The 137,099-nt window shown below is 47.2% G+C and overlaps 1 protein-coding gene and 1 long non-coding RNA gene across 5 annotated transcripts; both read right to left on the bottom strand.

Annotated features, from left to right (window-relative positions):
- Positions 1 to 27,482: 27,482 nt before the first annotated feature.
- On the bottom strand, positions 27,483 to 125,922 carry LOC135908882 (monocarboxylate transporter 12-like). 4 transcript variants are annotated; one of them, XM_065440724.1, is made up of 8 exons: positions 125,870 to 125,922; positions 102,807 to 103,084; positions 96,833 to 96,976; positions 96,257 to 96,317; positions 56,464 to 56,711; positions 52,793 to 53,039; positions 46,712 to 46,953; positions 27,483 to 28,383 (listed from the first exon to the last, which is right to left on the bottom strand). In XM_065440724.1, the coding sequence occupies exons 2-8, from the start codon at positions 102,994 to 102,996 to the stop codon at positions 28,202 to 28,204; spliced, it is 1,314 nt and encodes a 437-aa protein (XP_065296796.1). In that variant the 5' UTR covers positions 102,997 to 103,084; positions 125,870 to 125,922; the 3' UTR covers positions 27,483 to 28,201. The 4 variants fall into 4 exon arrangements, with proteins under 4 accessions (XP_065296796.1, XP_065296794.1, XP_065296795.1 ...); XM_065440722.1 differs by lacking the exon at positions 125,870 to 125,922 and adding an exon at positions 124,250 to 124,640; XM_065440723.1 differs by lacking the exon at positions 125,870 to 125,922 and adding an exon at positions 103,212 to 103,284.
- On the bottom strand, positions 103,627 to 105,090 carry LOC135908900 (uncharacterized). The gene is made up of 2 exons (XR_010566487.2): positions 104,932 to 105,090; positions 103,627 to 103,755 (listed from the first exon to the last, which is right to left on the bottom strand). It is a non-coding gene; the product is annotated as an uncharacterized lncRNA (long non-coding RNA).
- Positions 125,923 to 137,099: the final 11,177 nt, after the last annotated feature.

Genomic DNA, 137,099 nt, shown 5'->3' with positions numbered 1-137,099 from the left:
AGATTGCGAACACTTTCGAGAGACATGGTAATATAGCCAATTGAATAATGTGAGGAATGATTGAAGGTAGGTAAGTCAAAGTTATCAGTTGTGAATACGGATTGAAAATATTAGTTGAATGCGGTAGCGATAGTTAATGGTTCAATGGAAGCGATATCATAAGAACTGTATTTGTGGAGGCTGAGTTGGGCAACACTGAAGCCCAAAATTTTCCAGGGTTACTTTTCATTAGACCTCGTAATGTAACTCTGAAGTAGAAGTCCTTTGATGAATTAATTTTGAGGCGACGTTCCGCCTTGGCTACGTTAAATTCGGCTACATTAAGGGGATCACCGTTTCGATTTAAACACCTTAACCTAGTAACGCGACGTTGCAGGTGAAGTATCTCACGTGAAATCCAGGGAAGATTACGATTTTTCATTTTATAGGGACGAAGCCTTGGGTGCAGCTTGCCACAATCTTTTCAATAGAAGCCACCGTGAAGTCGACATCATTGGATTCGCTGAAACGTTAGATACCGTCAAAAGAATCATATAAAAGATCAGTAATAGATGCATCGTCGGCGTGTGAAAAATCCGGGAAAGTAGAATAAACAAAATGATTGTTAGGAACTGCAACGTAAAAAGTTGCGAGGACGGCCTTGTGATCTGAAATACCATCTGTAACTTCACATTCGAAACCATAATCTAAAAGGCGTTAACTAACAAAACTAAATCTAAAACTGCAGCGCCTCTTGTGTTCGATTCAACTATTTGCTTTAAACCAAGATATAATGAAAAATATAACAGCGCTTTGCTCATTTCCACATCTAAACCGGTGAGCGATAAAGATGGCCATAAAATACCGGGGGCGTTAAAATCTCAGACAGATGAGTCTTGAAGAAGACAGGATATGCTCGTGCATGAATATCGTTAAAGCTAGCAGCTATGTTAGATGACAGCGGACGGTAGATGACTCCAAGTGTTACAGAAATGCTTCCGAAAATAACCTTACACCAAACTGATTCTTTATCAGATTGGCTGGGGCCACTGAAAATTTAAGGCCAAATGATAAAAATAATGCAGCGCCACCTTCTCTTCCATGACGCCGATCAGTTAGAACTGTAAAACGTGGAGGTGTTATTTCGCAATCGTAAATGTCATCACGCAGTCATGTTTCTGTTTCACCAGCAATATGTGGCGAATGGGCGGATATTAATGAAAGAAAATTTGGACAATTGTTACTTAAGCTACTGGCATCAACATTTAAGGCGCGTAGGTTTTCTTGTGATTGGTTACTGAAGCGTCAAGGGGTAATAGTGGAGACGTTGGAAAGAGCTTTCGGGGCGAAAAAATCTTATCGAGCGTGCTAATATCATCCTCCCAATTGCCCACAACGTTATTATTAATTGCGTCGTCAAAGCCTACGTCAACGATGCAGCCATTGTCCCTGAAGGGCTTAGACGCTTCCCATATCTTTTTTTCTGATTGATCATATGCGCATAGAAAAATACTCGGAAATACGGAAGTCAGAACCTTTATGTTTGTGACAGTGTTTCAGGACGTTTATCTTTTCGCGATAGTCGAGCAGTTTCATAATAATGTGGCGTGGGCGATCGGCATGCCTTCGACCAATCCTTTTAAGACTCGGGCAATCCATTTGAAGTTTTTCTTTAAACCAGGTGGAAATTTTAGTCAGCAGAAGATAGTGGGTTTTATCACGCGTTTTGTCTACCGCCACATTTCCAGAAGTGATATATATGTGCGGCCTTCCTCTTGTTGTCATTTGCAACTCCCAAGGTAAGGATAACTATTACCCTGCGCTCGTTAGAGAAAGACATGGCGACTGGGACGAAACAAAACGCACTTTTAAACATTTTCGCTGACGCCATCAATGCGCTTTTGTGGTGACAGGTTTGGTGGCAAAAAAAAGAAGACCCATCCGTGCACTTTATCTACGCTAAGACAATAGCTATCACAGCTTGTTTCCAACTAGCACCAAAGGCGGCATGTTACTTTTGGCCGGGTCGCGGTAGATACGGCACTAACTCGGTCACCATGTTTACAGCAAAGCTGTATGCGGCTAGCTGATTCGTCCGTCCGTCCTTTTGTCGCCTGTACGCCGAAAACTCCTCCTGTACAACCCCATGCAAATGCACGAAAAAAATGCGAAAGAGAGTCGCGCGAGGAGTACTTCTGAGGAGTACGCAGCTTTCGATCAGCAACAGTAGCTGCAAAAGACCGAATTTTAGAACGCAGATAATCAAGCAAGCGTCGAGACAGGCAAAGTAGTCAGCATGGCGCGAACTTTCGCTTAACCAGTGCGACGAACTGCAGCCATCCAGCGCGCCCAACGCTCCGCTTCGTGGGCCCTTGAAGGAAAACGGTAGAATGTGATGTTGGGATTCAGGCCCTCTTGTTCATGGCACCCCACGACGCAGCAGTAACAACGGTGACGTTTTTTGAAAGCTGCTTTAGGTCTCTCCGGGTCGGTGTCGCCGATTCCTTCTGCTTGTAGCATTACGTCCCATGACACACGGAGAGTCCGTTTTCGTTTAACTATAGGCGGCGGCCAGCTCGTAGCGTGGTTGGCGTGGTCTGTGAAAAGTGACGAGACTCTTTGCACTCGCAAAAAGGCAGAAAAAAGAGCGAATCGACGCAAAACTCGGGCTAAAAACGTGCTTCGCCACAGCCACGGCTCAATACTACCCAAGCTGGTACGAACCAGATAACGTTTCTCGCCTCCACCAGGCGCCGCTACACTGTAAACGGAAATAACTCCGAGGTGGGAGTATACTGCTTGTCCTCTAGCGACCCCCCGGTTCGGAGTTTATTATGCTCCGTATGATCGGAGTAGAATTTTTACTCCGTGCGAGCGGAATTCTTGCGTGGAATTATGGGAGTTTTTTTTCTGTCTTTTCTTTATTTTTTTGCTTTGCAATTGACGGAGTTTTTTTGAGGTGCAACGGGAGTATAAAAAGAGGCATCGCGTGAGTTTGCACGAACATGTTTACATGCAGAGGGAGGCTGCGGGTTCAATTTCGCAATATGCACACGAGACCGCGTCAAATTCGGCAAAACAAGTCAATGAAAGCACATGTATCATGACGTACATAAACATTTCAGAAACGCTCAATGCAGACATTAGGAACACATCCCACGTACACGCGATACTCTAGAAGCAACGGTGCCAGTATATATAGCCACGATACTGTGTGCCTCGAAACCGCCTAGGGAGCAGCTGTGCTGTTTTCAGAATTATGACTCACATGCTCGTTCATACGAGATCTGCCTCTCTGAAATTAACAGAATACCTTCTTATAAGAAGGATATCCGTTCACAGATACATAAAAACAGTTGCTTGCACTCCGGTCTTTCTCACTGGCAACACAGCACCGCAACGAACTTGGGCTACGCCATTCGTACACGACTAGCACGGATGTCGTCACTCGAACAGTGGCTGCTGCTGCCATTGCTACACGGTCCTTTCAAACACTACACTGGACGTTGTCAGCATGTACCCAAAAGGACATAGAAGTCGCATTTCACGTACTGAAGAACACAAGCCAGGGTCACGCAGCACGAAAACACAGTCAGAACCTGAACCAACATCACGAGCCAGTGAGCAGCTCCGAGGAATACCTAAGCCTTTTTCCGCACTTGAAAACGTTTCTCTTGCAATCATCGTTGTCAGCAAAGTGATCACAGCTAATGTACTTGAAGCTGAGATACAGTGAGCTCCAGGCATGCATGCCGATAACACTTTCTGGAAGGAAATACGGGAAACAAATTGAAGAAACGCTGTCACGGAACGACATTTCACAGACGTAAACAAACCGTCAGCCACGAGCAGTGCCGGCTCCGCCTAACGCGCCCGGTCGCTGGCGAGGCGCACAGCCTCATGGGAAGCGCCACATGACCAACCTTTTTAGGCGGAGGGGAGTTTTTTAAAACTCCCTGTCGGAGTTTCACGGGAGAACAAGATTTTGAAGCGGAGTAAAATCGCGTCATGTCGCCTTAATACTCCCGCAGCTAGCCAGCGGAGTGAAATGAGGGAATGGCGCTGTTTTTCTCCCATACATCGGAGTAAATATTTGAGGAGGGGAGGTTTTAGGGCACATCACCTCTTAAAAACTCCCAGGTGGGTTTATTTTCGTTTACAGTGTACTATACCTCAAACTCCAGCGCAAGACGCCCATGGCTAAACGTCGCGACTGCCTGGCGATAGCATGTCATATACGCAGAATGTGCACGTAAGTTAGAATTCACTTACCGTTAAGAATTTGTTATATCCAACGCATGACGAACAACTGTCCTGTTTTTGCGGCGGCGCAAGATGGCTTATACACGATCTTCCTTGGATGACTTTGGTTCCTGCCCGCTGGACGGATCACCTTTCTCAAGTGCTGTGCTGTTCCGCTATGTGCGCGAGCGCACTTGGGCAATTCTGAGTGAAAAAATAGAGCGCTGGCTCCGCTTGCCTTTGCACTGTGCCTGCCTGTTCGCTTAGAAGCAAAACGGTGCACTCATTGCTCAGCGTACGTAACTGATACATAGCCATGTTCGGGACCAGCCTCCTACATTTAAAGCAGGTGCTTACGTTACGTTTTGTTCTCTATTGCTGCAAGAATTGAACGGTCATTCTACTCTCTCTCTCTCTCTCAAAAGGGCCGAGTGAAAAGGGCATTTCACTCTCTCCTCGCTGATGGAGTGAAGAATGCATTTCACTGCACTCGACATTTTGCGAGAGTAAAACAATGCTTTGAAGAGTAAATCGGCCTTTTTATTCTTGCGATACCCTCCCTAGATTTATTGAGTGGAACGTCGTAGAATTGAAGAGAAAAAAGGAGCAGTTGTGAGCTAAGTAGACCGACAGAAATAGAACGAGGATAACAATTGCTCACAATCGAAGGGCGTTCCATCACGAGATCGCGTTTGAGCGCCCAACGCCGAAGCTTTGATGAAGGTAAAGTTTTTACAAACCCGTAGTTTATTGTTACTGCCCTCACCAAGGCTACGGCCTTCAATTTTGAAGGTTACGACATGAACGAGCAGGATTTGGTCTACAAGAAGCGGAATCTCTGAAACGCAACAGCACATGCGTATATGCACCATACCCTGGCTTCTTGTGACTTTTTGGATGACAGTCGGCTTCGTGACATTTAATAAGACTGATTCTCATTTGATCCAAGAGGTTACAGCTACCAACACGTCCAGACACTGGTCGCGTTTTGTGGAATATGCGGGATTGCGTGCAAATTGACTAGACATGTTGAGGCTGCAAAACTCGGGGCTCAAAGTACTGAAGCTGAGTGAGCTCTCACTGAATTTTTTCACATTAGAAGTTAGTTACATGAGGTAGTCAACTCATGGATGCACAAAAGCCGCTTTCAAGGACATAAGAATGCAGCATAATTTTTCGCAGAGATAAAGATTGAGAGTGAAGGATAGGAAAGGCAGGGAGCTTAACCAGAGGCAAGTTTCCGGTTTGCTATCTTTGACTGGGTTGGAATATGTAAAGGGTGGAAAGAGGGCAAAGAGAGAAAAAGGAATATTTCTGGATATCCCACAACCGAGAATAGATGCAAGCATGAAATAGCATCCGGCAAAGCAGATTGGTTGGAGACGGTACTAGCCACAACCTTATTAAGGGTGTAGCGCATATGTGCAAAGGTAGACCCCGCTACGCCACACAGCACCACACCATACTGTGCACTAGTCCATATGGACGCTGCCCAGCTAGACGAAAACTGGCTGGCGGCCGCACTACAGGCAGCGAAAGACGCCAGAGGGGCAGAGCCCGCTGCCCACTTAGCAGAAGCAAAGCGTCTGAAGGAGACGCCATGCAGCGTGGCGCCATCTCTAGGGGCGACGCAAAAGCCGTGCCGCGGAACTCGCGTACTGCGGGTCACATTGAATTGTCGCCTGCCTTTAACACGAACAGTGTTGCCAATCCGATTCCCATAAGGAATAACTTTTATCCTCTCTATGCACTTTGTCAAGAGCTATATTGTTTCCAACGCCACCGTTTTTGATCAGTGTTCTTAAACTCTGGCACCGCAGCCACTATGCCTAACTTTTATTAGGTTAAAATTACTTAAATATCGGGGGTCCGACGTAGCAAGACCTCGATGTCACTATGAGGCACACCTTAGCATAATTCTAACCGCATGTAGTATTTTAATGTACAGCCAGCGCACAGGAGATGGCCGTTCTTTTACATTTTGCCCTCGGCGCAATGCTGACGCCGGCAAGGTACCACGGCGTGTACCATTTATGAGGTTTTATTTCTCCCTGCAAAACGCGCCTATACTTCACCGAAATCTTCTGCTATGTTTTCACTGTTTAAAGCTTATTACCTTCCGTTTTTGTTCAGGGTACCGTCATTCGATTTCCGACGAAGAAAGTTCTTTTTGTATGCGTACGAAATAGGTTTTCTGCGTTTTGAGCAAGGTTGGAGGACGGGGGGACCACACCTGCTACAGCTATTGGCGCGGTAGCTCAACAAGCATGGTGCCTGACATAATTGTCGAGTGTTTCCAGTGCAGCCTGGATATGCAGGATATGCAGTGCAGAAGCTCAAATGGCGCAGTCCTGTCCTGCGAAACTACTCAGGTTGCATACGATATTGCCAGCGAAAGAGAGTGGAAAGGCTGCGATTCTCCAAACATGTGCTCCTGCGGCAGGGAGCAGTGCGGCTGCGCAGTAGCATCGCCTCTGCAATGAAATATCGACGTTCAAAGAACATGAAAAAATGGCATAAGAGATGAACCAAGCAATGTGTTTGGCAAGTACCAGAAGTGTGCTAGCTACTACTGCTCCAAGCGAAAACAAAAGACGAAGTGAACCGAATTCCCTAGCTGCGGTTCGCAGGCGTGTATGGAGAAATACTCGCAGCTATGAATGAAGTGGTTGACAACTCGTTCAGCCAGATATACGACGCGGATAACAATGCTGCGCAACACTTCAACTCCGTGGTTGCGAAATTTGTCGGCAGCAAGCGCGTAAACTTCTGCCACATGCGTAAATACAGCACAAGATGCCCCGATGCGGCAGTGTTCTTTAATACCGGAGGAGGCTACCAGAGTCCTGCATAAGAACATGTGCAAGAGCAGCCCGAGGCGATGCACAAATGTCTAAATAAAGGGGAAGGAAATGCGACCAACAAGAATTGTCGGTTACACAATCGCCGTCAAATCAACGACAAAGTGCGCACAAGGAGAGGAGCCGCTGTCGCCGAAAAATGCCAAAGCAGGTCATGATTACGGGCCGAGCACTTAGAGACCCGACATGGAAGGAGAACGCTTCACATAGGCGTGCGAGACCTATCTGGCGACTCAAGCTATCTTACGAGCAACGGGACAACTCGAACGAGACATGGCAGGACAGGCCAAGAACCTGTGTGCTGTCAGGAGCGGCCTCACTGGCCCCGATTTTTTTTTTTGGTAGGATGTGCAAAATGAGAGAACACACCTGCTGCGAAAAGACCATGTGCTCGCTCCTATTTAATTCTGCTAATACTGACGTAATGCGCTTTGGCCAACAACACGAAGCACTAGCCGTCCAGAAGCTGAAGGAGCATCTGGTGGTCCTTCAACCGCACGTAAATAAGTGCGGTTTATTTGTCCACTCTGGGCACTTTTACTTGGCCGCAAGCCCTGACGGCCGAGTAGAAAACGATAAAGTCGAAGTGCCCGAAAACACCTAGCGCCATGACCACCGCCGAAGCAATGGCGCAGAAAAGCTGCCTTGCATGAACATTGACAACAGTAGCAAGATTACACCACAAACTAGAAGCGACTATTGGTACCAGACCCAAGCTAAGCTCAAAATAACTGAGGTCTGTTTGTTCGTTGTCCTAACAAAGAAAAGTATGTTTCTGCAGGAAATAGCAAGAGACAACTTGTGGAGTGACCACATATGCTACCGTTTTTGAGCAGCTTCTACCAGTTCTGCCTTGTACCAGAGTTGCGTGACCCACGGGTACCGCCCAGCCTGCCCGTATGGCAGTATTCTTATATTTGTGAGGCACAAGAGTGGCAATCGAAAAAACAGGCCACTAGCACATGGATTGACACAAATAACTAAGTTCGGAGCAGAGGCGAGGCTGAAGCAGGACGTAGTACACTACACAGACAGATATTCCAACCATGCTAAAACTGAGACTTAGACAGTTCTAACGAGGGTGACTGGCGGCTTATGGAAGAAGCGAGAAGACGAATTTACGGGCACAACATAGAGCGGGTAATGACGAACGAAAACCAATGCTAGCGGGTGAAACTGACACTCTAGACACACACCAGCAGCTTCCCGGGCAGCTAAAAGCAATAATTATTCCAGGAAATTTAACTTTAACGCCAAAATATATGTTTATGTTGTATTTTGATTTAAGGATAGGGGATTCGAATATGTACAGTGGTGAGCAGCCTTGTCTAGAGCGCGGCTACGGTCAGGCCCCGTACACTTTCAAGTTCAACAAATGGCCACAGAGGGCGAAAAATCAATCGAGGCGCGTTTCAGCGTAAGCGCGCAAGTGGAGCTACTGTAATTTGGTCGAATACTTTAATTTGTGCTTTCTCTGCTAGGGGCGCTGAACATGCTGAATTTTTTACTTTACACAAACCATTGACATAAACAATCGAGGCGTCTAAGGATGTTTTGTTACCTCAGGCAAATAGGCAATCGATTTTTTTTTAAATTTGATTGTTGGAGCTGCTTTTTAGTCATAGCGTCAAGGTTTTTGTACTTGATTAACCACCGACAGCCGACAGCCTATTGGTATCGATGTGTTTCCTGGCCGTTGGCGTTCGAATACTGCGGCGGTAAAACCGGTAAAACATTTTCGAAAGCATGCTGGCTTCGTCTGCGAGTCATTACATTGACTTGCTGTAAAGAGGTCTACTCTTGGCAAAAAATAGTGCCTCATTTTGTTTAGGCGTTGATTATCATAACGAATGCGGCGGAGGTTGAGGGAGTACGCTTGAAGGTACGTTTTTATGCCGTTGATCTCCATAACACCGTGAGTACGCAAACCGATGTCACAGAACACCCGATGCATCATTATTGTGTGTTCTCCGTCATCGCTTGTTTTCTGTACGCCTACTAATTCTTCATTTCTTCAAGTTTTGTGCCCTCCTTTTGTTCTTGTTCTCTTGTGCTTCACTTACAGTATGTCGTTCCGTCAGCTGTAATGCGCATTTGCAAAACCAATACGTTTGATAAGACGCAGTGGTTATCATAATTTCACTACACATGTATAAAGCTGGCACCTATGGTTCAGATACAGATGCCTGTATGCGGACTTGCACGACGTTGATGCGGAGATTAGGATAATTATGACACCCATAAGGAAGAGGCAGCTGACGGCCGTAAGCTGTTGCGTTCTTTCGGCCAAACTACCCGGCCTGGTAGTGCTGTAAAGATGCTGTATAAAAGTGACACGCGGTGACAGGGAAATTATTATACTTAGCAGCCGACCGTACGTTTTGTAGCTTCGGTCTTCTTTCTTGTGCGTTTGTGCTACCCTTATTAATGAGCCATTTTTTTTATTATGTTCTTGACTATGTAACCGCGTTTGTGTGGATGCGTAGACGTGTGCTTTCTGTTTGTACTTGTAAAATGCAAATAAAATATTTTCAGGCTTACTCAATCTTTGTTGTCATGTGCGTTTATTCCAGTCGAGGCCATCGTGCCACCTGGAAACCGCATTCTGTCAGTAGCCCTACACGAAACGCAACAGCTGGAGCGCGGCGGCACAACTCGGGGTAACGGCGGCGTAATAAACGAAAAACCGCTCGGGATGCTCTTAAAAGTCAGTTCAGAGTGTGCCTTAACTCGATATGACTCAGCGCTACATGTATTCTGCTGCGCCTCGATCGCGCTCCCGCCAGTTTGGTTGCTGTGTGGCAAACGTAGCGCCTACATATACACATAGGCGCTACGTTTGCCACACAGCAACCAAACTGGCGGGAGCACCTTTCTCTATGGGAGCACTATCGAGGCGCAGCAGCCAGAAACCCAGTAAAGCCACAGAACACCTGGTAAAGCGTGTGCAAAACCCCGTTTCCGTTTCCTGTTGTACAGCGCCACCGGTGGTCGCATACTTTAGTTCACGACGCCACCGCTACGCTTATTTCCGTAGCACTGTGGAAGGTACAGTTTCCCTTCTCTAAGTTTGTATAGGTGTTCTGTGCGACGGTGCTCTGCGCAGCAAGTCAGCGCAACCTAATGGTACACTCTGGGTTTGAGCTATGCGTCGCGTGTGCATGCGCGGTCAAAATAAAGCGGTGCCTGCTCGTGCGTTCTCGGCCTCAGTGTTTGCGCTTCAGTCCGCCAGGGCCACGCTGAATGATATGCAACAGCGGCCGGAAAACCAACGTGTTTCGCGCGAATCACGGGGCGGCTAGGCAAGCAAGTGCAAGTTATACCGGGTGATCGCGCGTTTCTGAAGCACGTCCAAGTGATAGAGGGTGATCGCGCGTTTCAGGCGCAGACCAGGCTAAGAGTGCGAGAATTGGGCCTATATGGTTATTTGGTGTCTATTTTCGTCTTGTCCGTATACAGTATTTATAGGGTTTGAGCGTTACCACCACGCACCATGCGTTGCAGGCATATTGTGTGATGGCGTGTCTTATGTGTGATGGCGATGTGTTATCAGCTAGCTACAAGTGACACCGCATTTGGCATCCCTACAGATCTGAGAATTTGGCTTCCTCTGCGCGGAGTGCACATGGGTGCAGCAGTTTATGTCGCTACGAGTGTAGAAAAATAACTCCTTCAATATCGTTTCAGTGGCGTCACTTAACGTGTAAGGCTCGATATTCAAGTGCTTTCTCTCGGAAACGGTAAAACAAAAATAGATGACGAGAGGTGATCCAAAGAAAGAACAGCTCATTTATTTAAATGATACAAGCACTTGCGATACCGACGAACGAAAACAGATGAACAAGAAATTCCAGATGAATGAATGAGGAACAACGTGGATGGGAAAATATAAAGCGGGACAAGAGCATCATGACAAAGTTGGGAGCTGGATTTGTTTCAGAAGCGTTGTAGTTCTAAGCGCCTAAATGTCAGATCGCTCGACTTAAAGATGGATAGCCCATTCTCGCTTGCTCTATACTAGCTATTCTCTGCAGTGCGAAGCTGCATATCGAGTCGACAGTTTGGCACGTCCCGCAGGATGTTTCAGTCGTCTCCACTTGCTCGCCAGAAGTCTTCTGCGGTGAAGCCGTCGCGGCGGCTCAGAGGCTTTAACGTGCCGCTGCTGATTACAGGGCCGCAAGTTTGATCAGAGGCGTGGAGGTTGTATTTAGATGGAGATGATATACAAAACGCCATAGTGCTGTGAGGTATCACCGCATATAAAGAACCCCCAAGTGGCCTAAATTAATTGACAAACCTTCGGTACTGCATAATTTATAGCCCGTGTGTTACTTCGGACGATAACATACTTGTTGTTTCACCGTTCCCACCCCAGGCGTATAAGTATAGGTGAAGACTGCACACAGGCCAATCCCGTCCAACATGGATTGCTATAGCCACCTTAGCGATGTGGTTAGATGCTCTATACAACTACAAACAGAGATAATACGGGAAGCGGTCTTTGGCAGAAAGCGAGGCAGCAGCCCTGCGACAATATTTTGGAGCTCTGATCTAGTAGTAGAAACCATTTTGGTGGCAGCTTTGAGTTTCCTACGGGTCGTATCTTGACACGGCAACACCTCCACAGAACTCTGCAAGTATGTAGGAAGCAATGCTGAGAGGGCAGAAAAAAGCTGTTGAATGCCGAGCTGGAATGAAACTAAGTTCTTCTGGCGTGAAAAAAAGCGACATATGAACCTACTCAGTCTTTGTTATCCTAGCAATCCATTTTACAAGCACGGCTGCTATGTGCCGACACGCTTTTCGTTATCGTATCTTGGATGTTTTTCGCATTGACGAACTTTGTCGTGATAAAGCTTGCCCGCGGTACGGCACGTAAAACTGTCAACCGAAAGCCGGAATGGCCAATGAGAAGAAGAATGCAAAGTATCGGTCCAGTTAGCGAAGTATAATGTCTACCTCCGCTGAACAAACCTTGCATTCCAAATGGCACCCCGTTTGACACAAGAAGAGCGGCGAGCTATAGCGGTGATGGGAAGGACAATGTCACAACGAAAAATATGCAAATTGATAGGGCGCCCAATGGCAACTGTTAACCGCGTTTTACAAGCCTTCAACCGTGAGGGTAGAATAGCTGACGCTCCCCGTGCCGCAAGCTACAAGACGACGATGGTTGAAGAGGACCAGCAGATTGTGGCGACAGCTTCCCTGGATCCGTGCCTGAGTGCACGGGAAATTCGGGACGAGCTGGGTTTGGATAATGTGAGCGACTCCACTATAAGACGGCGCCTGCGTGAAGCAGGCAAGAATTCCTACATCGCCGCCCAAAACACACTTTTGGAGAACCGCCACGAGGACCAAAGGATGGAGTTTGCCTCAGTGGTTGAATCGTGGTCGCCTTAGAACTGGCGCGCCGTGGTGTTCAGTGACGAGGCATCCTTTTCCACCCGCTTGGGCCAACAAAGGCGCGTGTGGCGTCCAGAGAACTGCCGGTAAGTGTCGGGGACTCATGGACATCAGGTAGCTTGCGGATCTTTGTCTTTCTCTCCGCAGCTTTGAACACATCAGCGATGAAATAACTATCACAGTTGCAGGTCCAGCAAATTGTATTTGTGTGATCCGAAATGTTTGCTCCAATACCGTACCTCTTTGAGGAAGGTCTGTCCATAAAGATGCGAAATTATGGTAATATCACTTGTCTCCTGCGCAGCTTGGAATCAATGCGATCCGCATGTTTTCAACTGATTCACATGGAGTGTGGCCTTCTAGGTCATCCTGTTGCTAAATTCCTTATCGTTGAGGTCACCGCTAAATCTGACGCTGCGGCAGCGCTCAAATTCAGAATTTATTTTTTTCTAGCAAATTGTGAATTAAACAGAGTGGTACTATTTGGATGGCAAGACCATAATAATAGCAGCACAGAAATGCAAAATCATATCAGTAAAGTATTAGGTTTTCACTTAATGTACCTAAATTAATTTCGCCGTCAGAGTATTTTCGTGGCTTTCTTTATGTCAGCTGCAAAAGTATCCTGTTCGCACCTGTAGGCACGCCTGTGAGCATTTGATCCGGAGAGCACAATAATATATGTCGGTATTTTTCTCGCACTGCAGGTGGGATCCACGCTACGTGTGGAGTATTCGTTCAAGAGGCCAAACAACAGTCCACGTCTGGGGCGCTATTTCTTATCTAGGTCAGGGGCCGATACGCAGAAGTGAAGGAAGGATGACGTCGTCGAGCTGCTCATGGATACTTGAAACGGTGCTCCTTCCATACGTTCTCGACGGGCCATTTCCCGATGGTCTGTTTCATTTCCAGCAGGATGGAGCACCCATTCATACCGCCAAAGTTGTACGAGACCTCATGGACGAGCTGGGCATCATGCCCCTAGATCGGCCAGCGCGCTGTCCGGAACTTAATATAATAGCAAACGTCAGGGGAATCCAAAAAAAAATATCTAAGCAAAAGTAGTGGACTCAGTGTCGCCACAGGTGAACAATTGTGGAAAGCTATTGACGCTGAGTGGAATCGCCTGCGAGGTGTGCCCAACTTTGTCGACCCCCTCTACGACTCGTTACCGGGCAGAATAGCCAGTGTTAAAGCGGCCCAGGGGGGTACGATACAATACTGAGTGGAGCGATCCCGAAAAGTGATCACTTAGCCACATTCGCCTGCTCCTGAAACTTTTGCAACAATGCCACCGCCTGAGCCCTTCATGGATGTTATATCCGAGTCGACATTTATGCTTCTCCTGTACTTATTGGTTTTCACGCGTTGATTGGTTTATCCACAATTTCTGTTTTTCTGTTTCACTTCTTCATAAATATTTCCTTCTCCCATTATATTTCTGTCCAGCAAGGTTGTTTTTCATTCGCTTTTTAATGAATTACTTCAGATTGTGTCTGTTTATCGGTTGTATCCCACACCAGTTTGTAGCATTTAAATAAATGTGCCATTCTTTCTTCAAATCACCTTCCGGTGCTTTTTTTTGTAATTCTAGAGAAACCGAACTTGAGTTTAGAGTGTTACAGACGCCAATCAAACTATCGTAGAGGAGTCATTTACTCCGCTACACTTGCAGCGGCATAAAAAGCCCCAGAGGCAGCCAAGTTGGCAGCGGTCTGAAAAGACGCGAAATGCGCTGTCGCCCTTAGCTAAATACGCAGTGCAGATACATGCCGAAAGACATTATGGCCGCGGCGAGTGGTGCCTCTGCAGAAATGCGCGGTGATCTGCTATCACTCGCGCTTGCTTGCCTGGCGGTCTCGTTACACTCCTGAAAAACGGCGGCATGGCGACGCCGTCGCCGCCGTCACAGCGCCACAATTGCAGGCAGCGCGTCCCTGGCGCCACGAAACGAACTCGCAAGGCGGTGGCTGGACAAGGAAGCGATGAGCAGGCATGCCTCTGTTTCTGCCGCGCATGCGCGCGGGACGCATTACTCAAACCCTGAGCGCAACGTTAGGTGGCGCTGACTTGCTCCGCAGAGCACCGTCGGCGCGCTCTAGACAAGGCTGTTCACCACTGTACGCCTCTGGACACAAAATTATTGTATTAACACTAACTTAATGCTTGGCATTCCAGCTAATACCAATTGCACGGTTTATCATCAGTGTTGAAGGCAAGTTTTCTTTCCATTATAAGTCAGTACCATTTATCACGAAGGGATGACAAATACTACATCTGGAATACATCCGGGACGCAGTTCAGTGACCGTGTGGGAAAGAGTTAGCTATCAAGGCCTAGGACCGCTTCACAGGCTAAAAGAACGGATGACGGCAGCACCCTGGGCGAACGTGATACTAACGGTCATCATGCCCTACGTGCTGCGCGACCCGTTTCTAGATGGACTCTAGCATTTTTTAGCAGGAGGGGGCATCCGTCCACACAGCTATTAGGGTTCCAGAGCTTCTTGACAGCCTCGGGGTAAATACCTTAGGCTGGCCTGCCAGGAGCTCAGACTTCAAATTATAGCGAGAGGGAAAAGGCAAGCAGTCAGTTCCAGACGAACGGCCGTTTACTGTTCGTTTCTGCAGCAGCTACCACGCACACTTCTTCATCCTCGGCTTCTAGCGTAACCAGCGCGTGCCATTAACCCTCCCTCAAAAAAAAAGACTACTTCTACAAGCGACTAGACGAAAGTTAGTCCCCCCCCCTCCCCCCCAAAAAAGTTGGTGAGATGTTAATGCCACATGGAGAAAATAAAACAAACGAGCAGAAACGGCAGCTCCACCAGACGACACGGCTGCGGGCATCGGGAGTACCGCGAGGACATCACCGTGGTGCTGCGCGGGAATCAGTCGCTCGTCGGATGAAAGCGGACACTTCACGACAGCGAACTTTGCCGTGTAGACATGGACGACTAGAATAGACCCGTGAAGCGTGCTGTAGACTTCTGTAAGTCTTGTACGTATCTTGTATGTGAAGAGATTGAAAAACATGTGGAGAAGATGCCCGAGGATGGTGTGATACAACCTTCGAAGAGTACCTGGGCCTCACCCGTGGTTTTAGTCAAAAACAAGGACAGCAGTTTGCGATTATCCATCGATTACCGCACATTAAACCAGGTCACGAAGAAAGACGTCTACCCGCTGCCACGCGTCGACAATCTGTTGTACAGGCTGCGGCATGCTCGCTATTTTTCATCAATGGACCTACGAAGCGGGTATTGGCCGATCGAGGTCGATGAGAGAGATCGTGAGAAAACTGCCTTCGTGACCCCCGACGGTCCTCACGAATTTAAGGGCCTTGCTTTCGATTTGTGCTCAGCGCCTGCCACTTTTCAGCGACTAATAGACATAGTACTATCAAGTCTGAAGTGGGAAACATGCTTGGTCTATCTAGACGCCGTTGTAATGTTCTCAGCTACATTTGAGGAGCACCTAAGCCGGGGAATCACTGCTCTCCAAGCCATACGCTCGGCTGGCCTGACCTTAAAGCCCGAAAAACGCAATTTTGGTTTCAGTTAACTGTGCTTTCTCGGCCACGTCGTCAGTCACGAGGGTGTACGGCCTGACCCAGACAAAATAGACGCTGTGATAAAGTTCCCCACACCTTACGGCAAGAAGGCAGTCAGGGGCTTCTTGGGGCTGTGCGCGTATTGCCGACGCTTTATTGCGCACTTTTCGTGTATTGCTGCGCCGTTAACACGCCTGACAGGTGACGATCTTCACTTTCTTTGGGGGCAAAATGAGCAAGTATCGTTTAGCGAACTACTTCAACGCCTGTAAACGCCTCCTGTTCTTGCGCACTTCGACCAGCATGCTCCCACAGCACTTCGCACTGAGGCGAGCAATGTTTGTGTGCGTGCCATACTGGTGCAGTGGCAAGATGGCTCCGAAAAAGTAATCGCCTACGCTAGCCGAACTGTCTCTCGTGCGGAGCAAAACTATTCGACTACCGAGAAGGAATGCCTCGCAGTGGTGTAAGCGATTGTCGAATTTTGCCTGTATTTGTACGGCCGCTCATTCAAGGTTGTCAGTGATCATCATTTTCTTTGTTGGCTGACTAACCTGAGAGATCCATCTGGCCGTCTGTCGCACTGGAGTCTCAGGCTTCATGAGTTCGACATGACCCTAATGTACAGATCAGGGAAGAGGCACACCGACGCCGACTGCCTCTCGCGGTCAACCGTCGAGTCCGCAGTTACCAATGACGTGAACGTGGAGAGAGAGAGAAAACATTTATTTATCATGAGTTTGGGCGACTTCCTCGCAGGGTGTATCCCTTAGTTTAGGGCCCCATTGGCTCGCGCCACTCCGCATGCCCGCCGGATCAGCCGTCGCTGCTCTTGCGGGTCTGAGCTCGTCAGCGCAGTCTCCCAGGAGGAAGGGGAAGGTGAAGGAATAGGGGAGTAGCCCGGAGGGTGTGGGCACTCCCAGGTGCAATGATATACTGTGGGCTTTGCTCCACAATAGGGACAGTATGAGGGATATTGTGTGGGGTGGAAGAGGTGAAGATAAAAGAGGCAGGGAAATGAATTAGTTTGAAGCTGTCTCCACGCGACGGCATCTTCTCGATTAAGGGAATTATGCGGTGGAGGGAAGTGTCTCCTGGTATCTCTGTAATATTGTAGAGTTTCGTGGACGCTGCATTATCGGGCGTTGTCGACGCTGTCACGATTTCACAGGAACAGCGTCGCGACCCAGAATTTCTCCCACTAATTAATTTCTTGGAAGGCCGAAGTAATGACGTTCCGCAACTTTATGCCAGGGGACTGCCGTCGTTTTGTCTCCGGAACGATGTTCTCTGTAAGAATGTTTCTGCCAGTGGCAGCACGTACGTGCTTGTCGTACCGGCATCCCTTCATAAAAAATACTAAAAGCATGTCATGATGAAAGCACCGCCATTCATTTAGGCTACCCGAGAACATTGACCCGACTCCGATGCAAGTACTACTGTGTACTACTGGCCAAAGCTACGCGCTACTGTAAAACATCACGTGCAGACATGTGCCGACTGCCAAAGACGCAAAGCAGCTCCCGGTAAGCTTGCAGGTCTTGCATTTGGTAGATGTACCAGGCCAGCCATTCGCACAAGTTGGAATGGATTTCCTGGGCCCATTTCCAACTTCGACGGCTGGCAACTGATGGATTATTGTTGTCACCCATTACCTGATGCGTTACGCGGAGACGGAAGCTACCCAGCGAGGAGCAGCAGCCGAAGCAGCTCATTTTTTCATCGAACGCATACTCCTTAGGCACGGCTCCCCAAAAGTCGTCATCACAGGCAGGGGAACTGCCTTCACTGCCGAACTCCTTGACTTGGTTCTCAGACTCAGTGGCACAAGGCAACGGAAAACCGCATATCATCCCCAGACGAGCGGACTAATCGAGGGTTTTAATCAGACCCTCACAGACATGCTTTGCATGCATGCCGACGTAGAACGTAAGAACTGGGATCAGATTTTGCCTTACGTTACTTTCGCCTACAACACCGCTCGACAAGAATCTACTGGAGTGACACCGTTCAGCTTGGTCCACGGTCGCGGAGTCACGACAACGCTGGATGCAATGCTGCCGCACGAGTACGATGACACACCTACTGACGTCGACGGATTTACCCATCGCGCCGAAGAAGCCAGACAGCTTTCCCACGTACGTATCTGCATTCAGCAAGACCAAGATGCGCAACGATGCGATCTTCAACATAGGTCCATTTTCTACACTCCCGGCGACAAATTATAGTCAGTAAGCGTGTCTGCACCACAAAGCTCCCACAAACAATTCTTTTCGGGCCGTCGTCGCACAACTCATAATATGTATAAAACAAGAAGCGGTCGTTCAATATCACTTGCCGCACAATTATCCGGTTTAAATCATCCAGCCATCGGAACGACTGTACCGAAATGAGCGGTCACGAGTCAACGGCTGCCGACAACGACACTCCGATGTCGGCATTCTCATGTGCTCCTCCGCATGCATTTAGAGTTAGGTTAGAGGTGGCTTGGAGCGAGGTGGGTTACAGTATTTAGACAAAGAAACGACGTGGCTCAGTGTTGCCACGACACATAAAAAATAGTTGTAGATTTTTATGCGAAAAATCAGTAGAAATGAGTAGATTTTTTGTTTCAGTTTTCGCACTCAGTTTACGAGCCCACGAATTCAGTGCTTATATTAGTACTCTGTTGTAGTATTGTAGCTTCTAAGAAATAGTACAAAAATTGACCCCGAGATTCTTGGCGATACCATTGAACAACCCGGGTATCCGGCGAGCCATTGTCACGCACGAATTTAAAAACAGTGAAGCCCTCCGATGGCCTATTCAAAGGCGTCAGATGGCAGTTAGAACCTGAAAACTTTAAAGTGTAGTATCTCCCGGACAGAGGTAATTAGAGGTCCCTGGGAGAGGCATCCGTGCTGCAGTGGACATAAAAATATGTTGATCATGATGATCCAGAAACAAGAAAACAAGTCCTTTATAGCTTACGCAAATAAACTTTATTGCGCGTGAACAGGCAACTTTAAAATGGCCATGTATATGGCTAGATATGCTGTGAAATTCCACAAGCGGCGGCGCCAGCAAAGTCGTATTAAGTGCACTCATGCTTATCCTTGTGCCAGTCGTCCATTCTCCTTATCAGTGGCCTGTCAAAGCTGAAGCTGTGACATGCTGAAGACGTCATCAGGCGTTTCGTGTGCAGAAGGCCAAAGATAGTCTCCGTGCTAAGCTTGTTCCGCAGTTTTGTCTTCAGGTTGTTTACAGCAGAAAATACCCGCTCAACTGCTGCACTAGAATGTGGCAAGCGCAGCATAGCCATCACAAGCTTGGTCAATGCAGGAATAGCGCCGCTTCCATCACAATGTTTTTGAGTAAACACGACTGCCCAGAACTCGCGCAACGAGGTATCTTCGCTTGTCGGGATATCAGGGTTTCTTAAATATCGCCATTTAGTATCCAAAGATTGCAAGGCTTTGCCGGAGACTAAATTCGAAAAGGCTTGCGCCAGTGGTGCAAGAGACGCTGCCTGCCCCGTCATGGACACATTAGGATCTAGGAGTTCAAGATGTTTTAAAACCAGCTCTTGAAAGAGGATGCGCTGAAGAATTTGGTCCACACTCTCAATATAAAAATCAAGGAACCTTAAGCGGAAGAACTGACATTGCTCAGCGGTAACTGAAAATTCTCTGGATGACAAGAATGCAGTTGCTTGACCGCCAACGTACATATCTTCCAAAGACACAAAGCATTTGGGCTTCTTGAATTCAACTTTTGCCACCTCAACTCCCTGTCTGGAGGATCACTTGAGATAACAATCCATAATTTTCCTCACGCAGGCTTCTGCCCTTCTCAAGAGCTTGTGCAACTGTGAAGCATCACTTTGCATTTCTTTGTTCAAATCGTTAAAGAGAGGCAAAATGAAACTGAAGATCAAAAACAACGTGTTCAGAGGATCTTGCAGCCTCTGGTAGGTTGATTCCGTTGCCAAAAGCCTGTCTTTGGAAACCGCAGATGCAAAATATGCCTCTAGGGCATCATCCTGCTCTAGAAAGCGCTGGACTGCAGCAAGTAATGAGAGCCACCTTGTTTGACTTGGATAAAGAAGATTGTGTGGGAGTAGCTCGCTCTATGGAACCTTGCGTACTGTAGCTCGCAGGACCTTTCATTAAAGTTATTCAATCCAATCCAAAAAGAAGATTGTGCGGCTTTAGTTCAAGAAGAGCCTGAAATTTCTTCAACCTGCCCTCTCTTTTACGATTTGAGTTCAATTGTAGACGTCCCGCACAAGATATTCAACACGTGGAAATTTCGAGCAAGCGTACGATGCGCACAAGTGAAATGAATGACACGTGCACTTAAGAATGACAAAGCCGAGAATCTCCTTCAGCAGCACCATCACAGAATGTTTACTACCCATCATGACACTTGCGCCGTCTGCAGCAAAGCCAACTAGATTGTCCTTATAAGGAACACCCGCTCTCTGAAAAGTACCAGTAAGGGCACTATAAAGGCCATTGGCACTCGCATCCGTCACATGGATAAGATCAAAGAAGGCATCAGTCACTTTATCTTTTTCGAAAACCCTTGTAACAACACACAAGTGCTTGTTGCAGCTGACGTCCGTTGACTCGTCAACCATGACTGAAAATTTATTTTCTCGAAGCAGCCTCCACAGCCGCGATTTGCTTTCCTTGCCTGTCACAACCTTCGTTATCACTGATGTTTTTGTTTAGCTGCAGGCAGTCTGCTTTGCAATATCGGAGTCCGAGCAAATTGTTTTCACGAGCTTTGGCAGATGGCCCATGACTGTAAAGGGCAGGATGTGCTCGGCGACAAACATAGCCTTTCTTACTTCAGCTTCTTTTACCCGTGAAGAGATAGCAATGCTAGGCATTGCTTGCATCAGCGTTGGGTAGAACATAAGCTTTCTTGTATCCGAATTCCATGGCTGGTTTCCGGTGACCGCTCTTCCCTCGACAATGTAGTTGATCTCGTTTCATATGTCCAGCACGAAAGGTCCTGTAAACGTTTATCTGCAGCTTTATGCTTAGATGTGGATGGGGCATACGATAACGTATTACATGAGGCCATTCTCGAAGCTCTTGTGACGGTTGGCCTAAGTGGTCGAGTATTTTTGTGGATTCCAAGTTACCTATCTTCAATATCATTCTATGAGTTAACTGACGATGGCCCAACTACGCGACGTTATACCAGCAGGGGCGTTCCTCAAGGCGGTGCTCTCAGCCAGACGCTATTCAACCTCGCTCTTATTGGGCTTGCTGAATGCTTGCCACCTACCACCAAAATTTCAATATACGCACGCCACATCTGTGACTGGACTTCGGCAGTCACACGTCCTCAGATACGTGCACGGCTTCAAAGAGCGGCTACTTTGACAGCGAGCAACTGTGTGAACAAGGTCTCAGCATATCACCGGAAAAATGCGCCCTAGTGGCATTTACTCGCAAACCAATGACGCCTTATGTCATATCAATCAATGGACGGACCATTTCCTATGTCAGAGCCCACCGATTTCTTGGCATAATTATCGACCGAGACCTCTGTTGCAGCCCGCACGTGGCCTACATGAAACGGCGCCTGACAGCAACCTCCCAGTTCTTTAAATACTTGACAGGAAAGACGTGGGGGATGTCAGTAAACGCAATGCTGAGACTTTCCAGAGCTCTCTTTCTCGGTTTTTTAATATATAGTCTACCCGTGCTGAACAACACCTGCACCTTCATTGCATCAGCCCACTGCGAATTGCTCCAGGCAGTGCTGGTGCCTTACACCCTGGAGGGACCATTCAAGGATCGCTGCTACCTGTTGCAGCGCGACAGGAGTGCCATTCCCAGATCTCGCACTCTAACCATCGTCCTTGAGAACCTTGCCATCCGTATGCTTCCTTGGGCACCCGTTGGCGCTGATCTCAAGCCCATCGAAAATGTGTGGGGCAGCATGAAGAGGCACCCGTCCGCGCGCCGGTTCTCCAGCGCAACATCAGACTCACTTTGGCGTGCAGTGAGTGATGAATGGGAGCGTCTTCGACATTCTCCTGAGGTGGTGGTGCCTCTGTACGAATCCATGCCGCGACGCGTCCCAAGCGTCATCGCCGTCGAAGGAAAACTGACAGCGTACTAAATAACGCACTTAATTGTGTACATTTTGATTCTGCGGAATTTTGGTAAATTGAATTACTTCTTCAGCCAAGCAGCGTTATTTTTATTTTTTTGTTATGCGGAAATGCAAATATATATATATATATATATATATATATATATATATATATATATATATATATATATATATTACAATGGGGCCACATTATTTTATTGCTTAGATGCGTTTCTTTTAGTACTGCGTAAATCTGCTGTTGTTAGCTCTAATCATCGGGTGCGTGCAAGTATATATTTTGTAACGAAATCGCTTACATTTATGAGGTGTTAACCACAAAGCATGTGCCCCTTTAAAAAGAGAAGTTTGTTTACCATGGAGCTCAAACTCCCGGTAAACAAAACTCCTCTGCAAAACCAAGTTATTTACCTGGTGTCTTGAATTATGTTTAACGAATGTTTACTATAACTAAAACTCTTGCTCGGGCTAGTTGTTTCATGCTTGAATTAGTAAAAGCAAGGCGCAGAAGACCAGGACTGAAAAAGAACACACACGACAGGACTGGCGCCTGTTGAAAGAAAGGGCCCAATGTAAAAGAAATATGTTCAAGTAAAACTCTTGCTTGGGCTAGTTGTTTCATGCTTGAATTAGTAAAGGCAAGGCGCAGAAGACCAGGACTCAAGAACATACACGACAGGACAGGCGCCGGTCCTGTCGTGTGTGTTCTTCTTGAGTCCTGGTCTTCTGCACCCTGCCTTTACTAATTCAAGTTTACTGTAAACATTAAGCTGTAGCGTTCGCACAACCTGTGTCCGCAACACGCAAGGGCGTTGCGTCCGGAATTATTCATCACATCGCGTGTAGAGACACCTCTCTGATGCGTCACGATGTCGACAAATCTGAGTAATATTCGTATCAATTCGGCCCGCTCATTTGAGTCTTGTTTAGCGCTGTCATAAAGTATTCATTATATATGGTGTGTATAAGTTCAATCCAAGTCATACCGCAGTTCCGGACCTCGTTATACCACGTTTAAATGATAGCCAACCTGTCTATGAACCTGTTTTATTTTCCGTGGTGCAAACTTTGTTTTCTGTATGTGTGTAAGCTCGATGATTAGTAAAATCAGCACGCTTCCTCTACCGGAGTGGTTTTTTCTACTTTATCTTCTGTACAGAAAGGGTGTTTGCAACAATTATGCGTGAAACGCTTGAAGTAGAATAGTGCAAGTAGAATGATGGAACTAAGATTCCATCAGCTCCGAACTCAACCGAATCGAACATGTGTGGGGTATCGTGGAGAGCTGCCTCTTAGCGTGTCACCTATCCAGCGCCACAGCAAACGCCTTATTCTCTGTACTTAGCAATGAATGGCAGCGCGTTGCGAGTGGATACCAAGGCACCTCCGAAGCTTCGTCGCCGCCTATGAAATATTGACAGCGTAGTGAAATCATGTATACAGTGGTGAAAATTATAATCTTCGAGTATAACAGCAGCACGTTGGCTCGTTCTAAGTGCCCTCGAGACCGGGGTATGTCGGTGGTCACCCCGACCAGTGATTCAAGTCGGTCACCCCGAACAGATTCTCAAGAGGGCAACTGTAATTGGAACTTCATGGCAGCGTGCACCGCAAAACTGCACCTGATTTTATATTCTCGCGCATGTGTCAGCATTACCGCAGCTGTCTGTAGTGATACCCTGGCGTGTATTTCTTGTTCAAGCCTTGTTGAAGGGTTTGAAAAAATGAATGCAGTACGGTAGCGCTAATTTCTCTTTTTAGCATCCTGCTGCTTGCGGTGCATAGTAGTGGCTGCAACTCAGTTCTACTTAACGCGATGACGGAAACCGATTGCTAAACCTTGCTTCTACCTGTGGCAGCAAACATTGGAACAGTTCGAGATAATACAACGCCGCAGAAAGCCATTTTGCGCGAAACATATGAAGGCGTCAGAGAAGGCAATGCGGCGCGCGAGGCGGGAACTGCGGGAAACGTGTTAGACGTAGAATCTATACTGCAAACTACATTGTGCAGTGAATCTTGTTGGACTTTCTGCATCATACTGGGTTCCATTCGTATATAAAGGTTCGTGGGCTCAGCCCAGAGTGTGCGCAAACATTGAGCAGAACGTGGGGCATAGACATTGCCTCTATCTGCTGTATATAAGGATCCATATGACGGTTACAAGCACACAATGCACAGGAATGCATACAACACTTAGACAAACTTAGAACTGGCTTCGCCGCGCGTCTCTAATCGTCCGTCGCTACGCAGTAGAGTTCGCCAACGTAAATTGTCCGTTCTCACTCTACCGGTGACTCAACCACGCGCAGTACCAGGGAGAGGTGCTTCAGTAGGCTGAACAACCGCGGCCGCAACGGCATGCGAAGCAGCCCCCCCCCCCCCCCCTCGCTTCCGGCACCGCGGAAGGGGTAGACGTCCACCGCTATGGGCTCGTGGAGCGTGACTCGCCCGTTGGCGGGGAGCTCCACTGGCTCCGGCCCGCGTACAGGGCCGTAATCACTGCTGGCGGCCACTCGAGCTGCAGCGCAATGTGGTTGTGGCGGCGGCTCTCAGGCGAGACCGCAGCCACGGCGAAGAGGGCGAACCGTCAGCCGCTCGTGTGTGGACTGACCCAGCTCTGTCCGTGAACAGGCAGGCGCCAAGGCGCCAATTCTCACTTCTACACCCTCGCCGGTAACACACCTTCGGTGGATGCCTAACCCACCCACCTTACCGCCTCTCCTCTTTAGAAAAACCCTACCTATATATACTGTGCTGAGGAAAGCATATGTCGCTATGAAAAGGACAAGCCCACTTGTCGAAACGTTGGCTCCCGCTTTCATCTTCTAGTCGTTTTGCTTAAGAGCAGTTTGAGCATTTCATGTCTTTCTTGCACTACACCATGGGATGTTCATATTCATAGTGCAGAAGTGCGCATTCCTCGACAAGACTGTGCGCCACGTTCATACCTCCGGCACTTAATTGAAGCAGCGCCTTTGGTTAGGAATGTAAGTGCGCACATGACATGTCTGGAAAGCAGCGTTATTCGTGTGGGGAAGTGTCGTTCAGTTAAATGTTTAGACGATGTGCCTGGTCATTATTACCTCTACGGATGGTTATGCGACGCATGGCTGTGGCACTTTTCCGCTTCAAGTCCTCCAGGAGTTCAGCATCACCTGTCACGTGTTCTCTGCCAGATATTAGTCTTTGTAAGCTGTTCAAACTGTGACGCTGGCTTGGCATTATATTTGTGTGTGCAAATTTGTTTTGCTTCTGTATAATTTCGTGTTCGGCGTTCTTCCCGGCCTTAACAATTAGGTCTCCTAGAAAGAGCCTCTTTGCATCGTAGCCGGTACGTACGACACTCTCAAAACATATTGCCAGCAAGAAAAGTGATCTTTATGGTATTGGGTAGTCTTCCGCGTTTGAATGCACAGCGAGGCACGGTAATAGTTGCGGCCGGGCATTTAAAAAAGGGTAGTTGGCTCATGTCGTCCGACTCATCCACGCTAAGGAGGTTGTTGAAGCGAGGAACTTGTTCTAATCGAGAACAGAGTTCTCTGTTTATTTACCATTTCTACATGAAGAGTGGAGAACGTTACAATTCATCAGTGTAGCATGACTGAAGCGAAGCACACCGAGGAGCTGAAAACGGCTGCTCAAAAGCCCCTCCGTCCTCCCTGGATGCCAAGGCGAGGGAAACTGCCGTCCTACCCTCGTCTAATTGGAGCGCTCAAAGTTATCGAAGGACCCGCTTTGAGGGCGAGGGTTCACACACTCACTCCCGCAACATCGTTTGACTTTACAGAAAAAAGGACAGCGGCTTCGTAGACAGCGGATGTCACACTTGACTCAAGTTGGCGCGTCTTGGTTTTGGAGATAACTAAGCAGTTAGCTGCAGCGTCTATCAAACGACCATACCTATGAACGGGGTCCATGAGAAAACGCCTTAGAACACACATTTCAAGGAGCTTTTTGCTCCCATTGGCCCGTGAAGGCAACAGCGAAACAGCTAACAATAGTCGGTGCGCGAAATGTGCCTTGGTGGCGCCGCAAGTATGTCTGAGGGGCACGATTTGTTGGCTTCACGAAGCGATTCATCGCAGCGGGCTGCGAGAGGATAGAAGGTCACTGCCCCTGCTGGCCGACCGTAACAACACTTTGAGAACACATCAGTTTGGATTTTTCTAGTCGGAGCTTTCTTATTTGCTACTTCAGTGCGTCGACGTTTCTAGAGTCGGTCTTGTTTTTGAAAGAGACGCTACAATATCGATACGGCATGTACGACCCAAGAGTTCCTTAAACCTTTCTTCTAAGCTTCACCCTTATGCCACTCAGCAAGGTTCCCAAGCCGCCACCTCCAAAGCACAGCACCCCCAAAGCCCGTCGGCCGACAGTTCATGGTTTCTGTTCCTTGACCTTTTGGTATGTCACCATGGTTACTAAGATCTTCGGTGTCGGTGCTCGGGGTACGTGGAGGCGTCAAATACCACAACCTTGATTGCTCAAGGTGCCCCAGCGACCAGTCTTACCACGTCTACATAGCGCCGACACGACGCAACGGCCTCATTCCCTGCCGTATTTCCTCTGCGTGGCCAGGGACATTGTTCTCTTATGGTATTCTGGCCAACGGAAGGTACCGTTGCGGGAGCGTAACGCAAGCTCAACACGACAGCTACTACACCACCACAGCAGGTGTCGCTTGTTGACATAGCCTTACCTTCGTAAGTTGTAGTGGTACTGTGACAGGTAGTTATTTTTAGGAAGCGTCAGAGATAAAACACAACTGCACTACGAAGCGCACGAAGAGACACATTATCTCAGTGCTTGCGCTTCTTCCGCAGCATTGCCTGCGAATTATCAAACGGGGTAGGCGAACCATTAGGGCGCATCCTTAGTTTTCTGCAAGGAAAACTGCACGTATTGTCGCACGTAAAACTTATTCAGAAGAAAGAGAAACCCGCGAAAGACAAACGATGAAAACGTTTAGTTGGGCGTTTTCAGTCTGTCCTCTTTCGGTTTAAACGAGAAGGGGGTTAAACAGGGGCCCGATTTTTATTAGTCATATTATAAGAAGCCAACAAACAGTGACACCAAGGACAACATAGGGGAACTTACTTGTGCTTAAGAAATAAATTAAATAAACCATAAATTAATGGAAATTAAAGCCGGCGTGGTTGCTTAGTGGCTATGGTGTTGGGCTGCTAAGCACGAGGTCGGCGGATCGAATCCCGGCCATGGCGGCCGCATTTCGATGGGGGCAAAATGCGAAAACACCCGACTACTTAGATTTCGGTGCAGGTTAAAGAACTCCAGGTGGTCAAAATTTCCGGAGTCGCCCACTACCTCATAATCAGAAACTGGTTTGGTGCGTAAAACGCCATAAAAAAATGGACTAAAAGTGGATGAAGTAACAACTAGCAAGTTGTTTTTTCATTCACTTCTTATCCACTGGCTTCTTATGACTCTTTCGGTTTAGCAGCAGGAGAGATGTATCAAAATGCTCTTAGCCACCTATCAGATTCGTGTGGTTTAAACGAATGTCCTAAGTTTGACATTACCTTTAAAGTGAAAATTTTCAACCCTTTCTGAATTTCATCTTTAGCAAGAAGTTCGTGACAAATTACAATTCTGGGGTACATATTAACGAGGCTGAGTGGCAATATAATTCACGAATCCAGCTGGGAAGTCGCAGTGGTAGGAGCCAGTGGGTAAACATCGCCAATTCTCTCAGCTAGAGCCACTCGGCCTGACACGAGAACATCAGTGTGCTATTAGCGGTACATGGACGGACAAGAATACGTAACCAGAGGGCGAGTTCAAAGTGAAGCAAGTTTCATTTTTTCTGTTCTTCGATTCATGTGCTCCATGAATGCAAGTCATGGGTACTCCCTCCGTGTAAATGCCACGTTCGCAAGAAGAAAGTGTTCGTCGGAGGAAACAGTTCATGGTAGGAACAGTCATGGGTGCAGTCAAGGTCACACTTGTGCAGCCGCACGTTGGCGCACTTGTTCTTGGGGTCACAGAGCACACGCATAATTTACTACGGAAAAACCACCCCGTAGCTATGTTTCCGAGGCTGCCATCTCATTCACCGAGGCAGCCTTCTGATTGAGAAATACAGTCGCCTTCTGGGCGCGCCACTTCACAAAGCACTCGATGGCCCAGAGCAGGCTCGTTGCCAGCGAGACGATGGCAAGCAGCAGGTACATGCCAGCGTAAGATGAACCCCGGTCTCTGTAGTAACCTGCGTAGTCAACGTTGCAACAAGTAATCACACCGATTATTCACTGCTAACTATAAATATGCGGGCGACCTTTTCATGCCGCATCGTTTAGCGGAATCAGAAAAAATATACGTCAAGTTACACAACCGCTTATCGCCAAAACAAGCAGCAAATTGAAGCATTTTTGCATAATTCAGGCGCATAGCGTATATCTATCTGTCCGTCTGTCTATCTATCTATCTGTCCGTCTGTCCGTCTGTCTATCTATCTATCTATCTGTCCGTCCGTCCGTCTGTCTATCTGTCTGTCTGTCCGTCCGTCCGTCGCTCTCTCTCTCCGTCCGTCCGTCCGTCCGTCCGTCCGTCCGTCTGTCTGTCTGTCTGTCCGTCTGTCCGTCTGTCCGTCTGTCCGTCTGTCCGTCTGTCTGTCTGTCTGTCTGTCTGTCTGTCTGTCTGTCTGTCTGTCTGTCTGTCTGTCTGTCTGTCCGTCTGTCCGTCTGTCCGTCTGTCTGTCTGTCTGTCTGTCTGTCTGTCTGTCTGTCCGTCCGTCCGTCCGTCCGTCCGTCTGTCTGTCTGTCTGTCTGTGCGTGCTTTCGAAGAAACTGGAGTTCTTACAACCGATACCAACCGACAAAAATGATAGCTTAAGTCAGTCCAAAGGAAACCTGCCATAAGGCTATATTTACTCTACTGGCACTTAACCATCTTGGAGCACGCCCAGCCTACCGCCCTGAAGTAGCCAAGAACTCAACACCACCCCCTTTACCCCTCCTCGATCATGAAGGCTTAACAGTTGCGCCTCGACGTCCCCGTTGTCACTCCCCGGGGAAGAAGGGGCCGAGTTGGTTCCAAAACGCCGGCAAAATAAGCTTATGTCTTGGTTGCAACCACTTAAAAGTCCTAATTAACCCAACCAGACAGGCAATAATGCCAGAATATTTAGCTCCATCTCATCCTTGTTGTCATGCATGCATGTCTTGTCACACATATGGTGATTCGTATCCAGGTAAAGAGTCGACCACGAAGCCATCAGCTCATGTCATTTATGACAATCGCGTCATTACATGTATGTCATGTCATTCATAGCAATAATATTCAGGCATAACTTGTTTAAATGTATCCGGGATGAGTTACATTGATGTCATCAATGAAATATGACATTAAAGGATTGCAGATGTCATACGCATTTCTTTAACTTGATATATCTTGAATATGCGTGCCGTGGCATGCATTCGTGATAATATTGACATTTCATGCCATTTATGCCATAAATCATTGGCACGAATGCCATGAATGCGTATCATGGCATGTCCGTATGTCAAGCGAAAGCATTTCCATTGCAACGGGCTTTATCAGCGGTTATCGGGAAGCCATAGGCACAGTCACATCGGGTCGAGCGCTGAGCAGCCGAGCAGACCAAGCCAAACGCAAGCGCGAGCTGCAGCGCCGCGCCGTCCGTCCTCTTCAGCGGACAAGCGGCAGGAGCGATGCTTGAGCTCTTCTTCATTACAATGGCCCCGAGAGAGAAAGGGAGCCACCCTGCCGACTTATGGCGAAGATATGACAACGGGATCGTATTGGGTTTGAGACGGCTGACGCGTACGGTGCCGCGACTGCGACAGCGCATGTCGTCACACAGCGTGATAGGCTAGATCATGTAGTTAACTGGCGACGTATGGTAGGCGATACGGAAGGGCCCATGATATTGAGCCAGAATTATGGACGAATGACCCGGGACGTGGGTTGGAATCCACAGCTAAACGAGAGTGCCGGTACGGAATGTTGCAGTGGTAAGCCATTGTGTCTATTCTGTTACTCTGCTTGATCTTGCGCTGTTGAATTGCGAGCAAGTTGCTTGCACTCTTCTGCGTACTTGGCGAGTTCTGAAATGGGCCGGCATTCGGAGGCGTCGGACTGCTAGGGTAGCACAGTGTCCATTGTCGACGATGGTTCTCGTCCATACAACAGAAAGAATGGTGAGAAGCCAGTGGTCGCTTATCTTGTGATGTTATAAGCTAACGTTACAAATAGAATCATGTCCCAGTTGGAATGGTCGGACGCGACGTACGTAGTGAGCATTTCGCCAAGTGTGCGGTTGAAGCGCTCAGTTGACCCGTCTGTTTGTGGGCGGTATGCCGTGGACGTGCCGTGAATTACGTGACACTCGGTAAGGAGGGCTTCGACGACTTGGGACGGAAATACACGCCCTCTGTCACTGGAAAGTTCACGCGGCGCACCGTGTCGTAGCACGAAATCGCGTAGAATGAAGAAAGCAACCTAGCGTGCTGGGTGAAATTAGGGGCATGAGGACTAATGTGGCCGACCTAAAAGCATCGGTTGTTAAGGTTGAGACTGTTGTGCCTAGTATATTCCTGAGCTAACTAGGAAAATAGAACCATAAAAAGAAATTTTAAACTTAACGTACGCGCTTGGATGGCATGCAGAAAAAAACGAAGTTCTCGAAAGCCGCAGACGAAGCAATAGCCTCATTGTAATGGGCGTCAGAGATAGAAAATGAAACATTAGAGAAACTAAAAGATGAAGCAATTCGCCAGAGTTTCTCTAGGGAAGCTTAATGTTTCTGTTACGAGTGTAGAACGCCTGCACAGAACAGGAACGTATTCTTCAGGCAAAAGAAGGCGTCTTGCTAATTTTGATGAAAGACAGGCTGTACTTCGGAGTGCTCGAAAACTTAAAGGGACTGGTACTTTTATTTATGGAGACTACTCAAGGGATGTTAGACAGAAGCCACGGAACCTATCAAACAGTGCTTTGAGGGATAGGGAGAGTGGGCAGAGTCATTCTTGTTTACGACACGAGGAGGATTGACGGTACCACTTATGCCTGTGATGACGTCAAGAAGCAATGTGACGTGATGTATAAGCAAAATACCGACCCAAAAGCAACTGGAACAAGTGCGGTAATATGTGACTGACGCTACCAAACGCGCAGGCTTCACTTTCTCAACTTGAATGCCGGTATCGTTTTAAACAAAAGCTTGGAACTTGAGCATGTTTTAACCGAGCACAAGCCGGATGTAGTAATAGTGACGGAAACGTCGATTCACTCCGAAGTTTGTAATCACGAAATCTGCCCGCCAGGGTACAAAATGATAAGGAACGACCGTAGCAGCCGAGGTGAGGGCGTGGTGATCTTTATTGATAGCAGACTGCGGTATACGGCGTTTGAATATCCATTAGATGAAGAAACAGCCTGATGCAATATTTTTTTTTTTGGGGGGGGGGGGGGGGGTGAACGAAGTTGCCGGTGAAGTGCATCGCCCACCTGGGACAAACGCAGCAGCTATCCACAGACAATTTCGTGCATTGCCTGCGTGTACAACACAAGAACATCTTTGCAGCAGGTGATTTCAATGTTCCTGAAGTAATGCGGGACAGCATCTTTCCGGGAACTAGGAATGCAAGTCTGCCACCGCAGTAATTGAAATGTGTTTTTAGCAGAGAGTTCACCGAGTTGTTAATGAGTACACTGGTGTCCTGTGCGCCAGCAAATCTGTCCTGACATTTTTGAGTGAAAACATCTTCCTCCGGCCGCACTAAGTTGAGATTTATCCTGGAATTTGTGAATATGTCATCATTGTGTTGACATTGACGTTGCAGCATTATGGGAAAGCCTGCAGACGTGTTTTGATTTACAGGGACTACAGTATGGCCGATGATATGGCTACAGTTGGTGAATTGGACATTTCTTTCGAAGAGTTTAAGATTTGTCTACAACGAAATACGGATTTAAACAATGTTTGTCTAATGCGTCAAGCCCTCGTAGACAAATACTAAACGCAGTTGGTGCCCTTCAGGCTAAAAAGAAAAGAACGTGAGCATAACCCCTGCATATAGCGCGAAATTATCCATTTGAATAGAAAGATAAATTAACTAAAACAAGGTACAAACGAGCGCACGATTTATATTTGTTAGAACACATTATTGCGCTCAAAAAAGAATTGAAGGATAAAATGAAAGTCCGAACAGCAGTATTCCAGTGTTACAATGCCAAAGTTCTTGCCCTAGAAATTTGGGAGGCATTTTTCAAAAGATAAAAAGACAACCTCTGAGTTTAGTACCACTCAAGGCTTTATTACTTATGAAGAGGACATTGAAAATAAGCTTTACAATTTATTCTCCAATGTCTTTACTACAGAAAATGGCGAAGTAGACGACCTTTGATCTTATCGTTGATTTCCTCATGTAGGTGATCTTCTAAACGAGGTATGTTTAAAATATTACGCAATCTAAAACAATGTAAATCGTCTGGACCTGATGACATGCCTAATGCATTTTTAATGAGGTATGCAGAGTGGATGGCCGAATATCTCTTAGTTATCTTTGAAAAATCCCTGTCGTCGGGGCCTCTACCTGCCGATTGGATATTAAGTAAAATAATTTCAATAGAGAAATGCGGAGATATTAAATGTGTTTCCAACTACACGCCTGTTTCGCTAACGTGCACATCGTGCAAGATTCTTGAACACGTGGTATCCAAACATATCAGAGAATTTATTATGAGCAAAATTGATTTCAATAACATTCAGCACGGTTTTTGCAGTGGCCTCTCGAGAGCAACACAACTTGTGGATACAGAGTATTTAATTTGTGATGTGCTTAATCGAAGCGGAGAAGTCGATATAATTTATCTAGATATTAAATAGGTATCCGGTATGGTTAGTCAGATGAAGCTATTATCGAAGGTAAGAATCATGCTAGGTAACTGCAAAGTTGTGCAATGAATCGAAGCTTTTCTAACAAATCGCCGACATTTCGTTAGGGTAAAAGAAGTAAAAGAAAGTCAATCTATAATATGTGAGGTTTATACAGGTGTGCCGCAGGGCTCTGTGCTGGCACCTCTGCTCGTCCTAATATTTTATTTATTTTTTATTTATTTCAATACCCTAAAGGCCCAATGCGGGCATTACATAGGGGGGGATTCATCAAAGAAAACTTATAAATATACAACACAGGTTATAATTGGCTGAATACAGAAATAAACGAGTTAAGAAGCCAGGTACAAGTTATTAAGAAAGAAACAATGGCTAGGAACAGGAACTGGAAAATTGCACATGTAGCAAATTCCAAAAAAAAGAAAAAGAACAAAAAGCACCTTCAGAAGTTCCAAAACATGGCATCTAACATTTCACGCAACAATACGGCCGGCACGCACAAAAAAAGAAAAAGAAAAAAAAGAAAGAAAAAGAAAGGAAAAAAACAACGACGCACATCATTTTACGTTGGAATCTTCCAAGTATGACCAAAGAGCTGTCTGAAATGATGATGTTTCACCGATAGCCGCAATGCTAGATGGAAGCGAATTCCACTCTTCGATAGCCAGGACCAAAGGTGAGTATTTGAATCGTTCTGTTCGAGCGAAATTGGGTTTAATCTTCTTCATATGATCTACACGAGCCGATGTGTGCGGCGCCGGGAGAAGATGTGAACTTGCAAATGGTGTGTTATTGTGGTAGAGAGTGTGGAAAAAGGATAATCGGCTGAATTTTCTGCGCATGACCAGAGGCGGGAGATAGAGCGATATTTTCAGTCATGTTACACTTTGATATCGAGAGTAACGGGAAAGGATGAATCGTGCAGCCTTGTTTTGTATAGATTCTAACATGTTAATAAGATAGGTATAATGAGGGTTCCAGATCACTGAGGCGTATTCTATCACAGGCCTGATTAGCATGTTGAATGCGTGAAGTTTTGTATCCTGGTTGGCTTGGTGTTGTCGGTGTTTAAGAAGACCAAGTTTTTTTAAGGCTTTGGTAGTAATCAGTTCTATATGAGTGCTCCAGGATAAATTAGAGGTAAGATTTACGCCGAGGTATTTTACCGACGCTGCAGTTTCTATGGTAGTATTATTAACAGTGTAGGCATTAGGACTTGTGTTAGCAGCGGAAGTAAACTTGACATGTTTAGTTTTGTCTGCGTTAACAACCATTTCCCACCTGGCGCACCAGTGAGTTAGTTCATCAAGGTCAGTCTGGAGAGCAGTGATGTCGCAAGGGCTTGATATTGCTCGGTAAATTACGCAGTCGTCTGCAAATAGCCGTATTGATGATGTTATGTTCGACGTGATGTCATTAATATGTATTAAGAAAAGCAGTGGACCCAGCACCGAACCCTGGGGTACCCTTGAAGCAACGCCTGTACGTCTTGATAAGAAGCTTCCTAACTTAACTGACTGAAAGCGGTTTGTTAGAAATGCTTTGATCCACTGCGTAGTACGTTGGTCCAGCTGCAGGTTGCGTATCTTTATCATCAAGCGGTTATGAGGCACGCGGTCAAAGGCTTTAGAGAAATCAATAAAGATGGAGTCAATGTAGAAGGAAGAGTCGATTGCTTGATGAATGTCCGTTATTAACTCAAATAACTGCGTCTGACACAATAAATGTTTGCGGAAGCCATGTTGGTTGTTATGAAGCAAGTTGTTCTGGTTAATATGATTCATAATGTTAGTGTATAATATGTGTTCGAGCACCTTGCAACATATCGATGTTAGTGAAATTGGCCTGTAATTATTAGGAACGGATCTGTCACCAGACTTAAATACCGGCATTACATAAGCGGATCTCCAATCTTCTGGCACACATGTCGTATCGAGTGACTGCTGAAAAATGAGAGATAGCAGGAAAGCTGTGTGTTGGCAGGTAATCTTTAAGAGTTTCGCGTTGATACCATCGGGTCCTGGGCTAGTGTGGTGAGGTAGGCGTTCAATTGCACGAGCCACGCCCAGCGCAGATATGTGAATGGGTGAAAACGGAATCTGTATATCGGCCTCAGGAAGCAACACTGGATTGTAAATGGGCAATTCGTTCGTAAAAACTTGTGAGAAGTGGCTATTGAATTTTTCTGCACACTGTTCGATAGGCAGAGTGCTGCCGTGGGCGTCCAAAAGAACAGGAACGGTACTAGCGGTTTTAGGATTAACAGTGTTCCAGAATTTCTTAGGGTTGGTTTTCATCAAACAAGGAAGCGTAAAATTAAGATATTTGTTCTTGGCTTCAGAAATTAGTTTTTCAGCTATTTTGGAAATGTTTTTATAGTGTTCCCAGTCTGTAGCTTCTTTTGATCGAACCGCTTTACTAAATGCTCTTTTTTTCCTATTTAGTGCCCTGTTGACGTCTGTTAATATACATGAATTTCTTGATAACAGACCTACCAATTCAAGCCAAAATATGTGGAGAGATGATTGCGTTATTTTTACTGAAGTAACGTTCGCAACTGACCAACTAAAGCTTACTTCTTACTTAGATCAAATATACGAATGGTCTAGCAAATGGCAAATGCACTGAACATTTAAAAAACTCTGGGCATGATAGTATCGCAAAAACCCATTATTTTACAGTTCAACTACTCCCTATTGGGTATTCTCCTAACTCGAGTGACCGAATACAAGTACTTGGGCGTAGCTCTGACTTCAAATATGAGTTCAAACGAGACACATTGGCAATGTAGTAGGCAAGCCAAACAAAACATTACGATCTATTCGACATAATTTCATACAAGCACCCGCAGAGCCCGAGCGTACCGTATACAAAATGCTAATTCGTCCTATAACGGAATATGCGTGTGAATTCTGAGATCCCTACAACCAATAAAAAAACGCACTAAAACTAGAAGATGTGCTAGTGCGTGCCGTGCGACACCCTCAAGACTCGGTGTCCCCGCTTTATGAAAAGGCAAACCTTCTTTGACCGAAAACGCGAAGGAAACAAAGCTCTGAGCCTTTTCCACAGCATTACGAATCACATGGTGCTGAGGAACAAGGGTCGCTACATATCCGAGACAACGTCATGGGTAGTAAGGAATAAACTATCAAAGTACGTGAAAGAAGAGTTTTCCGAGGACTGTTTTGAATATTCTTTCTTTTTTTGCAAACTGCGAGTTAATGGAATAAACTGCCAGAGAGTGTGGTAAGCGCAAATGATTGCGAGCAGTTTCGGTCACTCCTTCGACAATCCTATTAGTGGTGCGGGATTTGAGTGCTACTGTTGCGTTATATTACTGTACTAAGAACCACAAGCTGCTGCACCAAGTGTTATGCATTGTTGTTCTTGATACTGTCGGGGTCTACCTGATCATATGCACTGCTGTGTGTATATTTTTTTATAGCATGTAATACGTTATTGTGCTCACTGCTATTTTGGCCCGGTAAAGGGCTGATAGTATGTTCAAACAAATAAAGAAACGCGCTGGCCTCACCACTCTGTGCGTCATGCGTATAGTCCCGGCGCTAGAGTAGGTATCCGCGCACAGCAAAATGAGCGGCTTGACGGTGGAGCCTGCGGGAAGGCGCGGCGTCAGATGGGGTGGACAGGATGTTAATGACGGCATCCATGAAATCCTTACGCTGCTCCGACAGCATAGAATCGAAGTCGAGTGCCGAGATAGACGAAGTATCAAATGGTAGTGGGTACCGAGAAAGGGTATCCGTGTCAGTGTGCTTTCGGTCTTACGCCATGGATCCTACGAACAGAGAGCTCTGGAAATCCAAGAGCTCCTTTGTCGCTTCGTAAAGCAAGGACACGTCACATTGATGTGGCTCCCTAGCCAATGTGGTCTAATGGGCAACAAATATGCCAAAGAAGCTGCCTGGTCAGCTCACGAAGACGGCGTGCAAGAACCAATGCCGCTGTCGAAGTCAAATGCAGCAAAGAAACTTTTATACCTTCTAAATGATGCCAGACAATCCTTGTGGAACACACTTCTCTTCAAGCACACACGTCTGCATCAACTGGACCCCTGTCTTCGACTGTGTCCTCCACCTGGAATTTCCCGACCCGAGACAAGAGGAATTTGCCGACTGTGGCTTTGCGCGGCTTTTATCACTTCACTTGCTTTCCTCATCAAAAGGGATGATAGCGCAGCGTGGGACCACTGCGGCAGCTCGGGAACTATCGGGCACTTCCTTCGCCGTTGTCCCTGATACAGCGCACACAGGCAGGCACACACAACTGCGCAGGCCAGTCTTGACGATCGGCTGCTTTCGGAGCAGGCAGTCCTGGAACACCGACTTATACACTCGTCATACCACGAGTCGGTCAAGGCATTCTCGAAGTTCTTGCGATGGAGTGGCCTATGAGAGAGAATGTAGTACTCGAACACTTTCCGCACCTCCTCGATTTATTTTGTTTAGTGCATTTGCTTTATCTTTCCGCTATTTCCGTATTTCATTTATTTTACCCTTCCCCCAAGACAGGGTAGAAAACTGGAATCTCTTCCGGTTAACCTTCTTGCCTTTCCCACTCCGTTTCTCTCTATTTTTTCATGCCGATCCAATGGCCAAATTGTCTTCTAACTTGGGCCGCTGGAGATAGGGGGCGTATCAGTGCGCATTTTCAAAAATATTTAAGACCTCCTTCTGGCAGATATTACAATTCCAGTCCATGAGCTGGTCTACTCGAAGGGACGGACATATTACTTGCGCGCAAAAAAATGAAATCAATAATCGACTAGTTAGGAAATCCACTGTATCCACTTGCGTTTGTGGCTAATTACCTTATGACACATATTATAATCTGCAGCTTCTTGCCGGGGAGTTCGCTAGGCGGGTCTACTTGGAAGGAATTCTCAGGATGACACCAGTTTCGAGATATTTGCCGCACATTGCGGAGAAATACAGCGGCGTTCCAGTTACTTTCGTGCTTCAATGCATAAAAGGACGTATTGTTATGAAAGTATGTCGAGCGACAGTGCATTTTACCGCAAGTATGACGGCGCATACCTCGTAAACAGTGTCATTCACACTATTCCTTAAAAGGGGATATGCACTACAGTCTCGCATGCTAGAATTTGCCAATTGCAATATGTGCCATAAGGTAATCAGCTGAAAATTTAATTATGAATCTTTGTGACGTAGTCTAAATTCGACATCATTTTTTTACTTGCGCAAGTAATGTCCGCCTCTTCGAGAAGACCGGCTAATGAATTAGAATTGTCTCATCTGCCCCAGACAATTTATAAACAGTTTTGAAGGTGTTGGCTGAAACACCCTGTCCGCTCGTGTTCTTGATGCCGTGATGGTCATTGCATCGTGATTCCAGCTTCGTAATTCGACTCTCACCTGTGATTCTGGCGTGTTTAGTTGCGCTCGAGCCAGGTGTCACGCGTAACGAGATCCCTACATCTCGGCAGCAGTACATCCATTGATGCAGCAGAACAACTGTTTGCAACTGATGCAGCAGAACAAAGTTTTTTTAAATCAGATATCGCGACTACAGAACGCAGGCTTTCCAAGTTCTGTGATCACCTCAGTATGCGAATCCATTTTGCAGAAAGAGAAAAGTAGTTCCGATGCTTCCCAAAACGAAAACAAAGACAAAAGACAAGCGCACGTGGTGCCATACCTACACAAGTTGTCACACAATCTGAAGAAGGTTTCCAATAGACACAATATTAATTTGGTTTGAAGTGCCCCGTGTAAGTTGTCCTCGATATGTAATCGCATGAACAAGCGCGAAAGGCACCTGTGCACCACAAATCATAACTCACCACAACTCGTTTCACTGAGTGCAGGCGCAACGTCGTCTATCAGATACCGCTGAGCTGTGGAAAATCTTATATAGGTCAAACGGGACAGTGCTTCAATGAAAGAGCTCGTCAGCACAGCACTAACCTAAAGAATGGCTATGGGAGGCATTTAGCTGGACACTGTAACAAGTCTCAATGCACCCGCATATTTGAAAAGACAAAATTCATAGGGAAAGGAAAGGGAAATAGTAGAGGCCTTTCATATAAGAAAGGAAGGAGATAGATGTATAAACACTCCCTCTCTTGCCTTGTTGGAAAAAGAAATCACATTTTTAGAAGAAAGATTAAAATGATGTTGATTTGCAGATGGTTTTACGACTGATGTGCGCATGCCTATGCTGAAAAAGGTATAAATGTCCGGTGAATTTCAAATAAACTTCCAGTTGGCAGTCAGCGCTTGTCTGCGGTATTTGTTCCTTGTGTCCTCGTCTTTTTCGCGCTGCTTCAGCTCACTTCTAACTGTGGTTACATCCGTTCAAACAGCGATTCAAGAGCAAGTTTACCAGGCGCCTTGATGATCAAGAGCCACACGGCGACGTGCACGCCTCCTCGTTCCTCCCGAAGCTCGCGCCGCACTTTCACGGCTCTTCTCGTCGTGAGCAGGGCGCTTGACAAAACATAGAGGCCTGCTCTTTCCTGCTGCACCAAATTCCACTATGGCGGCGTCATCACAACCTAGCGAAGGCAAGCAGTGCACTACGCCACTCATCCGATTGGATATGAAAGGACGCGGGTTTCTGGCTGCGCTACAGTTTCGCCGTCAAGTCACCGTTTCCGTGACTCGCCGTGTCCTCCAAGTGATGCCACTAGCTGCTGTCCGTGAGCGCTTGGATTGTACGTTTCTTACCGATGTCACACTTCCATGCCACCCGTTCTTATACCTTCAATCGTTCGCAGAAATCATGCAGTCGTCGTTACCGTCATCGTCGTGTTGCTGCAGTCGTCACACACATGCGCTCTCGTCCTAATTCTAGTTCACTGCACACTCGTCCGAGACAAAAATACTGGATTTACATAAGTACCTGGTAACGCTTCGCGGAACTCCAACAATGCTTTATAGGTAACTGCCTGCAAATTTTTTTTCCTAACGTCGATTTTCACAGTGTTTGGGACCTGCAGAATTTTTTTGCTCAGAATTGCACTTCAAGTGCTGTTGTACGCTGCACTCTTCTTTTATAAATCTCAGTGCGCTCATTCACTGTTCGATGGTTTTACCTGCGCGTAGATTACCTGTCGCCGCCATCATAAAAATAATAATTTGAATGCAATACATGTGATTTTATGCAATTTTAACGCGATAGCGTTAAGGAGCTCGTGTCGCAGAAAAGCCGGTGTCGTCGGCGTCGGTGTCGGGTGTCGGCGTCGGCGGCGTTGACCGTGAGCGATAAATCACGGCAGGCGCTTCATAAATAAAAAGCAACTTCCAAGATTGGCCCGGTGGGAATCGAACCCAGGTCTCCGGAGTGTGAGACGGAGACGCTACCACTCAGCCACGAGTTCGATGCTTTCAAGCGGTGCAAACGCGCCTCTAGTGAATGCGGTGTTGCCTTCGAAACGAGCCGTGGAAAGTTCTACTGCGGTGTATATCGGTAATTATGAACATGTAACGTACAGAAGTCACAATTACACGAGTTGCGAAGTGCGTTTCCGCTGCATTTCTTCTGCGCTTTCCGCACACGCAGAGCCATCTTGCGGCAAATACAGAAGACCCCCTCCTCTCAATGTACGGCGCTGCCCCGACAGGAGGCGCGCCGCGCGCGCATTGGGACCGCTGCCAGGCGCGTCGCGGGACTCCCTCTCCCCTGACGACGCTTCGCCGTGCTCCCGGTTTAGATTACTATCTATCTCTCTGCCCGTGCCGATCACGACGTTTGGCTGGCGTAGATCGTTTCCCCTCCGAGACACCGAGTTCTTTGGTTTTTCTTTCTTCCTCGTGAGTTTAACACAGCCCATGTCTTTTATTGTCTACATTGCAAAACGCGATACTAGCACTCATAGAGCGATGTAATCCATCGAGGCCTGCATTTACCTATTGGCTAGAGCCTATTGAACGGTCACTAAATAGGAGCGCTCAGATGCGTTGGGCGAACGTGCGTACACAAGCGTCGATGAGGCGCCTCCATCGCGAACTTCTAGCTTTGGAACCCTACTCCGGCGATGATGGTAGCTGAAACAGGCGCGGACGAGGCGGTGAGGTACTGAGTGATCGGCGGTAGTGGGTTTGTAGGCGCCGATGCGAGTCTGCTTCGAGAGCGTGTTGTTAAGAGCATCATTAAGCTAGCTGGACTTCCGATAAAATTCACTCGACAATCGCGCTGCACACAATGCCTAATTGAAACGAGACTTGTACACACCACAGAAAAAGCTAACGAATTAAATTACAGTTACTTTAATGTTGTTGTTCTTTACAATGACCGATTGCGGTCCCACAAAAGTATTCTAGGAATCATTATTGAGTATGAGGTAGTATGAAAAATATTGAGGAATTATTAAAAGGTAATCGATGTTACTTTAATTCCAACTTGTTGGCCTGCGTCTTTCAGTGCGTGGTCTGTAGCCGTGCAGACGTTAACCTCTCTAACCATTTGCTTTATAAATTTTTTCGCCGCTCGTCTTCCCTCGTTTCTCTTGTGCAGCCATATGCAGCGACACTGAAAGCGAGCAAGATGTGCGCTCTGGAGTGAAGTGCGGTGCCGTAAAATACGAACACCTGGCGCAGAATCGTTGTGGTCGTACAGGTTTGCCATGCTCGCGTCTGGGTTCTCTGTGAAGCACGGCGCGTATAGTTGATGGGGGCTGGGAGAAAGTGCTTCCAGAAAAGTGCCCGTGAAAAGCTGAAAACATGTAAGCAAGTGACTTCCTGGCATCCACGCCTGGCCTATCCTTCGCTAGAAAGCCATAGCGGCGCCGGTTCGATTCCTCGTCGAACATCTCGTGGAGTGTTAAGATGATGAATAAATAGCGAGCGCTCTCGCGTTTGCACGAACGCGGGCCGTTCTACTGTACTTGCAGTGAAATGCAAGCGCGGAAAGCTACATCGGCTGTTACAGTTTGTCTTGTCAATAAAGTCACTGTTTTAAGGAACATGGTTGCTGAAAAACAGTCATTGAAATTACATTGAGCGTCTATGCGCAAATAAGAGCAATTGATCGAATTAACAATTCCGAAACGAGCAAAAATGCCATTGATTGCAATTATTTATTTACATGTAATGTGTTATCTGCAAGCCCTAATGAAATGCAACCGCAGTAGCACTATTCACGCTGTCATCATATATAGCTCGAATGCACTAAGCGCTTTGACAAACAATGAGCGAGAGAGAGCGAGAAGGAGACAAAATGATAAATGAAAGGCAGGGAGGTCAACCAGAACCGAGCCCGGTTGGCTACCCTACACTGGGGAAGAGCAAAAGGAAGATAAAGATAAAATGAAGAGAAAGCGCACTGGCGATATCGCGGACTGGGAAGAATCAGCAGAACCAGTGGGCTCAATTAAATCTTAGTAGCACTCTAACAAAGCGTACAGAGAATGAAGGCAAGGAAAGCATACTGTAAATAACCTTGTGTAAACTGAAACTTACGAATACCGATAAAAATGAAAGCTAAAGCGCAAGCAAGGACACTGACGCCGTTAGGAGCTGAATTCACAATTTCCTCACGAACCGTGCTATTCTGCCCCAATTGAAGCAAAGCGGCTGCTATCCCACCGTCCATTTTTTTGGTGTTCGTGTATGTGTAGTCGTGATGCGTAAGCTTCGCGCATGGTGCGGCACGAATACAGAAGACGACAACGATGATGTGCTCCTGGAATTCGGCGCGACTGCACCACAACAACGAGCCTTAATCAGCGAGCTACACGGTGTACCAACGAAGAGGAAAACAGACAAAAAGCGATAACAGGTGGTATACGCCCGTTGCAACAAGGGAAGACGGCTACGATGCAGAGGTTCGAGCTTAACGGGCGCTTCGACAAGGGCTCACGAGGCCTCAACCTAGCTGACTCTCGAATTTCCGATGACACTCCTAAATCTTGGCGACCAGGCACGTAAGAACGACGTGCCTGATATCTTCGCCTGGACACCAAGGACTTCCGCTCGGTGGCAGCGTGCTGTCTGGAAACGTTGCGAATGTGGATTTCTGACAGCTTCTCGAGGGCAAGACGAAAATCGAGCCTGTCTTTCTGTCAGCCTCATGGTTGCTAACCTCCGAACCCTGGATTAACCTACTTGTACTCGCCCTGGATTGGACTTCATCTCGGAGGCCATCAGCGCAATGGTGGACGCTTTACTTGTTCGCGAACTCACTTGTTTTGTTCTGTGCCTGGCAGTTTAGCTTAAAGAAGTATAGGTTCGTTAAGTAACTTATTCATGTGTCCGGTGGTTGAAAGTCTCTTGTAATGTTTTATTTGATGAGGTGACTCTTAGCATGTGTATATAAGTGGGAGCGTTGTCTTGTATTGATAAACTTATTCTTGCGTGTTTACAGCCAGCCTTGTCTCCTTTATACCGACGCAATACCTCAGATGCGTTTAATTGCGTTGTGAAACGAACCTATCATCACTGTAGTATTCGTTGCCTTGCAGTGATTAGCCAGAGCCCCTCCCCACGTCCATGAGGCGCAAATGTAGATCATCCTGTCAATTGAAGTCGTACGCCATAACCACCAACCGGCCTATTTCCACTGGTAGAGCGTCGCAAACGTCATATGGAGGCCGTGGATCCGTCGCATAAAGGCTGGTGACAAGAGCGTCTCCGGCTCTGGTACAGCTGAGGGAGGCTATGCTATTCTACAAATTTCTAGAAAACCATACGGGAGTTGCAGAAAAAAATACCGAAACCAAGCGCTATTTGCACGTGCTTACGTTGTTACTACCGCATCGTTAAAAACGATAACAAACAAAATAGTTATAATTAAACTGTAACTAGAATTATATGTGCAATTTGAAAGCGTTTTAACAGGCGCCGCTGTCGGAAAAACGCAAGTACTGCGCCCGCCCGCCTAGCACTATCTCCGATAAATTGCAATCGCATTCGGGCTGTTTATATGGTTAGCGATCTTCCTGAACATATTTAATGGAAGGACGCTTGAAGGCACTAGCAAGTCTACACCTAAGCACCCGGTCAAGTGGAATTTTGTTACGAGACTCGGAAGACTTCATTTCACCGTGGTATAAATGTCTGTATGCTTCTCATACAATTTTAAAATATTTGCGCAGAATGCATACTTCCGGCTAATTTGAAAAACGAGATCCTAGTCATATCTTGTTAATCAAGCGCTAAGGCTCACCGCAAAAATACAGCGATGTATTCTGAGGGTCGGCGATGAACAATGCTTTTAATCTATTAGCACATCATGCATATTCATTTTATGGTGGTGCACAAGATAGTGTCACGAGGTAGTGACGGTTGAGGACACTGCAACAAAACTGAATGGCGAAAGTATTGGGCGAACCTGTGGCCAGAAAAACAGGCTACACTCCATGCTCAGCGAAAACAGCGAACACAGTCGGCGATCGCCGAAAATCTGATCAGCGGGTCAAGCGCGTCGGCTTTTATACATCAGCCGTCGAATGTTCCAGAGTAATTGCTGAGACCCGCATGCCTTCCACAACGTTCTACATTATTCGCGTCGCGCACACATGTGATCAGATTACACAATGTTCGGTCAGAGACAGCGGATGGAAGCATCGATAACATTCCAGAAACTTCCGATACATGGAGGTGCGTCCTGCGCTTTGCGATAACATTTGTTAGGCGGCTAAATCTGTCGCCCGATAAAGGCAGACAAGTGCACGTGTCAATACCGCCCTCTTAAAAAGCATCGACCCGACGCTGCAAACGAAAGTAATAAAGAAAAACACCCGTAGCAAAGACAACAACAAAATAAGGATGTTCGTCAGCGTGCGTAAAAGGGTTTCAGACGCACCACGCGGACCGCTTCAGATCGTGGGCGGCGTCGCTGTGAATGCGAAATGCCGTCTGGCACGACCTCATAGTCCAGTCCGCCAATACGTCGAATGACCTCGCAGGGTCCGAAATAGCGTCGCAATAGTTTCTCACTCAGTCCTCGTCGGCGTATCAGGGTCCAAACCCAAACGCGGTCGCCGGGCTGGTACTCGACGAAGCGTCGTCGGAGGTTGTAGTGTCGGCTGTCGGTACGCTGCTGGTTCTTGATCCGTAGGCGGGTCGACGGTCAGGCTTCTTCGGCGCGCTGGAGATAGGTACCGACGTCAAGATTAACTTCGCTGGTGACGTGCGGCAGCATTGTGTCGAGAGTCGCCCACCTGTTCCTGCCGTAAACCACCTTGAACGGCCTGATCTGCGTTGTTTCTTGCACCACCGTGTTGTAATCAAAGGTGACGTACGGAAGGATCGCGCCCCACGTCTTCTGCTCGACGTCGGCGAGGGTCTTCAGTCGCTGCGTGACACCATTCGTCTGCGGGTGGTAGGCAGCTGCCCTCCTGTGGCTTGTCTGGCTGTATTGCTGAATGGTTTGGGTGAGCTGTGCTGTAAAGGCCATTCCTCTGTCCGTGATAAGAACTTCTGCCTGAGTTCGAAAAAAGCGGGATTGTTTCTAGACACGAGCATCAGTGCGTCAGAGAGATTATCGAAACGGCCTTACAATGACCAAAAATGAGCTCAATTTTTAGAAGATTGGTGATTAGGAGCTCGGTAAGATCAGCTTGTGCAACTCATGCTGATTGTTGTTCTTTTGGTCTCTCCCCTTTCTTTTCCTCTCCTGCTGGCGCGTCATATGTATACATATGCGTAGCATCGACAGTAGAATAAACAGTTGGAAGTCAGCGCTCCTTTCAATCGATCTCTATCGTCGCCCTTCCTCATGTTTCGCGGTGTTACGTAAGTTGCTACCACCGTTTCTCGCAGCCGGATTTCCTGTTAACCACTGCGCAATTATCAATGCTTTGTCAATAACACCTAATGTTCTTTGTATATTGTAGTGGTGTTGAGGAACACAGGTTTAGTAAAACAGCGATATTTAGTAAGGGGGAAAGTGTGCCCACCATTCAATGTCATCACTGTCTTGAAAACGCCCGTCAGTAGCGTTTCAAATTGGCCTCGAACTGTCCTCTACTTTATGCTCGCGTGATCCCTCGTTGCGCATGCAAGCCGGGTCCAACCGGCTTCTCGTGCCACGGTAATCGCTGCCCGTTTTCATTGAACTACACCACAGTATGGCGCGCACATTGTCCAGTACGCTGGGCTATGGGCACCGTACTTGAATGTGGTCAAGTTCTCGCGGCAATATATATTTAAAGGCAATTTTGATTTGATATAAGCACATCTTAAACGGTCGTGTTTTTACAGGAAAATCAACAGAAATTACGATTACTTCGCTATATTACTTTGTAATAATATGTTTCAGTACAATGATGTTTCACTTTGCATGCAAAAGCTGTTTTGCACTTAGAGCAGCCGTGATTAGGAAAAGAAATAACATGACAATCATATGAAAACATTTTTCGGCACAATCAGATGGAATGAAATCGTCCACTTTCTTGATATGTCTCCGTTTACCCAGTTTGTAACAAATATTTAAATGCTGCCACTGTAGAGGAAATGAAGATTTTGTCAGGCGCGCAAGAGCAGAACACTCGTCATCCAATTGCACCAGAGATGCTGTACGGCTACCATAGCACAGGCTGACTTCATTGGCACTACGATTCAATGCTCTACAAGCGCTGAAAATTTCGGGTGCCATGATTGAATACAGAAAACTAAACGCAAACGGCGGTTTCTAAAGATGACGCTTTGCGGACGCACAGTTCACAGCGCAATGAAATAATGCTTGCCTATTAGGAGTGGCCTTGGAAGTGCGCACAGCCCGTTGACTAGACAGTGTATACCGATGGCCATGGGGAGCTTCTTCAGGCCGAAATACTCGACCATGAGAACGGAGAAGAGGATCATGATGCAGCCGCCAGTAAGACCAAACAGCACACTGGCTGCCCCAAGCAGGACGACGGAGTCCCCATGGATGAGCGCCAGCAGGGAGAGTGATGCCAGCAAGAAGCCCACGGCCATGATGTCCCTCCTGCGAATTTCGTTGTTTTAGGCAGTGTTCGAATTTGAGTTGGGCTTGCGAAATCAGCAAGTGCTATTACAAAGAAAAAAAATGAAACGGAAGAAGAAATAGGATTGCGCAGATGAAACGGACAACTTCGTATCCTTTCAACAGAAGGTTTTGTGAAGCCATTATCTAAAAGCTATGTAATACCGATCATCTTCTGCAGTGCGTTTTGCAGCATAGGGATTAGTTGTTTTCTCGCCTAGTCCGTAGGACACGGAATCCCACGGACACGAACACGGACCCACGCGATCTACGCGACCGCAGATTACACTGACAAGACGAAAGGTCCAATTTCAAAGCTAAGCTTTCGTCGCGAAACCGTCCCAGACATTGCCGGCCTTCGATGCTGCTACTGTCTTCCAGAATAGTTCACAGACAGGACAGCGTTTCCATTAACACAGCCCCATCCGTACAGCACCCGCATATGCACAGACTGCTGGCTCCGTTCTTTACGGATTTACGCAGAGAAACAACAACCGGCACCTAAATATTCTCACTGCAACTAATGTACACATTCAAGCGCATAATGCATATATTAGAGTGAAGCTTGTCATCTTCTTGTACCCAGGGATTAACGACTTATGTGCGGAGGGCCTCGTAAATACGTCCTCAACAGAGGCAGAATTTTAGTAATTCAATGCTGTTCCATATATCCCGCACCAGTATAACATGAAGCGCTTAATTATTTCTGTACTCTATATGCATTAACTTTCTTCTTAAGAGTGTACCAATGCATATAAATTCGCGCACACGATAGAAGAAAAAGTTAGGGCAGAATCTCTCCGTTGGGAAATTGTCATATACTGCGCAGCATTCTTTGTAACCATTACGTAGGAGGCTTCTACAGTACCCGAGAATTCGAGACCGTCTTATTCTAAGAAATCAACTTCAAATAACACCACGCACACTACAATGCTTATTCCAATTCATTTTGCCACCTTGTGTTTGGTTAATTAAAAAATTTTTGCAGTAGTGCTTCTGTTCTCGCATAATTTGTCCGCCGAGAAGCTCGCCTTAGTGTAAACGTGTCCTCTTGAGCAACTAGCCCCTGTTGTTCCAGACGCTATTGTCTGTTTACTTGCGTTATCCGCGTAAGCACTCGCCTGCGTTGGAATTGCGCCTGGGTGAGGCCAAATCGAAACGTGCCAAGGGTCTCAACGCGCTCTCTTGCCCTCCCTTGCCCTCCCTTGCATGCATACGCGGCGTAATGGTTTCAAAATCGGGCTTCGGCACCAGACGCTGTGCGTTAAAATACTACCGTCGGACAATTAAAGCGAAACTGTCTATGGCTAGGATGCCGGGGTCTCTTCGGGGGGTTACGTCTACAGAAAACTATCACCATCTGTGGTTCATACCCTCAAATACAATTGCTCATACCCCCTGTAGGGCGGAGGCCATAAGCACTCGGCAAAGTGAAGCGAACAGTGCATACATTCCTTGGAATCACGCACACAACATACAGAATATACGTTTCAAAAAATAACGTGCTCCAAGCAAGCATTGCGAAGCAAACATGCAAGCAAACATGCAATACGAAGCACGTAGCGCTCACCGCATACGCTTCCCGGTAAAGACTACTGCTGCGCAAGTTTCCGCCGCGACGGCAGCTTGACTGCAGCATAAGAAGCAGGGAGTGACCTAACTGCCCTTTTGTACCAGGGGCGTAGCCAGGGCTTGTGGGCCCAATGTGGGTTTAATGGTGTTATAAACATTTGACGCCAAAGGTGCATTGACTTCTCTAAAGTTCTACACCGGCAGATACGACACAAGTCAAATCAGCACACTATCAGACGAGTGGACAAAGCACGCTGCGAGACCCGATGAGCCGAAGCGTTTGGTCCTTTGTGGGGCGGACCTTAGGATTCTGTAATCTGTGATTGCGCAACATGTTTACTTGCCTTGTTTGACGCATTCTATGCGCTGACGTTTCCTTAGATACGTAGATTTATTGCATACTTATACGCATATTTCGAGGTTTTGTGTATACGTTCAGTGATCTTTCTTTTCACTGACACTTTTTTGCCCTTTGTCAAGCTGTGTCTTCATAATTGTATATTTCATTGTATCTTCGCATTGCTAATGTACTCATATTTTGCAAACCCTTGCTTTCTATATGCCCTTTCTGTCGCGACTTTAATTCCGGTGCAGTTACTCACAATACGCAACCAGTGACAGCTGCTCCTGCGCAATACATCGGAACGACGGACAACGTCATTGAGATTTTCCCTAGTCGTTGCATATGTAGAAAAATGTACACAAGGCCCCTAAATGACAAAGTTTCATTAAAATATGTGTCCGCAACTTGTTCATTTCATGGCGTTTACACTTTTCATATCAGCGGAATACAATGCTTTGCGGGTTTCGAAATTATACAGTTCTAAATTCGTGTGATATTTTCTGTACCTATTAGAGACAAAAAAAAGGTGGAAGAAATTATATCAATCAAGTCGGGACAAATTTTTGGGACAGACGAGTAAAAATATTTATGAAAAAAAATGTGTATTTTACTTGACAGTGCGTGGTGTTGAAGAATTAGTGTGCAACATCTTTGGCAATGGCAATACACACATTAATCATGTATTCGATCCCTCGACAAAACCTATAAAGAGGAGGACGAAGTGCAACGTAAGCCCCCCCCTCCTCCCCCTGAACGAAACTTCTGGCTAGGGCACTGTTTTGCGCGTAAAAGAATACCCTGCCTAGAAAGAGGCTTGTGTTGTGACAGTTATATGGGCCGGCCACGTATTGTGGGGACTCCGAAAGAGCAGCGCCCATGCTTACGAGGCGCAGCGAATTTCTCTTCTCTGGACCACTCCTTGTAAGTGCACGAAGTAGGGGCGCAAGCCAAGTCGCAAGCCGTCGAGGCATCTTAGGCTAATCATTAGTCAAGGTAAAATTTTTTTATTCTCATGAGTTTACAAAGTCACAAAGCCGTTGGAAGCCAGAAGGGCTAATTTTAGGCCATCATATTTATTAACCATTACTCCCATGCTGGTTGACAAAATATCGCGTCGGAGGTTCGTCCTCCCACAAGTAGGGGGCGCTAAGCGTCCAGACGTTTGCACGCTTAGCGTATAAACTTCTGTACTTTCATTCTGAAGGAGAACTTCAGAATGGCTTCAGAATAGGTAGGCGTTTAGATGATAACTTATTTGTTCTTACTCATTGTATTGAAATATCAAAAGTCGAAAGCAGAGCGTTAATGTGGCCTTTTTAGACATTACAGAAGCCTATGACAACGTAGACCGCAACATTGTTTGGGATATTCTGGAAGGGGAAGGATTACGTGACGATTGCCTACAGCGTTTGAGAGCGATTTACCTGCAAATAACGTTTACGTTGAGTGGAAAGGGATCGGGAGCGAGGACAAAGTTCATATTAACAAGGGACTGAGGCAGGGGTGCTCTTTTTCCCCGCTGCTGTTTATGTTGTACGTGGTGAGGATGTAAAGGGCGCAATATCGGGTTTAATCTCTCATACAAACAGGCGGGTACAGTAGTAGAGCAGCAGCATCCAGGTTTATTTTATGCGGACGACGTTGTGTTGCTAGCTAACAAGCAAAGTTATTTGCAATGTCTGGCTAATATCTGTGAGGAGGAAGGCAACAATTTAGGTTTGCAATTTAGTGTTAGAAAATCAGGTATTATGGTATTCAATTAAAACAGTGAATAGACAGTGGCGATACAGGGCCAGGAAATACCTCGCGTAAAAGAATTTAAATGCCTTGGTGTATGGGTAAACGTAGGCAATAGATATATGGAAGCAGGAAAAAAACAATAACAGTGAAGGGGAAGATAAATGCAGCCATAATGAAGCACAGAGTGCTATGGGGATAGAATAGGTACGAGGTACTCCGAGGTCTGTGTAAAGGTGTAATGGTTCCAGGACTTACTTTTGGAAATGCGGTTGTTCTCTTTAAAGCAGGGATGCAATAAGGACTCGATGGAAACCAAAGGTCAGTGAGTCGCCTCGCATTGGGCGCCTACGAGAAGACTGCAAATGAAGCTGTGCAGGGTGATATGGGCTGTGCTAGATTTGAAGTGAGGGAAGCTCGCATGAAAATTGAGTATGAAGAACTACTGAGGAATATGGAAGAAAGTAAATGGGCTGGGAGAGTGTTGATGTATCTGTACAGGAAAAACATTGGTTCACAGTGGAGAAAAAGAACTAGGAAGCTTACCAGCAAGTATGCGGCCTGTAGGGTGGGCAACACAGCAACAAAAACGTCAAGCGGAAAGTCAGTGAGGCTGATATAATATCATGGGTGGTGGCAAGGGAAAATACACCTGCCATGAATAACTACTTAAGAGGAACAAACAAAATCAGGAAAGAAACAATTTATGATAACTCAAACGGATGCTCATTACATTTCGAAGCGAGATCGGGATGCCTAGAACACGCACCTATAAAGTAAAATATAAGAAGGAAGGAGAAGCATGTGCTTGTTGCGGTACAGCTAGGGAAATTATGAAGCATGTTTTCCTAGAATGCGAAGACGACTATCCAGCTGTCGATTTAGGCACCACTGGCCTCCTTGAAGCCCTTGGGTTCAGCCAGAGCAGTGGAAAAATAAACATGTTCGCAGTAGGGATTAGTAAGAGGCACTTGGAGGATTGGTGGAAGAAAAGTATGGAAACGACAAAAAACGGAGACCTACAAAAGCACAGTTCGCAATAGGAGATCAGAAAATTTTGTTGTGGGAGTTCATAGCGTTTTTTTTATTGTTTTAACCTAGGTAGGACATTAGGCAGCATAATAGCAAGAGCTTGGTGGTGCAACCCACCAAGCTCTTGGGAAGCTCTCCAAAGGGGACGCCCATAACATCCATCCATCCATCCCTCTGTCCGTCCGTCCGTCCATCCGTCCGTCCATCCATCCATCCATCCATCCATCCATCCATCCATCCATCCATCCATCCATCCATCCATCCATCCATCCATCCATCCATCCATCCACTTGTGTATTCACAGAAATTTACCTATTCAAGCTTACATGGTGGTACGGGCCTAAACGAAACGTGAGGACAAACGGAACGGAGGAGAAGCTACCTTAGGGATCTAGTCAAGGGATGCCACGCAGTAAAAGTTGGTGCGGCAGGATAAAAGCGCTGTGGTTGTGACGTCATCCACTTGTCGGACCCTGGAAATCTTGTGCATCAGGTACCACTTTCCCTTGCGAAATTACGTGGGGCCAATCGGCAGCTCCTTTAGTGTAGGTTCGAAGAACAATCACAAAGAATTCAAGTACATCACACCTGGCTTCGCAGTGTCGCGCAGGCGGCTGCTGAACCTTGTTATTGGCTACAGTGTTTTTGAATGCGTACCAATCAAAAAAGCATAACTGAAAGTTTTCAGAAAAACAAAATAGTGCACGTATGCGTGAAGGCATCTTCTATTGCATTATCGGAGAAAGAATATCATTATTTGCTTAACAGCTGCTCTCACACCACATATTAGGCTTCTGCATTTTTGCTCATTTACGTTGAACTCGATGATCACGGGTTTATTTCAATTTGGAGCTGTTATTATTTGCATGACAAGTGGTTATCAATACACCTGTTTGTGCGATCTTTTTGAATAGAGTACGCCGTTGAGAGTTCCTTCTGCATTTCGAAACTATGACACGTAATACGCCCAGCTGTTCATCCTGCTGCATTAAGCATATGTTCTGATCACTCTGTAACATATAATTAGATCGCCTGTGTGACGAAAAGTGAGAGTTCACGCGCGTCGCCTTTCCAGCAATTAATCTGCTCATGGGACGTGATACAAACGTTCTCTAACGGTTATGTGTACAGCCATACCTATGGCACAGTTTTTTGTCCGAGATGATGCCCGAAGATATGCGCCCCACCAACTCTCCGGCGCCATAGCACGAGAGCAGTAAAGCAGCCTGCAGCTTGGAAAGGCCCCGGCCCATGCCGTGGTCCACGACGGTCACACTGAACATGACGAGGTTGTAGGCGAACACCACGCCCGTGAAGACGATCACGTAGTAGATGGGCCGCCGCAAGAAGCTCAGCTCATCCCCACTCCGAGCTTGGGTCCGGCCTTCCTGCACAACCAGAATTATGAATCCACTATACAGGAAACACATGTGCACACGAACACTTCGGGGCAACAGAAAAGTAGGACCGTTTTAATCGAACAAAAAAATATGCGTATAGGTAAGTGTAGCACAGCTGCGAACTTCAGTACTTCCGCGAATGGTAACCGCAAGTAGAATCACAAAACCTAAACATTCGTCGCAGATGATGATCAAGTATAAATTTTTACGATAGGTGTGCAGCAGTCTTACGAAGATAATTATGTCTATCTGCGCCGCTCGAGCTGACGCGGGAAACGTTAATACGCGCTGTTTCGGCTGACTGGCCAGACGCCACAATTGATATCCGAGGATGACGTGTGCCTAAATCTTCGTGGCGCACTTTGATTTGTCATCTCAAAGTGGATTGAGCTGTTTCAGTGCATAAGTGTATTGAACGTGCGGAGCTAAGGAAGGCAGTAATATCAATGCTGTGCTGCGAACTTCCGCCTAATGTCTAATGGGCTATGTTTCCGTATAAGCGCAATTATTAGCGGGAATTTTCATACCCGTCATGGCACCCTATTGCGTATTAGCAGATCGAAGTGTAGTGTGCGTCCCTTACAACCGTCAAATGTGCCATTGATGTGTTTTCTTCACTTTATCGTATTTGTTTTCCTAGTATGAGCTTCTTCTTGCCGATAGAGCTGCGGATGTTTATTATTTCCAACGATGTGAGGACCCGCCGTGGTTGCTCAGTGGCTATGGTGCTGGGCTGCTGAGCACGAGGTCGCGGGATCGAATCCCGGCCACAGTGGCCGCATTTCGATGGGGGCGAAATGCGAAAACACCCGTGTGCTTAGATTTAGGTGCACGTTAAAGAACCCCAGGTGGTCAAAATTTCCGGAGTCCTCCACTACGGCGTGCCTCATAATCAGAAAGTGGTTTTGGCACGTAAAACCCCAAATATTATTATTATTAACGATGTGAGGCTATATATAACTATTCATGGGAGATCAAACAACGAAAAAGTGCCTAAATGTTTATAATGATCCAAAGTTGTTGCTGCTGCACAATTCGTTGTCTTCCGGGCTGTTAGCCTGTCTTCTATTATATAGCTCATAGTTTTAATGCTCACGGTGTTGCTCGTTGTGTGGTCTACGGTGTGAACCAATGTATGCGTACGACGGATGGAAATCCTGTATATGATGTAAACCGGGACTTTCAGTACGATGACACAAAAGAAAAGAAATCGCCGTTAAATCACGTACCACTAGACCAATACGACAATCATGTTTGGACTGGTTGAACATTTGGACTGCTTCAACAAGAGTGAAGCTGTGAAATAAAATACACGTCACGAACGATGCGAATTGTCGCATTAGTCACCCCACGCACACACAGATTTACATTTATATAATCACTCTAAGGAGTATCACTGGAGACGCTTCGTTCTTCGTCAAAAAAAAAAAAAGCGCGCAGCAAAGCGATCATGAAGACGCCACTAATATTTTAGTTTTCTATGCTCAAAGCAAGTAACAGGCAACAACAGGCCAAGGGAAGACAATACGACACAGAAGAGCGGCAGTGGACGACAGGCATAGTCATCTTATGATTGGCTGAAGATGCTTATTCGAAGCCCTAGACTAACATCAGTGCTGGGGGAAATGACGGCACTCACATCTTTCAGCCTCTTCGTGCGATGTTCTTTCTATGTTTTCATCCTCTCACATAGGAAACCCTTCACTGGCGTTTGTGAATTCTGCGCAAGAATTTTTTCCCAGCCGGCGACAGTCTTACGGTGCACCGCGATGCTCCGCAGTAGTCAGGTAAACATGACGGGTGAAAAAGCCGGTCACAGTGACCTGCTATAGCGAAATGAACAGTGTGACGCGTGCGTGGCGCTAACCAATGTCACTAAAACGCGTCGTATCAGCAAGATCAGCATTTGCTCCGCTGAAATCATGCTGCCTTGTGCAGTCTCCCGGCTGTGCACAGTTTGATCACTTAAGTCGGTGCATTTGGACGAAGCGACCACATTTGTGCGGTGTAATGTACCTATCTTATGCATTGTTCTGTGTGACTGAACGAACTTTACATCAAGGCCGTTCTGCACGTAGCCTACAGCTCAGAACTCCACCATAATGTTTTTGCTACCATATTCATGTTCAGTCACAGCCTCGATCGATGTACTGCCGTTGTCCGGAACGCAAGAGATATTTTCTATTCCATTATGTTTTGCAGAGAAAGAATACAAACAAAATAAAATTGCCTGCAAACACTTCAGTAATTGTGAGACAAATCTTTCTTTGCGGGCTCTGACGCACCCCGTTTGAGAAGCAGTTGAAGAGCCGTACAATAGAACTCTCGAAATTCCTGTGCCCCTTCGACTGGCTACGAGCTACATCGCGCGAGAAGTGGACGTGAAGACGACGTGAATAGTACGAGTCGAGATCAGTGCACTGAAAGAAGCATATAGAAAATGTGCACAGATATTTACACAAAGAACATTTTCGCAATAGAGAGCATTATCTGGAAGGACATGAAGGAAAAACAAAAGCACAAATGACTGAAAAATCACCTGTGAAGTTTTGGTGACGACAACACTGCAGCGACGACGATGCAGTGAGGATGACGGCATGAAAACAACACTTCGCGGACAGGGAATATCTAATACAAGCAAGATCTTCCTGAGGCAAGCTCGAAGAACGAGTGGTGCGCACAAAGCCAGGCGGCGAATAACGGCACTTGAACTTGGCCTTCACTTGTTCTGTACTAGGTGATCAACTAAGACTACCAGTTATCGGACGGGACGTTTACGCAGATCTCACGATCGGTGAATTGACTGCGCTTGTGCCATATAATATCTGCGTGCCTGGTTTATCGTACTCGTAACAATCAGCTGAATTGTGCAGTTTAAGACTACACTACCGCTTTGCGTTACAGCGTTATGGTAAACCTTGGTTATTTAGAAAGTTACTGCTCTGCGCAGCAACGGAAGTCCTTTCGCAGCGCACGTTCACGTTCTTATAGTAAGAGAACTATTCCTCCATTTGGGGGCGCCTGAGCCACCTGTCACCTGTTGTTGTTGTTGCCATCTTAGTAAAGCTTCATCGTCACCTTGAAATGCACTGTTGAATATTTTTGTTCGCCGCAGGCACTCACAGCTTGAAAAGTTGTGCTTGTATAGCAGGCATACTATGACTTTTTCCTCGGCAGGAGCTCGCCTTCGGGATAAGTCTTCCAGTATACAAGAACCGCAAACTGCAATCATAGGTTGGTGGTGACCGCTGTGTTTATTCCAACCCTGACAACTGTCCTACGTACATTGTATCGCATGGTTTCACATTCAGGGCACACCACGTCATAAATGAAAATACCTACTACACCTGACCTCGGCAGGGATGAGCATTGTTGCATAGGGGCCCACAGAGCGAGCCCGCATGATACCTGCCTGATTGAGGAGCTTGTCGCCGTTCTCACGTTCTGGCTGGCGCCGCGGTGACCGCCTGAGCAGCGCTTCGTCGGGCTTGGCGACGAGCAGCGATCCAGCCACGGCGTTCAGCGTCAGGCCGCCCACGATGAGCAGCGTTCCGCGAAGCCCGTACTGCTCGTGCATGTATACCAGCAGTGAAGGAAAGATGAAAGAGACCAGCGTGCCTCCCACGTAGCTGATGCCGCTTCCGGTCGCGCGGTACCTGAGGACACGGGGCGCCGCAGCCGTTCAGCAAGCCTGCCGGTGATGCCGAAGTACTTGAGTGCTGCTATGGGCATTTAGCCAGAAAACTGAAGTACACTTGGTTGAGTAGTATACGGTAGCATTGTGTGCCTTAGTATGTTCTATGGCAGATTAGTGTGCAATTCTGTTTAGCGTGTTTACTCATTACTTATGCCTACTTATGAAGTTTCATCCGTAGGCAGCATATTGCGAGACCCATGAATTGGACCACGTCCATAGACCACAATGTGTTACTCTCATCATCGTCGTCATCATCACCATCACAATCATCATCAGCCTACTTTATGTCCATGTCCACTGGAGGACGAACGTCTCTCCCCACGATCTCCAATTACCCCTGTCCAGCGCCAGCCGATTCCGACTAGCACCCGCTAATTTCCTAATTTCGTCGCACCACCTGGTCTACTCTGTCGTCCTCTACTGCGCTTCCCTTCTCTTGGTACCTGAGGACACGGAGCACTGTCTTGCTCTCGCACACTACTTAATAGCAGCCCCGCTGACAACACCTACGCCAGCTGTCAATGCAGCCCTAGCTGGATTGCCAGTTTGATGATGGTGTAGCTCAACACAAAGCCTGGCTAACACTGGCGGTGTTCTTTTGTTTTTTACGCCAGTTTCCGCCTTGCCCAGGCACAAATGGTTAACCCCCTGAAGCGCTGCAGATTGTCATCTGTAAGTGAAATATAGTCAGTTACTCGATTACACACAGATACGCTTTGGTATTGTCAAGCTTTTATACGTACATTTTGCCCACAGAAGGCGATTCCGTGAAGTCTTTTAGCACAACCACCTGCCATGGGTACTGTTCTCAAGCGCATGACTCCAGTTTATATCCACCACAGAAGGGCTGCTTAACATGTTTCTTGAACATGGTGTTTCGTACTTTGTTTACAGCTGCCGTTGTTTTTCAATGGTAAGTCAAGTGTACTGCCACGTCGACGTACTTTGCTGCCACTTTCATACAGGCGACTAGGTCAATGCAGATGCGTTAGCACATTAAATATTTGCAGTTAACTGCAGCTCCATCATCGCTTCGTGTTCTGCAAAGTGTTATATATGAGCCAAGATGTTGGTGCAAGGCCACAAATTGTGTGTGTGAAGATAAAGACAAGCGAGAAGGACATAATCTTTTGTACTCCGGGGATGAAACGCTACAAGCGGCTCCGTTACGACCTGAGCCTCTGCCGAAGGCGGGGAACGTCGCAAAGCGCTAGCTGTCACAGGGAAAAACAATGGAAACGGGCGCGCTCTCGCTTTATTACGCAATTTCTTACTATGCGACGTCACGCATGCGAAGGACAGTGGGAAGGTTACACTCCACCATTGCCGTTGCGCTGCTGGGCCAGAGGTCGCGGATTCGATCCCGTCGACGGCGGCCGCATTCCGATGGGAGCGAAATGCAAAAACCCTCGGTACTTCAATTTAGGCGCGCGCTACAGAACCCCGATAAGGTAAAGATTAATCCGGAGCCCCTAACTAACTCGTGTACCACAATCAGATCGCGGTTTCGGCAATTAAACGGCCAGAATTTATATGCTGATTGTTTTCTTGTGTGGACGCCTGCGCTCTCGCTTTTAGCAACGAATTATTGCTTTGCGACGTTAAGCACTTGTCAATGGTCTCAAAGCTCTTCTGTGCACAAGAAAGTGTGCAAGCGTTAGCTTCCAGCGGTTACCCAAATCAATCCAACCATCGGACACGTAGTTTTCAAAGCGAGGCTTTCTTTTCCTCTTCCTCCTTATTGCGGGTGCTGGCTCCTGCTGCCCCGCCGAGTTTACAGCTTTGGCCACCAGGTATGTACCACTGATTGTATGCAAGAATACAGAACTTGGGCCCTTGAGTATGTGCCACTGCGCAAGCGAACAATCTGGCACAGTTCCCTAAGATATCCATGTACCACTGGTATGTGCGCCAATAGAGATAGTTCACGGTAGGGTAAGCAAGAAGAAAATGAAATTAGCGCGCTACAAACGTAAAATGCCCGTGTCCGCGCCACTAAGATGATGATGATGTGTGGTGTTTAATGGCGCAAGGGCCAGGTTTGGCCAAAGAGCGCCATGACAGGTGGTAATGTTGACGATGTGTTGTGGGTGACGTGCACAATGGATGGATGGATGTGTGTTGTTTAGTGGCGCAAGGGCCAGGTATGGCCAAAGAGCCCCATGACTGATAATGTTGTGTTAAGCATTGATTTGTGAGTGGCGATGGTGGGATGTAACATGGCAGTAAAGTGGCCTAAAATCGATCAGTGTCATGAAAGCGTAAAATAGTATAAAGCATAAAATTATGATAGTGATACATGTAGTGGTCTGTGGATATAGTACGCGTGATAAGTGGACATGGAGCTAAAATGCAAGAATATGTAACTAGCACTTATGCCTCCGGTGGGCCTTTGAGCCTAAAGGCTGGGAGGCAGGTGCTTTCTTTATTGCACCTACCGCAGCAGAAACCTCTGTTAGAGGCTGTGCTACGGATTTCCTGGGGCTATAATATGAAAACTATGTACATCTTTTAAAAATCGAAACAGGCATTCATGTTTAAAGAGAGGTTCTATACCTATAATCATTTGAGGATGGAATGGAATTAGCTGCCGATGTGGTAATGGAAAATGCTTTCTCCTATTAGCATCTAAATGAGTGCATTGCAGCAGGATGTGAAGCACGGTTAGTGGCTCACCACATTTATCACACGTGGGTGGATCGCCACCGGACAAGAGGTATGCGTGTGTGCTGTATGTGTGTCCTATCCTGAGTCTGCAAAGTGTTACTTCTGTGTGGCGATTCTTTGATACCGGCGGCCAGTTGCCTAGATACGGCTTGATAACATGTAATTTATTTTCTGTCTCTTTATCCCACAAGCGCTGCCAGAAAGCCCTTAGCATTTTTCTTATTGACGGCTTGAGGTCCATTACAGGGACAGTCGTGCAAGTGTTGGAAGCGTTTGCGTGGATGGATGTGGCTAGCTGGTCAGCCAACACGTTTCCCTCTATCTCTCGGTGCCCCGGCACCCAACATACGACGATATGCTGCTTGGACTCATAGGTTGTGCATAATGCTGTGTAAAGAGATAATTACAGGGTTTTGATATTTCCTGACAGTTTTCAAAGTATTTACGACACTCAAAGAGTCAGTGTATATAACTGCCTTTGGGATATTAAATTCATTAATGTGTTTAACGGCAGCCAATATCGCGTAGGCCTCTGCTGTGAAAATACTTGTGTTAGGGTGCAGAACACCGGCATCTGAAAAGGATGGACCGACCGCTGCGTAGGATACGCCAGAATCACACTTCGATGCGTCTGTAAAGAACTCAGGAGAGGAGTATTTGTGCTGTAACTCGAGGAAGTGCATTCGTATATGCGCGACAGGCGCATGCTTTGTAACACCTACGAAAGATGTATCACAGTCTATTGGTTGCCACTGCCACGGCGGGGGCCGTATAGCAGGGGACATAAGGTGGTATTCAAGCAGTGGAACCCTTGTTTCTTCAGCCATATCTCTAACACGCATGGAGAAAGGCTGTGCCACTGTGGGTCGGTTGCGGAAAAGTTGACAACTGGACAAATCGTTTATGGTGTAATACGCGGGATGCTGACTGTTTCCGTTCACTCTAAGAAAATACATGAAGGACGAATATGTTCTCTGCAGATGCAGTGACCACTCATCCGATTCAACGTACAGGCTTTCCACTGGGCTTGTTCTAAAGGCGCCTGTGGACAGGCGAATTCCTAAGTGGTGGACAGGGTCTAGCATCTTTAGAGCAGTTGGAGTAGCCGACTGGTAAACTATGGCTCCGTAGTCTAGTCGTGTGCGTATGAGGCTTTTGTATAAGTTCATGAGACATTTTCTATCACTGCCCCAGGTTGTGCGTGAGAGAACCTTTAGGATATTCATTGTTTTCATGCATTTGTTTTTAAGATACTTTATGTGCTGTATAAAAGTTAATTTGGCGTCTAAAATTATCCCTAGAAATTTATGTTCCCTGTTTACAGGCAGACGCTCATCATGCAACACAATTTCAGGATCAGGATGTAGGCCTCTTTTTCTAGAGAAAACAACACAGGTGCTTTTTTGTGGGTTCAGTCTGAACCCGTTCTCATCAGCCCATTTGGAGACCTTGTTAAGACCAAGCTGGACCTGTCGCTCACAGATTGCGAGAGAACTTGATTGAAATCCTATCTGGACATCGTCAACATATGTTGAATAAAAGATGTTATGTGGTATGTGTAGACGGAGAGAATTCATTTTTACTATAAAGAGCGTGCAGCTGAGCACCCCGCCCTGCGGCACTCCAGTCTCCTGTACAAATTTCCGTGACAAAACATTGCCAACTCGAACACGGAATGTCCGATTTGACAGATAACTTTCGATAACATTGAACATATTTCCGTGTATACCTAAGTGTGAGAGGTCTCTCAATATCCCGAACCGCCACGTAGTATCATAAGCTTTCTCCATATCAAGGAATACAGATAAGAAAAACTTCTTATGGACAAAAGCTTCACGGATACGTGCCTCTATGCGTATAAGATGGTCACTGGTAGATCGACCCTCCCGAAACCCGCACTGGTATGGATCGAGCGAATTGTTTGATTCGAGGAAGTGTAATAGGCGACAGTTAATCATTTTTTCGAAAACTTTGCAGAGGCAACTTGTTAGTGCTATGGGTCTGTAGCTTGATACAGAGGAAGGATCCTTTCCTTGCTTTAGAATTGGGATTACAATAGCCTCCTTCCAAGCAGAGGGGATCTCGCCGGAAAACCATATAATGTTGTAAAGGCAAAGGAGGGTTTTTTGTGTTTCGGGCGGTAGTTGTTTCAACATCTCATATATTATGCGGTCTGAACCTGGGGCGGATGTATTACAACAGTTCAGTGCTGCCTGCAGTTCTGCTATGGAGAATGGTTCGTTGTACGCCACACCTTTAGCACATTTCCTTTGTAACTTTTTCTGTTCTATTCGCGTTTTGTTCTTTAGGAAGGTTTCGGAGTAGTGCGAGGAGCTCGATATGTATTCAAAATGTGCACCAAGAGAGTTGGCTTGATCTTCCAGGCTTTCTCCGTGGCTGTTTACTAACGGTAAGGAATACGTTTGTTGCCCGTTAACTTTCTTCACTCTATTCCAGACTTTTCTCTCATCTGTGTAAGAGTTAATACTTGATATAAATTTTGCCCAACTCTCTCGTCTTGCTTGTCGGCGCGTTCTCCTCGCCTGTGATTTAACATGCTTAAAGTTTTCCAAGTTTTCTGCTGTTGGTGAATCGCGAAGCAGCGCCCATGCTTTGTTCTGGTTCCTCCGCGCTCGCCTACATGCATCGTTCCACCAGGGAACACGCCGCTTAGAACCAGTGCCGCTCACTTGGGTAATACACTTAGAGGCGGCATCTAGTATAAAAGCTGTAAAATATGTGACAGCATCATCTATGGCTATACCGGACATCTCAGTCCACGTCATATGAGTAAGATCTCGGTACCGTTCCCAATCGGCTGATTCAACCTTCCACCGGGGGACCTGCGGGAGAAGTTGATCTTGCTCCGTCGTACTTAAGATTATTGGAAAGTGGTCACTGCCATACGGGTTATTAAGCACATTCCATTTAAAATAAGGTAAAAGTGTCGGCGATAAAATGCTAAGATCTATGGCAGAATATGACTTGTTAGCTAGGTTAAAATACGTAGGCTCCTTTGTATTCAAGAGACATGCTCCAGAAGAAAAAAGCAGCTGTTCAATGACGCGGCCTCGCGCATCACAGCGTGAATCGCCCCACAAACTGCTATGTGCATTAAAATCCCCAAGAATCAGATAGGGCTCCGGGAGCTCATCTATTAATGATTCTATGTCTCGTCTGTGAAGGTGATATTGTGGTGATATATACAAGGAGCAAATGGTTATGAGTTTATTTGAAAGTACGGCTCGAACGGCCACTGCCTCAAGGGCCCTTTGGAGCTTTAAATGCTGACACGCTACAGTTCTGTCAGCAATAATCGCTACACCGCCAGATGATGCCACAGCATCCTCGCGGTCTTTGCGAAACGTAACATACTTTCGGAGAAAGTTTGTGTGTATAGATTTTAAGTGTGTTTCCTGTAAACACAGCACTTTTGGATTGTGTTTGTGGATCAGTTCTTGCACATCATCAAGGTTTCTGAGAAGACCTCTGACGTTCCATTGGATTATTTGTGTATCCATATTGGAAGTTATTAAGTGCTGTGTGTAAAGAAACAAGTAGTGATTATGGAGATTTCAGAGATTACATTACAGAGCCCTTTCGAGGCCCTGTAACGGGAGTTCTGCCCTTTCTGGAGCGTTCGAGGGAGCCTCGCCGCTCCTTAGGCGGTTGGTGCGCCTTGAGGGCAGGTGTAGTGTCCATTGCCTCTTGTGAGGCGCCGGACACGTGCTCTTGCGAGCGAGAGGTTACAAGAGAGGGTCCTGCCTTGGAGGGCAAGACCCCTGCGCCCACCAGCCCAGAGGTCGGTGGGGCACCCTGCGGGATTTGGCTGCGCCGGCTGTTGCCAGCGCTGGAAGGGGCCGGGGGGGGTTGGGGCAGCCTCGGCTGCGCCCACCTTCGGGGTCGATGGTCCCCTCTCCTCGGTTGACGGAGCAGCACTAGCTGCAACCGCCGCGGGGGCAGATGGCGTAACTGCCGACTCACTGACTGTGGGTCGGACAGCCACTGGAAGCCTTTGTGTCGCTGCCCCCTGACGCGTCACATCGGCAAAGCTTTTCTTGGGCAGGTATGAAACCCGCCTGCGTGCCTCTTTGAAAGTGATATTTTCTTTTACTTTTATGGTCACAATTTCTTTTTCTTTTTTCCAGGACGGGCAGGACCGCGAGTATGCGGCATGCTCGCCATCACAGTTGACACAATGCGGAGTGTTCTGGCATGTTTCGGAGGAGTGTTCTTTGTCACTGCACTTGGCACAAGTCAGCCGGCCTCGACAGTTCTGTGAACTGTGGCCGAACCTTTGGCACTTAAAGCATCTAAGAGGGTTGGGCACGTATGGCCTAACATGAAGTTTGATATAACCAGCCTCGATGGAGTCGGGAAGGACACTTGAGCCGAATGTGAGAATCAGGTGTTTCGTTTTGATCTCTTTTCCATCTCGCCTCATCTTAATTCGTTTAACATTAATAACATTCTGGTTACTGAAGCCCTCCAAGAGTTCAGCCTCAGTGAGCTCCATCAAGTCATCGTCAGAGACAACACCACGGGTGGTGTTCATCGTGCGGTGCGGGGTTATAATTATTTGGGTTTCCCCAAATGAAACTAGTGTTGACAATTTTTCATATTGTTTTTGATCGCGGAGCTCCAAGAGGAGATCCCCGCTTGCCATCCTCGACGCCTTATATCCAGGACCAAAAACTTCAGTCAATGACTTGGAAACAAGGAAGGGTGAGATAGTTCTTACTGGTTTATCTGGTATTTCAGAGTGGATCACGTGAAAACGAGGGAAAGATTCTTTTTGCCGTCCAAAAAACTGGAATACTTCATCGGTGCGCCCTCCTTTCTGGGGGCGATCAGGAAGCGAAGGGAAGGATGTTGCCATAGAGGAATGAAATTTTCGGCAATAACGGCAGCCACCCACCATGGAGTCCTACAAGGGGACGCTACAGGGACTGTAAGAACAGGTCCTGTAAACGCCAGCTGTACGTCATCACTATAACCAAATATGAAATAACCTAGATTGGCTAATCACACAAGGTTAACCCTTGCTGCCTGGAAAATTTGGAAGTAAGCGGAAGGAAGGAGAAGACAGGAAAGATGAAAAGTGAGAGAAAGACGAAGGCTGGAGGGAGAGAGAGACAGGAAAAGGCAACTACCGATTTCCCCCGGGTGGGTCAGTCCGGGGGTGCCGTCTATGTGAAGCAGAGGCCAAAGGGGTGTGTTGCCTCCGCCGGGGGGCCTTAAAGGTCCAGACACCCAGCATTGGCTCAACCCCCAGGATCCCCCTTTCCCCAGACACGGCTAAGCCGCGCACGGCTACACGCGGGAGGGGCCAACCCTCGTGTGCTCGGGTCCGTGGTGTCGCAACGCACCAAACGCCTGCTGACGCAGACGCCCCTGCGGGGTCCGCGCCACTAAGTATAACGGGCTTGCCCCAATAGAAAAGCAAAACAACAGGCAAGGATTGGAGAAGTCCGAAACAGAAAATTGGAGATATCGCGGCTACAAACGCATTCATTCGGATCCCAACACTCTGTGAACAAGTGCAGCCGAAGCTTTCTTGAGCTAGCAAGTGAAAATGTCGCAATAAGACGCGCTGCAAATTTCAGTCACAAATGGGCTCCTCAGTCACCATGGTGGGCCTTGCAAGGAAATCGCCGTGGTTGAACACGGTTGAACCAAGTTTGTCGAGCGATAGCACGGTTTCGCTTGCTCTGGTAAAGCACACAGATGATGCTCGGCGCCGTCTACAACTACCGCATCTACAATTGCATCACAAGACAACACGCAGACGCTGCTAGACGCCGTCCATGTTCGCGCGAACAGCGCGTAGTGAAGCATGGATGGATGGATGGACGGATGGATGGATGGATGGATGGATGGATGGATGGATGGATGGATGGATGGATGGATGGATGGATGGATGGATGGATGGATGGATGGATGGATGTAAGCGTTCTATTAGGAACGGGGCGGTGGGTTGCGCCACAAAGCTCATGCTATTCTACTGCCTGATGTCCTACCTAGGTTAAACAATGAAAAAAGAAAAAAAAGCACTATGAATTACCACGCCCAAATTTTCTGATCCCCTATTGCGAACTGTGCTTTCGTACGTCTCCGTCTTTTGTTGTTTCCCTACTTTTCTTCCACCAGTCCTCCAATCGCCTTTTGCTAATCCCTATGGCGGACATGTTTGCTTTACCACTGCTCCCGCTGAACCCAAGGGCTTCAAGGAGGCCAGTGGTGCCTAAATCGACCGCTGGGTAGACGTCTTCACATTCTAATAAAACATGCTCCGTCGTTTCCCTAGCTTTACTGCAGCAAGCACATGCTTCTTCTTCCTTCATATACCTCGCTTTATAGGTGCGTGTTCTAAGGCATCCCGATCTCGCTTCGAAAAGTAATTAGCTTCCCTTTGAGTTATCATAACTGATTTTTTCCTGATTTCGTTTTTTCTTCCTAAGTAGTTACTCATGGCAGGTTTCTTGTCCAATGCCGCCACCCATGAGATTATTTCAACCTCTCTGACTTTCCGCTTGACCTTCTTTGTTGCTGTGTTGCCCACCCTACAGGCCGCATACTTGCTGGTAAGCTTCCTAGTTCTTTTCTTACTTGGATGCAGCCAGCGCCTCTGGCGCTGACGGCGCAAAAAACTGACCTTGGCAGTTCTTTCCAGTTTTCTCTACAGGCTGCGTCGCCGACAGGCGTTGGTCGTCTCCCCTCCGCAACGCATTAGGCAGGCTATGTCCAATTTTGACCTCAGCTGAGCTTGAAGGTCAACCTGACCGAACGAGCAGTTTTCTGGGTTTGTACCTGGAGTAGTAGAGCCGTCGCTACAAAAGCGTTACTTTTATTCACCGTGTAAACGCATTAAATCGCGAGACAGGCCGAACTTTACCTTGGAAAAACACGCCACAGTACCACAGAAGGATGAGAGACGCGGAGCGAATTTCGGCGTTAAAACGCATCCGGTAACCATAGAGCTATATAGCAAGCGCCAAGAGGGCTTACTCTCATACGGTCAGATGACAGCTGGCGCGCCAAGCAGGCGGCCTTGACTATGCATTCATTTTTTTTCCGGTCAAGCTACGAGCGACGATATAAGTTTCGGTTACAGACGTTTTCTGGTACCTTTTGTTTCTTTTCCAATATATTCTGTGGAATCTGCAAGCAAGCAATCTCTTTCATATAGATAAATATTTTGACACTTAGCGGAAAAAGGACAGAGAGGTATTTGATTATAGCGCCAAGTTTATTCAGAAACTAGTAATCAACAAAGAAAATAATCCAGCTCAGGAAAACAGGGAACGTGGCGTTTGCACGTTTCATCCCCATAGATTTTTTCGTCTGAAGACGTATTATAACTGGGCATGTCTTCAAAGGAAACTAATTTATCACAATTTATAGCATAATGGCATACTCAGTGATATTATATTATGTGTGTAATTTGACATGGATTATGGAAAGCACCTTTTTATATCAACAGACAGATTCGCGGTGTTCCGTGCGGCTGGTCTGCGGAGACAATAACCTGTAAAAAACGGAAGGGTACAAGATCACAGTGTAACATACAAGAGAATAGTAGAATTTCAGTAGGCTCGCAGTAGGCTCGCAGTCGTCAATGCAGACGTCTCTGCCAGGAAAAAGGTGTATTTCTCCGAACGTAAAGTAGGTGGACTTCCTCATTTTTATAACCCATATCACAGCAGCTGATGATTGTAGAAAGCGTGAGAATTACGGCAAAAGCGCGCGAGGAAAAGCGTAGTGCCGCGCAAGAAGGGCTTAGCGGCGACAATGGCTAGGAGATGGCGCCACTGTAGCACGCGTCGTCTGTATGGGAAAAAAGCACGGCATCAGCGGAGGTCTGTCTGCGGTTGGTGTGCATGGCGCCCACGGGTAACCCATGAGCGGCCTCTCGTGATTTCCCGATTAGCAAGGCAATCGAGCCACACTTCGTTCCGCTTGCAACGTGCCGCACGAGACAGGTTGTCTGCGCCAGCCAATACATCGCGAAATGGAAACACGTATAGAGATGCGCCGGAATTTCTCATTAGGCAGTATCGCAATCGTTGTTCAATTTTTTCTTTCAGTGTCTGCTTCACGACACAAAAACTGGGCGTGGAGGATGGTCAGTGTATCACCACATTTTCCACAGATGGGAGGTTTATGACCGGTCGACAGGTAGGAATGTGTGTCATATGTGTGGCCTATTCTGAGTCGGTGGAAAATGGCCTCAGTTTGCCGTACTTTCGTTGTTAGAGGCCAAGTTCCCAAATGTGGCTTAAATAAATGCAGGTTATTTGATGTTTCAGTGTCCTAGCTTCGTAGCCAATAGCTTGATAGTCTATGCGCTAAAATGACCTAAGGTCCATGGCAGGAACGGCTATGCAGATGTTGCTAGATTTTGTTGCTGTGAACGTGACAATTTCAACGGCAAGCCCGTTGCCTTCGATGCCTGTATGTCCAGGCACCCAACACATTATAACATGCTGGTTAGATAAATAAGCAGCGCATAGCACTCAATAAGGGTAATTGATTACCGAGTTTTTGTGTTTATACAAAGGCATTGAAGCTTTCACGACGATTAACGAGTCTGTGAATGCAATCGCTTTTTGCAGCTTTTATTTTCTGACGTGTTTGCACCATATAACATTGCATAAGCCTCTGCCGTGAATAGGCTTGTTTTGAGGGTGCAGAACATCGGATTCTAAAAACGAGAGACCTACGGTTCTTTAAGATACATGAGCACGTGGTATTGATGCATCTATAAAAAATTGCGGGTGCGGGTACATTGCCGCAAGTTTTAGGAAATTCATTCTAATGTGCCTCTCTGGAACATCTGTAGTGACCTCCACAAAGGATAAGTCATACTCAATGGCTGCAACTGCGGAGCTTCGTTTGAGGCATCAGACGATGTTTAAGCAGCAGATCTTCCACTTGTTAACTGACGTTCGTTAGATGCACATAACGGCTGTGTCGCTGCAGGTCGGTTATGAAAGCGTGTGGCAGAAGTGATATCGTTTATGGTATAAGAAAAAGAATGTTCAATGTTCGCGTTTATTGATTAAAATTAAATTATGGGGTTTTACTTGCCAAAACCTCTTTCTGATTATGAGGCACGCCGTAGTGGAGCATTCCGGAAATTTCGACCACCAGGGGTTCTCTAACGTGCACCTAAATAATCTAAGTACACGGGCGTTCTCACATTTTGCCCCCCTTGAAATGCGGCCGCCGTGGCCGGGATTGGATTCCGTGCCCTCGTGCTCCGCAGCCCAACACCAAAGCCACTGAGCAACCACGGCGGGTACGTTTACTGATTAAAAATATGTAAAACTGGTACATGACTGCTGCAGATAAAGAGACAACAGGTTCAACTCTACGAAGATGCTCTGGATCTGACTTATCCTGAAAGCGCCGGTCGCAAGACAGATACCCAGATCGTGAACAGGATTTAGGATGTTTAATGCATTTGGTGTTGCAGAGTGATAAAAATATATCTCGGTAACGAAGGTGTGAACGGACAAGACTATTATGCAAGTTAAAGAGAGACTTGCGATCATTACCCCAAGTTGTCCGCGACAGAAGCTTTGAAAGGTTTATTGTCTTCAGGAAATTTGTCCTCAAGATACTTAAGATGAGGTATAAACCTTCGTTAAGAGTCTAAAATGATACTCAAATATGTATGCTCGCTGGTAACAGAGGACTCACTTCCAATGATTGCAATACTTGGAATCAGCGTAACGTCTCTCTTGTTTGTAAAGAGCACTTAAGTGTTTTTCTGGGTGTTTAGACGCATTTTCATTTACCCATTGAGGCAATTTATTTAATCGAACCTTCACTTGCCATTCGCATATAGCAATAATATGCGGTTTAAAACCTACCCGTACATCCTCAACAAGCACAGAATAAAGCAAGGTGCTAGAAATGGCTGCATAAAGTGAATTATTTTTACAACAAAGGGTGTGAAACTAACCACTTCGCCTTGCGGTATGGCAGTCTTTTGAGTGAGCGGTCTAGAAAAAGTAGTCCCAACTTTCATGCATAATGCGGTCAGACAGGTAGTTTTCAGAGATATTGTCACGTGGTAGTGACGTATAAAGAACACAGCAGCAGTACTGTGGAACAAGCAACTAACTTTTATTGGGCAAACCTGTGCCTACAAAAACACGCTACACTTAAATAACGGCGACAGCGGCGAACACAGTCGGACAATCGTCAAAATCTGATGATCGGGTCAAGCGCGTCGCCTTTCATAAATCAGTGGTCGAATGTTCCAGAGTAATCGCTGGTGCCCGCGTGTCTTCCACAAAGTTTTACACCATTCGCGTAGCGCATACATGCAATCAGACTACACAAGGTTCCGTGACAGACAGCGGATAGAACCATTGATAAAATACCAGAAACTTTCTATATATGCTGGGGCCTCCTGCGCTGTGCGATAACAATTGTTAGGCGGTTAAACGTGGTCACCCGATAAACATGTGCACGTGTCATTATTCAACATGCTGCCGCAGGCACCCAGTGCCGACAGATGTCGTAAAATTCAGAAGTGCCATGTTGCAGGCACGTACCCAGGGGGGGGCCCGGGCCCCCCCCCCCCGAAATCAAATGGCATACTCCCCCCCCCCCTCCCCGCACCCACGCCACCACTCCTCACACATTCCTAAAGCGCCGCCAGATCAATGTTGAGACTTGGGAGCTGTTCATCGGTCAGCATTATGCTGCCTTTTTCACTCCTTTGAGATGGCGGTAGTTATCGGCATCTCTTGTAATGTGAAGGACAGTTTTCTCATAGATTCCGCACGCGCGCGATTAGCTCGAGATGCGTTCAGTTGTCACCATCGATTCAACCGTCACGCGCATAGCTGTTGCTTTTGTTAGTTCAACGTTCTTTGTTTAGGCTGATCCTGGGACCAGGAGAGGGATGTAGCTGTTACTCAGCTGGTCTGTACTCTCATAGACCGAGCTGCGGCCGGAGAAAACGCCAATTGCGTTTAACTTATCCCTTTGCCTCAATATTTCGTTGAGTTACGGCTCGCCGCGACGCTGGCAGATGCCCGGAACCATATACACGTGATATGGGTTAGATAAGGTGGGAAATAACATAATGTGAAAGAGCGTCCATCATGATACCCTGCAATAACCCTTAAACCCATAAGCAAGATGACTGTCGCCCGTTACCTCGTCTGTTTTTCCTTAATTGTATATCACTTTTCGTGCAAAATTGGCAACTGGAAACAAAAATCGCGAGGAGTTGAGAAATTAAGTGATCTACTAAGGGAGACAGCCAAGGCAGCAACCAAACTGCAAGCAAAAGCGAACAATAAAAAAGTTAATCGTTGTTTATGAGATATTTATGGGTCAACATCTATTTATTTAAAAAGGAAGTAGGGAAAACGCCGCCGGAAGTGGAGGACAATTACTTATTTTGAATGACGCTTCTACAGTTATCGGTGGAACCGCCTCACGTAGCCACTTCTCTGCTGTGCTTATGTGGGTGGTTTTCTAACCTTTCGCGGTGAGCGCAGTACGTCTAGAATCGCAGAGTCCTGCGCTCTACGCGGTTGTATGGGACTGGCAGCCGCACAGCGTTAAGCAATTCGCGGAACTGTCAAAATTGATCCACCAGGCGAAAATAACTGATATTCGAAACTATAACATGAGAAAGACTGAAGAAGCCGTAAGAAATGAACGCAGCCTGAAATCAGTAAAAAAGAAACTTGGCATAGGACAAACCATCATGTATGCACTAAAAGATAAGATAAGGATAATATCATCAGCAATCTCGAAGATATAGTAAAAGCAGGGGAAAAATTATAAGTGGAACTGTATACAGTACCTAGAGGAGTCACGATACCTCACTTAGAAACAGTAGTGAACAGGATACAAAAACTCTCCTATAACTATCGATGAGGTCAGAAGGGCCCTGCAAGACACGAAACGATGAAGAGCGGGAGGAGAAGGTGGAATAACAGTTGATTTCATCAAAGATGGAGAAGACATAATGCTTGGAAAACTGGCGGATCTTTATACGAAGTGTCTATCGACTGCAAGGGTCCTAGAAAACTGGAAGAATGCAGACACTATACTAATCCACAAAAGAGGAGACGTTAAAGAATTGAAAAATTATGGGACCATTAGCTTGCTCCCAGTATTATATAAAATATTTACCAAAATAATGTCCAATAGAATAAGGGCAACATTGGATTTTGTCAACCAAGGGAACAGGCTGGCTTCAGGAAGAGATACTTTACAATGGATCACATCCATGTCATCAATCAGGTTATCGCCAAATCTGCAGAGTACATTAAGCCTCTCTATGTGGCTTATATAGATTACGAAAAGGCATTTGATTCAATAGAGATACCAGCAATCATAGAGGCACTACGTAATCAAGGAGTACAGAACGCTTACGTAAAAAGCTTGGAAAATATTGCTACATGCGTGTGGTATTTGTTTGTTTGAACGAGGCGCGTAGGCGCCATCACTCCAGAAAAGAGGAGGAAGAACGAACTGGGCTCGCGCTGTCAATCTCAGCGGTCAGCGCTGCCACCGTTGTTGTAAATATATTCTGTAAATAGTTTCTCGTCTTACTGACTCGTCCTTCGCGTAAGAATATCTACAGACGTTCTACAGCTACCTTAATTCTACACAAGAAAAGCAGGGAGATACCTATAGAGAAAGGGGTCAGACAGGGAGACACAATTTCTCCAAAGCTATCCACTGCGTGCTTAGAAGAATTCAAGCTATTAAACTGGAAAGGCTTAGGAGTAAAGATCGATGGCAGATATCTCAGCAACCTTTGGTTTGCCGATGACATTGTTCTATTCAACAACAATGCAGACGAGTTGCAACAAATGATTGGAGACCTTAACAGAGAGAGTGTAAGAGTGGGGTTGAATATTAATATGCAGAAGATGAAGATAATGATAAATAGCCGGGCAAAGACACAAGAGATCGGGATCGCCAGTCGGCCACTAGAGACTGTGAAGGAATACGTTTACCTAGGTCAATTAATCACAGGGAACCCTGATCATGAGTAGGAAATTCACAGAAGAATAAAAATAGGTTGGATCGCATACGGCAGACATTGCCAGCTCCTGACTGGAAGCTTACCATTATTATTGAAAAGTAAGGTGTGCAATCGGTGCATTTTGCCAGCGCTGACATATGGGGCAGAGACTTGAGAGCAAGTTAAGGACCGCGCAAAGAGCGATCGAACGAAGATTATAAGGAGAGTGTTCGAGCTACCATGACAATTATGCGCGAGTATTGTGACATGACGGACAGCAATGTAAACCTGAATAAGTGTGTCGGCTTGTGGCACGGCCGGTGGCAAACACCGCCGCGTGTTTTTGAAGGTATGCAGTGGAAGCTCACGCCTGGGATTTATCTTGGCGTACCATTAGGCACACATCGAGACACTAAAGACTTATGGAATGACAAAGTGCAGGAATTAAAAGCGCAAACTCATAAGTGGGCCGGACGTGACCTCTCTATATTTGCACGTACGGCTATCTGCAGAATCTTCTTGGTGAGCAAGCTGTGGTATCTCATGCAAATCCTGAGCTGTTTCCGATTCAACTTCAAGAAATTCCATAGAGTATTTGCTGTTTTTGTGTGGCAGTCTGAATATGAAAGAACAAGCAGGAACAACTTGTTTCGCAAGTTGGGTCAGGGGGGCTTGTCATTACCAAATTTATACTTAAAGCAACTGATTTCTAGATGCAAAAGGATAGACAGTTGGGCGAGTTGGTACGGTAACATGATTTTGGCTTCTAGCGCGAAGTGAAACACGGACACAGAAAGGAGCAGGATCGCCAGTCGGCCACTAGAGACTGTGAAGGAATACGTTTACCTAGGTCAATTAATCACAGGGAACCCTGATCATGAGTAGGAAATTCACAGAAGAATAAAAATAGGTTGGATCGCATACGGCAGACATTGCCAGCTCCTGACTGGAAGCTTACCATTATTATTGAAAAGTAAGGTGTGCAATCGGTGCATTTTGCCAGCGCTGACATATGGGGCAGAGACTTGAGAGCAAGTTAAGGACCGCGCAAAGAGCGATCGAACGAAGATTATAAGGAGAGTGTTATAAGGAGAGTGTTATAAGGAGCTCGTCCTGTCTGCTCCTTTCTGTGTCCGTGTTTCACTTCGCGCTAGAAGCCAAAATCATGATTTCTAGATTTTTGTTCTTACGAGACACGACAAATCCTTTCTTGCGAACAGTTATTCAAGTCCGATTGAGCAATTTCTTACCCAACTTTGTTGTCTCGATGAGGGAGGGTGGGTGTTACGCAACGAGTAAATTTTTACGTGAGGTGGTCGTAGCATTTAGATTTTTAAACCACCACTTTTCCATAGAATATTTGGCTACAGTCGGTCGTAAGCGGATAAGCTCGGATTTAATAGATATTATGTTCCCAGAACCATTATATCGATTAATGTACCGCGAAGACCAAGGGAAAGATGTCCTAAAACATGTGAAACGAATGATTGTACCAGGGGGAGTGAAAACATTCTTTTTTAAACTACATACTAATACCTTGCCTGTAAAAACATGGCTAGAAGAAAGAGGGGACTATTTACCATGGGGGACTAACTGTTTGATTTGCAAGAAACCAGAAACTATAGAAAACGTTTTTCTGGACTGTTGGAGTGCGGTCTTCTTTTGGGATATTATGCAAAGAACTATTAAAAAAGAATTGCCGTTAATAGCGCATGGTATCCGTTACCTATCCACAGTGCAAGACAGTATACCTTATGACATGTTCTTTCTTCTCGGCCTTCACAGTATCTGGAGAAACCGCATGGCTGTAAGGAATTGTGATATAAATGTGAGAACAGTAAACTCGTATTTTGCTGAAAATATCAGTAAACTACGGGAAGTGTTTCAGAAGTTAGCGTATGACGATGATCTGTTGTCATTGATGGATGCCGTTGCCAAAATGAAAGTTTTGTAATCTCAACCGCAAGCTTCAAGCGCGGCGGGGGGAAAGTGAATATTGTCAGATGGTGGGAGCAGTGTGTATTGATGTATTTGTTGATTGTCTGGAAATAACTAAAAAAAAAAGAAGATTGCTAGGCATAACGTTAAGAGAGAGAAAGAGAGCGGTTTGGATTAGAGAGCGAACGGGTATAGATGATATTCTAATTGACATCAAGAGGAAAAAATGTAGCTGGGCAGGTCGTGTAATGCGCTGGTTAGATAACCGTTGGACCATTAGGGTTACAGAATGGGTACCAAGAGAAGGGAAACGCAATCGAGGACGACAAAACACTAGGTGGAGCGATGAAATTAGGGAATTCGTGGGCGCTAGTTGGAATCGGTTGGCGCAGGACAGGGGTAATTGGAGATCGCAGGGAGAGGCCTTTGTCCTGCAGTGGACATAAAACAGGATGACGATGATGATGATGATGATGATGATGATGGAGGTGGTGGGCCCCCCCCGAAAAAAAATCCTGGGTACGTGCCTGCCATGTTGTATCGTAGACGTTCTCGATATCTAAAGGTACAGATAAGAAGTATTCATGAATGAAGGTGCTCCTAATATCAGCTTCAATGTGGAGCATATGGTAAGTTGTCAATCTGCCCTACTTGAAACAGCATTAGTATGGGTCGAGCAGTTTATTTATTTTCAGAAAGTGCAGTATTCGCCGATTGACCATCTTTTCTAACAACTCGCAGAGGCAGAGTGCCAATACTATAGGCCTATGACTGGTGAATAAGGAGAGGTGCTTGCTCTCTTTGAGAATTGATATTATAACTGCCTCTTTCGATGGGGATATGATACACCCTGAAGACCATGTGACAATAAAAAGAGACAGGATTGTTTTGGGTTAGATTGTGTGTTCTATAATTTCATGGATTATTTTATCAGATCTTGGCGCAGAGTTGCTGGAATTTCAGGGATGCCTGGAGCTCGGTTAAGTCAAATGAACGATTGTATGCCTCGCTTGGTACACATTTCCGTTCCAAAGACTGTAGTTCCGCTCGTTGTATCTAAGGAGTGCTTCAGAATGCTGAAAACAACTAGAAATGTGTTGAAAGTGTGCACTCAGGAAATCTGTCTAGCCTTCCAGATTATCTCCGTCTATATTTTCCTAAGGTAGCTGGTTCAATTGCCGGTCTTTCATTCTATAAACCCTATTCTATACTTTTCGCTAGTCTGTACAAGGGATTACACTGCAAATATACTTTTGCCAGCTTTGTCTCCTAGCCGGTCAACGCGTCCTTCTTCCTCGCCATTTTACATGCTTGAAGTTAATTGGGTTTTCCGCAGTTCCAGAATCGTGAAGCAGTCTCCACGCTTGGTTTTGCTGCTTGCACGCTTTCCTACACTCGTGATTTCACCACGGAGCTCTTTCTTTAGTCGTCATTGATTTCGTTTGCGACATGCATTTAAATGTAGCATCAATAAGGAAAGCTCTAAACTATACATAAGCATGATGTATGTTTAGGGCGCAGATGTTATCCCGTAACAAATCTGATAATTCTCGCAAGAGCTTCAAGTGGACTGATTCGACGTGTAGCGAGCATTTATCCTGTTTTGTCGCGTTCAGGCCCGTAGGATTGTGTTCGCTACCGTAGAGATATTTAATAACATTCTACTGGAGGTAGGTCATTTGTGTTGGATACGTTATACTTAAATTTATGACGAAGTATGTTTGTAAGCAGTATTGTGAAATGCTTGTTTATTAGAACAACTCGATTTGGGCGAGTTGGCTCATCTTGAGTAAAACTTGAAGCAGCGCGAAGAAGACGAGGCCAGTAATCGCAAACAAAACAGGACGAGCGCTGCTACAGTGCTCATATTGTTGCGATTGTTTTCTATTACTGCGCTCGCCTTGTTCGCGCTGCTTCAAGTTTTGCTCAAGTTGGTTCTTTTTTATTTAGCAAGCACGTGACAGTAGAAAAAAGAAAATCTAAATATTTCACCAGCAAGAGTCAACAATAGTCTCCCTACAGAGTACTGTGTGCGTTTAAATCTCCAAAAGCCATATGGGCTTGAGGTAGTTCATCCATTAAAGCCTAAAATTCTTGCCTGTGCACCTAACAATGCGGGGCTATGCACAGAGAGCAGATGGTAATGAGTTTATTTAAAACCGCAGCTCGAACTGCAACTATATTAGGGGCTGTTTGGAGCCCTAAGCCCTGGCACGCGACACCTTTGTCAAGTATGACTGCAGGACCTCCAGACAACGTGGTAGCCTCGTCGTGGTATTTACGAAAAATATTGTACGGGCGGACAGTGTCTGGACGCTTAGCTTTGAAGCGGGCCTGTGCACAAAGCAAGCACCTTTGGACCGAATTCACGCAAGTTTTCTTTATCATCATCGAGGTTTCGGAAGACACCTCTGTGTGCCATTACATTGTTAGTGTGTACATGATGAAAATAAGATTGTCCTATGTGTATCAAAAAACAAATTTATGTTGGTTTAGCTTGCACAGCCTTTTTGGAGCCCTGCAATACGGGGTGGGTGGTGGTGTAGTTTTTTTTTTTTTGAGCAGTGGAGTAATTCGCTTTGTTCCTTAGAAGATGGCTGCGCCGTCTGGCTCGGTGTTATTTTTATCGCTTCTTATGGGGCGCTAGACAGGCACTCTTGCGAGCGTGTGTTTACCGTGAGACCCTGCACACGAACACTCCATCGTGCCAAAGAAATATTGTACTGGCCTCAAATGGGCATGACAACGGAGACATACGTAGCCACTTGGGCCGAGTGTGAAAGTCAAAAGAGACCTACTGCAGCTCCAGCCGATCTCTTGCAGCCTGTGGTGTCACCGATTTCCCCTTTTGAGCAAGTAGGCATCGACATCATATGAACGTTCCCACGTTCTTACAAAGACAACCGCTGGATTATTGTATGTGCCGACTGCCTGACTAGGTTCTGCGAGAAGGCAGCACCCTCTGCAGCTGCAGGCAAGATTTCCAAGTTTATGATGCATTGCATCATACTTCGTCGTGGCCACCTTCGAGTGATCATTAGCAACCGTGGCTGTCTGTTCGCAGCTGATGTTGAAAAACTTCTACGTTTGTGCGCCTCCAACCTGCGACACTCAGCGCCTTATCACCCGCAGACCAATGGCCCGACAGAACGCAAGAACAGAACGCTTGTGAATATGATTTCTGTGTACGTAAGCTCGGACCACAAGAACTGGGACGAAGTATTGCCGTTCGTCACTTACGCATACAACACCGCGCGACATGACACCACTGGATACAGTCCGTTTTTCCTTCTTTACGCTGGGCTGCCGAGGTACACATTGGCCACTATCTTTCCTTTTGGTAATCACAAGGACGCTTATATCGCGGTAACTTTCTGCCGAGCAGAGGATGCTGGGCACCTCGCTCGAGTGCATACTCTAGCTTCACAAAAGCAGTGCCAATCCCGATACGACAGTCGACACCGGCAATTCACTTACGATCCGAGAGACCTAGTGTGGCTATGGACTTTCGTGCGTAAACGCGGTCCATGTCAAAAACTACTCGCCAACTATGTTGGACCGTTCATTGTGCTTGAGAGTCTCAGCGAGGTTAATTATGGAATTGCGCGCATCACTTCCATTGGAAGACGGTCATCCAAGACCGAGATTACGCATGTAGCCCGCCTGAAGGCGTTTACTCAACGAAAGTCCCACTGACTTCTCGCCCGGAAGGCTTCATCTGCGAGAGGAGCCATGTTACAGTGCATCAAATGTAGTGGAGCAGCAGCATCAGCAGCAACAACATTAAGACGGCAGCGAGGAAGAGAAGCACGACGTGCAGTAGCGGTACCCACTTGCCCTAGGCTACGGCTCCCTGAAATAAACGCCTTCAACATACCCCACAATAATATATATATATATATATATATATATATATATATATATATATATATATATATATATATATATATATATATATATATATATATATATCGGTTTGTGTGTGAGCGCGCATGTGTAGGCATGTGTCCAGTTCTCCCTCAAGATCACGTACCGGATCGAACACACATACGAACCGCTAAGGAGGGTAAGTCAAAAAAAGGTATCGGTTTCAAACAAAGAATTGGGCACGAGAATCCGCAGACTGTTGAATCAAAAGTGTGAGCAACTGAGACGTGAGTATTCACTCAGCGAAGTCCATTGAGTTGCAGAAGTGCAGATCAGCAAGTGAAATAGCAGATTGTGGAGAAATAAATTAGGCCAGTAAAGTGGAACTAGAGCCTTGATTGAGCAAGAAACGTTTTATGGAAGCGAAGCAGAAGTAAGCGTTTAACTCGGGAAAGGGCCACAGCTACGAGTTCGTGGAGGAAAAAGGATTGTTGTATCGCCTTTACCACCGGGCCACTGGCAGAAACTTTAAGCAGGTGGTCATACCAAAAGCATTTAGACATGGCGTATTAGAAGTGGCTCATGAAAACATCATGGCAGGACATAAAGGTATTAGGAGAACAACCGATCGTGTCCTACAAGAATTTTATTGGCCAGATGTGCACAGAGACGTAAAACGCTTCGTGAAGTCGTGCGACAAGTGCCAAAAGACAACCGCTAAAGGGAAAGTACAGGCCGCTCCACTTCCTCGTCAGTGTGTGCTTGTGTGTGCATGCAAGAATACAAGTTCGTTCGGTCCTGAAGTCTTAGAAGCGCCGACACAAGACCCTCCGAAGTCGAGAAAGCGCCGAGGACCAGGCCAGCGGAAACAAGCCCACAGAGGAGCGCGCCAGGCACGTCAACAGAGTGTGGCGTTGGAGTCTCCTTTTGCAGGAGTATTCTTTTACTGTTAACTACATAAAAGATTGTGACAATGTCAGAGCTGACTACTTGAGTCGAGTCGCGCGTAATCACCTGTTTATATATCAAAATGTGATTAGACATTGCGACATCTCAAGTGCTTAGTATTTAGTTGAAAGCGAACAGACTTGTGCGTTCGTTCTTTGACTGGGTGCAATGCCCTGTGAGCAAGATGTGTCGTGTACTCATATGAACAATCGGACAGACGTACATGACAATTTTCCTTTTTTCTGTTTCTCATCCCGCGTCCTTGTGTTAGAATAGTTGCGAACAACTTTCTCGAAAAGGGGGGTATTGTCATAATATATGGTACGCGGGAGTGAAAACATAAACATGCGAAGACTGTGCGCCGTGCGGGGGCGAAGAGGACAGTGAATCTTGGCAAATACCCGCAAGATGGTCATCATCATCACCGGCAGTGGCGCCTCAAAAAGCGTGGCGCGAGAGTGTGGCCCGTGGCGTGAGCAGTGCGCGAGGTTCGGCAGTCGACGGAAAACAGCTTCCTCGCTGGGCGTCTGGCCCATAGGAGCTATCGCCGACCGCGCCAATACGCCACACCTGAAGCTGTCGCCCGCTGTCGCCCGCTGGGAGGATACCTCGCCCCACTCTTCCGCTGGGCACTGGTCCAGGAGGGCTGGCGGTCCGGAACCGGGGCGCTCGAGCGTTCGGGTGAGCGGCCACAGGGCTACCCCGCCAGCTGTGGACGCGACCCGGTGACTGCGGCCGGCTACCTGAGCCCCGCGAGGCGGTCCGACCCGGCCGTCCAACCCGGCCATCCAACCCGGCCGTCCAACCCGGCTGTCCAACCAGCCGACCGTCCCGGCCGTCCTACACGGCTGTCCGACCCGCTGGCCGACACTGTTGTCCGACCCCGCTGGCCGGCATCGGTTCAACGAGGTCTCAGACACGGCGACACACGCTTCCGCCGGAACTGTAGGCCAATCGTAATCCACCGAAACATATAGTGCATGTCGCCTATGAGGCATTTTGGGACATTGTCACGTGTGTGTGCCATTATCTGTGTCGTGTACGTCAATACCAGTCTGATGTGTGTTTTTGCTTTCGCGTGCTGCTTCTCCCTTTTTCTGGAGTGATCCGGCCCAATAACATCACAACGACATTTCAGTCTTCACTGATGCCCAGATCTGCGTGAGCTCCGCCGGTGTTTGTTATTTCTTTTCTCGCAAAGGGCCGAAACAAAGCGCGACAGGAACTTGGCTACCGCAAAGCTCACAGCATGAGAAAATGATTGCTTCACCGCTTCGCATCCATCACGGTGTCGGACGAGAATTTAAAACACTTTAACACGCCTAAGATCGGTGCGAAATCTGTCACATACAGGAGATAACTTATGGCATCACGGCTCACACTAAGACTGCTGCATCTCGGATGCCGAGATGGCGTGGAGGTTATCGCGACTAGGGCATCGAGGCACCCAAACCGCGACGACCGACGAAGACGCAAAAGCCAGGGGAGGGCGCTAATGAATACTTGCAATAAAAATAAAACAAATGGACACTCAACGCGAACCACGACAAGAGGCACAATACGTAAGACTCAGTTTACCACGCCTTCCTCATGCTGAAGGAAAGAGGACGGACGTATTTAACGCCTTTTTTGCTGAGGCATGTCTGAGCGACTGTCAAGATTATCTCCTCCGACATTGGTCGATCATGCACTCTACCTAGCGCAGTCGAGAATTCTTTAATTTTCACAAGGTGATGACGGCAGTCAGAGTAGATGCCCGATATAGTTGTCTCTTGCAAGACTCTCCAACGTTCCAGTGTGGAATGAGGACAGGCTTGTGAATGCCACCATGAGCCAGAGCCGGCACAGAAGTTATGCGTCCGCGAGTCGTAGCCTATGCGGAACACGAAGTTCCAGAAGTGAAGTCATGCTACGGGCACGAGTATTCGGGAATTCTATCAAGCTCCGCTCTTCTAGAGTAAGCTCACGCACTGAGCGAAGTTTATTTCCTAGCTGTATGCATCCTCCACAGTTGCACTGCTATAGAATAAAGCCATCGCGAGCAGGTTGGGTGCCCTCATCAGCGCGGTCTATCTTGGTCTATCCGCGGCAGTCTCTGAACAACGTACAGAACATGCATACGAAGTACATACCCAAGTCATCAACACTCTGTCAGCAGGCAAGGTGCTCCGAGGCGGTTGTGTTACTAGCAAATGAAGGTTTGCGTCCTTGTCACTTCCCACAGCAGCAGGAACAAACCTCGCAGCCTCTGCATTTATAGCTAGTACAGCTCTGCTTAAGCGGTAATTACATCTCGTGCGTGTCGAGCGAAATCCTATGCTCAAGTGGCATTAAACAGAAACATTTACTGCACGCTTAAGCTGCGCCTCCTTAGCGCCGTACTTGTGTGCTAGCATGCACTACAATCGCAATTGTGTAACCGGGCCGATGATTCAGCCGCGAGCGCCAAAATTCGCCGCTGTGCCTACAGCTTCAGTGGCGGTCGCATAGACAGACAAAATGAATATAATAAAGCACCATCGGTCTTCCTGCCTGTGTAAGGTAAAGGTGCGTGTATGTGCTTTAAAAAAACATAGCCACAACCTGTGAAGCGCCGCGGACGAGCCTTATTTTTCAGGGTTTGGACTTGTGGCTGAAAGCTGGTTTCATCAGCCATGTACCTAGCATGGCCCAGGTCTCTCCACAACGAAGTACACGGCCAGGCGAACAGTGGCTTTCAGTGTGAATAATTCTGTGTTGAAGTTTCGTGGAAACAATGTTTACTTAGTGAAAGAACACTTTTCAATATGAAAGTGCAAATGTATCCGTAGCCGGCCATATTCAGTGAAAGCAACACACCTCAGTTTTCGGCTATCTCTTAAGGCGCGCAGAAGTCTGGACATTTTAGTTGCTTGGACAACACAAAGGCTTGTTCACAAGGCAGAGTCACGGCGTAGATCTACAACCTTTCGTAAAGTTACAAAACAAAAGCTACGAGTATCAGTAGCGTGCGGCAAACGACGCTCCACGTATCACCGGAAATAATGCCGCGATATTCTACACGAACCCTCTATTTCAACGACCATTTAGGGCCCACGAGCATGGACACTTCGCGAGCCTCCGTTTGCTGCAATTCGGTGGCGTGTTATGCAGTTTCCTGTAATAAATGTTTCGATGATGTCAAAATGAAATCGAGTTGAAACTGGCTTTAGATATATCACGTCTGCATGAGAACTTGTGTTAGGGAGGAATGGATCAAGAGGCAAAGTGCGCTCGCATATGGTGCGCAAAACACATTACACCAAGCGCCTGACGTGAGAGGTTCAGTGCTAACACTAAGAGTAGATTCGTTGATATACCCCCTTCTCGTTGACATCGTTGACACGCTCAGGCATTCTCTCTGGTGCCTCTACACCTTTCGGCCCACGCTTCACGCTCAGGCGGCACCATAAAACCAGCGTCAGTGGACTGATTACACTAGATTTCGCTGCACCAAGCACAACTTTGTTCTAAGTTCTATGCCTTGTTTACACAAGACTTGGAGCCAGAATCCTTACTTGCCATGTCGTACTTATCACTAAAGCTTTACACTGGGCACGGCGCGCTTAACAGGTGTTTCTATTTACTGTATCCACCGTGAACATGTTCATAAACATGATTCCTTGAACATTGTTTATGCACAAACCTTACTAAAAATGTAGTTTAGTTTTTTTTAGACATGTTCATTCTGGATTGGGTCGTTCTATCCTTTGGGCCTCGTCCTCTACCCAGGCGGCGCTGCCAAATGACGTGTTAAGTACGGCCAGCGAATACTTTCGTGATGCTTCTTCATACAAGAAATCACCCACCGACGCGCACACACATTCTAAGGTCTTGCGCCGGACCCCAAGTATTGTTGGCCCAATGACGCCGCACTTGGCATCTTGGATCTTCGAGGAGCCCGTGCGCGTGCACACGTGTGCGCGTCCCCAGGATTGCGCGTGTTGTGCGTCAACGAGTTGCCAGAACGTTGAAAACGGGACAACATGAATCTACTGTCGTTCTTGACGGGTTCATTGACGCCATTGCGGAGATGGTGAATCACGTCTTGGAGAAGTCAGCATGAGAGAACCACACGGAAAAACGGTTGTCACCGTGACAACAAGATGGATGTTATATTCGGTGATGCGATGACACGAACTTGCCGTGCTACAGAAGAAGAAAAGCATTTTCCCTCTAGTAGAGTAAAAGTGGGTAAAAGCAGCAGTGCTTGTGTGTGACGGGTATTCAGAAACTTTTCGAGAGCAGCGTTCGCATTGTTGTTGCAGTTCCTTCGGGGCGATTTCTGTTTGTTTCCCTCAATTTTCTCTACCCGGCCTAATGGCTGTCAATATCTAAAATAAACCCAGGATTAACCTTCCGTCCTCCAGCGTGAACATTCCTCCGGCACGCTTCAGCATCTCTGGCCGGAGGTGGTTGGACGTTCCGGTCATCAACTTGGTAGAGAGGATTATCGGGCGTCTAGGAGAACACTTTCCGACTTCCATTAATTTCGGTAATTGGTGTGGCAGCGATGAGGACAGACCTACCGGCCTGACACAGTCGAGAACGGGCGACGGCGCAGAGGGTGACCCTTCCACTGGCTGCCTGTAGGTGTCCGCGGGCGCCCTCTACCCCGGACTCTGAGCAGTTGAGCGCCTCCTCGCCGCAGCAGGTGTTTGAAAATCGGCTGAGGGGAGGTTCAGAGCGATCTTTGCTCCCGCGACTTCACGTGCTCGCACTTGGTGTACCACTACATTGCCAGGCTGGCGCAGCGGGGATGCGCACTCGATCCGTCTTTGTGGTTAGCCTTTTCATTTCTTTTTCTTTTGCAATGAACCATTGCTCACAAGTCGTCACTGTCGCACTGTAGTGCATCTTGGGTAGCCTTTCTTGGTGTTCCGACGCTGGATCCTTCTCTGCGTCATATAGGAGTGTCCACGAACTCTGTCATAGCGCCCTTCGTACGCCGCGGAGTCGACGAGAGTCGTCCCTTTGTATGACTACCATTCGTAACATAAGCCTCCTGGAAACCCATCTCGATGCTTTATTGTCACTCAAAGCGCAAACAGGTCGTATGACTTGATTGTCAACCGCATTGCCAGCATCTAGCTCCATCAAAAGTTCTATTAGTGTGTTCAAGCACCCTACATCGCACATGCGGTGCCTATATCTCCTCACCGCAGTAATCTACGGCATGTTTCACACCAGCGTGTCCCGAGTGCAATACATTCGCATTAATTTTTTCGAACTGCCACAGATTTCAACGGGCTTCCCCGCGAAGTCTTCGCTTTCACATGCTGACGTTCATTGTAACAAAGTGTTAGTGAAAGCGTTGCGAAGGTTACTCCTGTATAATAAATATTTGATGTCATGCTTACAACATTGACTGACAAGTTCTAGTGAATTACGTTCTGCCTGTTGACCCTTTCTCTCACCTATTATGTGTTCCACGACAGGGAGCATTTTGGGAAAATAACTGAACTGACATAAGAAACAAGGCAATGGAAACGTTTCCAACCATGACTTCGCCGTTCTCCAGTTGTTTTACATTACTTGGTGTACTAAAAGAAACTATGAATACTTCCGTAACACCCACAACCGACCCACCACATGCAACGTTCGAAATTAGAACCTGTGATGCATCAATATATATATATATATATAGGAGTATTCAAAGTTCAGCACGCAGGACCCGACGTAACATACGCAGGAAAGAGACGACGAACTTTTTGGAAGACTTCTTAACGTTTTCGGCTGGTGGACGCATATGCGTGTCGTTGACCATCATTTATCATGCGCAGTGATAATGATTTAGGATGCGCAGTGTATGGTGTAGTCAGTGCCCTCTGCTCGTGATACGGTGCCTTTAAAGCTGTGTCTGTGTTGTGCATGCGTTACTGTACTCTGACGAAGGCTGGTCCACCAGCCGAAAACGTTAAGTAAGGAAGTCTTCCAAAAAGTTGGTCGTCGCTTTCCTGCGTATGTTACGTCGGGTCCTGCGTGCTGAACTTTGAAGAATACCCCTATATTTTCCGCAACGGACCTTGCAAAGACGACTTTCTGGAAGTATCCAAAGTCTGCCACCGCAACAGCGGTCATCGGCGATTCACAACTAAAGTACGTATACCAGTACTTTAATCCACATCAGATGGGTACGCCTGCGTTCATAACGCAGTCTGGCGCGCGTGTCGAGGACGTGCGCTCCCTACTAGACGAGAGTCCGCGTCCGGCGAGTGAAGCGATCGGACGCATGTCACCTCGGCTCCGTCATTTTTCGACAGGAGGAACGGACCAATTCGTCGAACCCCGCCAATTTCGCATCCATCGGACGCAGCAAGTTGGCCGGCACACAGGAACATCACTTTCATCCAGGTGGGCCAAGTTTTTCGCCAATTTAGAGCGGACTTTCACTCGTGCTCGGTGGCGGCGCCGCTAAGCCTAACGGCTGCACCGGTACCCGGCGACGCAGAAGCCGCTCTCCGCATCAACATGGCGAACTCCCCACCTAAACGCGGCTACGGCCCGGACGCCATGGCCTGGTCGACGATTCCTCAAGCCAAGGAACCCATTTCGGCAGCATCGGACCAGCTCCGGAACGAAAATCTCCTGCGTCTCGTTGAGAGCCGCTCTCAGCGCCAGAACGCCAAAATGACGGCAGACGTCACATCGACAACCGGTAAGTCGACCTCCCCTGAGCACGGTCCCGTCTCGCAAGGAACGCCGACTTAAAGGGACACTAAAGGTTACCAGAAAGTCAAGTTAAAGTGGTAGAGCAATGTTCTAGAACGCCTAAGGCGTCAATATAATCGCGAACAGAGCTTTAGTAACCGAGAAATTGAGGTAAATGCATGACACGATTTGAGACCCCCCAGCGACATTCCGGTACTAAACCGATGACGAAAGATCTCCCCGTAATTTATGTTACTAATACTCAACTACCCGTATTAAAAATATCATTTCATTGGATTATAAGACGGAAGAAAATGCTACTTGTCTACGTCTACTCGATTCTAACAAAAAATAAGATTTTGACGTTACCCTTCAGTAGTATGGGTGGTCGAAAGGTTTCGTTTTCGCTCGACTCTGCGCGCACGACTCTGCGCCGCGCACGCTTTGGAGTTTCAGTACTTTAGTTATCGCGTCGTGCTGTGAGGGTTCTGCTGGCTCGCGAAACTTTCATTTGGAACAAGCAGCGAGAATGCCACGTCCATGTGATGTCGTGGGAAGCCCTCGTTGCTTTCCTGCTCCGGAGAGCCGGTGTTGAGGCCGCCGTCGTAGTACGCAACGACGCCGGCAGTGCGAGCCCTCAGCAGCAGGTCGCGCTCGTCCGTGCTCAAATCGCTGAAGTTGAGCCCACCATCGCGAGCCAATCTGTCGGTGTCAGGGTCCATTGCGACGAGCGTCGAAGTTTGCGTCATAGAACGAAGTACCAGCTTATGGGCGTCTTGCGCTGGAGCTTGAGGTATAGTAGCGGCGCCTGGTGGCGGTGCGGGAAACGACATCTGGGTCGGCTGTGGCGAAGCACGTTTCTAGGCCGAGTTTTGCGTCGATTCGCACTTTTTTATGCCGTGTTGCGAGTGCGGAAAGGCTCGTCACTTCTCACAGACCGCGCCGACCACGCTGCGAGCTCGCCGCAGCCTATAGTTTAACGAAAACGGACTTTCCGTGTGCCGTGGGACGTAATGTGGGACGTAATTAGTTTCTCCTTCCGCTAGCCACCATACTCCCGCTTTCGCTCTTCTGTCGGCTCTGTCTTGGCTCTGTTTCTGGCCGCGCGTTTGCGTTTTGCGCAGAAAAGCCGCAGCGCCGTCTGCGGACGCCGTTCTACTCACCGATGGCGCAACGTCACTATGAGACCATGACGTCAGTTCTCCTCGATCGGAGGGCGGGCGATTTGAACTGCGCTAGAGGTACGCGGACGCTTCAGAACGCATTTTCTCTTAAAATAAGTCTCTCCTTGCCACGAAACAAGCGTTTCGAGGTTTCTGTAATGGTATTTCAACAGTCCACGTTGACTTAATAGTAACCTTTAGTGTCCCTTTAAATCAACATAGAGGCTCAAACCTCTCCCCAAGTTCCAGCCCGACGATTTCGTTGTGATCATCAAGCCCCGAGCCGCCTAGGCCATTGGGAGTGCCTTCCAATATGGTGAGCTGGGCCTAGCCTTGCGTGCCTACCTCGGCGCGCAAATGGCGGAGGAACTCAGCTTCGTCTTTTCCCGTGAGCAAAATCTACTCATTGCGAGCGCCTACGTGGCGGACCGCCTCCTTGGTGATTTCGTGATCAAATCGGCTCAGGGAGACGTGCCGCTGCGGGGCCATCTCAAGCAAAATGGCGAAGAAATTTGCTACGGCGTCATCACTGTGGCAAATCAAGAAACAGAGGAAACTCTGAAAGACTGTGTTCAGTGGAGGCATGGCACCATCTTAGAAATTCGTAAATTTGGAACCACCAATAAGACTCGCCTGATTTTTGCCGGAAAAGTGAGGCCGCGGACAGTGAACTACAACTCGGAGATTGTCCAAGTGCAGCCCTACCTACGCACTTTCCCTGCCTGTGGTGTGTGTGGCACCGTGGGCCATACAGCAGACTCATGCCCAAATCCAATGCAAGACAAGTGCGGCCTGTGTGGACTGCAGGCTACTTTCGTAGGAGGGTTACGGGCTCCCCATGAGTGCAATCCGAAATATGCTGTTTGTGGTGGCGGCCATGCCACAGACTCCAGAGACTGTACCGCCAAGTGCCGCCTCGACACCAAGATGGCCGCCGAAAAGGGCGGAAAATCTGGCGCGACGAGGAAGAAGCCACGTCAGCAGCATCGCGCCACCGGCGGTGACTCAGCTCCCCGCGGTGACGTCACCAACTCCAAGAAGCAAGCGCCCCCAAGCGGGCGTGACGTTAAGGGCGACCAAGCGCCACCGCCGCCCCCACACGGCGGATCGGGGAAGCAAGCCCACTACCAAGGCGAGACCGGTGCCTGGGCAAGTGCGGTCAAAAAGGCAAAACAGGTGAGCGGCTCGGGTAGGGTTGCCTCCTCCTCCCAACCACGTTCTCCTTCCCCTAGCTCGGCGACCGACGCCGAGCTTCACAACTTGGTAGCATCTCTCCGGGTCCAAAACGGGATGCTACTTGCCAAAATTGAAGCCTTAGAAGCTAAAACCGCTGCTCCCCCCCAATCTGCACCCCTAGCAGAAGCCATGGAGAGCGACGCCGCGGCGCCGGTGCCGTCGGACGCCTTTGTGGCCAATCTTGAAGCCCGTCTTAACGCCAAATTCGAGACCCTTATCGGGACGGCAATGGAACGCATCATTGCCAAGGTCATGGAGACCCTCCCTACCATGATTGCCCAACATGTCGCGAATCTCCCCCGCACGTCTCGCCGGGCCGGTCCTCTTAAACATGTATCCGGCCAGCCCTCCAAATCGTCGCGTCGAACAATTGATCTGCAAGATGATCAGGACAGCTGCCCCCTATCAGGAGCCGAATTTCAGCCCCTGGTTGCTGGCTCTGGGACACCTACCTTCCCTCCTCTAACCCCTAAATCCGAACATGGCGGGACAACCTCGGTGTAGGCGTTCCCCCTTATCTAAATTGGCCTATCCTGTCACTGTAACTCAATAGAACTGCCGAGGAATACGGTCTCGTACTAAGCGGGCCAATCTTGGGCTTTTGCTTTCAACTTTTGAGCATATGCCCGCCGTGGTGGCCCTTCAAGAGCCTGGAGGCGGCGCCACCTTAAACTATACGACGTTTCAGCAGGACCCCTCGTCTTGTCTATGCGTTCATAAAAATTACGCTGCAAATATGGTCGACTTAGACCTCCACCTTGACTTTTCCCATGTAATGGTGACTCTCCTCCCCCTCCGCAAACAGGACTCACCATTGCACATTCTTAATGTCTACTGCACACCCAAATTGCCGAATGAATCATTCTCCGACCTTTTTAGCCGTGCGCTAAGAGTTGCGGGTCGGGACTCCCTCTTGATTGTTGGCGATTTCAACGCCCCCAGTCGAGTCTGGCGGTACCGGCGTTAAGAGAAACGGGGACGCAAGTTGGCGGAGCTTCCGTCAATGTTGGGCCTCACTCTTCACACGGACCCCGTCCACCCAACCCGTATAGGCAATTACGTGACACGGGATACGTGTCCGGATTTGACCTTTACCCGCAACATTCAGTATGCAGACTGGGTCAACACAGAGGAAACCCTCGGTAGCGACCACTGCATCCTAAACACTAGAATTCGGACCAAGCCATTAGCAAAACCCACAACACAGGCCCGACTCCCAGATAGGTCCACGTTTAGACAAAATTACAACACAGCGACATCTATACTCGAGCAAGGCTACCACTCATGGTCCCAACAATTGGTTTCTAGCCTACGCTCCAGGGCAACCAAAATTCAGCTTTCCGAGGCGGTATCGGACGTGGATAACCACCTCCTCCACCTCTGGGAAGCGCGGCATTGCCTCGTGTCCGCCGGTGACGCCGACAAAAGCGTAACCGCAAACTTACGGCTCGAATTGCCGAGCTCACCCAGCACGCGGCCGAGTATGCGGCCCAGCTCGCAAACGCCAACTGGGTGGATCGTTGCAACACGGCGGCACCCCCGGGCAGATGTCCAGCAGGAATACCTGGCGGCTCTTCCGCGCCCTTATCGACCCAACGCAGACACGCACAGAAGCTCATAAATATCTACAACGTGCCATACACAGTTTTCACGGCAACATAACTCAGCTAGCGCACAAGTTACGGGACCAATACCCAGGACCCCTGCGGATCGGCGTACTTTTATGCAGGTTCGGACAAGGCTGAGCTGGATCAGCCGTTCCAGCTCCAGGATCTGCGGGCATCCCTGGTGAAAATGAAACGTGGCACAGCCCCGGGTCGGGACAAAATTACAGTCAAATTACTCGCTAACTTACCCGACCCGGCCTACCAGTCCTTATTGGATCACATCAATTCAATCTGGCTCGGGGACGCGCCACTCCCCAGCGATTGGAAAACCGCTCTGGTCACTTTCATTCCCAAAGCTGGCAAGGCGATCAACACGGACAACCTTCTCCCCATCTCTCTCACCTCGTGTGTGGGCAAACTAATGGAGACGATGGTGCGTGACAGGTTGTCCGAGTTCATGGAAAATCAACACATTTTCTCAGACTCCATGTTCGGATTTCGCCCACAGAGGTCCGCACAGGACGTTCTGCTACAGCTCAATCGGCACATCCTTGACCCGGTCGAATGCCCCCACAACGATAAGATCGTACTCGCCTTAGACTTGAAGGGGGCCTTCGACAACCTTACTCACGAGGTAATACTCACCCATCTTTCACAAACCGGCTGCGGACGCAACGCGTTCAGATACATTCGGCAATTTTTGACAGATCGTGACTCCTACATTAAAATCCAGGACACTGAACACGGTCCCTTCCGACTTGGAACCAGACGAACACCACAGGGTGCAGTGCTGTCTCCTCTCCTATTCAATCTGGCTATGATGCACCTGCCGGCCCAATTGGGTGCTGTCGCTGGTGTGCAGCATGCGCTGTATGCCGACGACATCACCCTGTGGGCCACGCAGGGCTCACTCGGAGACATTGAGGCCAACCTGCAACAAGCGGCGACCATAGTGGACCGTTATGCTCGCCACTGTGGCCTGCAATGCTCCCCTCAAAAGTCTGAATATGTACACATACGCCCCTCACAAAAGTGTACAGCCAAAATGGAGCTCTTTCTGGAGACAGGACCAATTCCTGAACACACAGAAGTCCGGGTACTGGGGCTTTTCATTGATCAACATAGACGGTCGAACACTACCCTGGCCAAGCTCCGTAAGGTGGGGGACCAGGTGGGCCGAATGGTCCGCCGGGTTTCCGACAAACGCGGGGGGTTGCGGCGCAAAGACGCCTTGCGGCTGGCGCATGCATTAGTGACCAGTCGAGTCTTATATTTGACTCCTTACCTCGACCTGCGGAAACAAGACGAGGATTCACTCGAAGTCATCCTTCGCAAAATTATAAAGAGAGCCCTCGATCTCCCCGGGAACACCTCCAACCAGCGTCTCCTGGGTCTAGGCATGGTGAACACCTTCCGGGAGCTCCGAGAGTCTCGCTTAACTAACCAATACACATGCCGCTCTAAGACACTGTCGGGTCGCCGCCACTTTGCCCGACTACACATCCAACACACCAACCTTATGGAAGAGCGAGTATGACTCCCTTTCAAGTGGAGATGCGCCCTCCACGTACGCCCTCTTCCTAACAACATGACACGTGAGGACCATAATGGTCGGCGCCTGGCGTGGGCGGAAGCCCTGGGCCACCATTATGGGTCGAAACCTGGCACTTACTACGTGGACGCCTCCGGCCCCCACCATGCGGGATGGTACCCGGCCGCAGTCGTGCACCAGTCCAAAACAGTTAACGGGCTTACATTTCGCGCCCGCGACATAACTCATGCGGAGGAGGTCGCCATTTCACTGGCTGCTACCCACTCTGATTCCAAAACAATTATCTCCGACTCGCCAGGGGCCTGTCGGAACGTTGAGCAAGGCTGGGCTCCATACTTAGCCTACAGACTACTTCAATGTTTCACCTACACCGGGGACCCCGCTCACCAGAACATAGTATGGGCTCCTGCTCATATGGGTCTCGAGGGGAATGAGGCATCCGATGCCGCCGCCCGCGCGCTCTCTCAGGGCTTCCTTTCTCGACCCCCTAGATCAGGATCTTGAATTTAATACTGCATATTCTACTAAAGACATTGTCCTGCATTATCAATCTGGCCGTATCCTTTTCCCTCGCCCGAATAAAGGGCTATCAAAGACGGAGGAGCGGCTTCTACTCCGTCTCTATACGAACACTCTGCTGTGCCCGGCAGCACTCAAACATTTTGATTGTTCTTTCACGGGAAGTTGTCCGCACTGCGCGCAGAAGTCTTCAGACATCTACACATGGTGTCGGCCTGCCCATCTAACCCAGCTATTGCCCCTCACCCCAACCCCACTCGGGAGGACTGGGAGGCGACCCTGCTCGGCTGCTATGACCTGCAGGCCCAAAGGGCCTTGGTCGAGCGCGCCCGGGCAGCGGCCGACGCCACTGGGGTCCCGCACATGAGATTCCACCTAGGATTTTGTGGGCCGGGCCCTTAAGGACCGGCCCATATGCGTACCTCCATGTGCCTCTTGTCTGAGAGCCATAAAAGTTTTTCACCACCACCACCAGCCCACTAGACTTCGTACCAGACACCGCAAGGACTCTTGTACTGCATGTCGGTACCAACGACTTTCCTTGTTCGAGTGCCGCAACAGTCTTCCAGAAATACCGCATGTTACTTGACCACATCCGGATAGAATTACCGAAAGTATCTCGAATCTACGTAAGCCTGATATTGCCAGGAAGCCTAAATCACCGATACGGCGGTAAAAATTTAGGCTTTATACGACGATGCAATGCGGAAGCATGCAGGTTCAACAGGATGCTTCGCGGCCATTTTCATGGATAAAAAACAGTATTTTTCATCGATCATGGTTTTCAATGGTTATCCCCCCACCGACTGCTTGCTGCCGATGGGCTACATCCCAGCTTCGAGGGCGTTAGCGTGATAGCAAGCCACATCCGTCATCTTTGGGCCAAGAGTCTTCTGGACGCCTCGGCGTCCTGCTGCGACAACGCTTCAAAAGAGTCCACACAGCCGCCTGCACGAACCCCGATGTCAGGGGACAGAGCTCCATCCCACGTTCTGCGCTGCAAGTCTCCAAATAGCCCAGCCCCGAGTGACTAATGACTACAAGACGCCTTTGGTAATTCAACTTTAAGTACTGTTTCTGCATCTTTTCTGAAGTGCCGGAAGGTGACTGAAAAACGCATTCGTGCGGAACTTCATGTGTCAACCCTTAGAGAGTATGTTAATACTTCAATAATCCCTAGGGTTCTCCCAATTTCTGTAAACCCAGCTACCTCTGAACTATCTACCGTAAGCAAGCACTAGTGGCAAGATGTACTGACTAATGCTTCGCTCTAGCTAGTCCGTATTATTTTAAATCACTATGAATTATCGGCAAGCTCACTTTTAAATGTAGAAAATACCTTGGTTGACCAACTTGCCCCGCATGAAGTACATTTACTGAATGGTTACGCAGAAAGAAAGGTGAACGCGTTAAACAAAATAAAAAGTAGGAAACTGCTACGGGACAATGTCCCGGCGATAACCGACTCTACCAAACAAAGCTGTTCGGCAACTTCTGTAATCCCAGTTTCTAAAACATTGCCGGTTACAACCAACCCGGATACTACTAGAGTTAACCTTTCCCGTGTTGTGCTTCTGCTTACGGAAGAAAGAATTCTTTCAAAATGCCTCAATTTCTGTCCAGCCACCGGGGGCTTCGACGAATTCTAGTTAATGAAAGATATTGAAAACTTCTCCCGAAACTTAAGACTCAAAGAATATTTTCATGGCCGCGCTAGCAGCAAACAGGACCACCCAGCTATACCATCCGCGACACACTGGATGCCTGCCTCGCAACGGGAGAAATGCCTAGACCTATATATCAAAGCCGTTTCTCGCGACGTGCTCGACACCTACAAGACATGCGCCCCATTCCCGAGAAATCTTTCCCCTAGCGAATCCGATGCTCTTAGAAGCCTAAGCACACGCGATGATATTGTTATTAAACCGGCGGACAAAGGTGGCTCGGTCGTGACAATGACAAAAGAAAACGACAAAAAAGTAGTCGTAAGACAGTTATCTGACGGCACATTTTATAGAGAACTTCCCTGTGATCCTACCGACTAATTCTTTTCCATCATTAAGGAGACCATAAAAGCATTGGTGAAGAAGCAGAAGATCGACGATAAAACAGCACGCTCCTTTATCCCACTTAATCCAGTAGCCGGACGCTTTTACCTGCTGCCCAAGATACATAAACCAGGTAATCCAGGCCGTACCATTGTATCCGGCATCAGAATAGTCACAGAAAACATCTCTCGTTACGTCGACAGTCTAATCAAACTTATTCCAGCCACATTTTCTTCTTTCATTAACGATACTGTTGATTTTCGTAATGACATAATAGATCTAACCGTTTCTGAAGGATCGCTTCTGGTGACGATGGATGTCACTTCCCTCTACAGGAATATTCCCCATAGGGATGGCATTCCGGCTGTCTTGAAATCCTATGAACACCTCCAGTGTAATAGCCCGATTGATAGCTCAACCCTCGAGGTTCTGCTTAAGTTAGTTCTCGAGTTTAACAACTTCGAAATTAATAATTCTCATGATGTTCAAATTAGTGGAACATCAATAGGGACGAAAATAGGCCCTAACTATGAAAACGTCTTCATGGGAGTGCTTGAAGACGCGTTCCTTAATAGTGTACGACTAAAACCTATCTACTTTAAACGCTACATCGACGATATATTTTGTATTTGGACGCATAGCGAAACAGAACTCCTAAACTTCATTGCGGCATCCTACCAGGCACACCCCGCTATCAAATTCACACATCATTACTCACTGTCGTCTGTAGACTTCGTTGACGTCACGATTACTATTGCCGATGGAGGCCTAATCACAAAACTCTACAAAAAGCCAACTGATAGTCATTTATTTCTTCATTTTGAAAGCAGCCACGTGCGTCATTGCAAGACTGCGATTCCACATAGCCAGGCACAGCGCTTTAAGCGCATATGTTCCGAATAAGACAATTTTAATTCTTTTTGCCAGGAACTCAAAAAGAAACTTCTCAACCGTAAATATACAGAAAAGATTATCGATGAGGCGATACACCGAGCGACAGGATACGACCGCATGGACTTTCTTAAAGGCAGAAACAAGCCCAGTGGCTCCCAGTCGGCTAATTTGATACTCACACATTCCGCATCTAACCCTAAGATCTCAGGCATACTCCGCAAACACTATAACATTCTCACCCAAAGCGACAGGTTTAAAGCCATTTTTCCTGAGCCACCTCGTGTCGTGTATAGACGTTCGAAAAACATAGGTGACATAAAACGTCTTCAAAAATCACCACTTCTAACCCGACCGGTTGCAGCCGCTGCAATAAACCACGTTGCAAAGTCTGCGCTCACATAACGCCTACATTGACTGCCACCAGCACAGCCAACCAATTCATGTTCACTATTAAAGCCTGTTTCAACTTTGATTCATATAACGTAGCGTACTTGCTCGAGTGCGGCACTTGCCACATGCAATACATAGGCCGGACTGAAACACCTTTCAGGATCCGTTTTAACAACCACAGGTCGCATGCCAAATCCCAACAAAATCTACCACTCTCGAAACATCTTAACATGCCGGGCCACTCAATTAACAATCTCAAAGTAACAACACTCGAATCTAAATTCCGCACCAACCATGACCGCGAGCTTCGCGAATCGTACCTGATTCACAAATTTAACACTGCCTCGTCCGGAATAAATGAAAACAGAGGAAAACTAACATTTCTAACTTTAGACTGAGCACAAACATACGCTTCCCACACAGTGCACGTATATGATTTCAACGCTTTTCTTTTCTGTATTTTTACGTGTGGTTATTTTTTTTACGTATTTCGCTGTGGCTCGAAGTTGTACGCTTAACACGTCGATCTTTAGATAATTCGAGGTTGCACTTAGAGATGTCATGTGCTAAACATCACGCCTTTTATCTGCATGTGTACGCCATTTTGTTTTCACTACACATAATCATAGTAACCGCTGCCACTTACCTGAGGGTCATGTTTGTATATATTGTATCCTGAACACATCTGCATTTCATTTTTTGTATTCCAAAATGCGTGTCATTGATAATAATTTATAATGCGCCATGATAAAGAGTTATAATGCGCAGTGTATGGTCTAGTCAGTGCAGATAGCGCGCCCTGTGCTCGTGATACGGTGCCTTGAAAGCTGTGTATGTGTTGTACATGCGTTACGGTACTCTGACGAAGGCTGGTCCAGCAGCCGGAAACGTTAAGTAAAGTCTTCCAAAAAGTTCGGTAAAGGTACGAGAAAACAATGTAACCTCTAACACATCCCTGAATACATGAGACAAAGTAATCACAAAGTCTTGCACTCACTTGTTGAAGTACGTGTTAATGGCCACCATGTTGGAAGGGAAAATCAAGCCTTGACCAACGGCTGTTAGAAACGAAAAAAATTCGGAGACAGTGGGGAACAAAATTAAGATTATTCAAATGTACCTCGTAGAGGCCTGAGGCCAATAGTATTATTCCTCATATCTCATTACGGAAAAACTGGCGCACATGGCTAATTCTATCTGGTGAATGTCACTGTACAAAGCGTACCCGATCAACGCCGTGCACACTCAGGATTGTGACAATGCCATCTTACACAGTAAATACTACATCGTGGTATGGCGTTGTTCTGCGCTAGTAGCGCTGCCAAGATGTCACGCTTCACTTCAAATAAATTTGCGACTAAGAAGCAACATAACTTGATCGCATAGAACCGCACAATTTGTTGCTTGCTTTCACAACGAAGCCACGGCAAATTGTAGAAACATGCGTGTGCCATGTATAGTCACTGTTTCCATGGTGATTGACCGAATGATGGACCAGATTTCTTTGTAGCAATAATAGTGGCGGACTCAAACAGTTGACAGCGTGTGCTATAAGCTCATGGAATGTACGCACCGGTTATGATGCCAATAGATAGGGTGATGCCGATGACCCCGTAGAAAGCCACGCTGAGCAGTATGCCCGAAGCCACCAGTAGACTGCCCGCTATAGAAACCGCTCGCAGTGGCAGCTTTCGCAGGAGAATTCCTGACACGACTCCTGGAAACAAGAACTCTGGTTAACGCAAGTAATAAGCAATATATTGATTTATTATTTGTTAATGCGGCAATACTAGCAGTTGCTTTTTACCAGTCAAAGACGGGGTGGTACATAAAAAAGCGTGCTTTCGTAAAGCAAGATATTTTCAAACAGAGCAGAAAGATACGCAACAGCGCAGAGCATAGCGCCCTTACAAAGCATCCGAATGCAACAAAACAAGGGAGAAAGGACATGTAAGAAAGTGAGCTCACCGGTACATGACTTGCCTATATACAACTTAGTCTACAATCGGCTCGGAAGAAATCAGGCGTTTCGCTCAGAAATGGCAAACAGCGGACAGCACAGCGTGAACCGAATGGTTATTCGTCACCTCATTTGAAAGCATGCTCCCGTCTCCTGTGATCCTTGGAATAAACGAAAAGTGGCATAATTTGTTACAGCATGGGGTATAATGATGGTATTCCCTCATGAATCTCGCAATTAACTATGGCCCTCAGTCACCAGCGGGTGCGAATAACCTGACTAAGACGGTGGTCAGACCTGTAAGCTCGCAGAAGGTGCTAAGATTCTGTGGATCCGTAGACGCCGCCACTGGAAACTGGACCTGGCAACGTTTAACAAACTAAGCCTATCGAGTGAGGCTAGATTAGCAGGGCTCTTTGAGGAATTATGAGGCATTGGTTGGGATATCATTATCCTTGGAGTGGTTATTACAACAGGTAACGCTTTGTAGTGCTGACTAACGGCCACGTCCATCGCTACAGAGATCTTCTACTTGATAGAGAATACGGGGTAGGATTTCTAATTCATAACCACATAGCAGGCACCATTGGTAAATTCTACATTATTAATGCGAGGGTAACAGCCGTCATAATACAGCTAAATAGCAGACATAGACTAAAGGTAGTACAAGTCTAGGCTGCAACCCCCAGCCATGGTGATAAAAGAATAAAATAGTTTTGTGAAGGTATTAAATTAGCTGTAGGGCACATGAGAGAGAGAGAGACGACCAGACGTTGTTTCAGCACCGAAGGTCAAACTCATCTGATCTTTTATTTCTTCGGTTCCGAGCCAACTAAGCTGCAGCGCCGCTGAGGGATCGCCTGACCTCGTCTTCTTTCCTAGGGAAATCGTGTCGATGGCGCTGGCGCTACATAGCTCCACCGCTAGAGAGCAGCATAATATGCGAATGATATCAGCACGTCCACGAAACTCGGCGGACTCAAGTAACGTGAGCACCGACAGGACTGGAGACGTCCGGGGCTGAATTGAGGGATGCGGCTGTGAGAGTCGCCTCGCAGTAGGCTGGCTTCAGCCGGTCGAGTGCGATGGTGACAGGTTTGCCATAAAAGTCGACGATGTATGTGGACTTGCGTCTCTCCAGTACGCGTAAGGATCCGAGGTAATGTGGTTGGAGAGCAGGCCGACTAGCTCCACAGCGCATGAATACGTTGATTGCATTAGCAAAGCCAGTTGAAACGTGACCTGTGCGCATTGGAAGTGGAGGCGTCGGAGAGTGCTTTACATCCCGGAACAGGCCGCAAAGACGGTGCACATATTCGTGAAATATTTTAAAGGCTAACATGTTCCCATTACGCTGCTTCCGATTGCTTTAGACCAGAAGCAAAGTAATACACTTGTTTACTACTTATTAGCTATTTGTTTGTCTGGAAGAGCTCTGCGCTAACAGGTGGCTGCAACCTGCAAGCCGCTGACGCTTGCGCCTCCGCCCATCTTGAGAAACGCCCAGTCCAGCTTTGTTTACCAGAATACAGGACATGCTTAAACTTTCTATTGTGGTAGTAATCCTGCGGCATGAAGTTGACGGCCGCAAACGCGTAAATGCTGGCGCCGATCGAATACCGACAGCCCTATGCGCTGAAGCCGCTCCGCTAGTCTGGACCTTGAAGAGGGACACGACGTCACAGCTTGAAATCTAGCCAATCGCTAGGTTTGCAGCACACACCGCAACAAGGGCGATTTATGGCAATCGCAAAAGAAACTTCGAGGCCAACACTGGCCGCGCAGGTCGCGTCAACGCGGAGCACGTTGTAACACAAGTAGACAACACTCGCTGCGAGCCGGAAGCGCTTATTTACGAGCCGGAAGTGCTTACTTTATTTATATAAACAATTTATCGAACATTCCAACTATTACAAACAACATTATTTCACCATTAATTGTCACGAATTTTGGCAAACTAGAAACAGGCAGGGACAAGTCGCATTTGTAAGACAAACGTTTATAATTACAGAACAGCCATGAAAGAAAACAATTCAAAACAAACCATGTACAGCGCGAGTTAATTCTACACATTCCCCAAAGTCCTCACACGCGATGCACCGGCAAGTTCAAATTGTTTACGTTCAGTCTGCCGGCGTTGCGCGTCGCCTCATCGTCACTCATGATAATGTTGATGACATGTGGTGTTCTATGGCGCATGGCCTATTCATGGCCAATGAGCGCCAAACAGCGTTTTTTTTTTGTTCTCGATGATGAAAATAATCAGAAAGGGTAACGTGGCTGACTGTGACGATATAACGAGGCTATGAGAGGCTTAAACAAGTAGCAAGGTATAAACGTATCACAATAATGATAAAAGACAGATACCAAAATGTATAAATACCAGTAGCACTACTGCCTCACCGAGGGCCTTAAGTGCAAGGGCTTGGAGGCATCTGCTCTACAAAAAGCTACTATATGGCCTCTCACGAGCAGCTCGTCTTGGCCCATAATTTACAATGCGCTAACACCCTGTAAAAAGGCACAAACTGATTTTCTGTCAAATAACGGGCCGGTAACGAGGAACACTGCATCAAAATGGCAAGTTGGGCCAGTTGGTTGGGATTTATCGTGGAACACTGCCAGATAAAAAGGAATAAGAACGATATAATTTCGTTCATGAATTCGTCTGACTTTTAAAATACCTTGCTTTTGTAATTCGTAAAACAACCGTCTGTACTCACATTGATAACACTTTTATTTGTGCCTAACACAGCATCTCTTGTTCTGGCATGTATATGCTAACAGTAAGGATAAATAAATAAATATCATCTCGGCATGCCTCACCACGCACGCTACGAGCACACTTGAGAAAGCTTAGACATTTTCCTGTTCTAATGACGTCACCTGAACATTCTTTCAGGCGCTTCAACTTGGGAAGTAATGGACGCATGATTTTTATCAACTGGTGTCTTACCCCGCGAGATATAGTCGCGTTGTAATCGCACGACCATAACATACACCGCTTCTTATTGGTATAGAAACACATTTCAGCCTCGCCTTCGCGATCTTTGTGAGTTTACCTTGGATCGACCTTGGCTATAGTACGCGTGAGCGCTCAAAACAATCCAGTGCGAGTGCCGTCTGCCACACTGTTTGCGTCAGGAGGAACGCGCTCTGCATGAGATATCTGCTCGGTCCCGTGCACAAAACCCGGTGTTAAGCAAAGCCCATGGACAATTATGATGTGCTATCTGCGGTAGACTCCATTCTTCTGTCATTTGCTGTCAATTCTTATTTGTTGTTCAGACTGCGAAGCACACGCACACAGCTGCCTGACCGTCGTCATCTGTTAACCCCTGCCCTTCTACCCATTCTCACTTACGAATTCTCTTAGCCCCCCAAAATAGGCCACATGGCCAGCCGTTTTGCAATAAAAACGTAATCATTGGTTTATTCGTTCATTCATATTTTGATTCGCTCTAATTTTCTCTCCAATCATGCCATTGAATCAAGAAGACAAAATAAACAAATTTATCAGCGCATATGAAGTATTCTTTGTCTTTGATGCATGCTCACGAACAGCGACGTCTGCACTCCTGAAGGGAACAGCTAGCGTAGCAGACGGCGCTCACACTGGAGTGCGCACTGTGCTCGTACGTCTGTCAATCTCGGCGCTTCTCGCCATTGCAAGGCACTGAAATTCCGTGCGGACGACGCCGACACGATGATATAGAAATGACAGATGCTCGACAGCCACTACAGATTTGCTGGTGACTGCGGCTGAGCTCTGTATTGAACAAACGGCACCAAAGTGCCCTCATTCCAACAAATGTACGGCTTCATGTTGATCAATTGTTTCTTAAAGTGAGGCTCTGTGTGCCTCCTTTAGCGTATTTGGAGAGTCTCTTCAGTGGGTCTTTCTCCGAGTGAAGTTGACTCGCTCTGCGCACACTGCACTAATAAACCGAACCCCCCGCGGTCGCAACGGTCAGATGGAGGATGTCTCCGGGTCTTGCCGCTTTGCCGGGCACGCATGTAATGGCTATGCTGCAAAAAGCGGTGCAGCAGGTGGGCACTTTAACAGCGTTTAATTACCCACTTAACAACTGCTACGATTGACGGATGTTCTAACACGTACAGTGATAGTCACACTGTTCTGGATTGCTGCGGACTGCACCAGCGACCTCTAGCGGTGGCTTCTGCGTTCGAGACTTGTTGGCTACGAGCGCCAAGAACGTGCACGCTGCATGGCCACTGGCAGCCTTCTCGTGGTTTTGATCTGCAGATTTTCTTTCCAAACTATGGCAATCAGATGTAAGCTATCAAAACTCGTGCTGCGCGAACAGGCTGACACCGTCTTAAAAAGTCACGAGTGGTCAAGCCACACGCACGCTCCGACAAGCGGAGCCAAAAGGTGTCGAGCCCAGAAGCTACTTCTAGGCGACGCTGGCGAAGATCGAGGCCGGACCACCGGATGCTCGAGCACTCTAGACACACGCTGGATATGCATATAGATTGTCCCGAAAGCCTTCTCACAAAATTGTGTACCATAATGAGCGATTTCTCCGTTTGTCACCCTAAGCCTGCTCATGTAAGTCTTGATTTTCTAGGAGTACATATCTTAAGCAGAAAGCGTCCACAGTACACGTGAAAATTCAAGTTGTGGGGTTAATGTCGCAAAGCAACACCTGAGCTAAGAGAAGCACCGTAGTTAGACTCCGGAATACTTGTGTTTATTAGTAGTGCTGCAAAATTGAACCACGAAGTCCATAGGAAGCACATCTGTCGACTCGTATACATGTAATTTATTATGCTATTCTCAGCTCTGTGGTTCAACTTTGCAGCGCTGCTTTTTAAACACAAGTATGTTACTCCAACTAGCTACGACGCAAGCATTGATAAATGTTACTTCGGAATACTTTGTAGCACCTGAGGCTCTTTACGCATTTCTAAGCTTAGGTAAACTGATATTCAGGTTATCATTAAGAGACAGAAATGGAGCTGGGCAGGCCATGTAATGCATAGGGTAGATGACCGGTGGACTCGAGAGTTACACAAAGGGTGCCAAGGGAACCTACGCGCAGTCGAGAACTACAGAAAATTAGGCGAGGTGCTTAACTTGGGAAATTTATAAGAGCAAGTTGCAATCAGCTAGGGCAAGGCAGTGTTAATTGAAGATGGCTAGGAGAGGCCTTCGTGGTGCACTGAACATAAATGTAGCCTGACGATGATGAAGTCTGGGTGCACGAGAACGTTCGCGTCGCGCTCCAATTGGGATGCGCATGCTTCGGTCGGGAATCGGACCCGCGACGCTGTGCTCGGTGGCACAACGTTATAAACTACGCTGAGCTACCACGGCTAGTAAACTCCGCAGGAGCTGATAGAAATATTTCGCATCAAGCAAAGCGCGTCCCTTTATAGCCCTACCTCTACATGTCGAAATACACATTAGAGGCGATCCGCCGTTTCGGCATCGGTGAGAGTACAGTCGGCGCATCGGCAGCCAATGCCACGATTGCCTTGGTCAGATACTATTAGGAAAAGTCCGGTCCGGGCAAACGTGTACTACTGAGTAAAGACACTTTCGTAAGTCTTGCATGCTCACCGAATATGTTGGACACGGCGCCAAGGAGCGAGAAGGGCCACGAGGCGGCCTGGCGCGAGGCGCCCATCTCGGAAATCATGGTAACAAACACGATGCCGCCGCTGCGGTTCACGATCATGGTCCAGAAGAGGCACCAACTGCAGGCCACCGCCACCAGCACGCTGCGGCCGCTGTCCTGGTACGACGCCATCGGCCCCAGCGCTTGTTACGAAGCCCACCAGCTCCTCACTTCGTGCACGAGGCACGTAGATCGTGCAGCCAGCAGAAGTAGGCAGCAGCTGCGCAAGCAAAACCAGGGCAGCATTTTTAGCTAATTGAAACTACGTGCGCTGGGACAAGAGGGCAGAGCATCCCAACAGGTTGCCCATAGCAGCTAGGTTAAAAAGCAACTTCGTGCGCACACACCGCTGAGGCCGGCAGGAAAGCAGGGCGTAGCCCGCGCTCTGGTGTTCACCCGATGGGACTGAATAGCCTTTCGGCATAGAGAAAGGAATACAATAAGAGGGGACACTCCCATAGAGCCCAGCGGCCGAATTGACTGCAGCGCACCAAGCCGTCGATGTTAAAACCTGAAGCACACTTCCGGTTTCGGTTTTGTGAGCGCGCCTTTTGAATTCTAGCTGGTGCGCGTCACGCCGGCTCCGTTCTTCTTTTTTTTTGCTTTTGCAGCAAATATTTATTTACATATTTATTTTTTATTTATTAAATATTTATGTGCTAATTATTTTATAAAGTAAAATTGATCGCGAACGATGTTCACAAGCCTCCATTGAATATGTGCCACTTGCAATTTCATAAAGACGCAAGACACCTTGTGAAATGTGGAAAAATTAACGTTTATTTTATTCTTTGTAAATGCTCGTCGCGGGCTTTTTGTGCATTCATCCAGCGTTGTGGCGCCAGGTAAGCAGCAGTAGTTTCCGCAGGAAGCTCCACCAGACGACGTGAGCTGAAAAAAATTACAAGCGTTATTTTGGTATTAACATCTAAGAATAATTCCTGTAGAGGCGAAGCGTGCGAAAGTGGTGAGTGGGCGGCATTACAAACAAAAGCAGTTCGTATTTACACACACGGCGTAGAAAATACCCGACTCATCCCAAGCAATACCGTACATACCACAAACACATTCTAATTCCAAACATTCCCCTCTTCCCAATACTTATTTCCTGCACTTTAATGGCACGAATGCGCGGGCAACGGCGCGTTTCGCGAACTTGGCTACAACCGACGCGATAGTACGCTACGAATACACAGAGGTGGCCACAACACAGGCTCTCAACCAGAGCATGCTGGACGCTCGCAGAATTCCTTCTACTCGCACTCAAGACAAAATGCGTGGGTGCCGTTCAGAAGAAAGAATTTCGAGTTACTAGTTCCTGGCGTTTGAGCTCCTTGGCTTATCTCTTGTGCATTCTGCAGGCGCAAGCAACGCACTCCCGTGTTATCACTCTTGACGATTGCTTGTCGCGTTTTCGATAAGCGTGGGTACCGAAAAGCTTAAATTGTCGTGGGGACATGAAAATTGCCACAAACTTGTCGCATGCAGTAAGATTCAGTACGCGCCAAACTAACTTTGTCACCACGGCTGAGCTGTTTTTCGCTGCGTCACAACAGGCGCGGCGAGCGGGCCTCATAACATAAAAGCACCGAAAATAATTTTCAACAATGTTGGGCGTCAGAGAAAGAAAAGCGCCATGAACTTGTCAGTGCATGAAAGCGCGAAACCGCGCACCACGGCCGAGCTGATTTTCGCTAAGCGATTCACAGGGCCAGGCGCGCCCACTGCGCTCGAAAGGTAGCCCAAAAAGTAATGAAATTAGTTTCAATAATGTTGGCAGTCAGAGAAAGCGCCAAAACTTGTCGCAGTAAAATTCAGTACACGCGAAACTGCGTCACAGCCCCTGTGCGACTAGTGTGCCCAAAAACTACCGAAATTAGTTAAAATAATATTGGGGCTTATAGATAGCGTCGCAAAGATCTCCCAGTACGATTCATTAATTCAAGTTAACTGCTCCTGGACGGCCACGCTGTTTTTCGTTAACTGCGTCACAAGTCTAGCCTAGTTGCCGGGCAGTAAGCCTAATTGCTTGAAGTGCGTCGCAGACTGTCGAACAAAGTTTCTCACCTTGCCGTAGTCCAATAGTGCAGTGCTGCCTTGTCGAAGTTCCGAATGAACGCAATAATTCGCCAGGAGGCCACCAAACCAGGCTAAATCCCAAAATAGAAAAACAGTCAGACGGGTGACCAAACAGGCCAATTAACGCTCCGATGTGCGGCCGGTCGCTCTCGCTTCGGCGGTGAGTCTGACGAATGACGTAAACATTTGGCTCGTCATTCGCCAGTTCGCCTGTCGCTAGGCAACGAAAGTAAGCCGCAAAGTTTAACTTAATTTATACGCAGATATTCTTCATTTTTCCGGGAAAGAATAAAATAAATAAAACAATTTCTCTTAATCTCATTTCACATTCTTCTTTTTCTCGATGCTCGCGACCCCAATTCGTCGATGTTAAAAGTATAGCGTGACGTGTTTCCTGTTTCCAATTTTCGCCGAGTGTCCGCTCTTGTTCAATCCCTTTCTCTATGCTTTCGGTGCGTCCGCTTCTCTTCCCTGTTATTTGGCATCCAAGCAGACCGCGCGTGAATCGCGTTTTTGGGACGGGGATATCAAAACTGAGATAAGGATCGGCGACGTTCACGGCAGTGCAGCGTCCGAAACATGGGAGCGTCGTAATCCGCCAACTACGCTGGGCTGCAAGAATAAAATTTCTGTTAAAGACGCCGTATGTACCAGCAAAATATGCCATTGGGCAAGTATTTTAAAACGAACAGTTTGTCGAATAACCTTCCGAGATAAATCGCGAGCTACGTACGCACGCGTAAGCATGCTTAAGCGATTAGTCAATTAAAAGGTAAAATGATGAATGTTAATTTGTTAATCGAATGAAAAATTCACCGACGATTAAGAAAAATTAAATTAAATTATGGGGGTTTACGTGCCAAAACCACTTTCTTATTATGAGGCACGCCGTAGTGGAAGACTTCTGAAAGTTCGACCACCTGGGGTTCCTTAACGTGCACCTAAATCTCAGTACACGGGTGTTTTAACATTTTGCCCCCATCGATATGCGGCCACCGTGGCCGGGAAATTCACCGACGAATATGATACTTCCCTAATGCTAAATTTGAGTGCAACTATATACTTGTTTTAATTTCACGATCTATTGGCGGCCGTGGACAATCTCTCTCGCGCGGTGCGACTATACCTCGGAGACAGCAAAAGGCCGTGCGTGGGTGACGTGTTGAAGTGTACCCTTATATGGTCCAGCTCTGCTCCAGCAGGGAGCAGAGCTGCGCGTAACTTTCCCGGCGCTGCTCGCATCGCTATTCGCCAAACGCTATCACGTGGTACAAAAGTGAGGTCCAATGTTCAAATGCGACGCTGCGAAGCCAACTTCACGGGCGCGGCGCCGACTCATTTCTGTCAGTGCCATCGAAATTTCAGTCGGGCGACCGTCGAGCGTGCGTTGCACTGATGGGCTCCGGGTTGCAAGTACGGTATTCGACGATATTAAGTTATTAACTTTGGCAAAGTGGTAAGAAACCCATCATTTTGACACTTGTATTCCAGTATGACGGGATCCAGCGCACCAAACTGCACAAATCGCACGGAAGGTGGCAAAACATTTTACGCGGTGCCGTGCGGACGCACGAGACCGGCCAGCTCTGAAAGGGACCAAGATATGCGGGGTGCGTTCGCCTTGTTTTTTTACTTATTTTATTTATTAAAGAACCCAGCGCCAAGGCATTACAGTGGGGTGGGGGGCGGGTACAAGAAGAAATACATATGACACCTCTGCTCCTGGCCAGTGTTAAAAGTTATAACAAAAGAGGGAAAACGAGAAAACAAGGCACAGCCCTTAGCAATGTGCATCTACAATCTACAATATCAAAAAGAAAGCATCATTTGATTCAACACTCATGACATCGCTGGGCAGTCTATTCCATTCCCTAGTGGTTCAGGAAAGAAAGACATTCTAAACAATTCAGTTTTTGTCGCAAATTCACGGACCTTAAAATCATAGTCGAGACGGCTGGATCTATAAAAAGGCTCTTGCACAAACTTTTCTCGATCAACCCGAACAGCTGAACAATAAATAGCATGGAAAAACTTCAGACTGAACTTCTTACGGTGCGCGCCAAGCGATTCCCAGTTGAGTGCTTCCTTCGTACGCGATGCACTCTACCGAGCCCCGCGTATGCTAGATATGAAACGAGCGGCGATGTTGTGCACCCGCTCCAGCTTAAATTCACAGAACTCACAGAACTCGACGAGTAGGCGGGTCCCAAACCGCACGCGCGTATTCCAGAATTCACATCACAGAAGTCTCGTACAAAATGTCCCGAAATGACTGTGGAAAAGTGTTTGCATTTAGGCGAAGAAATCCCAGGGTTTTGCATGCTTTAGAAGCGACATTATCCACTTGACGGTGCCGATTCAATGCAGGAGTAAAATAAACACCTAAATGTTTAAATTCGAATACCTGTTCCAACATTACGTTCCTAATAACATATTGTAACGCACAGTTAAGTGACGGTGCTTTAATCACTTTACCTTGGGCGAACTTGTGCCCGACAAACACCTAAACGAGAACCTCACTAGAACCCAGGCTGATACAGAGAAGGCGCCACAGTTTGTCTGAATATAAAACCCCTTAACTTCGTAAAGTAGTGACACTCTCCTCCTCCGCCTTCACTCTTCCTCATTTCTCCTCTCTTTCTCGCTCCCTCCTAAAACCCCTTGGTATTCGTAATGTAGCGACACCCTCCTCCTCGTTCCTCCTCTCGTAGACGCTCCCTCCTCGACCGTGACGCCGCCTACGCTGCTCGAGTGTAGCAACGGCGCCAACATGCGCTCCTCGCCACCCCGTAGACGCTTCTCGAACAAAAATGGCACTGAAGCAAGACGCGAGGGCCCACGTGGTGCTATTAGGCCAATAGCGACGCCGTGTCGGCCTCGGCCAGAGCGCGCGACAGGGAGGCGGCATTCTTCAAAGCGTGGCACTACTTTACGAAGTTTAAGGGGCTTTACTCCCTCCTCGACCGTGACGCTGCCTACACTGTACGAGCGTAGCAACGGCGCCAACATGCGCTCCTCGCCACCCCGTGGACGCTTCTCGAACAAAAATGGCGCTGAAGCAAGGCGCGAGGGCCCACGTGATGCTATTAGGCCAATAGTGACGCGGCGGCGGCCTCGGCCAGAGCGCGCAAGGAGGAGGCGGCATTCTTCAAAGCGTGGCACTACTTTACGAAGTTTAAGGGGCTTTATCTAAATAGACTCTGCGAACAAAGAGCCGGTCTTTCCCGGATCGAGCGACAGCAGGCGCCTGCTCGCGAAAGACAGCGACGAAGGAGGGCCGATTCGTCTGTGCTACAATGTGAAGCACAGACAAAAAGAAAAGCTAAATACAGAAGAATTAGAAGAATAAAAACACTGAAAATCAAAAGCAAAACACAAGTTAACAGAAGCTACACACAAGGTACTCACAATAAGGCAAGCACTGGCGAATCACTGCTCCGCAGCTTCGACAGCTTTCGTGTTAAATCGAATTGTATCCATTATTTTGTTCGGGAATATGCGCCTACACTCGTAGTGTGCACGCTCCACAAGAAGCAACGTCGAACTGGATGCCTTCATAGGACGCTTGCCTGAATTTTTGATGTGTTTTACAGCGAATCTCAATATGTCTACGTTTCCGTTTTTTTCTGCGTGCGTAGAAGAGGTTCGCGTAGACCAAGAAATCGATACCGCTCTGCTCATTCGGCTCCGTGGCAAAGCCAGGACAGGAAATGGAGCGGGGAGGTGGGTATTCTGTAAAAGTCCAATCTGTGTGCCCCATCACGATCAACGTCGCCTGTTGACGTTATCAGCAGTCGCGTTCTAGCCGTGCTATTAATAGGACGCGTATTGGTCGCACCGTGATAGAGCTGCGTTCCCTCCAAGAAAAACGGCGTCAGCAGAAGTGGAAATGGGCGCAAAGACGGCGGGAAGCCGCTAACGCCGAGCGCGCCTCGGTCGACGGGCCAGGAACGTCGTGTAGCAGCCTTCCGTCCGACGAACAGCAGCGAGCCCTTGAAGACCGGCGTCCACAGGAAGGATGAGTCTGTCATTGCAACAGTGCACATCTCACCAGCTACGTCCAAGATAGACATTGAGATGTTTCTGGCGGACGTATTCGGTTGGATCACTCCTATAGACTCTATGTCCATTGTCATTGTCGGGTACTTTTTTTAATGCGAGGGTTAATGTATGGGATGCGGGCGAATAAGGCTGAATAAATGAATGAAAAAAAAAAGATTTGCGGATCTAATAACATGCAGGAGGGATCGATAATGTGATCCCTGCGTCCAAGCAGTGTAGTGGCTAGGATTATGTGGCGAAAGTCCAGTTGCTGCGAGGTACCAGAGCCTCTTCGGTTTGAACGCAGGGCAAACCCACAACAGGTGGTGAATGTCGGCTTCAGCAAGTTCGCTCTGACCCGAAGAGATGGTTAGTGGTCAGTCTCATTCCTGCTGGATAGGCTATACACATGTCAATCGGTCATATACAGACTTCACGTCTACAAAAAAATTTTTTCCAGCATCGTCATTCAGCCCATAACCATCTACCATAGGGACCATAGAGCGATGATCGCTATGGTAATAAAATAAAATAAAAGATGGTACAATCAAGAACCTACAAGTATGTGTCTTTATTCAATCAATATAGTAATCAGCGTACATTACATCAATATAGTCATCACTACAGACTGCTTCGCTGGTCATCCACCTTCACCGAGTGGAATGGCACTGAATGTTTTAGTCACCGTAAATTTCTCTAGCGCTTTCTTTTTCATGTTCTGCCGAAGATGCTGCTCCCATGTATCAAAAGGGAAATGAAGCCGCCAGGAAGCGTTATAAAGCGTCAGGGAAGCGTAACCGCCTCGTCCCCGGGGGCCCGGGTTTGATTCCCACCGAGACCGGATGGAGCGATATTTTTTGAAGTCATTAATTTGCTTCATTTACAGGAACATCCATAAGAAACATTCTTACTCTTTGCGCCATCGGCCATTTTCGGTAACATCTTTCAGTTTCAGTGTAAAAGCTCGCACACCTCCGCTATGGAGCCACACTTCCTCCCTCCCTGGTCTTCTAACCTAACCTTGGGCAACGTCTCTTGCATGGCGCGTGAGGCGCGAACAGCGATAGCGCTAAACGCGTATAGTCCTGTTAAGTGGAAGTTGACGCTGTTTAGAACAAGAAAAGAACGCCAATAATACGTTCTGTACTCACGTAGTGTCCACTTGCCCTCAAAAGAAGCACGTGGTGATGAGTAGAGCGATCGTGGGGAGCTTAGCGTGGGCGAAAATTGCCTCCCACTTTCGACCTCAGAGTCATATAGGAACCATTTACGACACTGAATCCAAGCAGAGACATACAAGTTGGATGGCTCTATGGACTGCGGTACGGTGCAAAACATTGTCCCTCTGTTCTCAGGCCGCAAGCAGCGTCGGTATCGTCGACCCGGAGAGCCCTGCCTAGCCGCAGGATGTGGCTCACACGAGAGCTAGAAATGCACGGACCTTGCCTTATCGAGGAAGTGCTATGGGTTCACAGGTCAGGCAAGACCATATCACCGAAAAGTAGGCGCATTGAGCCGTCGACGGGATAAGAGCGTAGACGTAGAAGGGGGGGGGGGGCACTGTTTACTGTCAGATACGCTTAATCAACCCGACTAATTCTGGGCGACTCCCCTTGCTCTGCGGAATTGCAGCGGTTTGGTTAAAGCGTCCGGTTGGTCTGAGCCTACTCGATATTTCACTTGACCTACTTCTAGCTTGCTCATGAAATGAAGCTCGAGAAAAGCGAAACTGATGGACCAAGATTAGAAGCGCACTTTCAAGGAGGAAGAAACTCAGATGCGAATGAACAAGCGCCTTTTGTATCAGTGCTTTGGTATCCGAGGTGAAAGTTCGACCTATGTTAACATTCAACCACCGACCACAAATAAATTGCTGGCTCGCGAATGACTCAGGAGAGCGTTACTGCAAAACAAGGAGGCATTCCCCTGCTGGGACTCCTTAGTTTGATAAACAAAAGTGTCGAGACTTGCGTACAGCTCATTCAGTGGCAAGGAGAATTGGCTTCTGTATATGCGTTCAGCCCTCGACTGCTCTAAGGAAACGTTGCGTGGCTAGCACACATCACGTCGTAACCACGAAGAACTATAAAAGAACTCAGCGAAACAGTGACGACTAATCGAGTTGTATGGCGCATGCAAGAACCATGCTGAAGTACGAGACGACTTGTCCCATAAATTGTGGTCCTTGTGCGCCCATCCAGGGTCCAAGCATTGATTTGCCATATTCTAAAAATCGCTTGATGACAATGCGTTGCCGAATGACTGGAAAATTGCCCACGTTGTTCCTACGCACAAATCAGGTCGTCGCAACAGCCTTTCCAATTACAAGCCAATTTCGCTGTCTAGTGTGGCCTGTAATTTAGCTGAACATGTTCTTTTTAGCAACATCATGGCACATTCGAATGCACACTCCTTGCCGATCCCCCCGACAACATGGTTTCCGTAACGTCCGCTCCTGTGTCGCCGAACTCAGAGCTAATAAATAACTCAAGAAGTGCACTAAATAAGGGTTTATTCTGGCTGACTCGGCTTTTATCAATTCTAGAAAAGGGTTCGACCTCGTTTCTCACTCAATATTAAACAAAAAATTAGATTGATGCCATACAAACACAACAGTTATTGCACGGATTAAACCATATATAAATGCACGAAGTCAGAGCGTACTTATGAAGCTCGCATGAAGTTTTATTACTTTGTATAAGCCGTATAGTATAGTTGTTATAAACTTCTAGTACCCCTGACACCACATGAAATGGCGTCAGGGGTAGTACATTGTTCTGTGTTGGGCCCGTTGTTCTTAATTTTCATGTTGGGTAACGGTCTGTAGTTTTCGCTGCGATTGTTTGCGGACGACTGGTTTCATATAGATTAATGCGAAAGATAAGTGACCGCGTTTCTTTGCATGCCATAGACGAAGTGGTACAGTGGTGCGACACTTGAAAGACTGACATAAATTTTGAGAAGACTGTATGGCCGTCATCTGCCCGCAAACAAATTATAAGCCTAGTTAAAATATAAATGGCCCCTACATTACGCCGGTAACCGAATTTAAATACCTATGCGTGTCTTAATACATCTATCATGTGATTACCACGTACGTTACGTCGTGGCCAAAGCCTGTAAAGATTTAGGTTTCGTGTGAAGAAACGCAAGACTTTTCCCAACAGAAATTAGGCAGCTACTGTAACAAATTACTGTTCGATCAATACTTCAGTACGCTTGACAGTATGGTACTTGTGGCTAAAAAAAGTTATGAAACAATTAGGAACGGTTTAGAATCTAGCCATAAGGCTTGTCCTTAATAATTACAGGCAGCATTTGAGCATGTTCCTTGCGAAGGAAAGCCTTGGATGGGATACGCCCGAAAAAGGGAGAGAATTTAGGATTGAAAATGTTTCACAATACATTTTTTTTTCTAGAACGGGCATAGACAAGGACAACTACATATTTCTACTGTATTACATCTCTTGACGAATCGGTCACAGAAACAGGGTTAGAGAATGCAAGTGCACGACACACACGTTTGAAATTTTTTTTTTCGTGCACCATTTCAGAATGAAATCGATTAAGAGACTATGTTGCCATCATTAATTACCGCTCTGTCTTCTGCTCCTTGCGGTAATTCTTCACATTTCCATGATCCAGCATTTTATGCTTGTTACTTATGCGCTATGTTAGGTTGTTGCTTTTGATTCTGATCGGTTGCCGCTAGTTGCTTGGGATGTTCACCGGATACCTGTACACGTTTCATCACATCCAACTGCCCCCCCCCCCCCCCCACCCTCTATAGTGCATTGTTCACGTTCAGTGCACTGGGATAACTAAATAAAGCGCCAAGAATAGCTTGGCCTGGTCACAACAGGTGGAGAGTTGTGGTCAATATGTGGCTACAAAGGGGCCTTAAAGTGCGAAAACGAGCAGTGACAAATGGGAGAAAAACGATGAAGTAAACTTCATACTGCTTATCTCTTTGACGGTGAATACACAACGGTAGGCCCAAATTTCCCCCAGTAATCCTGCTAGGAATTGAATTGAAAGACATTCATGGCGTAAGGAAAGCATTGTGGAAGCAGGTCGGTGGGGCCCCTAAGTCCAGGGCTCCACTGGCCGCAGCAGTCCGCCGTGCTTGGTACTAAACTTTGCGACGCCTCCCCGTGCGTCCTGCCCTTCTAGCCCACTCACCTGCTCAAAACATTCCCACGTTCGCGCATATCTTGCTCAAGGTCTCGCGCCGAGCGAGCCTGCATGTTCACGTTACGTCGGAATGCACGCTTTGGGCGGCGTCCCAAGTACACGAGCGGGCCTCTCGTGCACGGCGCGATGCATCTGCACTGAGAGGGGAAAGGCGCACCACGAGGGAAAGTAAAACGCACTAGGCTATCAAGAGGCTGTCTATCTATCGTCGCATACCGAGGATTAGATAATACAATTCACCGCGGATGTGAGAAAGGCAAGTTAGTTCAGAATTCGCGTAATCCAAATGATAAACTTGCGGAACTACGCTACATCTTGCCTTTACTGCAATCTCAGGGCCTTATCTAGTGCGACAGCCAACAATATCGCGCAGTAAAACGGAGTAATCTCCTTGCCTCGAAAGGTTCTTTCTAGGTCACCAAACGTAGCGGTGAAAGGAGTTTATGGTAGCACAAAACTGCGCTTCCTTAGCGGTGAACAACCTCCCGCGCAATAAGGAAATTGTAATGAGCAGCAGCGTGGACAAATGCGAGATAAACGTTCTCGGCATCCACGTCGCACTCTATAAAATACGGGGCGGGGATATGGTTGTGAAGGAGTGAGTACTTCGGGTGTCTGGCGTACTTTGTCGGTAGGTTTAGCTCTCAAGGCAACGCATGAGATGCGGTGCTAGAGCTTAGGGATGCCAAGTTTTGCTTTAGTGCATCTGTATTGCTTTAGTGCTCACCGAAAGTTCTGCAGATGCGGTTGCTGGGATTGCACACAAGTCGGTATATAGCCTCCGCCAGGAGCAAAGTTTTGTGGATTTGATGCTCAATGCCAGAGCTTCATAGGCATTGAACTACTACGACGGCTCGCACATAGTAATAATGATGGTACACATGCACGTACATGCATGCTTCTGAGGAGAGCAAATCTCCGTGACATCAGAGAACATCGTATTTGCGTTGTTTCGTATAAGTGAGACAATGCAATCAGTGCAAAAGAGAACACGGCGGCTTCAAGATGTGGGACCGTCAAGCAATAGACGACAATATCGTGGGTTCATTCCCTCGTGCACAGCTTACTCGAGTCGAATGGAAGGGAGTGCAAGCACGGGAGAGCAGCATTGGGTATTTATCGGACGTGGTGGACGGGAGCCAAGTGAAAAGCAGCGGCAACTACCCATTTTGTACGTGGGCTTTGTAAACTTCCTAAATCAAAACAAAGAACAAATAAGACAGAAAAAATACAAATACAGTGGGTAACGACACACAAAAAAAAATATACAGAAGAGAACCAAGTTCTTCGAAACTATGGAAACATTGCAACGCTAGAGTATTCGCACCGGCGACATATCCTGGCGCCATGTGCTGGAATCTCTCCCTGACGTAGAAAGCGCCATGACGTGATTCCGGCTGAGAAGGTTTCAGCATCTCTAGTGGTTCAGCCTCGGCTAATTCCGAGTGTTTGCATGGTTTAGGCGTTGTATGCATCACGTCATGGCTGCAAAACCTTACGCGTATATATCTGAGTCTGGTGTATAGGACAGCAATGTTTTTAGCGAGCAAGCTAGCTCATGCCTCGATATTGGTTATCCTGTTCGCATGACCATTCATAAAACTGCCTATACGTACTTTGCCTCTTTGCCACATTTTTAGCGGTGAGTGCGGTTTGCCATTTTCGGTAGGGTTATCGTGGGACGATGACTTATCACTGCTATATTATTGCGGAAGCATTCTGGGCTTATTTCCCTCTTAAATCTGTTCGTCCGTCTGTTTGTAATGCGTGACACGTTGCGCTACATAGGTATGCATGCGGTCCTATAGGGGTATATATGGGAATGCGTTATGGCTAGGTATACCTACTAAGATTTATGGTTCTGCCTATATGTAGTAAGTACCGAAGATGTATTAAGAGTAATAAAGGTTACTGAAGTAATAGTAAGATTATTCACGATGAAATTAATGAAGCCTACCTAAGGCTCCTTAACTCTTTAGCCTCCAAATTATTTCCGGAGACACGTACCAAATTTTCGCTATTTTTTATGTAGCCATGATTCCTTTTCTGCTACGCGCATTCTGCCAATCCACTATTTTATTCGTTTGTGGTTAGAATTACAAAACAAAATAAAATGTCAAGACTGCTTTTGAAGGCAGCTTTACCTCAATGCCAACCGTAACTCGTCTTTGGCAGCGGGAGCTGCACAAAATCGAGCTGAACGAGTGACTTGTCCTTGACGACACAGGGAGAAAAAACACATTTAATGGCTTCATTACTTGACTTCATTTGCAGGAGTTGTTCCCTCTTTGAGGGAATTTAAGCACCGTCTTGGCTGCGACCTCCATATCAACCGACATGTGCGATTTTGCTAAAATCTCCCATGACGAGTACAGCTCCGGATTGGCGGTTAAAGCGCTACGGCTAATCAAGGGTAAGGAAGCCTAATGGAGACTGGCTAATAAGTAAACAAATTACTGATACTAGTCAACATTATTTATATTTTGATTATTTAAGCATACTTAAGTTTAAATATGCACACTTAAGATTAGTTAAGCCTAATTTGCATTTATTATCGTAATTTGCAGAACGCTAGTCAGTAATGATTAATAAAGGTAATAAAAATAATATTACATCACTTAACCATAGTTCAGATTAACTAGATTACATGATTTGCGGCCAACAAGATTAATTTTGACTGATTAGGTTCATCGAATAGGTAACTTTAACGGGTCAGTGCCATACTTGCAGCTCATTGCGTCATTCTTGACACCCTGAGCCGTGGTGTGCGTAAATCGGCCTCTCAAAGAATCATTCGTTGCATGAGTGCAAGATGAGCGACTGCAAATAATTCTTACGCATCATGCGGCAATTCCCACTAGCGAGTATCTGCGGTAATTTAGTAATACGTGGAATTGAACTGCTCACATTTTTGCCTCCTCAATACGGTGCTTCCTCGTGTGTGCGCATGCAAGTCATGCACTTCCAAGCATGGTATTTCTCTACGATAACCCGTGTGCACTGCTTGCTTGTCTCATACGTTCAACATATTATTTCGTTTAAGTGTCTTTATCAGCCAAGCACCTCGCTGCAGCTAGGTTTTGGAGTACGAGTGAAATCCCACACAGGGATCGGTCGAATACGTCCGGCACTGCGGCACCCAACCATGCTGTAAGAGTGCGCAGGTATATTGCTCTCTTGGGAATGAAACTCGTTTGTCTGCAACCCTGCAGTCAAGGCTCCAATTCGCCGCAGCCAGCGAGCTGCGTAAGCTGCGGAAATGTCTCGAACGCTTATCACGCGGTATCACTTCCTACGTCATAGCAATAGCAGCGCCAGTCTCTCCAGTGGTGGCTGTCGACGGTCAGGGGCGGCATACTGCGACGACCATTATTTAGGAGATACGGTCACTGTCTTGTGACACCACGTGACTGTAATCGAAAGGTCTATGTCTAAGTGCGGTCTATGTCTAAGTGCCAGGACAGTGTGCTCGACCTTGTACCAGGAACGCTGTTCGCAACAGACAGCGACTCTTTCGTTTAGCAGTGACACGAAATCTCGCGAAAGTTATAGTATATCCTCGAAACTGATCGCCCGAGAATACTGCTTTAGAATGCATACAAAAATACATCTGATGTGACGTTTCTTTATTTAAGACAAAACGTTCACATTGCGTAATAATGATTTGAGCGTTTTAATGCCACCAAATAATAATATGTACTGAAGTAAGAAACTCGTAAGTACATTATAGCCCTTTTAAGTGATCTCATTGCATTTTCTTCACATCAGATATACAGATAGATGAATTGAGAGACAAACAGACAGACAAATAGATAGATAGATAGATAGATAGATAGATAGATAGATAGATAGATAGATAGATAGATAGATAGATAGATAGATAGATAGATAGATAGATAGATAGATAGATAGATAGATAGATAGATAGATAGATAGATAGATTTATGTCATCATTGTGCAACGGACTTGCGTCCGCGGTCACCTTGTATAGGGTGCTATGCTGCACGAGCTGGCGCAGAGAATGTATGATGGTTTCAGCAAGGTCAAAAGACTCTAGCTCAACCAGGAGGACATGCAACAAGCACTGGAGTTGTCCCGCTGGAGTTGGACGAAGGCTGAAGTATACAAGGTATTTCGAAAAAAATCACACCGATCGCTGCCGCACAAGCGCCGAACGAACAATCAAGAAAATAATAAACAATAAACAGCAATAACCACATCTTACTTGCCAGGTTTGAAAATTCAAGGTGTTTTCCAGTGAGGTTCACTCACACAGATTTGTGTGCTCAGTTTTTCATACACAGAGTGTCACATAAATCCCTTTCCGGTCTGTTTCACTCATTACTCGCGAAAAGTGTAAGGTGCAGCTACACCTCTGAGAAGGCAGGGGCAGATTTCCTTCTGTAGCCCTGGGAAGATAGTTCCCGCTTCACGCAGCCGTACAGTGACACAGCGGTTATTTGATTCTCTCCTTTCCTGTGAACGGCGTTTGCATAACCTGGCAAGCCTTCACTGAGAAAAGAGCGCCAGTATTATGCCAGTCCCTGTGGTGACTCTAGAAAATTTTCTAGCTCTCTAGAAAATTTTCACAGAGGATTCAAGGACTTCCTTCGCAGCCTTGTTGACAAAGCTAATATTATAACTTTTCCATGCTGATGTTCTGTTAACTAAATATCGGTGTGCTTATCATACTCTACAAACTGGTGTACTTATTGGTTTACAAAGCAGATATTGTTTTCCCATCTTCATGCAGTGTTTACTAAAGACTGACGTATTGCTTTCGTTACTGCAGCGCTTTAATTGCAGTTGAAGTGTGCAAAATTGACTTACTAACTGCACTGATGTTACTTTGCATTAATGTACTATACTTGTAAATATGAACTGAATTGCGCAGTTTATGTAATGTTGTACGAGTGATTCATATTAATAGGTTTACTGTGAACCACCCCGTACAGGCTTGAGGGCCAACGGTCGGCTGAAATAAACAAATACATATTTAGATATATAATCAGAAGAATAAGAATGGGCTGGGGTGCATTTGGCAGGCATTCTCAGATCATGAACAGCAGGTTGCCATTATCCCTCAAGAGAAAACTTTATAACAGCTGTGTCTTACCAGTACTCACGTACGCGGCAGAAACCTGGAGGCTTACGAAAAGGGTTCTACTTAAATTGAGGACGACGCAACGAGCTATGGAAAGAAGAATGATAGGTGTAACGTTAAGGGATAAGAAAAGAGCAGATTGGGTGAGGGAACAAACGCGAGTTAATGATATCTGAGTTGAAATCAAGAAAAAGATATGGGCATGGGCAGGACACGTAATGAGGAGGGAAGATAACCGATGGTCATTAAGAGTTACGGAATGGATTCCAAGGGAAGGGAAGCGTAGCAGGCGGCGGCAGAAAGTTAGGTGGGCGGATGAGATTAAGAAGTTTGCAGGGACAACATGGCCACAATTAGTAAATGACCGGGGTAGTTGGAGAAGTATGAGAGAGGCCTTTGCCCTGCAGTGGGCGTAACCAGGCTGATGATGATAATATGTAAATAAATAAATAAATTAGCTGGCTCATCTAGCCGGACAGCCATTTCTATCTCAACACGGTTACAGGCTCCGGCTGCCACCCGTCGGCGCCCACTTCTACGAAGCCTTGCCGTCCTTGCTCACTGGAGCATGGCTGCCAGCTCTAGCTTCACTCACACCTGAGGGTAACCATGCTCAGTGTTTGACTGCTAGATGCCTACTCTCAAACACTACATAGATATTACGAAACTCGATAAAAATGCATTGAGGTTTTGAGCTCCAGTTCCACCGCAAACGTCAACCGTGACCGTACATGGCGAGCTTTTTACAGCCACCATTATTTCTAAGCATAGCGACTGAACGCGAACTACAACTGTTCGTGAATCCAATGTCCACGATTCATAAGGTGGCCGGTGTTAAATGGAAGTAATGCGAATTTCGGCAGCACGCCGATGCTGATGGTATCGCCGTTTCTTTTCCCTTTGCCGCTCCTGGTGTGCGTCACCTACCATTAGCGGTGCTGCAACAATCAGTTGCTAGGTTGATCCTTGTATATATGAAAGGCTAGTGACGTCACTCCCCACATGGCAAGCTGCCCGCGCGGCGGCAGATTGCGCAACAGCAATCTTTACCGGGAAACGTATGCGTGGAGCGCTACGCGCTTCGCACTGTTATCAGGAGTGTTTTGTCATAAATATTGTTGCTTGGATGCTTGTTTTCTGCTTGCTCTTTATTGAAACTAATCCTGTGCTGCATATTGTGTGCTTCATATCGAATTATCTATGTACTTTTCGCTTCAATCGCTGAAGTTTATTTCTTAATCGCAAAATGTATATTTTTTCATGAGGACGCGCGGCGAGAAATACCGACGAAACAGAGGCTAACAGCTTCGCCGTAAGAATATGCTGAGAGACATTAATGACTCTTTATTGGCCATATGCTTCCCGAGACGCTTGCGTTTCGCTGACTCCTTGACGATCTCTACACCTGCTTGCTGTATTGAACTGCCGCTGCGTTAGCCATAGGTGCGGGAAAATGCGATTACGAGACCGAATACAGATAACCTTCCTTTGAATCAAAAGCTCGTCAGTAGAAGATACGACAGACAGCGTAGGCAAGGTTAAGCGTGAACATTTCGACGAAAGAATCCGCTGAAAAACCTTTCATAGCGAGGCGATACACACAATTACTGTTATGTTTATCGCCTCTCAGACGCCCAACATGTTCTCGCACGAGCACGTTTCGCAAATTTGCATTCACGCCACATATGTTCCAAACACGAGCACTGGCACGCGCCTCGCAAAGAAAACCGAACCGTGAACCGTGAAAACATAAGTGCAACCACGCCAAAGAGCCCTAACACATTATGGCGCCGCTATGAACATAATCGCAACACTACCACGCAACGGTGCAATACCAACGTTGCAGCATGATGCCAGTTAAACATAACCGAGGTAATTTTATTGCAACAGCAAGTCTATTCACACCCCAGCCGCATTTCTGCCGTCGCCGTCATGTTCCGTATAGAGTGCAAGTGCGATAACACCGTCGGCACGCGTCGTATGCTGTATGTGTGAGTGAAAGCACGTGAAGGAAGCCGACGATCGCGGCTCAACCTAAGCCTTGCGACTAAAGAAACGGGAGAGCATATGCGCCGTCTTTCGTCGCGCGCAAGCCCGTAGGGGAATGGGAGGTCGGGAGGGGGGAGAGCGTCCTTGAGCTCGGGCAGCAACTGCGCACTTTCCGACCGGGCTCAAGTGGAACTTATGACCGCGGCTCAATCTCGCCCGCCCTGTACGGAGGAAAGCGGGCAGGCAGCGCGGAAGAGGGGCCGGCTTCGATTGCGCCAACACGCGCGTGCCTTGCATGGCCCAACGCGGTCGCGCGCGCACTATCTTCGCAAGGATTTGCCGACTGCTGATACCTTTGTTACGCGCTGTGTTCTCGCCGCTCTTGATTTGAAGCAATAGACCGCACGAAGGTCAAGTGGTGCTCTGTTGCTGCTGCGCTTGCTCACAGAAAACGATATACATTTATTCATTCATTGCGCACACCAGCGTTTTGACAGCGAGTGCCCGCCCTCATCGGCTGTGATATGTTAATGTTTGCTTGTGCGCTCTGACACAATGCTTGTTGATTAAGCTAGTAAACCAATGTGTCGCAGTTTATACGGCCGAAAGAACTAATATCTCTACTTCTTATAGCTGTCTGCTAATTTGCTATCGCAATCGATGCTTCGCCTTTCGGGCGAAACTGCGACTTCTTGCATTTTATTTTTCAGAGGGAAAAACCACCCCAGCATAGAAAGCAACTTTTTCCGACTGTCTCCGCAAAAACATACACACTTTCAACGTCGGCTCCGGATCGACAGCCAGCCCGAGCCAATTTTTCGTTGGAATTTAATCCACACTGCCACGACCAAACCAAATGACAATTTTGCACTCATCGAAAGCAGGACGTATTTCCGTTCTCTATACCGGTAAAGACCGCGGAGAGACAAGAGAACTGAGGCGCCTGAGTAGATTGGCATTTCATGTCAACTTTTGCCACTGTCAGTAACTCAGAACAGATTACTAAAAGCGCCACATGTTTTTCACGCATAAAACTTCAGACCCATGCAGCCAGCAACAAGATAGCATGTTGGGAACTTGCTGCTCAGATCAACGAACTTCTTCTCAGAAAAATGATTGTATACTGCGCGCCATATGACTTTGCAAATATTACACGCACGCGTTCATCACAAATCTATTTGTCGGCTCACTGGCTATGCTCTCAAAGTGGCATTACTGCTAGTACCAGATGATTTCACTGAGTGAGTGCGCTTCTTTAAGGGACAAACTCTATCGTTTTTATCCACCCTTACGTCCAAGCGAAAGTATAGATATTCTAAGCATCGGGTGCATGTTTGCCGCCTCAAGTCCTTCATCGGTGTCCCGCGCTAGCTTAATCTGCGGCCAGGCTTCCGTCGACGAGGGCAATTTGTGCGAGCATTCATGTCATGGATGACATGACGTTCGCCATCGCGTCGCATCTTCATCTTCGGCGCGCTAGCTCGTTTTTCAGGAATAAAGACGTCAGTTGAATCGTCGCCTCTCATTATATACAGAACGTACACATATATGCAAAAGAAGCTTTTGCTTTAATTATCTTTCGTTTTTTCGAACATTCGCATGACTAGTTGGTGGTGCAATAAGGAAGATTTAATTGCGGCGTCATTACGACTTTCCTGTTCAGATACATTTCAAACGCTGGAATAATGTAGTAAGGCAGTGCTGCACAAATTAGGATTTATACTTCGTATATTCATGTGAAGCGATCCCCGTTATCTGCATACCGGTTAGAATATAATTTTCACCTCGAGCTTTCTATCAAAACTGGCGAATGACCCAAAGTTTTAAAAGATGTAAAGCGGCTCCGGAACCATCAAACTTTATCAGGGTTTTGTGGGTAACACCACTACATTATCCTAAGCGAACAATTATATTTGACGCAGTATTTTTTCCATGATTAAAAAAGACAGACGGGGAACAGTTACAAATATCGCTTTAAGTGTAACACGAAGCATTAAGTTATTCACTTTCACACCCGCCGTGGTTGCTCAGTGCCTATGGTGTTGGGCTGCTGAGCACGAGGTCGCGCGATCGAATCCCGGCCACGGCGGCCGCATTTCGATGGGGCCGAAATGCGAAAACACCCGTGTACTTAGATTTAGGTGCACGTTAAAGAACCCCAGGTGTTCGAAATTTCCGGAGTCCTCCACTACGGCGTGCCTCATATTCAGAAAGTAGTTTTGGCACGTAAAACCCCATAATTTATTTTTTTTATTCACTTTCACGCTTTATGGACTAAAAGAGCGTCGCCGGCATCTCCTGCACGGTTTACTATAAATATATGCAGCCTGCATGCAAAATGAGGCCGCCCATGTACGCGCTGTGAACTCGCAGCTTTACTGTGGTATATATATATATATATATATATATATATATATATATATATATATATATATATATATATATATATATATGTGGTATATATATATATATATATATATATATATATATATATATATATATATATATATATATATATATATATATATATATATATATATATATATATATATATAATTTCCGTTGCGAGTCTGCGCACCAGCGGAAAGGCAAGGTGAATGGCCACAGCCAGGCTTCGCAGCGCGCTAGTAGCCTGTATCTGTCGGCAGCTTCTCGATGTATGCACAATTCGCATACGCTAACGTTTAATATCTCCCTCTCTCGTGTTTTTTTTTTTGTTGTTGTTGTTCTGATCGCACATTGAACGATGTCTGTGCGGCGTTACGTTTTGGGCGAGTTGGTTGTACATGGTTCTTATTAGACTTTTGCGCGCACAAAGACAGGACGTCGAACGAGGGGACACACAACGCATGTTCTGTGTACGTTCGACGTGCTGTCTCTGCAGTTCATGCCTTTGACCAGAGCACTAAAGAAAATCGTTGTATCGTACCCAGTGCTGGGCAGTATAGCAAATACATGTATCTTAGATAACTATCTTAGATTTTCTTTGGGTATCTTGCATTTGTATCTGATACGCCTGGCACGACGTGTATCAGCACCTGTATTTCCGATACATGAAGGAATGCATCGTATATCTTGAGATAGAAGTTACTGGGGGCAATCGCAACGTCACCATGACAAATTATAAACGTTGGCTGAACTCCGCTTCTCAGGCTGATACTACTGCCACAAAGCCACCTGAAGAAAGTTTAAGGCAGCGGCATTCTTTTATCTTTCGGCCAGAGCCCTCCAGCGAGGGCAGGCGATGAGATCTGCGCGTCCCTTTTGATGGAGCACAGTGACGTGGTGGCACTCGAGCGGTCTCGACAAAAACAACTGCGCGCGGCAGCCGACCTCTCGTTTCCATCATTTTCTTGTTTTCAGTTGCGTCAGTGCAATGACGCTCGTAGCAGCCGTACTGCGCTGCGTACACGTGCGGCATCGTTCGCGGAAATTCGGATGCCGCTATAGAGGCGTAACGATGTTTCTCTTGTGTGGTGCTTTGTTACAAAGTCTGAAGAATGCAAGAATGCGGTTCTCTTGCGTCTGGTGGCTTTCACACATTTGCCGCTTCGTTATATATCTATGCAATGAGAAATTGGCGAATGCATCGAAGTATCTTAAGATACAAATGGAAAGTACCCTATCGGATACAATAATTACGGTAGTATTTTGTACATCAATTGCAAATACTTGCTGCCCGAGTGTGTTGCATCGCATCGTAATACAATTGCAAAATATCTTTCCACAGTCCTAATTGCATCGTTAATCAACGGCCCAAGTTGTACGCATGCCTCGTACCTTGGACTACATTTGGCGCGGCAGCATCACATTCGAAACCAAAATAAAAAAAAAATACTTTTACGCGCACGGTAAATGACTCTATATCGCTTCTTGTAGATCACCATTATTTGGCAATGAGTTCAATTTTGACTCAGCGTTAGTGCGTCAAGAGCGCTCAGCGGCACGTTACGCTTCGGTTTGAAACAAAGGACTCACCTAGCTACGATGTGTGTCCATGCTTCATAACGGGTGCGACTGCGGAATCAACCCACAAGTGTCGCCAGCAGAAACTTGGAAAGCCCGCCTCCGGCGCACAAATGACGTGTCCCAGCAGCCCGCCAGACCCCAGGCAACACAGTCGCTCGCTTTCACCCGTCGCAAACGAACTCGCGGTCGCCAACGTAGCCGCCACTGTCGCACTCGAGCACTGGCACCGTGCCACCGATACCAGCGGCGGGAGCGGCCACTCGCTCTTGTCCTTCGGAAAAGGCGGCGCGAGCGCGACAACGCGGTCCGCAACAAAACGGTGCAGCTCTCTCCTCGGCAGCGCAGTTGGAGTGGTGTCGTTTCCCGCGCCGCGACTTCGCTATCGGGAATGCTTTTGACAACAGCACGCTCGCTGCCCCCCCTCCCCCCCCCCATTTTCACTCGTTCGTGACCGGCAGGTGTCGGGGCCGTCTAGCTGTTGCGAACCTGACCGTACGCGCAACCCTTCCCCGCTTGCGGGCCGCGTCAGTGGCGCTACCGCTGGCGCCCATAGCGAACTTGCTCCTCGCACTGTTGCCGCTGCAAAGTCACCACAGATAACGTCCACACTCTTGTGAGAGTTTCAGGGACCGATACAAGGCTTCTCACTTCGTTCCCTTCTCCCTTCGCTCATGTATCGTCAGGCCAACGACAGGTTACACCTCTTCGCCCGTTCTTCGCGTCCAGCGCGCGCACGTTCCGGCCAGCCCTCACTTTTGGCCTAATCAGCATATCCGGTTATTAGGAATGCGCAGTTTTACATTGGGCCAGAATTTTAACATTATCGACTGCTTTATTGCGATGTGGAATCGTCTAATGAATGCTGTTGTTTGTGATGTGTTTCGAAACGTTACGAACAGGGAAGGGAAACCATTGTCAGACGTAATAAAGTGTCATAAACACGTAATGTCTTTCACCTAGACAAGTCGGATCAGCTCGATATATGGGAAAATGGAAACACGGGAAATAGAGAAAAACGAATCAAGCGACATTACGCGGCTAATGGAAGTACAAACATGGACCTGATAGAAACTGCCTCCGTTGTTTGATACATAGCCACAGTTCAGGCGAGTGAGAGAGGAACAGTTATAATTAACCCAACGGCGGTCACCTTGGCTCATGACAAGTAATCCTCAGGAGAAGCGAACAAAACTCGCTAAGCGGCAGCAAAGCTGGAGGCTAAACTCATATAATTGAACGGTAAATTGGCGCCTGCTGTTTCCAGATATAAGTAGTTTTTCCGGTCATATTAATTCAACATTTCGTCACAAAGAAGTGCGCTTATTTAAAGCAATCCCTTTAGTGTAATTGAGGCAAAGAGATGGTGAGGTTTTAAAGGTGGGTTTTCAATCAGTTCATGCTTTTTTTTAACAATGCCAATGCAACATCACTTTCAAGGTCACACGAAGCCTGCTATCAGGAGATTCAGTGCATTTGCAGCGGCTGCACATTCCTAAACATCGCCTTGATAAATGAAACGTACGGGACCTGAAAGGGCCAAATATACTTCCTGAAAAATGCAATACGTGCCCGCCATCGGTGAGGTGATGCTTTGAAGTTAGCCTGGGAAACTGTGCAAAATTTACGCACCAATTTCGACCACATGCACACAGCTGTGCAGCTCTCCAAACATCCAGGCGGCAATCTGAACACGAAATGAGAGAGTGGGAGTGGGCGGGGAACGTGTGATGTCGATACGGCGGTGTGTAACAACCTTCGCACTTATCTTCAAGCATCGATTGTCGCTGCTCCCGGTCCATCGCCGACATAGCGTACAACGCGTAGTTTAGCGCCTCGCTTCGATCATCTGCTCATGCTCGATGCAGTACTGTCCGGCGCATCGAAGTGTGTCTTCCGCTGCACGCCGTTTCTGATGAAATTCTTGTCCTCCTCTGTTAAGATGCAGCTTTTCACCCGTCCCTGTGACTACACTCCTTACCGCGCTAAGGTTTATATGCATAGGACGTTTCCACCGAGCGGCGTTCCCACACTTACTTCTGCACCACCTTTTAATGTACATAAAATGTGCATAAAAACGAGAAGCATCCCCGTTATGCAGCCTATGCCCCTCTAGCCACGCGCAGAGCTCTAGCATGTGTCTTTCGTGGCCACATATGCTCTACAAATCTCTCTACACTGTAAGAAATCTTTATTGAAAAAAACTAATTTTCTGGCAGCTGGCCTGCCAGAAAATTTCCCTTAAGCTATGTTTTCTGTTGTTCCTTTTTTCTGTCAATTCACATATTTTTTTCTGTTTGCAGGTAACAGAGAATTTCTGTGAAATTGAGAGAAAGGTTCTGTTACGCTATGTTTTCTGTTTTAACATTTTTCAGTCATATCACAGTTATTCCATTTGCAGCTAACAGAATTTCTGTGAAACTTACAGAAAGTTTCTGTCATGCTATGTGTTCTGTTTTAACATTTTTCGGTCATTTCACAAGTTTTTCTGTTTGCGACTAACACAATATGTCTGTGAAGTTCAGTTTCCTATGCTTGTTTTTCTGTTAATTCACAAGTTTTTCTGTCGCCAAATAACATAAAAATTCTGTAAAGCTCCATTTCCTGTCGCCGAATCTTCTTCCATTTCGCACACTTACTTCCGCACCACCTTGTAATGTACATAATACAGATTATTATGTATACATACATAACAGAACATTACAACTGCTGCCATGTTTCAATGCAATGAGATATTTCACTGCTTCTATGAGACTGCTAGAAATGGCACGTTTAAATATTCAAAAATAGTGATAAATGCAGGCGCAATATCAAACAACGGCGTCATGACTAGTAATTTACGTCTTTCAGCATCATGTAATTAACGTAAATGGTAGAGGGGTGACCGAAGAAAAAAGGCAATAAAATTGCCCGTCCTGCACTCCCTATATGGGACAGCTGCTAATAAGGTATGCAGTAACGGTAAGCATACAGGAGCACATGTGATTCACTCTAAAATGGTAATACAGTACAATGAATGCAACACAGAAAGTAATACCTGTACAATGAAGACAACCAATCACTAAAGTATGACGGAAAGTATATGCATAAGGAGAATGTCTTGGGCAAATGTGCCTTGCTCGACACTAGTACAGAATGAAGCAGCTAGTGAGATACAAGCAATAGAGCATAAGGCATCCACAGATTTTTTGCATTATTGCAGTATAACCAAAACTTTGGACATACTAAGTGGGGTGAATCAATCTTGTCAAATAAAATAATTATAGAAATGAAAATAGTAGTACAATACAATGAATATACAACTGGCCACTAAACTGTAACGGCAAGTATATGCATTAGAAGAATTGTGCAAATTCGCAAATGACGTCTTCTTTGACACTAGTACTGCATGAAGCAGTGAGATACGAGCAACAAGTCATAAGGCATGAAACAGGCTGTCTGCATTGTCACAGTGTAACCAATAGCAACCAACTGGGTCCTAACTGGTACGTCCAATCTTGAGACTACAGTAAATATAAAAATTAAAATAGTAATACAACGAATACAACCGGTCGAGAAACAGTAATGACAAGTATATGCGTAAGAAAAATTGTGCATATCGGCAAAATGTGCCTTGCTTCACACTAACTGTTAAAACAGCGTGAAACAAGGTGGGACAAGAAAGAGCAGATGACAGGAATGCCAACTTTCAACTGTTCATTCCTTGATGTTGCCACGTATAAATACACACATGAACCGCCAGCATGAAACTGAAAACAAGAATCAAGGTGACTGACCCAATACCGGTGCAACTCGGCTCTTTTCTTGATAGTGCCACTGAGGAAACGATCACACACCTGCTAGCTGCACGTGCAATATTCATGGCCTCAATATTCTCGCTAACCCACTACTTCTTGTGGCTTAGAACGGCTCCATCACCTAGATTGCGTCCCGCATTGATGACAGTGCAGGCTGAGGTGGCCCTGGTTACTCTAATATTGTAATCAATGTAGCTTGCACTGCCGTCAATGCAGGACGCAGTCAGCGCGATGAGCCTGTTCTAGGCCATGCGTGCCTTTGTTTGAACAGTCAGATTAACGACCGTCACAAATCGAAAGTGAAGAAAGGCGCTGACAGATGGAATAGCACACTGTGTTATAAAGGTTATCAACAGGGATAAGGCAAGCCTTTCTGAGGCACCTTATCCCTGTTTATAACCTTTGTACAACAGTCACAAAGACAAGCGAGTTAGGGAGCTTATCGAGGCACTGAATACTGCGTGTGCAAGTAACGTGTGTGAATATGGTGTCACTGGAACTATGATAAAGGAGGTCATGTTTCGGATCGTTGGCAATCAGCAAAGGGTTGAGTTGTATCGATTGTGCTTTTCAGTTTCGTGCTGATGGTTCATGCATATATCTATAGATGAAAGCAGCAAGAAACAGACAGCTGAAAGTGAGTGCTCGAGCTGGGTGCTCTTTCTTGTCCCATCTTGTTGAAGAAGATTGCTGCCCGCCAACCACCCCAAAATTTGATTCCTTTAAAGCCCACATTCCAGTGATCTCCAGTGCATGTTCAGCGCAAAACAAGCAACTTCGAAGCCAACATTATCCTTTCCTAAATGATCACATGGATAAGGTTTTAACAAGCCTAGTATTTTGCTACTTGGGTTAAAACTTCACTGAACACCATCACTGAGGAAAATGCACTGCAGTGCACTTTGGTGAAATGTTAGTTGAAACTGTTATCAGACCTCTCATCATGCAAATCAAATACCTTTGCTATGGCACCCATTAGCAAGATCCCGTTATGGCATTAACGAAATAGTTACTGTCGTTAACATTCAGGCAAGCAATTTTTTATCAAGGCTCGAAATCAGGAGTTCCATAGAAACCAGTCTTGTCAAGAAGGTACATGGTGGCAAATGAAACAGCTCCTACTAAAAAAACAACTGAAATGACTTTTGAGCTCTCAGAAAGCAGCCCACAATGGGGAAAACAGTGGTATTGCTTTATGAACAATTCGCACAGAACCCAGACATCTTGCATAGACTGGTGGCTGATTTCAACCTCTGTGATTCAGTATATGCACTGTTTGCATGCTCAGTGACTCGACATGTAGTCATGATGTCGTTTTTTCAATTTTGTTCTTGTCTTTTTCTGTGTATGTAAGTGCCCGTGTCTGTGGCCAGCTAGGACTATGACCTGGAAAAACAAAAAGTTGGACAGACGATCTAACAATATGACACAAGCAACATGTGTGCGCCGCGGTGATCTTGCTCAAATGGTTTTACGATGAAAGCTTTTCCAACTGACCTTGCTTTTCTAATATTGCCGCATCGAAATGTCAAACTTGCGTCGCAACATCCCATATTTCCTTTCGCTGCAATTTATCTGCACTGGCCACAATAACGAATATGGCTGGGATTGACGAGCTCCCCTGGGCTTACTGCAATGCTCTTTGCGATGAATGGCTGACCATAATGCTTGCCACTGTAGTTTCTGCGAGATCATGATGTCACGCCTACACCCATGTAACATGATGTAATTACACCCCTCAATCACGCAATGAATGCCTTTGCATGGCGGTATGCTTCACCCTTTTGCTGGTGTATCTTTGCTGCAGCATCCGCTTCTTACTTGCGTTGCTTTTGTTCTTCGCTGGGCATCTGACACTGAATCCTTTGCGCTTCTAGTGTGCAATGGTAAGGTCCCGCATCTACTACTCATTGGGGCTGGTGGCAAACATGTTACACTGGGCAAGCTCGCTTTGCTGCATCATCTAGTGTTGGTCCTTCGATCTGCCTAGCCTCATGCTGTCGTTTCCTGCATTGTCTTTGCTGTCAACACACCGAACACACCTTTTGGTTCTCGCTGGCGTATAACGTCCTTACTTGCTGCAATCCTGGAGCTCGGCCGGTAAAGCGGGAGCTAACAGCCGGGAGCGTGCTAAACAGGGACTGAAAGTGCGCAGTTCTCGGGAACGGAGACAATTTCCCAAACAAGCGAGGTAGAGCACGTGCGGTAGAGAGACCTTGACCTGGCCGCACCTCTCAATTTACGTTGTCACTGACACAAGCACTGCCAAACTTCAATTGCTGACGGACGCAGCGCGGCGTTCCCCGTTTTGCCCTCGTGGAGCACGAGGCTGCACCCTATTGCCACATTTCTGTAGGTGGTACAGAAACAGTGCCTCCACAATAAAATGTCTGCTAAGAACATTCAAAGCGACATGCTCATTCCTGCCATCTTGCCTTCTATCTTTTTTCAACGTTCCCCGACTCATCAGTATGCAGTGAGGACACAAGACTTTGCATCGCAATGCCTGGGAAATGTTTTGCATAACGCGTCTTTCACCTACACTAATTCACGTACAAGCTTGACACTTACACTTTCACAGTGTATCACTGATGCCCAAAATGTATAGCATTGTAGCCTACTTCTGCGTGATCATCATGATCATCAGCCTGACTATGTCCTGTCGCATAATTCTCGAGTTAACCTGGTCCTACGCTAGCTGGGGTCACAGTATCACGTAAACTTCTAATCACATCTGCCCATCTAACTTTCTGCTGCCCCCTGCTATCCTTGCATTCACTTGGAATCAAGTGTTACCTTTAATGACCATCGGTTCAGCAGCGTAGCTTTTTGGGCTTGTTGGTGGATCATTTGAATAGCAATGAATAGCGCGCAGAGGACAGGACAGTAAAATTCAAACACACACAAACAGTAGGAGTGCAATTTTTTTTCCTTCTAACAAATTTTATTTTAAACATACCTCACTTTTATATGCCTGAAGAAAGACCTATCGCTTATACGATTATACAACCGGTGTCAGCATTTCAGAAACACTAGCTCCTTATCACAGAGGAAAATAGAAGGTGTGCTCACACATGTGCATCCTGCTCTGTTTATCTTTTCAGCTTCAATGATTTCTTGAGTTACCCTATCCAGTGGCGTAGCCAGAAATTTCGTTCGTGGGGGGCTCACTTAGCAGCTCGGCCTCCTCCTTATAGAATTAGTCGAGGGATATATATATATATATATATATATATATATATATATATATATATATATATATATATATATTATAATACCGAGACCGATCAAGTTGCCCAGCGCTGTTTATTCCAAAAAAGGCAGCGCCCGCAGCTCACGCGCGAAGAAGTCGAAGAAGAGGGAAGATGATGATGGCCATGTACAAATGAAAACGACGAAGTACGTTAATAGTGCTTACACTAACTTCCCCCCGTCATGGAAGCGGCCAGCCTGGCCGCAGATTAGAGATTATCTAAACGGGGAGTGAAGGGCTTCATCCGCGACACGTGAACGATTTCGGCATTCCGGCAGCGCCGGTCAGTGACGGAGTGTACTGGGCGGACGAGATAGTTCACTGCAGATGTTTGCTGCACAACGGTGTATGGACCAATGTAGCGTGGAAGGAACTTCTCACAGAGGCCTGGGGTGCGGACTGGAGTCCAAAGCAGGACTTGGTCTCCTGGGTGAAAACGTAGGTCACGGCGTTTGTTGTCGCAGTAACGCTTGCGCTCAGCTTGGGTAGCTTCCGTGCTTTGCTGGGCGATTTGACGGCAATGTGCAACTCGGGCAGCAAAATCTTCTGGAAGCGAAGCGTTAGGCGAAGAAGGTGCGAAAAATAGTTCTCTGTCGAATATGGTGGAAGGAGATCGTCCATACACAAGGAAGAAAGGGCTGTAGCCGGTAGTCCGTTGTATAGCAGTATTATATGCGAATGTCACAAAAGGAAGAATTTTATCCCAGTCAGTGTGGTCAGGACGGATGTACATGGCAATCATGTCAGACAGCGTACGGTGGAAGCGCTCAGTAAGGCCATTGGTTTGCGGATGATAAGTAGAAGTAGATTTGTGGACGGTATTAGTGGCTCGAAGAACTTCCTCGAGAACTTGTGAAATGAACGCCTTGCCACGGTCACTGAGAAGAACGCGAGGAGCCCCGTGGCGCAAGACGATGGCGCGCAAGAAAAAGTCGGCGACCTCAGAAGCGGTGCCGGATCGCAGAGGGGCAGTCTCGCCATATCTTGTTAAATGGTCGACCGAAGTGACAATCCAACGGTGACCGGAAGGTGTCAACGGCAAGGGACCATATAAATCAATGCCAACAAATTCAAAAGGTGCGTCCGGGCAAGGGAGAGGTTGTAGTAAACCGGCAGGAGGGGATGTCGAGCGTTTGCGGTGCTGACATGACGCACAAGAGGCAATGTATTTGGCCACCGTTGTTGATAGGCCAGGCCAGAAGCAGCGGGTCTTTATGCGGTCGTAAGTCTTGTGGAAGCCTAAGTGGCCAGCCGATACATCGTCGTGAAGTGCCTCTAATACCCGCAAGCGAAGGCAGCGAGGTAGAACTGGGACCCACCGGTGACCTGTTGGGTGGTAAACGTAGCGGTGTAGCACGCCACCTTGAAGGCGGAATTGTCGAAGTTGGCGTCGCAAGCGGCTGTTGGGTGGTTCGGTGAACCCACTAAGGCGATCCATGAGAGCTCGACAGTAGGAGTCGGCCCGCTGAAGCGAGACGAAATCAGAGCGTGATGAAAGCGTAACTTGGTCCAGGGGCGTTATCGAGAGTTGGTGGGAGGCAAGCGTATCATCGGAACGACGTGGTTGGAAAGACGACGGCGCGTTACCGGGAGAGAGTGAGAGTGGGCAGCGAGACAATGCGTCTGCATCATGATGGCGTTTTCCAGACTTGTATGTTATAGTGAAGTCATATTCCTGCAAGCGCAGTATCCAGCGTCCTAAGCGTCCTGACATGTTTTTCATTGATGACAGCCAACACAGAGCATGATGGTCGGTGACGATGGTGAAGTGGCGGCCGTAAAGGTATGGGCGAAATTTCTGAATCGACCAAACGATAGCCAGGCACTCTTGCTCTGTAATGGTGTAGTTCCGCTCAGCTGGAGAAAGTGTTCGGCTGGCATATGCTATGACTTGCTCTTTAGATTCTGTATCACGTTGCAGAAGTACTGCGCCAATACCTTGTGCGCTTGCGTCAGTATGGAGTATGGTGGGGGCACGATTATCGAAGTGGCGAAGCACTGGTCCGGAAGTAAGATGCCGCTTGAGAGCTTGAAAAGCCGACTCGCAGTCGCTAGTCCACGTGAAAGAGGCACCGGTAACCAGTAGCTTGTGTAGAGGAGCTGCTATTGCTGCGAAGTTGCGTATAAATCTACGAAAATATGACGCCAAGCCGAGGAAACTACGTAGATCTTTCTGTTGCTGGGGGCGAGGAAACTGAAGAACGGCACTAATCTTTTCGGGGTCAGGCTGGATGCCAGCTTTTGAGACGACGTGGCCCAATACTTTTATTGTTTTGCTTGCAAATTTGCATTTTTTTGTATTGATTTGGAGACCAGCATTCGCAAGGCACTTGAGAACTTCGTCTAATCGATGAAGATGTTGGCTGAAGTCAGACGAAAAGATGACAATATCGTCCAGATAACAGAGGCATGTCTTCCATTTTAGACCACGATGGACGTTGTCTATCATGCGTTCAAATGTGGCAGGAGCATTACAAAGGCCAAAAGGCATCACGTTAGATTCATAAAGGCCATCCGGTGTAGCGAATGCGGTCTTTTCTTTGTCAGTCTCGTTCATCGGAATTTGCCAATATCCTGACCGAAGATCAAGGCTGGAGAAATACTCCGCCCCTTGTAGTGTGTCCAAAGCGTCGTCAATTCGAGGGATTGGATATACGTCCTTGCGTGTAATCTTATTGAGCGCTCGATAATCCACGCAAAAGCGAACTGAGCCATTTTTTTTCTTTACCAGGACCACGGGAGACGCCCATGGGCTAGATGAAGGTCGTATTATCTTCCGCACAAGCATGTCAGCAACCTGTTGTTCAATGACCTTTCGTTCGGACGGCGATACACGATAGGGGCGTCGTCGTATAATAGCGGAACCATCGGTTTCGATGCGGTGTGTAGCCGCAGGAGTTTGGCTCAATACAGGGGAACAGCTGTCGAAACAGGCTTTGTGTTTTGCCAAGACCACCATTAGGGCATCGGACTGCGCGGCTGTTAGGTCAGAACCAAGAACGGCTGGAGGAGGGAAAGAATCATCCAAACCTGAGGTTGGGGCTGGCGATGAAGAAGGGCAAAGCGTGACTAGAGAGATAGGTTGAGTGTCGGCGAGGGTTGCCACGGTCATCCCTTTGGGCAGCATCACAGGATCTGGGGTCGTGTTGCAAGCAGACAGAAGGGCGCAGCCGCGTGAAAACCGGACGAGACAGGTGGCAATGAGAATTCCGCGAGAAGTACAGCGGGAAGAAGGGGCGACTAGGGCGTCTCCGTCGGCGATTTGACTGGATGTTACGGCTACAACGTCTTCGTGACCAGGACGCAGGACGTAGTCGGCAGCGATGGTCAAGTTCACGCATGAAAGTGAAGAGTCCGCAACAGGTTCAAGCTCTGTATCGGTGATGTGGACAACTTCCTCTCTACATGAAATGACGGCTGAAGCAGAATGTAGGAAGTCCCAACCCAGTATAATTTCATGGATACACGTTGGAAGGATGAGAAACTCGATGTGGTGGCGTATGCCGTCGATGAGAACACGAGTACACTGTCCGTCAGGGTGAATGAATGCATTATTAGCACCACGCAAAATAGGTCCAAGATAAGGCGTTTTTACTTTACGGAGCCGCGAACACAGATCACTCCGCAGAACAGAAACGGCGGCACCGGTATCGATGAGAGCTGACGCGGGAACACCTTCGACAGTCACAGAAAGCATGTTGGCCGGGCGAACAGGAGGAATTTTTGAAGACCGATAAGAAGCAGTTTCCCCTCCAAAAACTGCAACAGTTAGTTTTCCGAGTGCTGGTCGACAAAATGGGAAGTGGGGCGAAGCGGTGATGTAGAGCGCCGGTAAGGGGATGGAGAACGACGTCTGGCCGAACGGGAACTATGAGGCAGATTGGGAGCAGCTGGTGGAGACGGAGAACGCTGTGGCGGGGACGAGTACGGTCCGGAATAGTAGTCGGCTGATCGGCGAGTGCGGTCTCTTTCGTGCTCAGCATAGCCTCGCCTTTCATCCTGCTGGCGCCGGCGGCAGAAGCGGGATATATGGCCGCGTATACCGCAGTAAAAACAAACCGGACGAGGTGGACGCCACTGAGGGTACGATGGCGCAGCAAGTGCTCTGGGTCCCATCGAAGCCAAATGGTCATAGGAAACGCCAGTAGGCACGGAAGGCACGGAAGGCACGGTAGGGGTGGGCAGCGAAACAACAACCGCGTAGGTAGGTGTGGAGCGCGCTACCGGAGCAAGATGCGTCGTGGGCGTGGTCATCGCTGTCAACTCCTGCTTTACGACCTCGCGCAAGTCGAAGGTGGGGGTTGGGGCGCAGGCAGCAGGTGGACGGCTGAGGTCTTGTAGGTGAAGCTCTTCGCGGATGATGGTGCGGATAAGAGCACGTAGATCTGGAGAATGGGGAACCTGAGGATCGCTGCTGTCATGTGGAAGACGAATAGACTGCAGCTCGTCGAGGCGTTGACACGTTGAAGTGATGTCTTGGACAGAAGCCGGATTTTGCACGATTAAGGCGTTGAATGCGACAGGCCCAATGCCTTTTAAGATGTGGCGAACGCGTTCGGCTTCCGTCATGCTAGGATTCGCACGGCGGCACAGAGCCAAGACATCCTCTATGTATGATGTGTAAGACTCTTGGGGAAGTTGGCGCCGCGTTCCCAGCTTCTGTTTGGCGACTTCTGCACGGCCAGACGAGGAAGCGAAGATTTGCCGCAGCTTCGAGGTAAACGTGGACCAATCCGCGATGTCGGATTCGTGGTTGAAATACCACGTCTTTGCAACACCGGTCAAGTAGAAGGCGACGTGCCTCAATTTCTGGATGTCATTCCACTTGTTGCAAGAACTCACGCGGTCGTAGTGGTCGATCCAATCGTCTACGTCATCACCGCGGAGTCCTGCGAAGACAGGGGGATCGCGCTGAGGGCTCGTCACAGTCCAAGAGGGCGTCGCAGGCGGGGTCGTCTCTGTGGGAGGGTTAGAGGCGCCGGAAGGGCCGGGGTTGGAAGTGTCCATTGTTGTAGGGGTAGCTGGGTGCAGGCGGCGACCGGAACGGAGCTCCAGGGAGGACGGGAACGCGAGAGGACGTCGGGATCTTGACGTACCTCCACCACTTTATAATACCGAGACCGATCAAGTTGCCCAGCGCTGTTTATTCCAAAAAAGGCAGCGCCCGCAGCTCACGCGCGAAGAAGTCGAAGAAGAGGGAAGATGATGATGGCTATGTACAAATGAAAACGACGAAGTACGTTAATAGTGCTTACAATATATATATATATATCTGTCATTCAACAACCTTGTTTACATTTTCGTAATCATGCAACGACCAGGGGAAAATCTCAATGACGCTGTCCTTTGTTAGAATGTGTTGCGCAGGAGCACCTGTCGCCGCTCGTGTATTGCGAGCAATTGCTCCGAAATTGTAGTCGCAACAGAGGGCACTTGTAAAAAAGCAGGTGTTCTGCAAAATATACGAGGGCGAGTCAAATGAAAGTGAGCCAATGCGAATATATAATAAACGGGGTACTTTATTTAAAAGTAGTCACCATGAGTATTTAGACACTTGTCCTACTAACGAGTCACGTAATTCCCGTCTCATAAAACTCCTTGGGTTGCGGCCTCAAAAATTTGTAAATGACCACACGTCATCTTCCGACACGAATCTGGTTCCCTTGAGCAGTTTTTTTTTTTCAAATTTTACCAAATGTGGAAGACGCAAGGCAACAGGTCTGGACTGCATGAGAAATGTTGCAACGTTTCCCGCTTGAACTTTGCCAGTTTCGTATTAACCACATCAGCGACGTAGGAACGGGCGATGTTG

Source organism: Dermacentor albipictus, chromosome 1 (assembly GCF_038994185.2).
Source record: "Dermacentor albipictus isolate Rhodes 1998 colony chromosome 1, USDA_Dalb.pri_finalv2, whole genome shotgun sequence".
In the NCBI taxonomy this organism is placed as follows: Eukaryota; Metazoa; Arthropoda; class Arachnida; order Ixodida; family Ixodidae; genus Dermacentor; species Dermacentor albipictus.
This window is presented reverse-complemented; position numbering and strand designations above follow the sequence as displayed.

Bases quoted from the DNA above. Each gene is read 5' to 3' on its own strand.
- LOC135908882 (XM_065440720.1), bottom strand. The intron at 53,040-56,463 runs GTATCATGCGGG...TTGTGCAGGAAG, and splicing joins CAAGCTCCTCAATCAGGCAG to GCCGGACCCAAGCTCGGAGT. The intron at 46,954-52,792 runs GTATGGCTGTAC...CGAAATTCGCAG, and splicing joins GACAAAAAACTGTGCCATAG to GAGGGACATCATGGCCGTGG.